The 121896-nt window shown below is 48.0% G+C and overlaps 1 protein-coding gene across 2 annotated transcripts; it reads left to right on the plus strand.

Annotated features, from left to right (window-relative positions):
* The first annotated feature begins 51957 nt into the window (after positions 1 to 51957).
* Positions 51958 to 121638, plus strand: ZNF366 (zinc finger protein 366). Of its 2 annotated transcripts, XR_008665369.1 has the most exons (6): positions 51958 to 52090; positions 100688 to 101928; positions 105047 to 105238; positions 114323 to 114497; positions 117620 to 118372; positions 119183 to 121638. XR_008665369.1 is itself a non-coding variant. In XM_055332921.1 (5 exons), exons 2-5 carry the CDS (start codon positions 100714 to 100716, stop codon positions 118108 to 118110), a joined length of 2073 nt encoding a protein of 690 aa, XP_055188896.1. In that variant the 5' UTR covers positions 51958 to 52090; positions 100688 to 100713; the 3' UTR covers positions 118111 to 121638. The 2 variants fall into 2 exon arrangements, 1 of the variants encoding a protein (XP_055188896.1); XM_055332921.1 differs by having other exon boundaries at positions 117620 to 121638.
* Positions 121639 to 121896: the final 258 nt, after the last annotated feature.

The raw sequence follows: 121896 nt of genomic DNA on the forward strand, positions 1-121896 counted from the left end.
TAATCCCCACAGGTCTGTGCTCAGGCCCTTGCCAATGTAGGTGTTTAGTAAATATCTCCTGAGCAAACAAAATCCTGCATCAGGCTTGAGAAAGACTGAAAAGTAGGAATAGGCCATTGAGACTAATGATTCAATTTCAGTTATTTTCATTTCCCACGAAATGATTTCAGGAGACAATTGGAATAAAATCGAGACTACAAGGTGTTAAGGAGGTAGGGAGAGTGGATCAGGTTTGGCAATAAAAGGAAGGGTAGAGATGAGGTTTAGCTGGAGAGGAACCGGCCAAAAGGTTCTTTGCAAATTTAATTAAAATGTGAGTGTTTTTCTAGGCAAGAAAGGACTCAGAAAGCAAAGAGAGAAAATAGAACTGAAGAAAAAAATGTTGGTCATTGATGGAGCAATGTCCTGGGAGGGATTCCCAAGCACAGACAGAGGATTAGACTTTGAAGAGAAAAGGAATCTTTCTTCTTTTGAAAAAGGTCAGAAGATCAAGAGACACTTTTGAGTCAAGAAAAGGTAAGTTCTGTTATGTCGCGTTGAATGACTTTGTTTTTCAGTAAAATTGGGGCAAGAGCACTCTCTGGACCGAGAGGACCAAGCAGAATGGGAGCTTGAGAACACAGGAAAGTAAAAGAGCCGTCGGAAGAATTCGAGAGGGAGTGACCCCGATCTCGGGGCTAGTGGGGAGGAGGCGGCCGAGCTTCGGGGATCAGTCATCCAGGTCTGGGGTGCCGGTCCTCCCCCCGTGAACCTGGAGCTGAGGAGAAATGGTGTGACCTCTCACAGAAACGTGTGGTGCGTGATGGGGAAAACATGGAAAGAGTTTTAAAGCTTTTTAATGATTCTTAACATGGATGATTTAAGATTCGGGTCCTGATCAGCTCTGCTTCCGGTCAAGTAAATGGTGTCACTATCCTCTTTACACTAACTCGGCCCACAGCAGATAGAGCCGCGGTTTTCGTCATCTTGCACAGACGGGTCTTCGAGCCAACTACGTAAGACCAGCGGCATGTTATGGGAAATGGTGTCAAGAAACAGCAGGGGCCCGGGGATTCGAAGATCTGGGTTCATGCAGCTCTGCACTGTCTATGTGATGCTGAGCAAGTCCCTTAATCACTCCGGGGCCCTTATCACTCACTTGTAAAATAGGAAACTGGATTGGATGCTCTCTACTGCCTCCGGCTCCACCATTTCATGCTTCTGTGCTTTCTAGCCCATCACATGACCTGGATTTTCCCTTGTGAGTGCCATGCAAGCTGGACATGAGGGGTCGCATTTAGATTATCACTCATAAACACATCTGTTGGAGACTGGTAAATGTGTTGCATTTCCCTCAGTAGATGGCTGGCACGCAGCAGCTGATGATGACTGGCCTCGTCTCTCACTAAAAAAGGTCTTTAAAGGGGATTGTGTTGCTTCCCCTTCTGGCCAGCTAAGGATTTGGGGTGCGGGGAGTGAGAAACATAGGCTCCTAGGACTCAGAAATCTCCCTTTTTGTTCATGATACTTTCTTTCTCTCACATACGACCCCAAATGAGGCCAGCCATTCACTCTCAGGCACATAAATTTTCCCCAAAGCTTTCATATTTTTCCTATCCTTCTTGGCTAGATACATGGTACCCCCAACCAGACCACTTAAAAAAAATCAGTTGCTTTCATGAAAAATAATTTCTGATAGCTCCTCTTTGAATGGTCAGAATGTCTTCCACGCTGGTTTTCACGTGTCTCTTCTGCTTTTAGGTGAAGTCCCCTAGAGAGATGGGCTCCTTCCCCAATTTCTTTGCCAGAAAGTCTCTGCAATCTTTCTTTATAACATTACAATTTAGGCATTCCCTCATCTCGTCTAAGTCCTGTTTGCCCTAACCTAGATTTCAATTCTCAGGGAAGATGAGAAATTAAAATTATTAGGCATCATGAGGAAGAAAAATGTCATAAAACATTTCCACGCTTAATAGTCTTCCTCGCATCTAGATAGCTTTATAGTCTTAAAGGCGCTTTTACAGATGTTTTCTTTAAGTGTCACTTGTGTTTCTTACATCCTTGTATCTCCTTTTCTAGGAAACAGAACCCAGAAGGGACACAAGAAGGAAGGCCCGGCAGAATAGGAGACCAGGCCCAAGACTGAGGGAAGCACTAGAGTCTGCACCCTGGGTTAAGTCCCAACTCAAGCCATGCCTATTCTCTGGGCCTGGATTTCCTCATCTGAAAATTGTGGATACGAATGCCCACTCTATCCATACTTCCTGGAGGAGAGTTTAAAGGAAATGCCAGTTAACGATATAGTGTTGACCCCGGGAAAGAGCTACTATCCTAGTTGCCTTTCCTCCTCCCAAATCCTGGTACTCTGAGCTCTGTGGACAGCCTGGAGAAAATCCGGAGGCTTCTTTACTCCTATAGACAACAGGAGGACAGAGTTCTCTGCTTCCCCTCCTCTGGGGCCTACCTTCCAGAGCACAGAAGACAGACCTTTCCTCTCTCCTCTTGCTCCTGATCCCTCAAGAGGCCCAGTGCCCCTGCCTCCGATCACTATGCTGCCCCATGTTCCTTAGGTCAGAGGGCTCCCAAGCACGAAGCTGGGCCCCACGGTGACCACGGCTTGCAAGCCCTTTGCTTTCCCCACCGCTGCTCTTCTCCTGCTGCAGTTTTGTGCTGACTCTCCCAGGGTAAGAAGTTGTCTACTTTCCTCCAAATCTTCTCTAGACTTAGGATATCTCCCTTTATAACAAAGCATGGTGGGAAGCGTTGGTGTCAAAACAATTTATATTTGTATCCAAGCTCCTCAGATGACTGGTTGGGCAAGTTATTTAACCTCCCCGAGCTCTGGTGTTTCAGTCAGTGCAGACGTGGCATAGTTCGGGAGCTCCAGATGCTGAGCGGGACTGTTCCTCTGTCCCAGAAACGCGGCTAACCCAAAAGTGAGCACCGCAGGCACTGGGCACCCTCCACTCCGTGGACAGCCAGCATGCTTGGGAGGAAAAGAGGGGAGGGACACCCCACCCCATCCACGGACTTGAAAGGATGTGGGAGTGGATCCGTGTGAACCTAAAGGAGCTGGGAGGGTGGCGGTGAGTTAGGAGCTGTGCGGCTGCCAAGCAGCCCGTGGGTTACCCTGTGGGATACCGACCCAGCACAAGAACCTCGGGCATGCGTGAGGTCCAACGGTGGATGTCGCTGGCCCTCAGGAGGGAGGGTTCAACAGCAGAGGAGCAGGAGTGAAGCCGGACACCACGTCTGTCAGGAGGACACCGTCGGCAGGGGCCACCAGAAGCAGGCAAAACTCTGTCCCACTCTCTGAAGAGTGGGGAAGGAGAAAGCTCAAGGACAGAAAAAAATGGTATGAAGAGAATTTACTCTCGTCCCACAGCTGAGTGCAGGAGAAGAGATGAGACCAGAATGAAGTTTTAAAGTAAGATTCATCTTAAATATCAAAATGAGAGGGTCCCAACAATCATAAGTGATAAGAGTATTCTAGAACCTATAGAACCTGATAAGAGTGTTGTAGAACAGGGAGTGATGGGCCAGCTACCTCCTGGGAGAGGGTGTCAAGAGAGCCTATTTAGAAGTAATTAGGAAAATTTTAAAAATTCAAATGTTTATACCCCAGTGAGCTGAGACCGCTCCTCAGTAACCTGGTTATACGAATAATTGGTAGTTTATTGTTTTAGTGGCTTTTAAACTCTATCCGCCACTTTCTCCACCGTTGCAAGATCCTCTTTTTAAAAGTATTTTTTCATTAGTTGTTTGTCTTTCTTGTCTCTCTCCTATTTATTTATTTATTTATTTATTTATTTATTTATTTATTTATTTATGATAGTCATACAGAGAGAGAGAGAGAGGCAGAGACACAGGCAGAGGGAGAAGCAGGCTCCATGCACCGGGAGCCCGACGTGGGACTCGATCCCGGGTCTCCAGGATCGCGCCCTGGGCCAAAGGCAGGCGCCAAACCGCTGTGCCACCCAGGGATCCCCTCTCTCCTCTTTTCTTTCAAAATGCCCCATCTTGCCTAATGAGCTCTACTTCTTTCCCCAATCTGACGAACATTTTAAACATTTATTTTGAAAGTGTTTTCAGATTAACCCAGTATTTGCAGTTGAGTTTAATTTCTCCTATTTTTGCACCAGTTGATTATCTCTGAACAAACCGCATCCCTTTATTTGCTTTCAGCTCCTCTGCAGTGGAAATTACCTTCTTCAAGTATCCTATGCACTTCTGAGTTGTGGAGACAGACCTTCAGCTCAGTTTTGAGATCACCTCCGACAGGGTGCTAAGAGGCCTACCAATTTCTCAACTCTGTGTTGCTCTGTGTCTGTCTGTCTCTCTATGCAGGGCAAAAGTCTGGCCACATTGCTTCATGCAGAGCAGCCTGGAGGTTCTGATTTTTCAAGAATGACTCTTTTTCCAATAAGAGGGGTTGGCACTTGGGTCCAAAACAAGCCCTCGAATTGCAGACAAAGATTTTCCCAACTCCCAGCTTTGTCCAGGGAGTCAATTCAATTTCCCCACCTGTGCAAGACCTATGGACTCAGCTCCTGTCCCCCTCTCCTGCACACCCCAATCCCTAAACCGTAATAACACCCGATGTAAAATTTGCTTACTCCTGTGGGTCACAAAATCCCAATTCTCGTCAGCACCAAGGATCCCCTTTGCATTTTTTGGCACCTAGACCTTTCTCTTGGTTTCAAAACTTGACATATATTGTTAAAACACTTACCCATTGTTTCTGTGTATTTGCTGGGGAGGGAGCTGAATCCAAATGGTTCCCATTTTTGTACTTGGAGATGGGAGCAAGTCTGGGAAAAGCATCTGTCTATAGATTTTTTTAGAATCTGGTGGCTTTAGAGGGAATTGGTGCATAGATTATCAGTGGTAGTGGCCTCATTGTATTCCAGAATGGCTATGGATTTAGTTTTGATGTATTTATTGTTAAATATTCTGAAAATCCCTAAGAGAATCTGGAAAGGTGGAAAGACAAGAAGTTAAGGACTGTTTTCAACACTTGATTTGGGGAGTTGTCATCTGATTCTAAGGGTAACGGGGGAGTGCCTCTTTGCTTTAGGGAACTAGCTCAGTTTTGGGACAAGATGTCTAGGCTGCAGCTGCTGGAGAAGGAACCCATGATCTGATGAAATAAGCATCTCACCCTAGCCTAGGAATAATCAGAATGAGAAAAAAAAAGTAGGAAAAATGCTTGTTGATATGTATCTCAGAACTCTATTTTCTGTTTTAATCTATGACAGAGATGAAAGAGCTTGAGAAACTGAGTTCTGAGTTATTTGGGCTACATAGTTCTTTGTTGTGGTGAACTTCTCTGCACTGTAGGCTGTTTAACAGTATGTCTGGCTTCTACTCAGTTGACACCACTTATAACCCTTCAATCCCAGTTGTGATAACCAAAAAATGCTGGAGACCCTGCCAGACATCCCCAGGCATGGGGGCAGGGGGGTCCCTCACTTCACTGAGAATCTCTTATATATAAGAACAAGGGATTGTCAACCTTATCCAACTGGGTCAATTAATCATTTGACAAAGATGTTTTCAGGGGGCAGGCCCTAGCGCACAGCCCGAGTTTAGATACTCGCCTAGAAGGGTCCAAACATGAAGATTATGCTACAGTGTCACTCTGTCCAAGGAGAACCTCAAAAAGGTGACTGAATTTGGCTGGACTTCACCCAACGGGAAGAATTGAGGGGTAGCCCAGAACCCACCATGCAAGGTGATGAAGGTAAGTAAGTAAGAGAGAGCAGTCTGTGTTCTGGAGACCCCAAAACATCAGCCTCTGATGTCCAAGAGGGACATTTCCTTTTTTTTTTTTTTTTTAAGAGGGACATTTCCTTTGAGAATCCTTAATCTAGCAAACATCCTAATACGACAGAATTTTCTCCAAAAATTCACTAAAGTTTTATACAAAGTGTCTGAGCTATCTCTATATCTCTTTAGTAGATTTTATTAATGGGAGGCTAGAACATAGGGTCTGTGAGGCTTCATAGCTCTGGGATCAGACGCTCCTGACTTGGGCCCTCACTTGGCCTCTTACTAGTTGTATGGCTTTGACGGTCTGTCCCTCAGTCTTCTCAGCTGTGAAGTAGGGACAATAACAGCTCTAACCTTATAGGTTTGCTGTGATGATCAAGAGAGACCAGGCATCTGTACTTAGCACAGCTCCCGCACACAGCAGTCATTAAAATCACTTTTTCCTCTTTCCTAGACCGCTTCCAAAAGCATATAAATACGCCAGTATATATTTAATTTTTTTAAAAATTGTGAACCCCACTATCAGATTGTTCTCTTTCTTTTTACAGAGAAACTCTCGAAAAGAATTGTTTATAGACTCATCACCATCTCTTCTATTCTCTCTTGAAGCTCCTCCAGTCAAGCTTTGGACCCCATCACTCCACCAAAATCATTGCAGTTGAGGTCGCTAGTCTCATGATCTTACCATTAGGTCGACATTCTGAAACTTCTGCATTTCCATCTCCCATCCAGTCCCTTCCTCTAAACTCCAGACACATCTATCTAACTGGCTGTTTGGCATCTTTACTTGGATGTTTACTGAGCACCCTAACAGAAGAGGTCTGAAAACAGACTCCCGCTTTCCTCTTCATTCTCCCTGCAGACTGCTTCCTCTGCGGCCTCCCCATGTTAGTTGATGGGAACAGTGTCTTCTGGTGGCTCAGACCGAGAGCTTTAGAACCATCCTGGACTCTTTATTTTCTTTCACATCCCACATCCAATTTATTAGCAAATACTATCAGTTTGACCTTCAAAATATATCCAGAATTTACTACTTCTCATCATCTCCACTGCTTAGCACTCTGGCCCATCTGGATCATCCTATTATCTCCTTATTGGTCTCCCTGACTCCACCCTATCCTCCTGTGATGGTTACTTTGATGTGTCAACTCGGCTGGGCTATGGTTCCCAATTGTTTGATCAAATACCAGTCTGGATATTGCTGTGAAGGCATATTTTTTTTAAAGATGTGATTAACATTTAAATCAGCAGACTTTAAGTAAAGCAGATTATCCTCCATAATGTGAGTGGGCCTTATTCAATCAGTTGAAGGTCTTAAGGGCAAAGCCAGAGGCTTCCTAAAGTATGAAGAATTTTGCCTCCAGACTATAATGCAGAAATTTTACCTACATTTCCATCTTTGGATTCAAGACTTCTTCTCCCCATTTCTTCGCATATAACATAAAATTCACCATCTTAACCATTTTTAAGTGTGCAGTTTGGTGGTATTGAATAGATCCACAAGGCTGCACAGTTATCGCCACTATAACATCCCCATCTATCTTTCTCTCTTGTGAAATTGAAATGCTACAATCCATTAAATGAGAATTCCCCATTCCTCACTTCCTCTGGTCCCTGGAAAACATCATTACACTTTCTATCTCTGTTTTTTGACTATTCTAAGTAACTCATGTAAGTGGAATCATACAGTATTTGTCCCTTTGTGACAGGCTTATTTCTTTTAGTATAATGCCCCCAAGGTTCATCCATGTTACAGCATAGTCAGAACTTTCCTTGTAAAGGGGGAATAACATTCTATTGTACGGATACACCACATCTTGCTTATCTATTCACCGGCGGATGGACACTTGGGTTGTTTCCACATTTTAACTACTGTGAATAACACTATGAACAAGAGTATACAAATGCCTCTTTGAGGGACACCTGGGTGGCTCAGTGGTTGGGCGTCCGCCTTCAGCCCAGGGCATGACCCCAGGGTCCCGGGATCGAGTCCCGCATCGGGCTCCCTGCGTGGAGCCTGCTTCTCCCTCTGCCTGAGTCTCTGCCTCTCTCTCTCTGTGTCTCTCATGAATAAATAAAATCCGTGAGAAAAACAACAACAACAAATACCTCTTTGAGCCTCTGCTCTCTATTCTTTTAGGAATAGACCTGGAAGTAGAAATCTAGGCCGTGTAACAGTTCTATTTTTAATTGTTTGAGGAATCACTATAGTGCTTTCCTCAGTAGCTACACCATTTTACATTCCCAACACCAACGTACAAAGGCTCCCCACTCTTGCCAATACTTATTATTTTCTGGGGTTTGTTTTTGGATAGTGGTCATCCTGATGGGTGTGAAATGGTGCTGTCCAGCGATACGGGTTCTCAACTCGCCAGGCCTAACAATAGTGTGGGACAATTCTTTAAACGACATCTCCCTCTCTCTCTTATCCTATTCATCCCGTTTTTCTGGAGAACCCTCATACACCTCCTCAAACAGTTATCCACGGAGGGCACTCAGGGGCAGCCCCTTGAAATAAAAACCAGCATGTTGCTCCTCTGATCAAAACCACGTTGGCGGTGGCCTCCCATTTCCAAGAGAGCAGAAGCCAAAGTATTTACAACAGCCCGTAAGGTCCCAGGTGATCTGGGCTGCTCATTCTTCTCTCTCTGAGCTCCCTTTCAAGCCGGATCAAGTTGAAGAGCGTCGCTATAAAGATAAAGCAGGTAATACCACATACCCGTGTGGACCATCCAGAGGCAGGAAATAAACCGCACGTCAGAGGCCCAGCGGGAGTCAGCACTGGGAGCTCTGTAGGCTGAAACCGAGGCTCCTCTTTGGGCCTCTCAGGGGGCGCACACTCTCCTTTCTCTCGGGGTCTCCTCCCCACCCCTCGGGCGCTCTCTTTCCTTTACCCTCCTGGGCTTACTCCTCCTCCACATGGCCTCCAAACGGCTGACTCAGGCCCCACGTCATCCAGCACCAGCAAGTACTCAGTGGCTGCCTACTGTGTGGCAGGCGCCGACCTAGGCCCTGTGGATGAAGAATGGGGTTTCCCAAAGCTCATGGTCTGCTTTGGGGTGGGCCAGGGGGCGGGGGTAAGAGGAAAAACAAAATAAAACAAGGTGAACATTTCCAGGCGGCCCTGCAGGAAGGAAGGCGGCGCGCAGAGCGGGTGGCTGGGGACGGCGAGAGGGGGCCAGGTGGCTGAGGGTGGGCGGCAGGCGAGGACGGGCCCGGCGGCCAGGAGGGCCTCGGCTTTTACTCGGGGTGAGATGGAAAATCATTGGCGGCTTCTGAGCAGAGGAATTTCATGATCCGACTCACAGTTTAACAGAATCGTGGTGGCTGCCGTGCTGAGAACAGACGGCAGGAAGACAAGGGCCGGGGAAGGGGCAGAAGTGTGTCGGGCAGGGCGCAGGGCTCACAGCGACCACCCCCTGAGCAGAAGCACACAACGCAAACGGGCGCATTAAAGGACTCCCCTCCAGACAGCAGACCGTAGGCCCCAAAGCAGGGAGCACTCCGTCACTGTGGCTCTCACCACCGCCTGCCACAGCCTCGCCTTTGCTGTCCTGTACACTGCTCCTTGAAGTCTGTCCAGCCTTGGGTGAAGGCCTTCATCACCCATGGCATCGGTCCCCAGTTCGGCGGGGACACCCTATGCGGCCTATATGGGGCCTATATGGGGACTCTCTGTTGCTCTGAGACTTTCCCCGGATTCTCCAGGAATTTCTGGGGCCTTTCCCTAGCGGGCGACTCCAGCACTCAGGGAAACGACCACCTTCGGCTGAGGGCTGGGGTTACTCCTCCATCGGGATCAGAAGGGGGAGCCAGCCAGACCACCCCTTCCCCAAAAAAGGTGAAGGATTTCCCTTCTCCACCTTCAGAAGGATCCTCCTCTCTCTCTCTCTCTCTCTCTCTCTCTCTCTCTCTCTGGCCCTGAACCCTGGAACTCCTCAGACAACTGAAGATCTGTGGCCGGCCTGGCTCCCTGGTGCGGATTGAAGGTCTGAGGACCAACGGGGTGGACCGGCCATGGCCATGAGGGTGAAGGCCTCCCTTCCTCTACCTCCCACTCCACCTGCAGCTTGTCCAGGGCAATTCTGCACATACCGAGGACTCGGGTAGGGCCCTTCCTGATGCTGGCTGACTCTCAGCACCTTGCTGCTTTGGGCTCCTTCCCCTTTTTCCTTTGTTCCTGTGGATCCAGATCTGCCCTGATCTATGGGCATCTGAGTGGTGAGTCCCCTTCCTTTCCTGACCCTGGGTGGCCACCCAGTGTCTGGCTTTCTCTTTTGCAGGGATGCCCCAGCAGGGGTTGTTGTTGCCGTTGCTGTGACCCTGTCCTTGGAGGGATGCCCCAAGGGTCCCTTGCCCCACCTAAGGTCAAGTCCTTTCACGGGTCAGGGGGATGCCCTGACTGAAACTGCAATGACGGGCTCTGTGGAGCTCCGTTCCCTTTGGTGGGTTGTCCCTTTGGGAACTGGCAGCCAGTCTCTCCCACTATGGGCCAAACCCCCTTTTTTCTTCAGACTCACCCTTGGGCCGTATTTTTAAGAACTGGAACACACTTGACCCCCCAAATCAGAGGAAAAATATCTCATCTTTTAATGTAATTAAATTTGTACTGGCCTCAGTTCAAACTCCCAGACTAAGAGGTATGGCTCCTCCGTGGAACCCTTTTTATAATACTATTTTCCAGCTTGACCTCTTTTGCTGGAACTCTTCGTATAGCTGGAAGCCTCACGTAGGCAAGCTGTCATGGCATTGTCCTCCAAATCCCGACTGCCACAAAAACTGCTGAAAACCCCACAGCCTGGACCAGAGTGGAAGCTACAGGAGCCTCCTACTATTCCATCTGGTCTAGAGTCAACTCTTTGTACAGGATTTCTGGAATGGGATGGAAACCAAAACATGACTTAAAAAAAAATTCATTAAAGCCCTCTCTTAATAATCCTGCAGACCGTCGCCACACCGTCTCTGAGCAGATCGTCCCCAAATCTGATCACTAAAGACTTACTCATCACCTATCTTGCCATCTCTCCTCGGGGCACCGGGAAGAGCTTGCTCTAAATGGGGAGAGTAAATTCGAACAAAATTTGTTGAGTAGATTATTTAATTATAAATAATCATTTGCATATTTCACAGGTTTTTATCTCTAGTGTGAAATTAGTCGATAACTCCTTCCAAGAGGCCTGTAGTCACCGGGCTGATACCCAACAGGTCACACCCGCCTGGTGGGCTACCGCAGAGAGATTAGGCTGCAAGGTATTAGCCTCCCCCAGACCTCCCCATTTATCCCGCTGATGCTGGAGGTAATTTTAAGACTCTTTTCCATCTTATCTTAAGAAGATAAATGAAATGAATTGAAATGTGGGAAAACTTATTACGATAGCTTAAGGATTATCATAAGTGGAAAAGTAAGATAACCTCCAGGACTCTGGAGGACTCATTCACTCACTGACCTCACCCGGCCTCTTCCTTTCATGCACAGTAGGGCCTCTGGGGACACAGTGGGACAAAGCCATGTTGTCTTTGTGGCTCTCAAATGGGGGAGGCCTCCTACAGAACAGGGGGGCCCAGGCTGGGCTCCGACTCCAGACGGCCCCGACGCCTGCATATGATTCCCAAAGTCACCCCCAATATGCCTTGGAGCTTGAAGTCTTGAAGGATGGGGAAGACCTGAAGAGGGTTGGGACCCTGAGGTCCAGCCTCCCCGTCGCAGGCGCAGCACGTGGGGGCGGCCCCGGGGCTGGTGCTGCTTCCCCGGAGCCAGGGCCCCGCTCTGCCTCCCACGCATGTGAGTGCCGGCACCTGCGGCCCCCGTGGCCCGGACAGCTCCTCCTCATCCGTGGGTGTGGACGAGGCCAGAGAACCACGAGCCCGGCCAAGTCTGCGAAGCCCTGCGCCTTCCCAGTAAAGCAGAGGAGCCGGGTAGGGGTCCGTGGGTGTTGGCCCAAAGCTGTTGCTCACCTGGGACAAATCACAGGCCCCGGGGCTCAGGGAGGGGCCTCAGGGCCTGTATGTTGCAAGGTGTCTGGTCTGCTCCTGCTAGAAGGAGCTAGAACGTCCCAACCAGGCAGCTGTGGTTCCTGGGGCTCCCGGAGCTTCTGGCTCTGTTAGAGCTGGGATCCCAAGGGTGGAGCCAAGAAGTCAGCAGGCCTCCCCCCCTTACAGAGGGGATGGGAGCGACTGGGGAGGGCCGAAGGTGGAGGAAGCAGCAGGTGGGCCGGGCGCTGGGCCTTGCAGGCTCCCAGAATCCCCAGTAAGCACACGGGGTGGGGTGGGGGGTCTGCCCAGAGGCTCTTGTTCTTTACGCTGTAGGGGGAGGTGTTCAGAAGGAGACTTCCCTGTCTCTACACCCCCCTCAGGAAAGGGAGCCTCACCACTCCTCAGAAGTCTGAGAAGTCCTCGTACAATCACCCCTTACACACACACACACACACACACACACACACACACACACACACCTCTGGGAGGGGCTGTAAGGAGCTTCCATGTTTTTAAGACCCTTGAGGAAGTGTGACATGAGTCGTTCCTCTGGGAGGAGGTTAAGGGGGGACAGAGGGTAGACTCCAAATCAGTGAGATAGAAGTGGCCCGACCCAAACGTTCCCGCCAAGGGAATCCCCCGAGTCTGGGGAGATGGAGGAGAGGACGCGGGGCTGTGGCGTGAGAGAGCAGAGCCGACTTGGACCCAGTCATCACACTCAGTCAATGTTCCTTCCCTCAGGGACATGTCCAGGTTCCACGCTAACTCCTTCTCTCACTTCCCACCTGGGGAAGTCCAGATTCCTCAATCCAGAACTTAGTAAGATAGCCATGATCTCAGGAACACAGAGACCTAGAACATTATTACAACCGAGTCTTACGTCCTGACTGTGCAAGTGCTGTTTCTTGGGTCTCGATGAATCGATGCAGAACCTTTTTAAAGAGGAGCCATTCTTTGGAATTAACCCAGTTTTAATATGAAACTTTTATTTTTATTTTTATTTTTTTAATATGAAACTTTTAAATTGAAAATAGATTCCAGGGTTGATACGAGAGACATCCCCAGCAAAGCCGAAGCCTTACTTTTTAGCATTTTCCGAAGATCTCTCCCCTTTTTGCCTCTGTACTATGTATACATAGTGTTTATGTGTCATGCAGAAGTAGCCTACATTAAATTACGGATTTTGTTTTCAGCAATAATGCAAATAGCTAAAAACCTTCAGAGTCTCAAACAACTAACTTCTATTTTCTTTCCACGAAGACAAATTTTACTCTGTGCTGGTCTGAATTTTAATCACGAAACTGTCATCTCAGTTGAGCGACTAAACTGGAAAAGCCAATGTCAGTTGATTTCCAAAACACGGTTTCCACTCTGAGCTCCCATTGCTCATGTGTGATCACGTGCCTTGAGAAATTAAACCCAAAAAGAAAATCGGTACTCACTGGATTAACTCCAAATGGTGATCTGTAGCCATCGTCTCCTAGATGTCACTTGATTAGCCACACAACTTGGAATAATTGTCTCTACTTTCATTCATGAAGTCTACACCCTTATTTCTATAAAGGATCTGGGGCAGCCCTTTGGAATATCAAGAAATATCTACCGTCACCTCACACACACAAAAGTAGCTCACATGGTAGTACTGAAACGTTTTTATTTAAAATCATTTAAATGATTTTACCAAAAGCTAAAGGAAATGCTATATTTTTTATGTTTATATTTTCCAAAAATAATGATATTATTATTAATTTTGTATGATTATGTATCCTTTTGGGACTCCTGGGTGGCTTAGTGGTTGGGCGTCTGCCTTTGGCCCAGGGCATGACCCTGAGGTCCCGGGATCGAGTCCCACATCGGGCTCCTCGCAGGGAGCCTGCTTCTCCCTCTGCCTGGGTCTCGGCCTTGCTCTCTATGTCTCTCGTGAATACATTATGTACATGTTTGCATATTGCCATGTTCCTGAATAACGTAACCAGGTGGGACTTGAGTTGAAATCCACCAGTTTTGAACTTCACATCATCACAGACAAGCGGACCATGTGGCTCTGTGACATATACAAGCCAGCCAGGAAACCCCTTTCCGTACTGTCTCACGTGCCAGGAGGTGTCACGCTGGTTCTCAGTCATCAGTACCAAGTACTGAGGAGACTCTTCTCAGCTATGCTTTGCCCCAGCTGGTTGGCATGTATTGTACGTTAACGGGAACTCCACCGTTGCACGCTCTACAAACCAGTTATCTTCCTTGTCCCCTCCGAATTTTTGAGGGGTAGCCTTCCTCAAACCCATCTTTATCCCAACTATCTCTTTCTATGTGATTATTTCATTCTCAAGTTTTTGTCAGTTTTCCGCTGCAGCTTCCAAGGCACTTAAAACCCGCTTGCTTGTGACAATTACTACTCTGCTGCCATGTTCAAGGCAGAAACCGTAATTCATTTTACACTGGCCCTTCTCAAACCACATTCCACAGCAGACGCGGTTCCTCCAAACGTTGACACATGCCACGAGTGAAGACTTCATGGTTAATAGAGCTTGCAAAGTGGTTATTACATGCATTGGTGTTTTAAAGAAGTCCTACAGTAAATAAATTTGCCTAATCTGGATGAAGCCGGCATTTTCCAAAAGTATGTGCCACAGTGCGACCCTCCAATCCCCGTCACTGCTTTCATGAAATATAGTTTGGGACAGAAACATGCATGGGGCTTGCAGACTCCTGGGGTAGACAGTTATTATCCAGATGATGTAGATGAAGATCTATTTATAAATTGAGATAATTAGTCTTAAGACCTTGACTTAGGCTGGGAGTTGAAGAGTATTTTCCCAATGATGTTACTCTTTTGCTGAGATCTAAATGGTGAACAGGAGCTGGCCACCTCCTGGTGGGGTGAGGACCCTTCCTCGGGGCACGTCGTTCGTCCTTCTGTCTTACTGGAAAGGCACCTAGGTCGGCTCAAAGGATAGGGACTGGGAAGAGATATTTCATGCTTTGTGGCATATGGCCATTCAGTTGAGTCTTTGGTAACACTGAGATTTCCTTAGAGAGAGAAAAGAAAGGACCGAAAAGCCACTAAAGCTTTTTTTTTGGGGGGGAACAAAAACCCTCACAGAATTAGGAGACAGCTGGGATGTGGGAGGTGGTGGCTGGAGGGAGTGAAGAGGGAGATGCCAAAGATAACACCGATTTTTATAACAGGACTTGGGTTATTTTTACACATGGTTGTACAGATTGTTCAACTGTGGTCTATAAACCATAGACTGTCACTTGTCAGTATTTACAGGATATTGTGTAGTACAACCCTCAAGAGCTCAGCCTATTTCACATCATACACTCGTTAATTGCTGAAATTATCCACCTTCACCCATGAATGGACTAAACTTAGTATTTAAGGGATTGAGACCAGGTGCAGGAGGCATTTACAATTAGGGAAGCAATTATGTGTTTATTTAAAGACCTGAAAGTTGAGGCTTCTTTCTTTGATCTTTTCTTTCTTTCTTTCTTTTTTTTTTTTTTTGATTTTTCAGGGAAGATGATCTGAACGTTTTGCTCCGTCAGAGCATCTAGTTTTGAGAAATCTTACATTCAACCGTTTCTAGGCTCCTCTCTAAATGCAATACAGCACAGCAAGCCAGACTACTTAGTGCAACATGAAACAGGTAACAGGACCTCATCAGGAGTGACCCGAATCTTGGTGATTGGCCAACAGAGGGCTATTTATATATGATTTACCTTCCCGGGCATCTCCAAGCCTGGCAGGTCAGATGGTCAGAAATCCAGGAGTCGGGGACAGGGTTCGGGGGCACAAGCAAAGCACGTGAGAGTGCAAGTAGGACACATTATCATGAAAGGATAGGGTCTCCCAGGGTTGAAGCCTAGGGAGGGGCCAGAATCAAGAGCACTAGGAGGGGACTGTACTGCTCTCACGCAGCGGCAGGCCTAACGAGCAGCCTGAGATTTCAAACTGCCTTACTGGGGAGTGTTCAGTGCTGTGAGATGCCCTCGGCTAGTAGCAAATCCACTCCGGCTAGATTGGCCCTGAGGGCTCAGGGAGCAGAGTCAGAACAGGGCGAAGCGTTGTGCCAGAGAAGGCCTTAGAAATGATCTTTCCTGGCTTGACCTTGTCTCTCGCTTGGTGGCAATACAAAGCTACCTCATGACAGGGAGTCCTGAGAACGCAGAGTGGGAGCCTCACTCTGGGGGAAACGTCACTCAGTTTGCAGGTGAAGACCTGAGAAATCTGCGATTCCACTGTCCACACAGTGCGGTCTTCGGGGCATGGGTGCCAGAATCAGACTGACTTTCACGTCTGACTCAGCTATGCAGCCGCTGCTGCGTGAGTCGGGATCCCTGCAGGACAGCAGGGCCTTGCCTGAGGGGGGGAGGAACGGGATACAGGGAACTCATTACAAATGGAATTAAAGGGATGAAAAGCTACACGGGGGATGCCTGGGGGGCTTAGCGGGTGAGCACCTGCCTGCGGCCCAGGGCGTGACCCCGGGGTGCTGGGATCAGTCCCACATCGGGCTCCCTGCATGGAGCCTGCTTCTCCCTCTGCCTGGATCTCTGCCCCTCTCTCTGTGTCTCTTGTGAATAAATAAATAAAACCTTAAAAAAAAAACAAGCTTAATAAGGGACAGTGAGGCTCCCCTCCCCCCGAAGATTAGCAGAGGGGGAAGACGCTGTCACTTGGAGGACTCACACTGGGTGGAAGAGAGACCGAGGCTGGGCGGGGGCGCTGGGAACCTGAATGCAGGCGCTCTCCCCGGACCTGGAGCTGAAGGGGATGTGGTCCCCACCAGAGACGCGCCCAAAGTGGGGGGGACTGGGCCCGAAAAGGGGGCCGGCAGGAGAAGGCCGCTAACAGGCAGCAGCGGGGTGTCCGGCCACTTGGTGTCTACAGGCCGCGGCCTCTTGGCTCCGCTGGGCTCCCTGTCCTCCTTCACCCGCATCCCCACCCCCGCTAAGCCAGGCAGTGTCGCCATCCACGGGCTCGGCTTCCTCATGATCAGAGTCACGGGCCCTTTTGCCCGCTCTTGGGCTCAGCATCGTTCACCCCCACTGACCACTGTCTACCTCCCCATGCATCTCCCAATTTCATTTTATTGAAATAAGAATCTTAGAGGGGCCACCTCTATTCATTTGGTAGGACTTTTCATTTCGTTCACCTCCTAGGAGCCTTTGGGTAAGACGTTGGATGAGCGGTTTGGGCATCATCAACCTGCCTTCAGGTTCCCAGCGCCCCCGCCCAGCCCCGGCCTCTCTGAGAGGGAGGTGAGTCACTTTGTTGTAAAATCATCAAAATCCTACTTGCCACCCGCACCCCCCGGCCCCGCATTCAGAGTCTTCAGACTGAAACCTCCATGTTCTCAGCAATGAAAAACCTGACATCAGATGCTTATGGAAGGAAAGCACTACGCACCCCGTAAATCCAAAAAAGCAAATGGATAATGCTGGCCAAATATACCTTTCTGACATTTCCCTGCGAATCTACAGGAACCTCCCCTTTCCTCTCCCCCAATAGGACCATTCAAGTGTGTGTTAAGCAACTACAGAATGCCAAATAAAAAGTTTGGCCAAAACCAACCAATAAATAAATAAATAAATAAATAAATAAATAAATAAATAAATAAAATTAAAAAAAAAAACACAAATATGTGAAAAGATGAACTGCCCATGGAATTTACTGCTGAGTGAACAGAGTTTCTGGGGAGTAAAGGAACATAGCAAAGGATTTCTTGGAACATTGCAATTTCCGCAGTAGAGGTAGGTAGGAGTGGGGGAGGCAGAATAAACGACTCAGCTCTGTCGCCCACCCCTTTGGAGTCCAGAGCAGTGCCCCTACCCGGCTGTGATGGAGGACATCGTCTTTCCTCAACCCTCACATGGCCTGTCAAGACTCACACCTGTGGTTCCTTCACCCAAGTATTTGGGGAGCCCTCTTTCCTTCTGGAGGAGGAATAAGACAAAAGAGGGCTGCAGGCCATGTCCACAATAGCCAAACTGTGGAAGGAGCCTTGGTGCCCATCGAAAGATGAATGGATAAAGAAGATGTGATTTATGTATACAATGGAATATTCCTCAGCCATTAGAAACGACAAATACCCACCATTTGCTTCAACGTGGATGGAACTAGAGGGTATTATGCTGAGTGAAGTAAGTCAATCGGAGAAGGACAAACAGTGTATGTTCTCATTCATTTGGGGAATATGAATAATAGTGAAAGGGAATATAAGGGAAGGGAGAAGAAATGTGTGGGAAATATCAGAAAGGGAGACAGAGCATAAAGACTTCTAACTCTGGGAAATGAAATAGGGGTGGTGGAGGGGGAGGAGGGCGGGGGGTGGGGGTGAATGGGTGATGGGCACTGAGGGGGACACTTGACGGGATGAGCACTGGGTGTTATTCTGTATGTTGGTAAACTGAACACCAATAAAAATTAATTTATTAAAAAAATAATATAACTAATGTTTCCAATTATATCTTGATATAAAGAAAACAGAATCTTATCAAACTTATGCTAATAAATATATTGCCATAAAAGTATAAAAAAAAAAAGAGGGCTGCAGATGCTCTGGTTTTGGTGGCCTCGAGGGCAGAAAAGCAAGGCTCTCTTGGGATTAGGATGTGCACTGTGGACGTCCCGTAGTCCCGCTTCCTTTTCCACTGCCCACCGGGCTGATGGAGCAAACCCAGCCAGATTCAGGAGAGAAGAAGCTATCTTCAGGGGTGGGCCACTCCCTGGCTGGCAATATTCTGGCTGGGTCTGCTGGTCGGAGGAGGAAGGCTCATTCAGTGCTGCTGGAAAAGAAAGGTCTTGGCTGACATCTGTGGGGTTGTTCTCATCTTCAGTAGGCGGGATATGATGAGATGCCTCCTGAACCTCTGTACTGGGGCTGGAAAGTGGACCAGGTCTCGTGTCAGAGGGGACAGGTCAGAGCGAGCTGACCTTCACGTGGATGAGCGGGTGGTTAGCTGGGGAGTCAGGAGTCCTGGGTCCTGAGACCCTCCCACAGTAGGGCCTGGACTTCCGCCTCTTTAACAAAAGGGAAGGACTTACCAGGGTTTTTTAAGTCCCTCCAACTCCAAACCTTATTCATATAGCGAGGGGGAAGGGATGAGGATACCCAGGGTACAGACAGTGGTCCGACTGGAAGCCGAGGGAACAATTTAAGTTTCAAAACCAAAACGACAAAAATGGTCCAAAAAGAGAAGAAAGGATCTGACTTCTCTCCTCTCAGAAAGATCAGGAGATTTTAGATCTCATCAAAGGTTTTTTCTCTTTTCTCAGGAAAAAAAAGAGAGAGAGAGAGAGAGAGAGAACTGAACTTTTTATTTCACTCGTAATCCTTTCCAATGACTTCAATAGTTTCCCAGCCTCTGTGTAGCTACTGGTTTTCACATCGAAGGTCAGAAATTGTCATTTAATGTTCTTAAAAGTGTGGGTATGAAGCTTGCTAATGGCCACACTCTGGGGAATTACAAGGGTTGTGCCTAATGCCTTTTTCCTTTACTATTTATTCGGCTCCAGCCGCTTGCCCGTTCTTTCAGATAGAAGAGCCCAGAACGAATGCCTCTTTATATTCGAGATGTTAGATTCATTCAGGGTTTATTGAATATTTGTTAAGGGCTGTGATGTGTTGAGAACTAGCGTTGAGGTAGATGTCAGTGACAAAGGAGGGACGAGACAGATGTGACCCCTGCGTTTCTGTGGACACGTGTGCTTGGGGGGGGGGGTGCACAGCCCAGAAAGAGGACAGCAGGAAATGGGTTATGCAATGATGTCTTTGATAAGAGCTGTGAGCAGACCAGGGGCTGAGAGACAAGGTCCCTTGGCACAGGTACACATGCATATGCCATGTGGCAAGGGGATGCAGCTGGGGCAAGGGGGTGGATGTGATCCCAGGTGGAGGAAAAGAGCTGCGGCCTCCTGCAGGTGAGAGGGACTCATGGCAGGAATCGATGGAGTCCCCCCTCCATTGGTCAGGGCGACGGATGCACGTCCGTCTCCCAACACACTGATATACCTGGAGTGTTCCTCTATGAGATTTAGTTGAGCTATTGGAAAAAAAAAAAATCTTCCTAAAAATTAAAAAAAAAATCTTACTAAGTTCACAAACATCAAGCACCCCCAAGGGCTCCGTCGGGTGAGTCTGGTGCCCTGGGCAGGCCTGACCTCCCAGCACAGGTGCTAAGGTCTTCAGTGTGAAGACCAACCAGGGAGACCAGGTTGCAGAGTTTGGACTGGAAAAATCACCTCTTGCTTTTTTTTTTTTAAATTTTATTTATTTATTCATGAAAGACACACACAGAGAGAGAGAGAGAGAGAGAGAGAGAGAGGCAGAGACACAGGCAGAGGGAGAAGCAGGCTCCATGCAGGGAGCCCGACGCAGGACTCGATCCCAGGACCCCAGGATCATGCCCTGGGCCCAAAGCAGGCACTAAACCACTGAGCCACCTAGGGATCCCCATCCACTTGCTTTGTTTGTTTGTTTTATTATTATTTTTTAAATCCTTCCACCAATATAAGTCCAAAGATTGGAAGTAGATTCGAACAATAATAGTTAACCTTTATTGAACCTAATCTGGGCCAGGCTCTTTCTAATCACCCTACATGTTTGGGTTAAGCCTTGCTTCATCTCTAAGAAGAAAGAATCACTGTTATCCCAGCTTGATACATACGGACCGGCACAGAGGTGCAAACGCTTACCCAGGGTCCTGCAGCTGTGTGACTCCAGGACTCAGTGTCTTAACCATCAGACCACACCCACCTGAGAGGTTGGGGCATATAAGGATTTCGGCTGACACTTTAGAAAGTGTGTGTGAGGGCGGAGAGGTTCTCTCTTTCTGGAGTTCTTTAAGAGAAGGCCAATTTGCCCTCCATGAGTGAGACTTCTGGGCCCCATCATGTATACTGAATTGGAATTTTGAGATGTGGAGCTCAGAAGTTTGCATTTTCAGATTGCAGTCTAATTAATTCTAAACGCTACCCACTAATGATTGAAAATCACAGCTGTGGGCCCTCGCAGTATGGAGCCAAGAGGGCAGACTCGGCAAAAAAGTAACAACAACTAGTATTGAGTGATCTCTATGGGACAGACATTATATCGGGTGTCTGCATATGCGGTTTTATGTCATCTTGAGAACCCTGCGAGAAGCACATGATTTCACACCTTACAAAGGAGGGAATCAACTCAGAGAGACTGTAACTTATCTAACGTCGTGCACATCAAGTGGAAGAACCAATGTTCAGGATCCACCTGCCTGACCATGTCCTATTCCATCCTACTCGGCCTCCACGCTGAGGCGGGGTCATCTGTGGGACACAGGAGAGCCAGATGGCTCTGAACATTTTTTTCTTGTCTTGTGTCAAAACATAACCAAACAGTTAGATGACATCTTCCTAGCTGTATGGCCTTGGGTGAATGGTTTAGCCTCTCATTTTCTTATCTGCAAAATGGAAAAGCCAGCAGTGCCTACCTCATAAATCTGCTGCAGACATAACACGAGAGAGTCCACGTAAAGTCTCTACAGAAGCACCCGGCGCTTGGTAAACACTCCCTAACTGTAGCTGCTATTGCTGTCACTGCTGTCGTTCTGTCATGACTCTTGCTCAGGTTAATTGGCATAACTGTCCCAGGTCAGAATTTCTGACTATCAAGACTGAGTTCTGGTTTCCTTGTGGCCCTCCTCAACTCACAAAATTCAGCCTAATTCCTAAAAAAATAAATAAATAAATAAAAAATAGAGTCCTCCAGTGCCCCAGAGGATGGGGCAACGGATGCATGTCCTCCTCCCAACACACTGATATACCTGGAGCATTCCTCTGTGAGATTTAGTTGAGCTAGCAGAAAAAAAATCTTCCTAAAAATAAAAAAAGAAAGAAAGTAAAATAATAATAATAATAATAATAATAAATAAAGAGGATTCTTTATTGCTATTGACTGTCCCTTGCAAGGAGGCATTCACAGCCCACTACTTTTCAGCTAGGAGCCCTAAGGGCAGCCAGGCCACAAGGCATGCGTCCCGAAGCCTCACCTTCCCATTCTGGCCACTGTCCCTGGGTCAGGTGAGCTTACACTTGCCACCGGTCACTAGCATCCTCTCCACCCATCCTTCCATCCATGCTTTCAGCAGATGTTAACTAAGAACCTGTTCTGGGTCAGGTGCTCACTCTTCCAGGCGGTGGAGAGGCAGCAGCGAACCCAGCAAAGGTCCCTGCCCTTTTGGAGCTTATGCTCAAGTGTGGCCGAGGGGCTGACACAACCAAGCAGGTCAAATATAAAACATGTTAGATTCGTGAGAAGTTCTACAGAGGAGACTAAGGCAGGGAAGGGGTGTAAGGAGTCCCCAGGGACAAAGGGATGCAGTTTTAAATGGCATTGTCAGGGAAGCCTGCCCCAGTAGGGGACTATTTCAGCCAAGGCTTGAAGGAAGTGAGGGAGTGGATCATGTGGGTTTCTGGGGGAAGAACTTTCCAGGGAGAATTTCAGCAGCTGAACAGTCCTCAAAGCAGGAGTGTCTGAGTGGCTGTCAAGGGTTGAGTGAGGAGGGAGGGTGGTGGCCGTGTAGTTAGGGGGCTCCCGAGGGCCTTTCAGGCCGCTGGACACCCTTGGCCTTTACTCTGAGTGAGAAGGGATACCACTGGTGGTTCCGGGCTGAGAAACCCTAAGCCGTGATGGATATTTTCACAGAAACACATCTTAGCTCCCTCCCTGAGAGCGGACTCAGTAGGGGTGAATAGGACAAGGCACAGGCGGACAGCAATCATACGACTGCTGCGGCGGTGCAGGTCCTCTGAGAGGAAGGAACGTTTTTGTACAACACATACCGGGGGCTCATCAAACCTCTGAGCGGCCTGAGGGCCAGTGCAGAAGTGGCTCTGCGATGCCCCTCCACCGCCCGCCGGGCACCTCCAGCGCCGGGGCCTCGGCCACTGGGCCTCTGATTGGGTCTGGAGGTGACTGGGGGCCCCCCCACACACGTGCTTCACCCGGATCCTGTGCAAGGGCAGCAGCCAGTGAGTGTCTGACATGCTGAGCTTCTCCAGCAGGAGGTGGGTGCTCCCCACGTATACTCCAGGGGCTCCGAACAGTTGGCCCAAAAGGAAAGACGAGTGTCCACCATGGGGTTTCCTTCTGTCCCTTCCTTAGTCCTTGTGCTTCTGCAGGATCGTACCCCAAGGGGCAGTTTGGGGTGAGGCTTCTAGGCTTTTTCCACCGAGGTGGTGGCAGCGATGTCGGCGCTCTCGTACTGATGCTCACCGCGCCCTCCCCACGCTTGCAACCCAGCCACGCAATGGCAGTCACACCACCCGTCCCTCCACACTTCGCCATCACTCCATCGCATTTTACCTACTCCTCCGGGGAAGGCCTGTGCTTCCCCCGCTGCTCCCCTCTCTCCGCTCTGACGGCCCGGAAGGGTGCCTCGATGGGGAAACCGAGGGGAGGCATGTGCAACCCGGGAGCAGGATCACGCACCGCGGCATTGTCACGGCTGCTGATATTTTGACCTCAATCACTTTGCCATCAGGTGACTCACAGCATTGAACGAGTCAACTTGTGAAGAAGAAGCAGAGTCTAGAACCTGCCGCTCCTCCCTCGGCCCAGGGAGACGGGCCACCAGGCGTGGTGGTGTCACGTTCCCTGAGGAGCCCTCCCTCTCCTGCAGCCGTTTTGGGTTTCTGTAGTCATTAGTAGGCACCCTGGGAGCTCGGGGCTCTGCAGGGCTTTCAGGCCGGAAGCGGACATGGCCCCGAGGCCCAGCTGGCCTCCCTTCCTCGTAACAGTAACGCAACAATTACCATTGGCCAACAGTCATCAGAGATTGGGGCTGTTTTTCCCTCTTCTACTGTTGTTTGATATGATGCTTTCAATTCGTACCCTTGCTTACAGCTGTCTGTGTTGTAAGCCAAACCCAGAGGGGATTCTGGAAGACACTTCCCCTGTAGACTGGGGAGCTGCTAAAAAAGGGCCTACAGCTGGGCTCACTGCGACCCAAGTATGTTGGCTCTTCCAGGACCAGCTCCCCTGCACCCTCGGCGTCCTGACACGCATCCAGGGCTGACAGACCTCGGCTGAGGCCTTGGAGGCCTTGGAGGCGTATTGACTCAAAGGACATCCAAGTGGTGGCTCTGCTGCTGACTGGACTAGACTCGGACTAGACACAGGGATGACCCAGGTACGAAGACGGTGGAAGGCTTTAGGACAGGAAGGGGTGAGGCGCGAGGGGGTGAAGTGGGAGGCTGCAGGGAGAGCTGGGGTCCCCTCCATGGCCGCGCTGCTCTCCTGCCGGAGAAGGCCTGGGAAGCTGAGTTGTGCCCGGGGGTAGAATCGGCCTAAGACACAGGCCTATGACTGTGTCGAATAAATTAAACAAGAGGAGAAAAATGGGTCAGAGAGGGTGGGCTTTGGGGGGCTGCCGGGTGACCCCTCCACCAGACGACCACAGAGGGAACTATCCATGAGGTTGTGCAAGGCTGAGCTTGGGGAGGCAACGTGGCCGTGCAAGGGGCGCCCCGAGAGGTGCTGCTCTGGGCGGCGGTGCAGGCCCCGGGACAGCTGCGGAGGCAGGAGGACCTCCTGGGAGCACCTGCCGCTGTAACCTGGGCGGTCTTCCTGGGTTGTGGCCTCCCCAGGTGGCGGCCTCCCCGGTGGCGGCCTCCAACCCCTGTGCGCAGCCTTCCTAGACACTGCGGTTGCCCTTGCTCCTCCTCGGTCATGAATAGCCCCGCGCACAGGGGCAAGGGCACGGCCGGCGCAGTCTGGACGACACACGCAGTTTCCTCCTCAACCACCTCAAGGTCTTCCTCCTGTTTGACAGTGAGAATCAGAGGATTGAAGCTTGTCCCAGGCCGGCCATTAAAGGGCACGACTGAAGTCCGCCTGCCCCCGCGACCCCTGAGCCCCGGTGCTCTGGATGCACCTGGCGAAGGGCTCCGCGCTGCTCAGGGAGAGTCTGCGACTCTTCTTTTTAAAGATTTGTTCATTTATTATTTGAGGGCAGGGAGCAGGGGCAGAGGAAGAGGCAGAGGGGGCCCGGGGCTCCACCCCACGACCCTGGGGTCATGACTTGAGCTGAAACCAAGAGTTGGCCACCTGGATGACTGAGCTGCCGGGAGACCTCGAAGTTGAGTATCTTCCACTCGGCTTCCTCCTCCTGCAGGGTTCAGCCGTGGGAAAGGAACCGGGCTCACGGTGGCCTAACATGTGCTACCTGACGCCTTTTTTAAAAAAGATTCTATTTATTTATTCATGAGACACCCAGAGAGAGCAGCAGAGACCCAGGCAGAGGGAGACACAGGCTCCCTGCAGGGACCAGATGCGGAACTCGATCCCAGGCCCCCGGGGTGATGCTCTGGGCCAGAGGCAGAAGCCCACCACTGAGCCCCCCGGCGCCCCGATGACCTCCACGTGTTTCTGAAGCCATTCAACTGACGAGGGCTGTGCGTGCCAGCTGCTGGGTGCTCCTGCGCTTGGCCTGGCCGAGCCAATGCCCATGCAGGTGGTCCTTGCCCTGGGTGGGGGTCCTCACCGCGGGGTGGGGGGTTCTGGCCGCGGGCCCAGGGCCACAGCGGCTACAGCAGCCCGTAGCGAGGCGGAGGAGCAGGCTGCAGGGAGGACACCCACAGCTCCTCACGGGTCTCACAATGCGACCCCGAGAGGTGGTCCCAAGATGAAGGTGGGACGTATTCCAGGCACTGCAGCACCTGAAAGGTGCAGATCTCAAGGAGGGAAGGTGGCCGAGCAGGCTCCCAGCACCCCTCTCCCTCCTTCCACCCCCTCGCCCTCTCTCTCCCCCTCCCCCTTCCCCCCTGGGCCCAGGCAGTACCTGGGCCTCCCTGCGGGGCTCCCCTGGGCGCTCCCCTGGCAGCCGCAGGTGGCGCTCCCCGGGCCCAGTCCGACGTCTCGGGTCCCCAGGACCTGCTATTGAAGCTGGAGGGGGCATGCACTCATCCCTGCCCCACGTAGTTATTCACAGCAGCCATGCTGTGGGGAGAACAGGCCACGAGGGCACACCCCAGAATAGAGCCGTAGAGGGATGGGAAGGAGGACGCCCGGCCTGGCCAGCACGCGGGAGGCCACAGGGGCGGTTACGGGCTCTGTGCCTTGGCCTCCTCCTCGCTGGGGCAGGGCTGAAGGGCTGGAGCTGCCGCCACCACTCCCCTTGCTTTCCAGTTTGTGAGAGAAATACAGTCTCAGTTGTCCAAGTTTTGCTTGGTTTCACATTTCAGTGGCCTCCCAAAAGGGCCCCAAGGCCGGTCTGGGATTGAAAGAGCTTTTTCCTCTGAAGCTTTCATTCATTCATTCATCCCACAAATACTTACTGAGTGATTAATATGTGCCAGGCATTGTTCTAATGAACAAACCTATTTGCCCTCCTAAAAATCTGCATTCTCATGGAGGAAAGAGAAAATAAAGAACCTCATTAATAAGGGAATCACATGTTAGAAGGTGATATAACCATGTAGATAAGTGGATGAGGTCGATCAAAGTGTGGTGGGTTCCAAGCTGTGCCCCCGAGGACCCACAATGGAAATCTGCCAGGTGGAAATTAGGCCACGTGCAGATCAGTGCTTCTGACCCAGGGCAGCCTTTCAGGAGCACTTCTTTGTGTTCACAGATTTGCACAGAGTTAGAGATCTTTGCAGAGAGGCTTTTACTTCTAGAATAGGATGTGAGGTAGACCATAAATTATTCATATTTAAACATTTATAAAATTTATAGCTGCAAGTATGTACTTCTTTGTCCCCTTCATTTATTTCACCCACCCCTCCTCCTACCTCTCCTCCGGCAACCATCAGTTTGTTCTCTGTACTCAAGAGTGTGATTTTTGGCTGGCTCAGTCAGTAGAGCATGCAACTCTTGCTCTCAGGGTCATGGATTTGAAGCCCCATGATGGGTGTGGAGATTACTTGAAGAAAGAAAAAAAGAGTTTGGTTTTCTTGTTTGTTCATTTGTTTCTTAGATTCCAAATAGAAGTGAAATCATATGGTATTTATCTTTCTCTAATTTATTTCACCTCACATAATACTCTCTAGGTGTGTGTGTGTGTGTGTGTGTATCTATATCTATATATCATATCTTCTTTATCAATTCTTTATTGATGGACTTTTGAGCTTCCATATCTTGACTAATTACTAAAATTGAAATTGAATCAGTAATCAATAAACCCCCAACAGACAAAATCTAAGGCCAGATGGCTTCACAGATGAATTCTACCAAACATTTAAAGAAGATTTTTTTTTAATTTTTATTTATTTATGATAGTCAGAGAGAGAGAGAGGCAGAGACATAGGCAGAGGGAGAAGCAGGCTCCATGCACCAGGAGCCCGACGTGGGATTCAATCCCGGGTCTCCAGGATCGTGCCCTGGGCCAAAGGCAGGCGCTAAACCGCTGCGCCACCCAGGGATCCCTAAAGAAGATCTAATACCGGTTTTATTTAAACTATTCTAAAAAATACATGGGGAAGGAAATTTCCAAATTCATTCTATAGGCCAACATTATCCTGATACCAAAACCAGACAAAGGCACTACAAAAAAAGAGAAAACCATAGGCCAATATCCATGATGAACACAGATGCCAAAATCCTCAACAAAATAATAGCAAAATCCTAAATCAAGTATTTGTAAATCATAAACAAAATATTAGCATACAACAATACATTAGAAAAATGATTCACCACGATCAAGTGGGATTTATTCCAGGATGCAAGGGTGGTTCAATATATGCATATCAGTTAATGTGATATAGCATATTAACAAGGGGAAAGGTAAAAAGCATATGATCAACAGATACAGAAAAAGAATTTGACAAAATACAACATCTATTGGTGATAAAGCCATCAACAAAGTGGGTTTGGGGGGAACAGAAATTAAGAAAACAATCCTGTTTACAATGGCACTGAAAAAGATAAAATACCTAGAAATAAATTTAACCAAGGAGATGAAAGACTTACACTCTGATAATTATAAGACAATGATGAAAACAGCTGAAGATCACACAAACAAATGTAGATATACCATGCTCATGGATTGGAAGATGTAAAATGTCTGTATTATCCAAAGCAATCTACAGATTCAATGCAATCCCTATCAAAATACCAATTCCTCATTTTTTAATAGAACATTATAGCTCTGACTTCCCCAGCTTCCATGCCTAACCTCTGAAGAGCTGGGAAAAGGTTGTTATTTCTGAAAAGAGGTAGAAAGGTAGGAGAGGGGAAAGATTATAAAATACAAGGAGCTCTGTGCTGAGATAGACACAGGGGCTGGGGTCCTGAGGTTGGTTTGTGAGGAAGCTAGCGTCAGATGCGTCCAGCTTTAGGGAATATAAAACCTCTATTTGGTGTGAAGTCAAGAAGCACATTTTTAAACCCTAAATTAGATTTTTCAGCTGGGTTGATAACAAAAATTAACATTGCTCGTGTTTACTGAGTGCTTACTTTGTAACAGGCTTTGTGCATGGCTTTAATAGGTAACCTCTTAGTCTCTGGTTTCTCTTCAAGTGGAATGCCATATAACCTCCACGAGAGAGAGAACTTGGTTCTTAGTCACTGTTGTGCCTGAAGCAATTCCTGTTACTTAAATAGTACTCATTGAATGGATGAATGATTGTATGGAGAAGAGTTTCAGGGTACTCCTATGTGGGCCTTACAGCAAGGTGCTGAGGAGGTTTCAGGTCTTTTGTAATTTTTCAGAGTGCAGCCAGAATAATATTCCTCTTTCCTCTTATTGTTAACCACTCTGTGTATGACTCTAGGCCTCATTAAGGTTCGTGTTTCTTCTCTTCCTCGTGTTTGCCACATTCCCCTACCCCATGGTGGATAAGTGGGTAGAGGAAGAGAAGGAAAGATGAGTGGAAAGAAAACCTTATCTTGCTATTCATGCATTACGTCGTTTAGTTCTTATGAAAACCTATTTTACAAAAAAGAAAACAGATTTAGAAAGATTAGGTAGTTGCCGAGGCATTGCTGGCAAATCAATACCTAGAAACTTCAGACTCTAGAGCTGTGCTTTTACCCACTGCACAGGCTGATGTTGCAAAAAAACAAACAAACATGATTTTTATTTTGTATTGCTCCCATTTTCCTGCTCACACCTCCAGGGATAGGGCACGGTTTAGGGCAGGTTCCTTGCTCTATGGGGGGATGTTAAAGGCCTGCCAAGTCCTTTAACAATGAATTCAAAACAAGAGATCACATTATTTTATTTCCTGGAACTGGGTTTAGTTCATTATTGCTATAGTTGACTCAGTGCTTGGGGAGTATTGGGCCAGAAAGATAATTTGGGGGTAGGGTCTAGGTTATCGCTGCTTGACCCGTTCACCTCCTTTGAGATTGTCCAGGAACAAGGGTCTCTTAATGCCTATTATGCAGCCCATGCCAGGCAAGGTGCTGAGTGGGGAGAGCCAGAATGTATGAAATCGGCCGCAGGAAAAAAAAAAAAGAAAAGAAATCGGCCGCAGAAGTCCTCCTACTCAATCTGACTGCACTGATGCTTGGTAGTCACTGAGGGAAACAATTTTTTTAAACGCTATCACCTGAAAAGTTTTATTTTAATTGTACACATATATGTAGATTAGTAAGTAAACCCGAGTTCATATAAATACGTGTACGCGTCAGTTTGCTTGCCATCTTTTCATGTAAGGCTAATCAAAGACCTTTGCTTTGATCATGGACTGGCTCCCTCAAATTCTGTATAGTCTTTCTGGAATAAATCACACTCGTAGAGAATCCGCTACCATTTCCAGTTTTGATTTCTTTCAAGTGAATCAACATCTTAAAGACAATTTGTAAGTGGGCTGGGTGCCGAATATTTCTAGATTTTTCAGGTGTTTTCCCCCCGAGTCTTTTAGAATGGTCTTTATCACACCTAACTTGATAGTGAGGTTTCTGCATGTGTGGAAATTCAACTTTATGAGTCTTTTCAAAACATCCAAATTAACTTTTATGGAAACATTAACTTTTTTCTATTCATATGCTTTGAGTTTACCTATGAATTAAATTATAAAATGGTGATAAAAGCACCCCTGCTGTAAGGGTTATGGAAACACATGGCTGATCCTTGGCAAGCTGAGGGCCATGAAAGCTGAAACTGAAGAGCCCCCGATGATCTGTAAGTAAGCATGGCCAGGAGGAAGCAGCAAGTGTGACCAGGCAGATAAAGGGCTGAGGGATGGTGAACAAGCCCGTATGCAGAGAGCAGCAGGGTCTAGGGGATCCTGCAACCAGAAAGAGGAGGGAATAGCTAATTGCTTAAGGCATCTTACTTCCCGATAGCTTTCCAGTTCTAAATTGTGTTTTGATAACAGATTTTTTTCAGAAAGTTCCTTTTTTTTCCCTAGGGTCCTCAGTGGGCCTTTGGTCCTTAAAGCCCAAAATACAGAAGTGAAACAGAGACTCTTAACTGAATATTGTGTAGAGGCCCACAGAAAACTGAGGTGTTTGGGGTTGGGGGTGCTGATACTGAAGCCTCCCGTCTGCTCTGCTCTTCAGGCTGCTGCTACTTTCCCTTGGTTGTCTTTTGGGTTTCCTTAGGTCCCTCTTGCTCTTCTGTGGGGAGTCTATTTCTTCCTGAATCATTTGCATTTTTAGGCTTCACTCTGGCTTCTCTTTTTTTTGCCACTTGCTTCTTATTTTTCATCACTTTTTTCTGCTCCTGTTTTTCTCCCACCTGATTCTCCAAGGCTGACTTTTATGACCTTTCGAGGTCCTGCTCTCCTGGGCATGCTCTGGTGTCTGGGGGAAGAGCAGGTTGCCTTGTGTTTTCTGCAACTTCAAGGTTTGAATCTTTCCAGAGTGTTCACTCCCAGAGGCTTTTAGGGGATGTTTTCAGGTTTACATATGTTGAGGAGACTAGGAGGTGCCAGATGTCAGAGTAATATCAGTTGGCTCTTAATGCATTATTATTATCATCATCATTATTATTATTTGGCAGCAAAAATCTTGCCTTTGGAGTCCCCCTGCTTATTTTAAGATTAGTTTGCATTCCATGAGCTCAAAGACTAGTTGAGCTGTGGGGGGGGGGGGGTAAATGACCCAAGAGGTTTGTTGTGCTGAATTTCAGGAAAGACTCAACCCAAATTAAAAACTGATCTCAAGTAATAAACAGAATACATATTGTTAGATAATTAAGAACTGATGATAGTGCTGATTCTAAAAACCACCTAGAAAACACCTGAACACAGTCTAAACAAGCAAAATAGAATAATTCAGAGGGAGAATTTTAAACATTCCAAATGCCAGGAAAGCAAATATTCTATCAGGAAATCTTGTAAAGTCCATTTTCTTGAGAGACTGGAAAACCTATCCTTTGTCTAGTTTCCAGATTCCCATGGGTCTTTTATACCTGACATAAAGGTGATGCTAAGCATCACAGGTTGGTTGGCCTATTGAATAGCATGAGGAAATAAAGTGACCCAACATCTTTAACACACCACTTTCTCTTCCACATGGTTTTAGAAAGAAAGTTTGGAGCAAACTCACAGCATAGCTGTCCATCTCCCCTTTCCCTTCTATCACTTGAACAAAGTAGAAAAGCAGACCTGTCACCCAGCCTGGGTCTTACTGTGGAGCACTATTAATCTGGAGTGTAAAAGACATCTGGGCACCAAACAAACAACCCAAGAATGCATCCCTTCTGGGAGTCACATTAAAGCAAAGCCAAGAAAGTACTGGGAGGAAATATCAAAGTGTGGCTCTTTGTTTCATCCAAGGGAAAAAGGTCACAGTGAGGTTCCAACCACCCACCCACTCACCCACCCATCCATCCATGTAGCTTAGCATTTGAATTTGGATGTAATGTTTGCCGGGGAATAAGTCTGAACAGGTTTATTTGAGATGATAGAAATAAGAAGCAGAAAGCCACATCTGAATGAAAGTAAGTCTGAATTTGCTAATCGATTTTCACGAGGACAGCTTTGTGAAACACGTAAGGTGGTAGACATTTTCCGTAAACTTTATGAGCTAAGCTTATAGTTTCAAAGTCTGAAATTTTTTTAAAGTATTAAACAATTTAAAATATTTAAATAATATTTTAAAAATATTAGAAATATTACAGAAATTCCATTTTTTGATTTATTTAAACTGATGATAAAGATTTTAGATGCCAGCCTGTGTGACTATGTATGTGAGTATGTATTTTACCCTGGGCAGCAAAGCAAAATAAAGGAATACAGTTGCTATAGTTAAGAGAGTGATGGCGTTTTGTTTTGAGAAGATGAAGAGAGGTAGAAATCGTGGAGGGTGTATATGGAGGAGGTTGTTCTCAAACAATTCATTGCAACTGAATAAATGTTGTAATTATTTACTTTGTGCAGAACAAGCTGCTAAGGGCCCACAGAAGGGAGAACATGCTGATGACAACTGCCATGTCTTTAAACCAGGTTAATTTTATTTAAAAAAACATCTATGCCATACAATCATTTTGGGAGGAAGTAGGTGCCTAATGAAATAAAAACAGGGTAACTCAAACCACCTTCCTGATAATAAGGATCAGAGCAACAGTGGGCAGTCCTGCACCAACATTTTAAAATATGATATAATTGGGGGCTTAGCTAAGCATCTGACTTTGACTCAGGTCATGATCTTGGGGTCCTGCGATTGAGCCTCACCTTGGGCTCCATGCTCAGTGGGGAGTCTGCCTCTCACCTTTTACTTCTCCCTCTGACCCTCCCTTCACTTGTGCTCTCTTTCTCTCTCAAATAAACAAAAATATTTAAAAAAATAAAATATGATATGGTATGTGCTAGAATGTTCATGGCAACACTATGCACATGGTCGCAGGCTGGACCACCCAAATGCCCTGTTTGGTAGAAGGAATATGTAAATCTGCATGTTTAAGCAACAGAATACTTTACAAGAATGAGTGCAAGTCAACAAACCACAACTACCAACAACATGGTTGGATATCACAGGTTGGCTATCACAAACCCAAGTTTGAGTAACAAAAATGACGTAAAAGAGTATGTCCCATGCGATTCTATTTTTTAAGAAGGTTCAGCAAAATAAAATGACGTATCAGATAAAGGGCCAGTATCCAAGATCTATAAAGAACTTATCAAACTCAACAGCAAAGAAACAGACAACCCAATCATGAAATGGGCAAAAGACATGAACAGAAATCTCACAGAGGAAGACACAGACATGGCCAACAAGCACAGGAGAAGATGCTCCGCATCACCTGGAATCAGGGAAATACAAATCAAAACCACAATGAGATCCCACCTCACACCAGTGAGAATGGGCAACGTTAACAAGACAGGAAACAACAAATGTTGGGGGGTGGGGTGGGGTGGTGGTGCAGGGCCCTCAGAATGGACGCCCTTGCTCCCTTGGCCCCTGGCCCCTCTGCTCCAGCCGCCACCCCTCCCCTTCCCCCGCCCCCGTTCCCCTCCTCCGCGGGCTCCCCTCCTCTCCATCCCTTCCTCCCTGCTCCCCTCTCCTCCCAGGTCCCCCCTCCTCCCCTCCCCCTTCCTCCCCACTTACCCCCGCTCCCCCTGCCCCTCCTCCCCACTCAGCCCCCTCCTCCCCACTCACCCACCATCTGGTGCACATCCCCACAGGCAGTGTCCTGACCCTCAGGAGCACTCGACAGTCATCCCTGGTCCCCGGTACTGCAGCTCCCCAGGACACCCTCATTCCTATTCCTCCTGGGCTCCACTCTCTCCCACCCTTCTCCTGCTCCTTAGACTCCCACTGGGGTGCTCCTCCCACAGATCCGGGGAGAGGGGAAGGCCAGCAGAGGGCAGCAGGTTGGGTTTCCCCAGGGAGGCGTGTGACCCGGGCAGGTGGGACAGACTTGTCCCTGGGTGTGAGTTTCCTCATCTGCACATGGGGCTGGATGACCCCCCAGAAACCCAAATGTTGTGCCAGAGGTGGTGCCACAGGGACGCAAGGAAGAGGCTGTCCCGGCTCTTGTCCGCTTGTGATAACCATCTCTCTGGGCCTCATGCTCCCTCTCTCTTTCTCTCTCTCTCTCTCTCTCTCTCTCTCTCTCTCTCTCACACACACACACACACACACACACACACACACACACACACCCCTAGAGGTGGTATCAGAAGGTTTCCTCCTGGCTCACTTTAGTAGCTCCTTGCTGTCAGGTGTAACTCCACACCCCATTTTATTTTTCAAAATTTGGAGAAATGGAGACACTAGCTGATGGCTGGTTTTCTTTTGCCATCACATATGTGCACCAGCCGCCGGTCCTCTTAGTGGAAAAGGGCTTTGCCCTCCTCTGCAGGTGCACGAAGGGCGCGATAGCCAGGTCTGGGGGGACACGTATTGCCCATCAGAGGGCACAGAGCTCCCGGAGCTAGAGGTGCACCAGGGAAGGGCCCTGGGTTTGGTCTGAATTTTTGCAGAATCCAATCAACCTGCTTTCTGCTCTGTTCTTTGTAACTTCCGCCAACCTCAGCGTTCAAGGGAGAGTCGTCGGGTCAACTGGACCCAGATTCCTCCTATGTTTGTACCTAGACCCTGAAATGATGAGCATGTTTTGATTATTCTCAAACATCAGGGATTACTTAGAATAAATATTTCTCACTTTTGGAACAATTTACATGGAGATGGGGTTTTGTTTGGGAGTAGGCCACGAACATGAATGGGAACATCTACAGTTACACTCAAAATCCAAACCAAATGGGATCTCAAGTCTGTTCTGCACTCAAGACTGCAGTATGACCTGAGGGTTAACTTTCTCTCAGAATACGAAATATATTGCTTTCTGTTAGGAAGAAGAAGAAAATAAATTTATCTTAGTGTATGCTGTGTGCTAGGTATTCTACATACGTTAATTTATTTGGTCCTGACCATAAATCTGTAAGGACATATTTTATTCCCTTTTACAAATGAAAAAACATGAAGAGGATACACCGCAGCTATAGAGACAAAAACAGAATGGTCACCCACACTTGGAAGCCACTGTTGTACTGGTTTTGTCAAACCACATCCTTGCCATCTTCTTTTACCACGTTTAATCTAGTTTTCATTTTAATTTTAGTTTCTTTGGCTTAATGTTTAAGACTTTAGTACTGTCATTAGCTGCAGCCTGAGCACTAAATCCCTGGAAGCTCTGGTTTGCCCTCTATAAGCTTCAGTCTCTAAAATGGAGATAATTATGATAATTATACCCACCTCATGGGCTCTTTTCAAGAGATAAATATAGCAAAGATTTAAATAGCGCCTCTTGAAATATTATCAGTGGCTTCATTCCTTATTTGTAATTTTTTTTTGCTTTTCTTATAAATCATTTGCCATTACTTTGAAACTTCATTGGCTTAACTCTTTTTTTTTTTTAAGGCCTAAGTTACATATAATAAAATATGCCCACTGACAATGGGTGAGAAGTTTGGTTGCTCCATAATCTTACCAATATGTAGTATTTTCAGTCTTCTTCATTTTAGCCGTTCTACAGGCTGGTTGTATCTCATTATGGTTTTAATTTGCATTTTTGAGAATCTTCTCATGTGATATTTGCCATTCATAGGTCTTCTTTTGTGAAGTGAATGCTCAAATCTGACTATTTTTAATTGATTGCTTGTTTTTTTTTTTTTTTTTTTTTTTTTTTTTTTTAAATTTTTTTTAATTTATTTACGATAGTCACACAGAGAGAGAGAGAGGCAGAGACACAGGCAGAGGGAGAAGCAGGCTCCATGCACCGGGAGCCCGACGTGGGATTCGATCCCGGGTCCCCAGGATCGCGCCCTGGGCCAAAGGCAGGCGCCAAACCGCTGCGCCACCCAGGGATCCCGATTGCTTGTTTTATTATTGAGTCGTAGAAGTTCTTTATATATTCTGGGTTTTTGCTTTTTTTTAAGCTTTGTTATAACCTCAGTGGGCTTCACTTTCTTAATTTTTTTAAAAAAAGATTTTGTTTATTTATTCCTGAGAGACAGAGGCAGAGGCAGAGGCGGGCTCCATATAGGGAGCCTGAAGTGGGACTTGATCCCAGGACTCCAGGATCACACCCTAAGCTGAAGGCAGACGCTTAACCACTGAGCCACCTGGGCTGCCCTATTCTGATCCTTCATCAGATATATGTATCATGAATATTTTCTCCCAGACTGTGGCTTGTCTTTTCATTTTTTTAATGGTTCCAAAGAATATAAAATTTTAATTTTGATGAAGTCCGATTTAAAACCTTTTTCTCTTACAGTTTGTGTTATATTTTCTGTTAGGATATTATAAAACATCTCAATTTCTATGCTGGCTACCTGTCAAAATGATAGTATCTTGCATCGAGTAGGTTAAAAATACATTATTAACATTAATTTCCTTTTAACGCAGCAACTAAAAATTGGTAAATGATATATGTGGCCCACATTTGTGGCTTGCATTGTATTTCTCTTGGACAACTCCAGTCTAGATGATCCTATTCTCACCGCTGGAGCCACTGGAAAGCAGGTATTATCAGTTAGGATACCTTAGTGTTCAGGTAACAGAAACCTCAGCCCAAAGTGGAATAAGTAGTAAAGAAATGTATTATCTTGGAGAGATAACACAGAGGCGGGGAAGTGCTAGGGCTGCTAATGATGCAATGGCGTCGTCAGGGTTCATTCTTCTCACCTTCCCTCTCTACTGTCATCTGGCTCGGTTTAAGATCAATGTATATTTGTGGAAGTCCCAAAAGTCCCATCCAGACTTTTTCAATGTCCAGAGGAAACAAAGAGGAGGACTCTTGTCTTATCTTTCTTATTAGGAGTGAGAAAATCTTTCCCAGAAGTCTCTACTATCCCACCCCTCCCCTTCCTCTCATATTTAACTGCCCAGAATTGGGTCACAACGTCCATGCTGAACCACTCACTGGCTACATAACTGGATACTGAATGGCTGGGAATGATCTGGAGCGAGTATCTGCCGGGGAGAGAGGAGCCAGCACCAGGCCCGCAGGAATGGCTCTTATGGACCAAACAACCCCGACATTCTTGGACAATCAGGGAGAGGGCCCAGGGCCACTGAACACTTACTACGCTTACCGAGCTGCTTTAGTCGGAAATACAAGAGGGATGCTATTCTGTGTGCATCCCCAGGCTACTGAAGCTTAATAAATCATTTTCCATCAAAAGACAAAGCAAATAAAATCCCACAGCTCGACGTGGTGAAGTGGAGAGAATACTGTATCTTAGCCAAGAGACTTGGCGTTAATAATACCTTGCTCTGGCATCTGTGTAAGTTCCACTAACCCATCTGGGCTTCAGGTGGTCGGTCTTTCAAATGAACATGCAAAGATTTTGAGATGAGACAGCAAAGCAATCACACGAGTATCTCTACTCTCATACAAACACATAGAAATGGTGACACAAATGGAATATAAAATATTAAAAAATAGATATCATACTGAAGAGTTCAAGACCCAATTCCAGTATGTTACTGTTTGTGCATAGGGGGGTGTTTCCATAATATACCCCCAAGCAATTCTTGGGATATCAGCTAGCAGGCTGTGCTTCCGTTCAACTCAGCTCTGACCTGAAGATAGTTCCCAGAGGGTAAGGACCGGGCCCGGCACGCCTGCCACCGCCACCCCTCCTCCATGTCAGACACCAGTCACAAGTCCAGATCATCACCTATCCTTCTGAACGAGCTGCTGTAGATCAGAGGTCCCTGGGACTCCCCAGGGGAGCCTCAGGTCCAGGTAATTTCCTACAGTGGCTCACAGAACTCAAGAAACTAGTTCCCTCACTGAGTGACCAATTTAGTATAAAAGGATACAGCTCGGGAACAGCCAGGTGGAAAGGCAGCCCAGGGTAGCGCGTAGGGCAAAGGGGTAGAACGACCATGCCCTCTCCAGGTGCATCGCTCTCCCTGAGTCTCGTGGTCACTAACCTGGAAGCCTTCTGGCTTTTCATGGTTAATTAAGTCATTGGCCATCAGCTATTGATCCAAACTCCAGCCCCTCTCCCCTCTCTGGGGGTGGGAATGAGGCTGGAAGTTCTAAGGCTCTAGTCCTAGGGTCAGCTCCAGAGTCTCCTGTCCCTAGGTGCTGTCCCAAAGCCACCTCGTGAACATAACAAAGGACACCTTTCCAACTCTCATCACTTAGAAAATTCCAGGGGTTTTAGAAACTGTCAGGAACAATAGAGGAAGAACAAATATATGTATTTCTTATTGTAAATAACAAAATCACATATATTCAGAAACAAAAGGAAAAATCTCATCTTCAAATCAAAAACGGCAAATGTTTGGAAGTTTGGAGCTAGGGGGCCTGCGGAAACTAAGTCCCGTCAGAGTCCCTGTGGAAATGGGGCACCTGAGCTCTCCACCTCGGTGGGCCAGGTTCTCTGAGTGAAGCAGGGCGCTGGGACAATACCTCCAGCCGGGGGGCCGGGGCTGAAATCATTGTGTCGGACCTCCCAGCAATGGCAATGGGGTTCCCAGACCGGAGCTGGGGTCTCCGTCTGCCTTCAGGGCTGCAGCACTGCACGGCTCAACCCTCTCAGCCCATGACCCAAGGCTGCTCGGTTCCCAGGAGCCCTAGGATTCGTGTCTCTCTCAAGGTCCATTCCAGGGATCTGGTTTTTAACGAGGGCTGTGGCCTCTAGATTTCTTCGTCTCTATAGTCTCCTCTCCTGCCCCCACTTCCCCTACCCCTGCCCCACTATTTGAGCATATAATCCCAAATGTCTGTTTACTAATTATACACACAAACAATATTCGTTTATCCTAAAATATACACAAAAGAAATTTTAAAAGGATGGAAAAAATGTAGTAAAACCTACGTCAAGGTTTCCTACTAATTATGATGGTCCTCTTCTATCATGAGCTGCTATGGGCTGCTATTGCTTGCGGTTTTCACTAATGACACAGGGTATAAATCTGTATTTCAAAAAAGCCACCTTGATAGTGTTTAGTATTTCTGGCAGGCTTCTTTGAAGGATCTGATTACATTATCATTGTTTTTACTTTGTAATATGGTTGGAGGAATAGAGAACATGTCAGCTGCACTGTTTTCTTGTTCTTTGCTTCAGTTTGCACTATTAATATTCCTCTCAGTTTGTAATATATATATATATATATATATATATATATATATATATATATTGGGGGGGCAGGAATCCTTTTAAGCCAAATGTCCAAATGATGAGTTGGCAACGTACAAGCTGTGTTCGGTGGCAGTACACCAAAATCCAAATGAAGGAATGATGTTGTAAGGGTCCCCCGTCTCATGGCCTGGACTTCCCAGGTTCCCCCAGGGTAACCTGGGCCCTGTTGGTGAGCGGCGACCATCCTGCATATGGACTGAGCGAGGGTGTCAGTGCCATGAGGTCTACCAAGTGTTGGTATATCTAAATTTCTTATGTGGAGGATGAATATAAATAGCTCTGGAAATTCTGTGCCTTCCTTGTTAGAGACCAGTGGGGTGCATTCTCCATTCGCTATTGCAGGTAGACGACCAGCGTAGCTCCTGGCAAGGGTACGAACAGTCACTTGAAGGGGCATGTATGGCACCTTCGACTAAGGCCTCTCTACCTGTGACATAGGCCTTCCCCGTGTGCAGGCTCAGCTATCTTGCCCAGCAGCTGACAGAGGCTTAAAAGAATTCAGTTTTATCTCAGCAGAGGGCGTCGCTTCCTTCCAGGAATGTGACAAGCCCTTAGCAACCGGAGGCTATCTTGGGACCTGGGACCTCTCAGAAAGGAGGTGGTGAGAGCAGTGCCTCGGTCTATAAGGGCTGAATGAAGCTCTTTATACAACCGAACATCTTCATTTCCTGCAGGCACTCAGGTCCAGAGAGCTGCTCAGGGCTCCCCGGGTAGGGGATTGCTAAACGGGCACCTGAGTCCGGGCCTTCCACCCTCCGCCCAGTACCCCCTCTCCCCCAAGCCTCACAGTCTTCCCACGTGCACTTGCTAAGCCACAGTGACTCTGGTCCATCTCGTTTGATGTAATTACTGACATAGGTGAGTTTTAAGCTATCCTCTTATTTCATGATTTCAAACATATCCTACCTCTTCAATACTTTTTTGTTGTTTTCTAACTTCTTTTGGATTGACTAAGATTTGTTTATGATTAATTTTTCCCTTTTACTATTTTGGAATTTTTTCCCTTTTACTATTTACATTAATTATCTCTTCTTTTAGTGGTTAGCTTAAATTTTTTTTTGCTATTTATGATATCTTTAACCTTGCATTGTTGAACTTATTCAAATCTAATATAAATGCTGAGCTTTATTATTGGCCTATACAATTCAGAAACCTAAGGCCACTTTAACCCACATCCCAACTCTTGCTGTTGTTGACAATATTTTAAATTTCATCTAATTTTTAAATTCCACAAGATACTTCTATTGGTTTGGTTTTTTGTTTTGTTTTGTTTTGTTTTGTTTGCATCTCAGGTTTGCCATCTGGATCATTTTACTTTATCCTGAATACATTTTTTTTAGAATTTCCCAAACTCTCTCATTTAAAGTAAGTCTTCATTCATCTTTGTTATATATATATATATATATATATATATATATATATATATATATGTTTTTTATGTATGTAAAAACACTGGGAATAGAAGTCTAAGCAGGCAATCATTTTCTTTCAGCATGTTGACTATCATTTTGCTGTCTTCTGACTTCCATTATTGGTTTTAGAAGTCAGCTGTTAATTTAACTTGGAAGACAGTACATCCTTTCTTCTATGGCTGCTTTAAATACATGGCATATAGACAATTCAGGGCTTTTTGGTTTTTGGTTTTGGGGTTTTTTTTTGCATCGCATGGTTTTACTATAATGTGTGTGAGAGTGCTGTGTAAACATACTGGGCGGACAGTATTAGGCTTCTTGAATCTATGGAAAGATGTCTTTCATTAGTTCTGAATACTCTCAGCTATTATATCTTTAGATACTACATTTTGCTCTCTGTCTTCTTCAACATAGTCTTCATATGAGAGTCTTCACATGTTTATTCTTTAGACAATGCAAGGTGGTTTTATAGTTTATGGCTGATAATGCCAAGAGACATTATCTCCAGTCCTTACAGGCCTATTTGAGTTGTCCATTGTTTCGGCTAGTTCCTGCTCAATGTGCTTTATTTCCCCATAATGACTGGCAATTTTTGACAGTGTGTTGGGCCCTGTATTTTTTTTTTTGATTTTTATTTATTTATTTATTTATGAGAGATACACATACACAGAGAGGCAGAGACATAGGCAGAGGTAGAAGCAGGCTCCACACAGGAAGCCTGATGTGGGACTCCATCCCAGGACTCCAGGATCAAACCCTGGGCCAAAGGCAGGCGCTAAACTGTTGAGCCACACAGGGATCCCTGGGCCCTGTATTTTAAAAATTATTTGCGAGAATAATTTGAGGCTTAGCAAGATAATATCTTCTTCCAAAAAAGGATTTTCATTTGTTTCAGCCAGATTCCTGAGGTGCTATCAGTTTGGATCCAACTCAAACCAAGTTCAAGGTTAAAGGTTGCCTGGATCATCAGTGGAAAGGCAGAAGGAAACCGTGTGCAAGGATTGGCTTACTCATGATTCACCTTACCTGCAGCTCTTTGGGATCTCAGTTTAAAGTGAAGGTGGTTGACGAGAATCCCTACCTGTGGCAGACTGCAGGTCTTTCCTTTTGCCCCTGGCCCCAGGAATTTGTCAGAAGTACAGTTCAGTTTTGCAGCTATTTCTTTAGGATTGGCAAATGCCCAGAAGGCAAAATCAGATTTGAATATCCGTCCTAGTCTCTGTGTTCTCCTCTTCTAGATTTTGGTTTTTAAATTCCTCACTACCTTTTAGACATTTTGAGGCTTTTAAGAAGATGTTTTTCATATGTCATCTCATTCTTTAGGCTTTTTTAGTGGGAGAGTTGGTCCAAATTTCCCAGCCATCAGTTACTGGGAGTACAAGTTATAATTCAGTCATCAGAGGAAAGGAAAATTTTCATTGTTCTTTATTTTGACTTTATGTTTATCACTTTGTTAGTCCCTATAAAGCACTTTTCATATTCCAAAATGTAATTTATTCTACAGAACCAAAATTATTGTAGAGAACTCATTAAATCCATCCTTTCAAAGAACCCTATCTGGTATGATACAAAATAGTTTATAAGACATCTTTAAGTCATGACTACTTCTGGCCTTTGGACTTTAGTATGATAAACTTATGCCCCACCAACTTGTAAAAATATAATGGAAGATCCATTATATATAACATATATATCTAATATATCCTACTAAGGGCACTTGCTCTTCCCACTCTTCCACTGAATAAAAGGTACTACCCATTCCCTTGCCTCTTTCAGAGAGGCAAGAAGTGCCTCTTCTCACTGAGGCCTTCCCTAAACATCCTATTTGAAACTGTAAACTCTACCTCATTCCCATATTTCTTAATCTCCCCTGTTTTTTTTCTTTCCTCTATCTTCTTCCACTATTTTATATAGAATAAAAGATATTATATATCTTGACTCTATTTGTGGCTGCCTCTCTAATCTTGATAAATCTATTTAACCTCTCAATTCCTTGGTTATAAAATAGGACTAAGAAAAGTATCCCACCATTCTTCATATAACTCTTTCACAGATGAGTGCAGTACTAGGTCAGGAAGACACTCTAAAAGATGATTTTTTTAAAAAAAGAACCAAATGAAAATTCTAGAACTGAAAACTACAACATTAAAAAAGACTTTACTGGTTGGGCTTAACAGTAAAATAAAAGAGAACAGAACAAAAATAAGTGAACTTTAAAATAGTTCAAAAAATGGTAGAAATGAAGAACAGAGAGAAGAGAGATTTTTTTTTAAATGAGAGAGACCTGTGGACAATATCAAAAGGTCTAATATATGTGCAATTGGAGTCATTGAAGGAGAAAAGAGAAGAAGAAAAAAAAAAGGCAGCAAAGAATATTTGAAAGTAATAGATGAAGAATCTCCCAATTAGGAGAAAGATTCAAATTTACAAATTTAGAAAGGAGAGCAAACCCACACAGAATGGATTTAAGCACATGCACACACACGAGCATACGTTTATCAGTGTCAAATTGCTAAAAATGAAATTTGAAGAGAAAAATCTTGGAAGAACCAAAGGACTTTTACAAACTCATTTCACACCAAGTAAAATATTGCAACCAAAGTTTAATGAAATTGGAGTACTGGAGAAATTTTTCACTGGAGACATTGCTGCTTTTCACTACTTAGCATATCAGGTATGTCAGGAGCTCACTGACAGTGAGAGTCAGATAAAATAGAGATGGGTGGCAGGAGAGGACACCAACAGCCCCTTTTCTTCCCTTTTGGTTGGGTAAGTCTCCCAGGGGAAACAGGATGATACAGGCTCGCTGAAGGAAGAGAGATTTTGACATAAATAATTCTAAAATCAGGGAAGAGAGAAGTGAGATCCTTATGGTAAGCCTGAGAACGGCCTGACCAGAAAGTCTAGAGCTTCTTGAGCCAGGGGAATTTCTGAAGTAGAATTAGAGGAAAGAATTTCTGAAGTAGAATTAGAATTGGAATTTGATTTAGAATTAGAATTTTAGAATTAGAATTAGAATTAATTAGAATTAGGGAAGACCCAGAAGTTTTTGATTATTGGCCAGCCTTTGTTTCCTCGGTGTGATTTTCTTTCCTTCCACTGTAGTCTAGCCCTTCTCAGGGTGGGTAGGTCTCCTGAGCAAGTGCTTTGAAAAGTAAGAAGGCATATTGCTCTTTCCCTTCCCTTTCATCAGTACATCTCTGAGTTCTAGAGGTAGCTATAGAGAGATCAGTTTTCCAGGGAAAAGTTCTTAAGTTCATAGAGGAAGATTTTAATGACTGAAAACAAATAAATAAAACTCCTCAACGTAAACCCAGATTTTGTTGCCTGTAATTATGTTTTCCATGCTAGACTTGAAATAAGGTTATGGTTTGTTTGTGATGTAAACCTCTTTTCCTCTTTTTGTTTCCCCTTCCCTTCCCTCCCACCTGTCATTCCCTCACCATCTTTATGCTTTAGGGTCAATATTCCTGAGGGAAGGGAGGAGTCGAGCAGTCAAAGCAACAAGTGAAGTTTGGTTGCCCGGTGTGGAGGCAACGGGCCAGGGTCAGGTGCCAGGGCTGCACACCGATGGGAAAGGTGCAACATCACAGCATCGCAGCAAGTCTTCCAGGCCTGTCTGCAGCTCTTCCTGTAAGCAGAGGCCTTTTCCTGTGTTTGAACTCACCACCAATGGCTGTCCTACCAAAGGTAAACAGCAGCAGTCTAAGCAAACTACCCTTTTTCCAAAAGAAAGCTTTTAACTTTTCTTTTGGGGGAGGCAGAAGGGGGTTGTTTGAGGACTGGGTGGAGGAGGACAGGGAGGAGGTGAGACCAGAGGAAACACCAGTGACCTCAAGCCCTGCCCTGCCTGTGTTTTCTTTCTTTCTTTTATTTTTTTCTTTTCACCTCCCTCATTATTTTTGGCTGGCTCCTTTGTGCAGGCTGCCTTCTATTCACTGACAGCTGCTTTGAACATCAGTCGTATCAGGTCATCTGCCAAGCTGTGCGCCTCTGGTCACATCGCTCGGAGGTCTCTGGGTTGTCAGCTTCAAAGCGCCTCACAAGTGGGTGACTTGCCTTCTTCGTGGGTGAGTGTTAAAAGAAGGGGAAGCCTGGAAAAACCTCGTGACACCTCTGGAATTAAGGCTGGAAGCTTCTATCTCATTTTGCAGAAGAAGAAATCAGGACTGCAGTGCCTGGGTGGCTCAGTCAGTTGAGTATTGGACTCTTGGTTTCTGCTCTGGTCACGATCTTGGGGTCGTGGAATCGAGCCCCGCACTGGGCTTCGCACTCAGTACACTCAGTACGGAGTTGGAGTCACTTGAGAGATGCTCTCTCTTCCTGTCCCTCACCCTGGTTTGTGTTTCTCTCTCAAATAAATAAAATCTTTAAAGAGAGAGAGAGAGAAGAAATGAGGACCAAAGGAGAGCAGTGAAGCCTACTTGCCAGACCTTGTGGCCAGAAAGTGGAAGGATGGCGAGCCAGGTCTCCTCATGTCTCGTCCCAAGGGGTTCTTCTTGGTCCTTGCATTTAAAACCATGTTTCTCAAGGAGTCTTAGCCTCCTCAAAGGCACCTCAGCGATGATGACCCTCAAGAGGGGATAGGGGAAGGAAGGGCGGAGGAGAATGCCTCCTAATGGGTGGTACACCACTCTCCCTTCCAATGGAGCTTCTTTTCATTCGTTCACCCATTCATTCATTGAACCAATGTCTACCGAGCAATTTCTGTGTGCCAGGCAACTTCTAGATGCTGGAGATTTAAGAATGAACTCACAAAGTCTGGGTTCCCATGAAATTTGTTATCTGTTGTCTGTACTAGTCTCTGAGTTAAGATTATGTTTTTAGTAAAGTGGTTAATTCTTTTTTTTCTTTAAAAAACTATTTCCCATATCTAGGTTTCAAAGCATCAACTGATATTCATCAAACACTTGCAATATCAAGTGGAGATTTTGCTGCTACATGTGACAAATTAGCTGGTGGTCTTCCAACTACTGACAATTTGAAATCAATCCCCCAAAAAGACACCTAAAAGGAGAACTTGCCCCAGACAGCATCATCTCCACTCAGTGACAGATGTAGGAGAGAAATAAGGAAATGAATCAATGGTACAGATGGTGAGCTGAGCTCTTGGAGTCTGTTACGTCCACACCAGGGGTCACTAGGAGATTCTCTTCTCAGCTATTCCAGGCAGAGTGCAGTCAGTATGTGACTACATTAAAGTTGCCCCCCTTTGTCTGGTGGCGGGGTGGATGTGGGTGTAACAGTTAGTAGCCTTGTTGACTTTGACTCAAACTGTGACTGCCACCAGAAACTATTCCCACATGGGGTTTTGGGTTTGAAAAGTTAAGGCCAAAAGTAAACCAGCAGCCTCTCCGGTGCTAATGTATTGATTATTTTTCAGGGTGTAACAAATTTCCCCCAAACCTAGCGGCTTGGAAGGACAGATATTTATTACTTCATAGATTCTATGGGTCAGCTATTCAGGAAGAGTTTAGCTGGGTAATTTGGCTCAGGAGCTCTCAAGAGACTATCACCAGAATTTGGCTCAGAAGCCTTGCCTGGGCTGGGTGATGCACTGTGACAGTGGTACACTCACAGGGCTGTTAGAGAAGGCCTCGGTTTCTCTTCATGTGGCCCTTTCCACAGGTTACCTAAGTGTCCTTATGACATGGAAGCTGCACTGCTTCCTCCAGAGCAAGCAATCTAAGAGAGAGCGAATGAGGACACTGTAATGCCTTTGTGACCGGTCTCCTAAGTTCCTCCCTGGCACATCTGCCTTATTCTATTTTTAGAAACAAATTACTAAGTCTAAGTGATTACACCTCAAAGGATAGAAAATTGGGCCCCATCTTCTCTTAAAGCAAGGAATATCAAAGACCTTGTAGACATATTTTGAATGCATCAAATTTAGGTTCCTTTCTCCCATAAAATCTTTTTTTTTTTTTTGGTAGAATCTTAAAACCAATCACATGTCACCTGCTAATACTTCCCTATAAGTTTAAAAGGTAAAACCGCCATACTATTATTGCCTCTCCCCCAAATTAATAATTCCTTGATATCTTTTAAAAACAATCTTTTGAGTTCTAAAATCTTAAAATCAAGAGATTGGTGCATCAAAATTCAGACTTCTAAGTTTTAAAAAATAAGATAACCTGGTCACATTAGGCCTATGTTCTCATATGGTCACAAAACACTTTATTATTATTTTTATTTATTTATTTATTTTTTTACAAAACACTTTAGATGAGATACGGACCCTTCAATTTGCCATGCTCCCCACCACACCCTCTTGTGTAACGCATGGGGGCACTGGTTTGCGGTTCATTTAATATTTGGGTTTATCATTGGCCTAGGTTCAAGGAGGCTGAAATGTGTGGCAACGGGGTCAAGGGAGGGAAGAGCCTGGCCACCAGTGTGATTCAAAACCCAGAAGATCAGGAGATGAGAAAGGTTGTAGGTTTTCTTAGAGGAGCAGCAACCTTGGGTCTTACCTTCGTAGGGCTGTAGAGACGACAAGGATAACCAGAGATCTGGGCATCAGTCACTGTGCTCTTGGAATATTTGCCAGATATTCCCATGCAGAATCTGGCACTGAGGACCCTGAGCCACGAGCACGACCAGCACCACTGAGGGGACCACGAATCAGCCCACATATATCAAGTCTCAGTGTTTTTCCTAGAACTGTTAAGAGTTACAAACTAAGGAAGGGCCCGAAAGCCACGAAAAATGATATAGAACTGTTAAGCCAGCTTTATCATATTCAATTTATAATTATAAAGAAGGTTATTTCTTGTCCCTTGTGTGTCACAGCCATATACAATTTTAGGAGAGAATACGTAGGTGGGGGTGAAGGGGAGGCCTTTGTAACCCTTCTGGAGGAAGACTGAAAGGATGAGCTCTACTGAATTGTGGAAATGAGTCCTGGAGGAGAATGCTTGCCCACCTCCAGCAAAACAAGGAGCCCACTTGCTATTTAACACAACTACTGCCATTCCTTAAATTAAAAATGCCCATTTGCGTTGTATCAGATTTTTGGAGCCCAGAACGCACTTCCCCATAGAAAGCACATGGTCCGTGGGGATTAAGTTCACAGGCCAGTCCATAAGACCCATTACACGCCGGAGCTAACTCACAATGCTGCCAATCTATCACATATAACAGATTTTTCCATAGAGAACTTCAGCCTGGGCTCTAACGTGGAATACCGAGAGCACATTTTCCCCCAACACCAGTTCGAACCCTGAGTCCGACTCCCATCCGTCCAACTCTCCACTCCGGAGCCAGGTCTGATGCCTTTTCAGCGACAGCCCTGGGTGTGCGCTAGAGGCCAAGTGCTGGGTGAGTGTTAAGGAACTGAGGCAGGATGGTGACAGCAAGATAGGCACACCAGGAGGCTGGGGTGCAGCAAGGCAGGTAGGAACTCGGCTTTGGGGGTCCCGCAGGTTGAGCATGAGGGTGGGGATGTGATAGAAGGTGTTGCTGTTCAGAGACATGAGCCTTCTATAAGCCAGCTGATTGTGTGCCAGGCACCATCGATACTGATTTTCCAGCCCGCTCCTGTCCCACAACAAATCAGCACAGCTCTCGCCTGTTACCATCCCGGGGCCTCTCTCGGCATGAACGTGCCACCTGCATCTCCCAATAAGCTCTTTATGGTGTGATCAGGCATAGACTAGACTTTGCTCCTGCTCCTCTGAAATCCATTCTGTGCACAGTGGCCAAACTAGGCTTTCTGAAATGCAAATCTGGTTAGATCATCCCCCTTTGCGCAATCCTCCATGGTTTCCCAACCGTCTCAACATCAAGGTGAGAATCTGAACTCAGGCCTACCAGGCTGCTCCCCGCATAAGCCGCCACCTCCCCACCCTGGCTGGACACTCGCCGGCTCTGCCTGCCTTTTATGCGTCATTTTCCAAGGGGGGCTTCCCCTGACCTTTCATCCGGATCTAGCACTGACCATCGGCTCGCCTAACTCCTAGATGTCCTTTGCGGGGCGCTGCCCCAGCTGTCGTTACCTACACGCAGGTACAATCCGCTCAGCCTGTTGGATGAGTCCAATAAAGATGCCCACGGAGCGCATCTAGCACAGGGTCTTCCCTGTGAAGGGAAGGACACGCTCACGACGTGATCCCAGAAGGAGCCTCTGCACCACACGTTTTTACCTTTTCTGTTATAAAGCATGGTACTCTCCAATTGGAAGGGGCCTTCGCTGGGCTTTGACCATGTGACAGGAAGTGTCTGTTTAGAGGGCAGGGCGGGTTAGCTTGGTGGCAGAGAGAATGGGAGGTTCTAGGCCAGCATGCCCTGGGTCTGAAGCTCTTCACTAATGTGATATTGGGGGAGCAGGAGAACTTCTCCATGTCTGTTTCCTTAACTGCACAAAAAAAAAAAAAAAAAAAAAAAGGACGGAAACCACAGTAGGAGTCCCTACTGCCTGGGACACTGCGACGACCGAGTTACGACCTGTCGCATGTTTAGGGTGGTGCCTGGTGCCTGCGAAGGATGCGAAAGACACGGACTATTCTTCTTCTGTATTCCTAAAGCTATGAAAACTGGGTATTGTGTTATGATGTTATTATTCCCCCTTGTTAAGTGAGGAAACTAGATCCATAAAAAAAGACTTTAATAACTTAAATTCTTCATATCACTTTTGCATGCTGGAAAAAAAAAAACCTAAAAAGGAGGAAAGAAATGAATGTTCTCATGTTTTGAGAGTGGAGACTTGGAGGAGGTTGGGGCTTGGCCACACGAAGAGAAGAGGGCATGGAGAGCGGGGAGGTGTGGAAGCAGGCCCAGGCCCAGGACCCAGCCCCCCCTCGCGTGCACAGACACGACAAAATAGCGGGTCCCCCAGAAGCCGGGAGTGGGGGGAGCAGAGTGGCTCTCTGCAGGATGAGGAGGGGAGACGGGGAGTCCATGGAGCCTGGCTCCGAGCAGCACCCCAGCACCCCGGCTGCGGGAGGAAGTCGCTCTGCCAGGTTCTCCAACAGCATCATGTCCACCAACTGAATTCACTTGAATTAAAGAAAAAAAAAAAGAATATGCCACGTGAGAGGACGCAGATGCCAAAGACACCAAAAGCAAAACACAAATCAAGCAAAAGGTTGTCAACCACTAATGGACAACCATCCTGGAGAGGGGATTCCTAGGCAGACTTTGTAGAAGACACCTAGCAAGGACAGGGACTCCGGCCGCCGCTGACCACGCTCCCAGACCAGAGGCGACCCGCACCCACCGTCAGAAGGCCATGTGTGGATAGGGGCATCGTCACAAGGTAAAATACTCTCGAGAAACAAGGTGGATGGACGCCCCACCTGTGCTCCTGGAGGGCGGGGGGCTCACACATCCAGCCTCGGGGCAAGGAAAACCAAAACGGACAGCACAGCCCCGCGACATCGGTCCTCAAGTTCAAAGCCAGTTCACTCACGTCTACACCGAGGGGCAGGTGTGAGGCCCGTGTGACCCCGGGGAGGGAACGGCCGCACCGACCGTGGGTCATACTCCAGGCCCCCCTGGGCACCCTCACCTGCCGGCTGGGGCAGGGCCATCCTGGGTCAGCGGACAGCACCAGGCCGGGGCCACGGGAAGCCAGGGGAGCCCTGGCCGGGTTGCCTCCCAGGTCTCCCGCCTCTTCCTCCGGCCCTGTCACGGGGTCCTGGCATCCTCTCCCGCTCCGGTGAGCCCTGCAGCCTGCAGCACGGTGGGGGCGGCGGGCGGGGACCCGGGGACCCTGAGGTCGTGGGGGGCGCGGAGCTGGGAGCCGCGCTGGGGGGGCCCAGGGCCCTTGGGGATGGACGCCCTCACTCCTGCAGCCCAGGGCTCTCTGCTCTGGCCACTGCCCCCGCCCCTCCTCCCTGCTCCCTTTCCTCCCTGCTCCCCTCCTCCCCACTACACCCTCCTCCCCGCTCCCCCTCCTCCCTGCTCACCCTCCTCCTTGCTCACCCCCTCCTCCCCACTCTCCCTCCTCCCCGTGCCCCCCTCCTCCCCACTTCCCCTCCTCCCCGCTCCCCCCACGCCCCCCTCCTCTCCCTCACTCCCTCCTCCCCACTCACCCCCTCCTCCTCACTCACCCCCTCCTCGCCACTCCTCCTCCTCCCCGCTCCCTCCTCCTCTCCAGTCACACTCCCTCCTCCCAGCTCACCCCATGCCCCCCTCCTTGCTCTCACCCCCTCTTCCCCACTTGCCCGCCTCCCCCTGCCCCTCCTCCTCCACCCTGCTCACCCCCACCCCCACCGTCTGGTGCACATCCCCACAGGGGGCTTCCTGACCCTCAGGAGCACTTGAAGGTCATCCCTGGTCCTATTGCGGCTCCTCAGGACACCATCATTCCTATTCCTCCTGGGCTCCACTCTCTCCCACCCTTCTCCTGCTCCTTAGACTCCCACTGGGGTGCTCCTCCCCAGGCCCACAGATCCGGGGAGAGGGGAAGGCCAGCAGAGGGCAGCAGGTTGGGTTTCCCCAGGGAGGCGTGTGACCCGGGCAGGTGGGACAGACTTGTCCCTGGGTGCGAGTTTCCTCATCTGCACATGGGGCTGGATGACCCCCCAGAAACCCAAATGTTGTGCCAGAGGCGGTGCCACAGGGACGCAAGGAAGAGGCTGCCCCGGCTCTTGCCCGCCTGTGATAACCGTCCGTCCCACCTCACTGCTGGAGGCACGCACACTCGGATGGACGGACGGACAGATAAATGGGGGGGGGGATAAAACAGTAACGCTGTTCAGCAGAGAGCCCAACAGAAGTCTGTTGGGGAGACCCAATCTCAAGGTCGCTGTCCCTGAACTACTTTCACTGCTGCCGCTGGTTGGTCGAAGTGGCAGGTGCTCCCTGCTCCCCGAGGTGGCAGGTGCTCCCTGCTCCCCGTCTGTCCTCTGGGAGTGAAAGAAGGAAGCACCTTCAGGCTGGTTTTCCTTGGGCCGCCGCGAGGGTCCGCGCGACTGCTGGTTCCTGTTTGCGGTGACCGCTGCCTTAGGCAGATGAACAGAGGCCACGAGGCCCGGGCTTGGGGGGGGGGGGGGGCTGCAGGCCAGGCGCCCTCAGCGGCCGCACCTGCCGTGGGTGGAGCCCCCGTCCCCCCCCCCCAGGAGCTGGCGGGCCTGGCCCACCCCGGCAGCTTCCCAGCATTTTGAGAACGAGGGAGAAATCGCTGGTCCGCTTTCTCCAGGAGAGACTAAGTCCAGCCCGAGGTGACCGGCCCGACGGCAGAGTGGCCAGGGGCTGTTCGGGTTTTCCTCCCCTTTCTGGAAACATCAGCAGAGGCGGGAGGCCGGCACGGCCCTGGGCCTGGGGCTGGGTGGCCAGTGCGGAGCTATGTCCCCGCAGAGCCCTGGGACCCGGGTCCACAGCGCGCGGCCCCGAGGGCCACCTCGCCTGGCACGACAGACGAAGGGGCCTTGGCTCGCAGGCAGCATGACATGCTTTGTTCCCCTTTGGCCAAATCAGTTCTGCAAACCAGATACCAGAGGCTGCAGGCTCAGGAGAGCCGGCCTTTCTGGAACACCATTTCACCATTTGTTTGGACAGGCCGGGCCAGTAGGGCTTTTCATCTCTGTAAACCTCTTGGGGGGGGGGAGCATATTTGAGGAATTCCTTTTTTTCAAAGATTTTTTTTTTCTTTGCCCCTTCCAACATTTTGTTTAAGAGAAAATGAGATGTCTATCTTCTGTTTCCTTATTTTTTTTCAGGAAAGCAAAGGGTTGTTGACTTCCTCCCTCTCCCCTCCCTTCCTTCCTTCTTCCCGAAGGTACTCATCTGAGAAAAAGAGAACGAAGTATTGTTCCTGTTCTCCTTCTTAAGTCATTTGAAACATTGTCCCCGCGAGTTCTTTAAGTTCCCTGCAATCTGTACACGAGAGAAAGAGGGAGAGAGAGAGAGGGAGAGAGACAGAGAGCCAGGGATCAGGTAAAGCACTGGGGCTGCAGCCATTCAAACTCAGGAGCTGGTAAGTCACCCATGCAATCGTTTGTCCTTCCATTTCAATGTCCCTGGGATGGATACCACCGTGGGCGCCTCCAGCAGAAAACACCTGGCCGGGTGTGATCCTTAATCAAAGGGGAGGACTGATGGATGGCCCAGAATTTAAGCTTATACTTTTTTTTTTTTTTAAGAGAATACTGTTGCTTTGTAGAGCTGAGGCTGAGAGAACTGGAAATAAAATTGCACTGGGGGCTAAGGAGGACAGGTCGTTAAATGTGATTTTTTGGTGCAGATAACGCAGCTGGGTGGACCAGAAGCCACTGAAGTGTGCGATGCGTCTCGCTGGAGGACTCAGGCTTCCTCAGTGCTGGGTCCTGGGAAACTTAGGAGGGTGTCTGCTAAGAACTGTGGTTTGCTCTAGGGCTTTTGTTATGTGTTGTCTAGATTGAGGGTGGCCTTCTCTTGTTCTTTTCTTCCCATTCAAGGCCACCCCCACCCCCAGAAAAAAGAATGTTGATTTATAACTGTTATTCTGCATCACTGAGGCTGGAGGAGAAGGAAAAGAAAGTCAGTGCGAATCGTACTGCACGGGGGTGCTTCTGTGTTCAGGGGCCACACGTGGATGGAGTGTGGATGTAGTACCCACTGTCAGTGGAAGATGTCATCTGCCCTACAAACTGAAGGCAAAGATTTGGGGGGCTTAGAGCATTAGTTTTGGGAAAGAACACGTGACTGGAATAGGATTAAAACAGATCTCTTCTGACAGTAGGAGCGAGAAACTAAGCTACCGACGCAATTGAGAAGTGCGCACCCGGCACCTGGTTTTCCAAGCACCAAATAGAACACAGCAGACTGGTCAAGCTTACACACACAACTAGTTTTTAAAAGTCAGACTTGCTTCAGTTGAATTTGTCAGAAAGGATGATGTTAACAAGAACCCATCGTGGCAAGCCACCAGGGAGCAAGGGTATGTTGTCAAAGCTAGGACAGCGAGGCCACTCGGAAAGAGTGTGTGTATTTACTAATAGCAAGCACTTAATTCAGGGAGGTGTTGAATGGGTGAAAGACACGGATCATGCAGGTTTTAAAGTATTCATTTCTATGAAATTTAGGGAGACAAGGAACCTGGGAAGTGAGTAGTATGATTAAAAAAAAAAAAAAACAAGCAACCGGTCTCTCATTTATAAATTAATTTGGCCAGACTGCCTATTAACCACAATCAAGTAATTAGTCTTTACTCAAAACTGAGCCATCATCTTAATAAGACTGAGAAAATATGCTACAGGCAGGCTGTAATGTCAGTTTTGTTTCTTTAGTCAGACTTCTTCTTTCGTCTTCTTTTTTCAAGAGGCTTTCCTAATGAGCACTGTAAAATGAGCATTGTGAGAGAGACGTGATTAAGCATTTGCCTCCTTGAGGATATGAAATTATTCTAGTAAGGCTTGGAAGTGCTCTCCAGCCCTCCCATCTCTTATCCTAGCCTCCTCGTTTCACGGATCTTCAGGTCAAAAGGTAGCCAGGACTGACCAACTTGGGCATTTTGCATCTTTTATCAGCAACTGTGACAAGGGTAGAAAACTCTGGGTTGCGATCTTGACTTGCTTCTTTCGGTTTCATTTCTTTCTTGACAACATATTTGATTTTGTGCTCGATTAAAGCAACAGCATAGAATGCTCTGTGGTTTTGGTTATTGAACAAAATCATCAGATGCAATACAGTATGACAAAAAAAATGACAACAGGGTCACACGGTCTAAAGACGAGCAGGACAAAAGGTGGGTATGATGACAATGGTGCAGCAACCAGCCACACTTCTAGCACGCGTGTTCACTGTGGTCTGAGATTAAGGAGCCTAGGATATGTTCTCTTCTTTAAAAGAAAAAAATATATATTATTTCCCCTTGAGTTGTTAAGCATTTGCAATGAGAGTATTTGTTTGATGCTGAGGCGAAACACTTCAGCCACCTAAAGAAAAAAGCCATTGACTCATTTAGTCTAGTTGCTACCAATCTGTCTCCACTCAACTCCAAGGAGTTGGCATTTGTGGAAACTTCCACTGTGTGACTCTTCTTCGGGGTCATCCGAGGCTCTTTTGTGATATCATCAGGGGAACTCCAGCTTGGAATGATTCAAAATTTGATGCAGAGGTTTTCATTAATGCATGCCCAGACTGTGCGTCTAATCCACAAATTTGTCGAGTAAATGTTAAATTATATTAGGACGTGTCCTGTAGGCCTTTGTGCTGGGATGCGAATCGAATGAGAGTAAGCAGAGCATCGAATGTGTAGACTTTGTTGTCCTACGAATTTGGGTTTGATTCCAGCTTTGTCACTTGCTGACTATGGGGCTTGGGACAGCTTGTTCACCCCCCTAAGCCGCATCTTCCTCAAGCATAAACCTGCACCCACGTCACAGACCGGGGAGGCTTCAGTAGGATTATGTTATGTAATGCCACCAACCGGGGCGCTTACGGGCAATGCGGACAATGCATGGCAAGGGGCAGGAGTCAATCAGTGTCGGCTGTAATTTTTTTTAAGTCGTACGTCACTTAAGGGCACTGTCTAGTTTTCAACGTCCAGAAGAGAGTACACCTTCCGCAATGCATGTCATTATATTCGGTCAATACTGTGCCAAGGTCTATCAGAGCAAAACCGTTCCTCGGGGCTTGAGAATCGGGCACACGTTGAGTTAAGGTATCCTGAACCCCAAATTCTTGTAAAATCAAGGAAGGCAGAGTTGAATGTTTTGACGTTCATCTCCGCTCATGGCAGAAACATCAGGTTCAGCCTCATTAAAATGCCAGCTGTGTCCCACGAGCTCAGCGCAGGGGAAAGGTTGCCTTGGAATAAAAGTTTTCAGCCTCGGTCCGTGTTCGAAGAGGCTGCAATTCCACTGTAGATGTTTCTCTCTCCCTCTGACCTACTTCCCCAAACTGTTGCGCTCTGTGTCGTTGGTGACCTTTCCCCTGGCCGTGGAGGGCCGGAGACACGTTCTCTGGAGACCATCGTGGCAATTCCGTGACTCAGCCACACAGAAAGGGCTTGAAATGACACGCTGTCTCCCTACCGAGGGCGGTGTACTCCGTGATCTCTCTCCCTGAACATTTTCGTAAAGAGCCACTTAGCTTCACAAGGATAATAAGAACGTCATTATCACGGTGGTGTGTGTGTGGCTGGAGGTGGGTGGGTGGGGGTGTGGCTCCTCCAACTGCTGTTTTTCTCTCACCCTAAACTTTACAACGTACGTGCTGATTAATCCGTCAAGTAATAATGATACTTCAGCCTAGATCTTGGTTAAACTTCCCTCTCTACTTTCCCGAAGAAAACGTACAACCGCAACAACGACCAGAAGTCTCACTAATAACGGGAGACTCGAGGTTCTTTTGTTGGAATCAGAGTTTCTAACACAATAAAGGCTTGTTAGAAAACCTAATCTTTGGAGACCACGTTGAAGTAGGGTTGTTCTACACTAATGTGTGAAAGGTGTCTTCTAACGTGGCTTTAGTGCAGTAGGACAAAGAGCAGGCTAGGACTCCGTGCTCTCTTCTCGTCTGACCTCTTCCATCCCCTACACACGTGACCTGAAAGGTTTCTTCACTCGCTTGGACTCCAGATTTCTTGTCTACAAAAGGATAGAGAGTCAGACCAAATTGGTAATTCTCAGGGTGGTCTCTGTGTGTTCGGTGCGCATCAAAATTCACCTGGGAGCTTGTGTACCCTCCCCTCCCCTCTGCCCCGGATGACCTATGAGATCCAGATACTGACATCCTATGAGCCTCTAAAACAAGGGGTAAGCGTCCTGTTCTGTTTCCCTGAGGATGGCACTGACATTAAATAAAAATGTAAAGGCCATGCTTCTAAGTGGAATTTCTATTCAGCGTTGGATATTCTCTGTAGAAATCAGTTTTGAATTTATCAATCATTATTCTAGAAGCTCTTAGTGTTCTAAAGTAAGAAATACGCTAGCCAGTCAAGCAATCTGATGATACTCGTCCGTGTTCTATAACCATACATAAATCATAAAAAGAGCAATTACTTAGGCACATCAATACCATAATGCTGCATGCATAGCACTTTTTGATTTTATGCATTTCTATATTTTTTTCATCTTATAGTGAGCATGCATTGTTTATTTAGTCAAGAAAAACAGGTACTAGGGCACCTGGGTGGCTCGTTCGGTTAAGCGTCTGCATTCAGCTTGGGTCATGATCTCAGGGTCCTGCAATCGAGCCCTCCATCGGGCTCTCTGCTCAGCAGGGAGTCTGCTTCTCCCTCTGCCCTTCCCCTCGTTCATGCTCTCTTTCTCTCTCAGGTAAATAAATAAAATCTTAAAAAAAAGAAAAACAGATGCCAACTTTTTCTATTCAAGTTTTAAAAATTATTGCTACTCTCATAAGGTTTTTGTTTTTATACTTCTACAGTGTATGCTTGCTGAGCCTATTAAAATAGCCTATTAAAATAGGCTTTAGACATTTAGAGCCTTGTCCCTAAATTAATGGTGACATGGAAAGGCAAAAGAATGACAATGGTGTTTGAAAAACCAGCACTCATGAGCCATGTTCCATCTGCTTTAATTATAAGAAAAATCTGCAACTTAAAGAAAAAGTTGTTCTGATTTCCCTGAGTTTGTTTCTACCTAAATCAGTGAATTTTCTTCTCATATGTTTATACTGAATTAAGTAGAGAAGCAATGGATGCGGGTCTCCATCCAAGGTGAACAGAGAGACAACAAATATTTTGATGTGCGCTCCTGGAAACAGCTAGCCTAATAATGGCTGCTCTTTTTTGACTATTCAAATACCAAATACTTTTAGATAAAAACCAAGGCATTTAGATAAAAGGATAAGAACGCGTCTTCAACAGGAGATATGCGTTAACAAATGAGTTCACTAGAAAATAGGCGCCATGAGGACAGGGCCCTCATTTGTTCACTGCCATGTGCTCAGGGCCTAGAATAGCACATGCCATATAGTAGACGCACAATAAATACTTGCTGAATAGATAATACGTAATGGGGCAATAGAGTGAGATTGCCATCTTTATATAAAGCTAAATGCAGTCATTAGTAGTAAAAAAAGTCAAACTTTTTTAGGGTCTAGACAATGGCAAACTGCCAGCCTGACATAGTTATTCGCTGCCTGGGTTGCCTGTGATTATGGCTTATTCCCCCAGCATGCACGTGGGGCTGCTGCACTTATGTATATTAATGTGTCATCTTGGCAAGGACCCCATCTACTCGCTCGTGGGAGATGAACATTTATCAGATCCACAAAGAAGGCTGTTGGTTGCCATTTTATTTTCCGTTTGTTCTCTGGGCAGATGATGGGTTAGCAAATTCTTTTTGGAGAGGCAGGGGTGGGGGTGGGGTAGAGAGGGAGAGAGAAGGAGAGCAGCTGGGAGGGACAGAGAGGGACAGCAGGGTAGGGAGAGAAGGGGAGAGGTCATTTGCTTTTCCTTGCCTGAAGGAGCTGGGAGCTGAAAGTCAGCCTTGAGGGCAGTGCTCAGTGTTCTCTGCTTTTTATAGGCAGGCTTGTAAATTCACGTCAAGGGATGCCACTGGGGCTGAGTTCACACAAACACAGCAGGGTGAATTCAGGGAGGGAAATGTGATCTCCTCGTGTGCACAATACCCTTTCCTTTATGTAAGTAGGCAGTGGAGACAATCAAATGAACAAACATGCTTTGAGGCAGGTCTGCACTTACTCGGCCAACTGAAGGTGGTAAATATAATATAAATATAAATATAATAACAACAAGGGGCCCACGGGTCTCAGGCTTCTGTTATTTGTAGAAGAAAATGAAAAAGCTCTTTCTGTGCATTGATAAAGCCACACACCAGAGCACAAAAGGCAATTCTGACCCAGCCTCCTATTTCTCTGTGCTCTGCTGTGGCCTTACCTGTACCTTGTTCTGTGATGGTCATGGGCACCGAATGGGACAATGGGCAACCCCCCCCCCGACTGGCAACATTCATGGGGGAGCCGCTTCCAAGTTTGGGGCCTGCTCAGAACTGTGCATCATTCCACTCCAGCTTCCCCTTCGCGGAAGTAAGCGCTTTCTTGCTCTCATTTCAGAAATGAAGAAAGACAGCCACCTCGTTTAACAGATTAACTAGACAAAGTACGTGATTCACGTAAGGTCACTAAATTGACGTTGCTTGTGCCGGGTTTCTCATGAAGGAGAAAATGTTATCTGCACCTAATAATATTTTTCAAGACTTAAATATCTCTCAAGGCTCCTTGCATGTAGCCCAAGAGTCAGCAGCACAGCATCACCTGGGAGTTTGTGAGGGAAGCGAACTCCCAGCCCCCCCCCACCCTAGCCCCAGACCTCCTGAGTCAGACTCAGTATCTCAACGTGATCTCCATGTGATTAAGGTACACATTCAAGTTTGGGCAGCACTACCTTAGGGTTTTGACCTACTGTATACAGAGTGAATTCAGAATGTCGATCCCTGTTCAAAAGACTTACAAAGCCATTTGCTGACCTTGACCTTATCCAAGACCGCGTAACTCCCTCTTGGAGAGTGATTTGCGGTGGTTATCGGACAAGTCTGGAGTTTATTCGGCTCTGAGCCACATGAAGCATGATTTCTTTCTTTCTTTCTTTCTTTCTTTCTTTCTTTCTTTCTTTCTTTCTTTCTTTCGCATGATTTCTGTGATCTCACCAAGCAGGTGGACTCGACACCAAGGGACCTGATAATCTCAGAGAGGAAAGGTCTGGGGTATTGTCTTTCAAGTGTGTTCTGAGCACCAGACATCAGAATCATCTGGGGGCAGATCCCTAGCCCTTCTAGTGAAGCTGGGGAGGGGGCCTAGCATCTGCCTATTTCACAAGCTGCTAGCTTCAGGGAAAGGAAGTCCCAGCAGGGGGAGTGACAAGTATTGAGGGTGACATCAGCCCCAGAAGGCACTCAGCTTTTCAGCAGCTTGAAAAAAATTTAAGGTAACCACACCAGAGAGAGTAACCTCAGAGTCCTTCCAGGAAGAAGAGGTACTCTATCAGCTGCTTCCTTTGAACGCTGGAGAATGGGGGACAAGAGACCCTTCTACCTGCCTTGAGTCGGCCTCAGGGCGGGGTGGGGGAGGCCCTTCAGGGTCTCCAGCATCACTGCCAAGGAGCAGATGCCAGCACACACGCCTCATTCCTCCCAGTTAGAAAACTCCGTGGAAAGAATCCTTAAAGTTTCCTTTTCATAGGGACTCACCGTTCTGTCCTAGAACAGAAATCAAGAGGGGGTATTGTTGGCGGGGTGGGGAAAGGAAGCAGGGCCGGAAGAGAGCGAGGGAGAGGACCGGAATCGCCTCTGGTTTGCTTCATCCAGGCCTCTGCCTGGATGGAGATGGTGGCTTCTCCCCCTTAATCACGGCCCTCTGGCCTTCTTCCACAGGAAGTGCAGGGAGACGAAGAACTTCACGTTTTCAACTCCACTTTATGGAACACCCACTGCGACACGCCACCACTTTGTTTCTTGCTGTTTTTCCAGTTCAGGCAGCTTTCTTCCCCCCCAGCATAGCGGGTCCTCCCTCCCCTGGCCCCCCACCCACCCCACACCCCATACACAGGTCTCTTCCAGTCAAAAAAAGAAAGACAAAGAGAGATCTTGTAGCATTCTCCTAAAAATATTTATATACACGTTGAACACTTTTAAGGTGCTAAGGGGAACTGTACTAGACCTTGAGCTTTTAGGGTGGGGAACGTTCAGAAAGCTCCACAGTTACTCACAGATATATGCAGGATCCCTTCTCCTACCAGGTTTTTTTAGAGAGGTGGGTAAGGAGCCTCATCTTCCTTGGCACTCAGGAAGCATCTCCAAGGCGCTCCTGCCACCCAGTCCCACCTGAGCACAGGGGCCCACCTCTGGCTCTGTCTAGGTCCCCAGGGATAGAGTTCTTATCCCCTGGCTGCAGCCTGGGCCCCAGGTCTGAATAGGTATGTTGGAGAAGGAGTGGAGAGCTCAGTTTTAGGAAGAGAAGGTACACAGCCCAATACTACACCATTTTGAAGAAGGCAATCCTATTTAGTGCATCTTCACAACCTCTAAGTGCTCGGACATCCCACTCTTTCCAATGGCTTACACTGGCTCCTTTGTGTTCCTTCGGACCCTCCTAAGTGAGGAATGTTGGCATCACATATTTAACACACGAAGCTGGGAAGGACCTTAAACCATGAGCACATCCCACCCAGAATGATTAGGACATGAAGTGCCAGACTCATTTGTCTTTCAACCACTATGGATTTGGGGGAAAGGGGATCTGGTTTCCTTACTAAAGTGCTATTTCTGCTGTTGATGGCACCTGAGCGTTGCACAGATGTGTATAAACATGCACACACGCACACACAGACACAACCTACCCCAAATCATTGGCTGTTCTAGAAGGAAAGCAAGGATTAGGGAATCCCTGGGTGGCGCAGCGGTTTAGCGCCTGCCTTTGGCCCAGGGCACAATCCTGGAGTCCTGGGATCGAGTCCCATGTTGGGCTCCCTGCATGGGGCCTGCTTCTCCCTCTGCCTGTGTCTCTGCCTCTCTCTCTTTCTCTGTCTCTCTATGCCTATTATAAATAAGTAAATAAATTCCTTTTTTAAAAAGGAAAGCATGGATTAGCACCAAGTTACTTAGTTGACTCAAAAATATAGTGCCCGATTATTACTCGCCCGTAATTCCAGACTCACTATCCTAATTCTATTTTCCTTGGGGATGTTAAAAAAGAATTTGTTAGCATTTTGAATTTTGTTAGCTAGTGACAGCAGGATAAAAGGTGAGAAAGGACTTAAGTGTTGTTACAAGCAATTCATAAAGGGTTTCATTCACTGTCATTTTGAAAATACCGGACAGAAGGAGTCAGAGAACAGAGGGTTCAGTGTGATGATTAACACATGAATAGATGGCAGATAAGTAAACCCGAATGCGTATGGAAATTTAGTATATGACAAAAAGCAGCATTGCATATCAGAGCGGAATGTTGGATTATATAATTAATGATGTTAGGGTCATTAGGTAGCCATTTGAAGAAGAAAAACTTACATCCCTACTTTATTTCTTACATTAAAATAAATTCTAGATAAATAAAAGTTTAAAATATTAAACATAAGAATGTTAAAAAATAAGAAAAAATGAGGGATTCATTTTTTTTGAATCTCAGAGTAGGGAAAAATCTTTCTGGTTTTACCCAGGAGCCTTAACATTTATCATACATTTTATCACTTACAATAAAAGGCTTTTACAGGGCCAAAACTCAATTAAGAAGGTCAAAAGACAAACACAAAACTAGGGGAAATATACATAATGTATATCACAAGGAACCTAATATGACAAGAAATGGGCAAATGACATGAAATGTTATTTCACATAAAATGACATATAGTTGGCTTTAAAATTTATAAAGAAAGACACTCATCCTACTTCATAATAATTAAAACTATGAAATACTATTTTTTTTTTTTACTGGATGAAACAAAAGGTGGAGCATTTGTTAGCATACCTGTTTCTGGGCATCTGGAGAGTACTGTCATGCACCTGGTAAATAGTGAATTAGGAAAACTTACTGCAGGGAGGAATTTGTTAGTGTCTACGAAAATGTAAAACTGACTTCTCTTGGAGTTAATCTTACAATATACACATAAGATGCAAAAAAACATTCCTACAAAGCAAGATTGCCACAAAAATATTTGAAATAGAAAAAAGAGCTTATTAATAGAATAACTGTCCATCAGTAAGGGATTGATTAAGCATAGTACAGCTATACGAATATTATGCAGCCCTAAAAAAGAATGAATAAAGTCCAAGAATAGATTCTAGGTATATGCTCAACTATGACAAAGGTATAAAGATAAAACAATGAGGGAAAGTCAATCTTTGAAACAAATGGCACTAGAACAACTGAATATCTATACACAAAAGAAAACATGACCTTAGGCTCTTACTTCTTACCATATACATACATTAACTTAGAGTAGGTCATAGACTTAAATGTAAGAGTTAAAATTATAAAATTTTATTTTATTTATTTATTTTTTAAAGATTTTATTTATTTATTCATGATAGACAGAGAGAGAGGGGGGCAGAGACACAGGCAGAGGGAGAAGCAGGCTCCATGCCAGGAGCCCGACGTGGGACTTGATCCCGGGGACTCCAGGTTCACGCCCTGGGCCAAAGGCAGGTGCCAAATCGCTGAGCCACCCAGGGGTCCCCAAAATTATAAAATGTTAAAAAGAAAATGTAGGAGAGAATCTTTGTAACCATGGTTAGCCAATGATTTCTTAGTAATGACACAAAATGCACAAATCACATGTGAAAAAAATTGATAAATTGGACTTTGTCAAAATTAAAAACTTTCACTGTTCAAAGATAGGACACCATTAGAAAAATAAAAAGAGGGGATCCCTGGGTGGCTCAGCAGTCTAGCACCTGCCTTCAGCCCAGGGCGTGACCCCGGGGTCCTGGGATGGAGTCCTGCATCGGGCTCCCTGCATGGAGCCTGCTTCTCCCTCTGCCTGTGTCTCTGTCTCTCTCTCTGTGTCTCTGATGAATAAATAAATAAAATCTTAAAGAAAAAGAGAAAGAGAAGCCATAAATTAGGAGAAAGTCTTTGCAAAACAGAGCTGAGAAAGCACCTGTTCCCAGAATACATAAAGTACTCTTAACAACTCCAGGATAGGACAAACAACCCAATTAAAAGCTTGTAAAAGAAAAAAAAATAATAAAAATAAAAATAAAAGCTGGTCAAAGGTTCTAAATAGATACTTAACCACAGAAGATATACCAATGGCAAATAAGCACATGAAAAGGTATGCAATATCAATAATGAGGATGCAAATTAAAACCATGATGAGATAGACCTGCACATCCAGCAAAGTCTCCCAAACCAAAAAAGTCTGAACACACCAAATGTTTCTGGGGACGCGCAGAAACCAGAGCTCTCGTGCACTGCCGTGGGGAATGTTCTGGAGCACTGCTGCTGTGGAGAACCGCTTGGCAGTTTCTTAAATAGTTAAATATATAGCACTTCTACCTCCGGGTAGCTACCCCCTAATAATGAAATCAGATGTCCCTATAAAAGACTTGAACGCAGACGTTCGCAGCATCGTTCCTCGTAAGTGCCCCAAAGTGGAAATCACTCAAAGGTCAATCAAGTGGCGAGGAGGGAGAAGGTGGTGCATCTGCCCAGCGGGGGACCCAGCGATGGAAAGGAGCTGCTGTTCTGTGCGGTGGTGTCGCATGAATCTCAAGAGCAGCCCGCCAGGCCAAAGGGGCTAGACCCCGTGTCATTTAAGGGGCCAGGGATGTAACACATACCAAATTATTTCACTTCTTTGAGAACCGGATAAATTCCCAAGATACTAAGTCGCCGGGGGGTTGTCTGGGGCCAGAAGCCGGAGCTGGAGAGGACTGCGGGTGAGCAACCTGGGACTTCCGGGGAGTTGGGATCATTCCAAAGTGGGTTTTGGTGATGATTGTACAATTATATAAATTTTCTGAGACTCATCACATTGACACTTAAAAAGTATATGAGTTTTATATTATGTAAATTGCATCTCAATAAAGCTATTAAAATTTTGAAAGAAAAAAAAGTGAGGAAGTTGTGTACATTGTGACAGTGGAGCAACCTCCAACCTGCATAGCTAAGAAAACTAAGATTGTGCCAGTGTCCATGAGCGACCGTTTTCGTGTAAAGAGCAGAACAAAACAGGTGCACCCGGTGGCTCCGCGGTTGAGCGTCTGTCTTCGGCTCAGGTCAGGACCCCGGGGTCCCGGGATCGAGTACAGCATCGGGCTCCTGCGGGGAGCCCGCTTCTCCTTCTGCCTGGGTCTCTGCCTCTCTCCCTGTGTTTCTCATGAATAAATAAAATCTTTGAAAAAGAAAGAAAAGGAACAGAAGTATGTTTGGGGCACACAGGGACTATCTCTAAAGGGGTATAATAAAACTGCTAAGAGAATTTATTTGCCTTTGGGAACAAAACAGATGAACATGGGGAAGGGAAGGAAAAACAAAATGAGAGGAAAGCAGAGAGGGGGGCTGGACCATAGGGACCCAGACCTCGAGGAAACCAGCTGAGGGCCGCTGGAGGGGAGAGATGCAGGGGCGGGGGCGGGGGGGGGGGGGGGCGGGGGATGGGCACGGACCGACTGAGCCCCGGGTGTTCCCTGCAGCTGATGAGCCGTGGCCTCTACCTCGGAAGCCAGTGATACGCCGCCGTATATTAATTAAATAGAATTTAAATAAACCAATCAGTGAATTTAAATTAAAAAAAAAAAAGAATTAGCCTTCGGGCCGGGGAGTGGGATGGCTGGGGTAGGAAGAGGGGTGGCTGCGCGGAGGGAGCGTGGGGCCCACACCAAGACCCGAGGCTCCAGGCCTGCGCCGGCCACCGCTCCCCCCGCGGCAGACGAGGGGCTGGGCAGTCGCTGTCCCGGGACGCCCGTCCCTGCAGGTCCCAGACTCCGGGCATCCCCCGGGGGCCAGGCATCTCGCACGTGCCTACACTCAGGTCGCTTGTCCCCTGCCAGCGTGCCACCAAGCACCGCGCACAAGGCCACCACCCAAGGCTTCGCCCTTCGGGCTCGGGGGCCTGTCCGGGTACCAGGTGCCCACCAGTCGGCACCGGGGAACCTCCAGCCGTCATGTGGGGGTGACGGGGCGGGCAGTGTGCGGGGCGCAGCAGCAAGATGCCCTGCAGCCAGGGCCCCGCTATCCCGCTGTCCTGCTGTCCCGCTGTCCTACTGTCCCACTGTCCTGCTGTCCTGCCATCCTGTCTGCAGCCAGGGCCCCGCCGTCCCGTTGTCCTGCTGTCCCGCTGTCCTGCTGTCCTGCCATCCCACCTGCCAGGTGGGCTGTCCTGCCAGGGCCCCACCGTCCCACTGTCCCGCCATCCCGCCTGCAGCCAGGGCCCCGCTGTCCTGCTGTCCTGCTGTCCCACTGTCCCGCCATCCGGCTCTCCCACCGGCAGGTGTAGGCCAGCATCACCCTCCGGGGCCATCAGGACGGTCACCCCCCCCCACCTGCTGAGTGCGCCGCCCACCTCGAGGCCATGGTCATGGACGTAGCCCCCAATTACTCCTCCGGACCCACTGCCCACGGGACCCACTCTCCTGGGTACCAGGCTGTGCCCCCGCTAATGCCATGAGCTGGGAGGCTGTGGGGGACAGAGTGGCTTGTTTCCTTAATCCAACAACCCTGATGGAGCCGGTGGAGTGATTTCTGCTGCCCCCTCGGCCAGTGTCACTGAGGGAAACGTCTAAGATGTCATCCTTGGCGTCGGTCGTATCCTGACTGCGTGATGCACGTGATGCACGCGGGTGCAAAATCCTGGATTGTGCTGTCGGGCTGGGGGGCGGGGCGGCCTGGGACCCTTAGGCTGAAGAACAAGTTCCAGTCTGCTTGACAAAGGTGCTTAAGTTCCATCTGGAACGAACCAAGAACCACCGGCACATATTACCAGCAGGGCCACCGCGCAGCCCCCTGGCCCTCGCAGCCGGTCCACGGATGGAGTCGCAGCTTGGAGGCCAACGGGAACAAACAGCTCCATCCCCATGGCGTGCTCTCGAGCTCAGCTCCGCAACAGAGGTCTCTAAGCCCCTACGACCTGGAGTTCCCGAAATGTCGCCTGTCCCAGCCACGGAGGGAGTGCGGCCCGACCCCGAGGCAGCCACAGAGCGACGGCTTTCCCACGCTTGGGGTTTCCCGCGTGGGGTGACCCGAGTTGTCAGGTCACGGTCCAGAAGTGGGTCACGGGAGGCACGGGGGACTTTCAGGAGCGGCCCAGCTCTTTCTCGGGGGCTCTGCTCTCACGGCGGCGGCGGCCTTCAGGCACCCAGGACCACGAGCTGTCCTGCTGTCCTGTCCCGCCGTCCTACCCCTGCTGGCCTCACGTTAATTCTCCCTGGGCTCCCCTGCACATGCTCGTATTATTCCCACTTTAGAGATGAGAAAACCGAGGCTCAGGGGCGAGAGACAACTGGCTGAAGTGACACAGCTCCGCGGATGTCAGGAGGCCTGGGCGCCCAGCTGAAGGAGGCGAGGGAGGGCCTGCACTTACACGTCGAGCGCCTAACGCACGCGGGCCGCGGATGGCTATGTGTGTCCCTCGGCTCTTGGAGTCCAAGTACGCGCAGGTAATCAATAAAATATAAATTGATTTGGAGAGGTCACTGAATTCAAAGAGCTGTGGGTTATTTTATATTTTTTATAATTTACTGGGGATTCAGAAAATGGGTTTATTTTTGTGATTTGCAGTGGGAGCCCTCAGGCTGAGAAGCTTGCAAAAGACACACTGCAGGAGGCCAAACCGGGGTTCACTGAGAAAATGCAGGGAGGTACTTGGAATAATCGAGGTCTTTGGTGGCAGTGAGCCTCCCCACGCTTAACCTGCTATCGGAGGGTCAGTATGCACAGTGGCTGGAAGTCGAGTGCCGGGAAGTGGGCATCACTACTGTTTAATTTCTTCACTTAACAATCATCTTTTTAAAAAAGTTCCTGGTTCCTTTCTTTTTAATCCGTGTGACTTCGAGCAATTTGCTCAACCCATTTGTGTCTTAGTTTCCTCACGGGTCCGACGGGGCCGGTGGGGGGGCAGTGCCCACCTGATGCGATGCCGGGACAGTCACATGAGTCAACGCGTGTGATGTTGTTCACGCACTCTGGACACATGGAAACACTCAGCAAATGCTCGGGTTGTGGCAGGCAACACTTGCCACTGTTTTGGGACCCGATAGACATTTTTGGGATGAACAATGAGTAACTGAAAACGTGAAATCAAAGGAGCAGTGATTCTGGATATGCGACTCCTTGTGTGCATCTCCCTTGTCACAGGCGGGCGGGCGGCGGGCACGGCTCCGGTGCCGACGCTCTGCTGGGGAGCTTTCCCTCTGCTGAGCTCAGGCTAGGGTGGCCTGGGGGTGCTTCTGCACCTGCCGCTGAGCTCAAGCTAGGGTGGCCTGGGGTGCTCCTGCATCTGCTGCTTCTGCAGACTTCACGAGTCTCTTGACTTGATGCATCAGAGGCATCAAGACACGTATGCAAGGGACCGTGCAAAACGAGCCGGGCTGAGCACTGAAGTACAGGCCACATTCCTCTTTAAAAACTGGAAGAGGAAACAGGACCAGGAGACCCAGATAGGAGAGAAGCAATGCTTTCTTACCACAAACCAAAATGCTGAGGACCACAGTTACAAGAGGGTCAAAGGAAGTTAGAATGAACTCTCATAGCAGGGCTCAGGGTTTATCTAGCTTAAAATTTCACTTCCAGATGATCCCATGGATAATTACTTGGCTTTATTACATAAACAATCTCTGAGCCTAACAGAAAGAGGGTTTTGTTTTTGTGTAGGTGTTTGCAAAGTCAAGTGTTAAAGGTAGGCATAAAGCACCTGTTGCTAGACTTTGGAAGACGGGCTGTCCTCCTGACACATAGCTTTTATTTTCTTTTTCTTTTCTTTCTTTCTTTTTTTTTTTTTTGTAGAGGAGGTGGGGAGAGGCAGAGGGAGAAAGAGAAAGAGAGAGAATATTAAGCAAGTCCCATGCCCAGAGTGGAACCCGAAGCGGGGCTCCCTCTCACAACCCTGAGATCATGAGCAGAGCCGAAACCAAGAGTTGGGTGCTTAACTGACGGAGCCTCTCAGGTGCCCTGACATAGTGTTCAAGTCTCAGGCTGATGGGCCAGTGAAGAGACTATCAGCTTTTCAGAGCTGGCTGCTTTTCGTAAAGAGCAGCCAGTAGCAATCCTAGCAGCTAGGACTCCATGGCTGCCCCGTGTGGGTGAGGATCTGGGCTGGTGCTATGGACACTAAAGTGGATAAAATCCAGGTGGAGCCTTTCAGAAGCTGCCAGTAAATTAATGGTTGTACTGAATGGAGATGAGTGCTTCCCTGTCACCCTCAGGCACTGGCCCTGTTTCTGCCCACTGGGGCTGCACAGAACAAATCCGGGCTTCCAAGGGTCGGCTCTCTGAAGTATGTAAACGTCAGCCCCCAGGCCTCCAATGCACCTCCTTCAGATCCCGCAGGTCTCTTCAGCCCCCTCATTGAGGTGAGGCTCCAGGCCTCCCCAGCAGCAGGCTGTGCACCTCAGCAAACTCTAATTTGTCCCCGTCCATCATGTTTGACCCAGAATGTCCCCTTCCCCCATGCCGGTGGTCTGGCTCAGTGACCAACACACTGGGCTCCTGGAGGCCCATTTTAGGGCCAAAGCAACTGCTGGGATTTTCTTCCAGAAGGTCCAGATGAAGGAGCCTGGAGGCAAAAGCAAGGACCTTGAAATGAGAATTACTTGTTTGCCTTATTATTTTTCTAGCTCCCAGCTCTAATCTTCTTTTAGGTCTTCTTCCTTCCTCTTTATGACTATGAGAATATCTTCCTACCAGCATTCTTAGGAAGCTCAAGTACCAGTAAATGGTAGTTAGTATTTACTGAATGCCTTTTCTTTGTTATCAAGTGGTTTGTATTTCTTGTTTTATGAAATCTCATAATAACCCTGTGAGGTGGGCTATTTACTTATTTACAAAGATTTTATTTATTCATTCATAAGAGACACAGAGACAGAGACAGGCAGAGACACAGGCAGAGGGAGAAGCAGGCTCCCTGCAGGGTCATGACCTGAGCTGAGGGCAGACACTCACCACTGAGCCACCCAGGCATCCCTATTTATTTTTTAATTTTCCAACTGAGGAAGCTGGGACTCAGGGATTAAGTAGCTTGTCACAGATGTTAAATAGAAGACCGAGGATTCAAACCCTGGGCTCCCTGACTTCCAAGTTTACGCTTCTTGCCATATATCACTCAGCCTCTCTGTGACATAACACACTTGAACATTCTTTGTACTTTGCCTGGCCATCTTGGGTGCTCAATAAATGTGTGTCCTTTTCTCCTATCATCCTTTGTCTTCCTTAGGGAAATAAGTTGACAGCAAGTGCCATGCAGGGAGAGGAAAGGGGTCAGGATGGACTTCCCTCTCCTTCTACCCTCACTGGGGTCCCTTATGAGGTTGAGTGCTTGGTCCTGTCACCTTCAGCAACTACCATTACTCAAGTCTAGAAATTCTCAATTGGAGGCAATCCAGTCCCTTGCTGAGACATCTGAAAACAAGGAGTATACTCCTGGTTATCATAATGAGTAGGGGCCAACCTTTGGCATCTAGTGGTTGGGGATGGGCAGGGATGGTAAAGGGCTGCAGTAAATCCATGCAAAACAGCAATAATGTCCATTCCCTTCGAGAAGGTCAGGGCCATGACTGTCTTCTTGCCACTATCCCATACCCAGCACAGTGCCTGTCCCTCTGTAGATGCTTAATACAAATACTGTGAATGAATGTTCCACTTTGTTCCCCTTCCCATTTTCTGCATCTCGCTTCTCCTACCAGATTTTCTGAGAGTTGTTCAGCTTGCCTCTAATTCTAATTTCTGGAGGCCTTATAGAGCTCTCTCATCTATATTCCAATCCCCTTTCCTTCCTCCCCTCTTTTTCAAAATTTTTAACAATTTGGAGACCCACAGCCCTTATGAATGCCTTCTAAACTTGATCAGTTATGACTTACCCTTTTAGTAAAGCTCAAAGACATGGTTTTCTAGAGTAATTTTAGGTAGACATTTTTTTCCCTTTAAAGTGGACTTAAACACCCTAGAAAGGTATTAGATTGGCAGCCTAAATGAAGGGATTGTGCAGTGATTAACTCTAAGTGACGTGGTTTTGACCCAGGCAGCATCCGTGGCCCTCGCTGGCTTCCCCTCTCAGGCCCATGAAGCTACAAGTCTGGATTGGGTGGAGGAAGGGAGAGGTCCCTTAAGAAACCAGCAAGGAAAATGCTGAAAGCTTGAGGTCTGACCAGTTTCATTAATCTCACTGTAAGGACATGTCAGGAAAGCTGGTACCAAGTAGATCAAGGACTCTACTTCACTCCAGGACAGGTACCCTGTTCAAGGGGAGTCCGAACTGGAATCCCATGACATGTCTGTGCCCTAATTCCAGCTCCAGGATAGTAGCAGGAGCTGTAGGGTGGAGAGTATATGCGACTGGACATTTTCAAAGTTCTTTGGTTTTACTTTCTGGCTGATTTCTTTGATAAGACCGTTAGCTCCTTTCTTTTTCATAAATTTCAAAGATGAGGTTCTCTTCTCATCCTGGGAATTCCCCACTCTGCTCCACCCGGGCTCTCTCACTTTTTAAAGGGTATTGGGGAGTTGTTTAAGAAGTCTTAACGTTCATTTTCATTCTTTGTTAATTGAAAATCACTCTCTGCAGAGTACAATAGCTCAGGGCTGATAAGGAAGGGCTGAGAAGGATCATCAGGAATATAGTGAGGGTGGAAAGAACTGACACCTACTCAGCACCTGCTATGTGCTAGCATACTATCACATATCACATTCTAATCTCTTCCCGGATCCATGAAGGAGCATAGTAGTCAGGGCATCCATCTACTATATTATGCTCTAGTAACAAACAGCCTTCAAACTGTCATGACTTAAAAAAGAAAAAAAAAAAGGAAAAAGGGAAGAAAGGAAACAAGGATTTTTATCTTATTTCCATTACATGGATCAACTGTAGCTTTGTTTCAGGTCATCCTAACTTTAGGCCCCAGGCTGACGGAACAGCTATTACCGGAAATGTTTCAGGTTGCTGTGGCAGGGGGAGAGAGAATTATGCAAAATCATGAACTATTTCTCAAAGACTCCACAAGGAAATGACACATTTTGTTGGCCAAAGCAAGTCTCAAGGCTATGCCTCCAAATAAAGGGAATGGAGAGAAATGCAACCCAACTAGAGGTGCAGAAGGAGAGCTAGGAACATTTGATGAATAAAGTATTACGATAACTGAGAAAATGGATGCTTAGGAAAGTCTGTAGGTGGTGGAGTTGGCACTTAACGCCGGGTTCTCTGACTTGGTCTCCTGGGGTCTCCGCCCTCCTACAGCAGGTGCGTCCTGTGAGCATGTTGGTACGTACGTGCTGCTGTACCTTCTCTCCAAATAAAGTGTCCTTGGGGCTTTAGAGGGAGGTACACACATGCACCTGGGAGGAACAGGTCAGTCAAATCAAAGCTAATGTGGCTCGATCCTTACTTTATTGGACCAATTTCTCCTCTCTGTAAGGTCTTCAACACACTTGGCGTGAAGTCATTATGTAATACAAGTTTCATCTCTGAACACATGTCATATCTTTCTTTTTAACCATAGTTTCAAGGGCAACAGGTTTTCTTGCTTATTGCCTTTATTTGCTGTATAACGAAAAAAGGGCCACTTTGCCCGTAGTTGGGTAAGGCTGCTGCCTGGTAGGTGTTTAAGGTCTGGGGAAAAGGCTGTCCCAGATTCCCGCTATTACTTTCAAGACAACCTCCAGGAAAAAAAAAAAAATCTTGCTCAAAGAAACAAAATAACAAGACTGATTCTATCAGCCCTTAGAAAATCAATCCCAGTATTTCATCTCCCTGGACTGCAGAGGAAATACTAGGCTGCGTTAGTTTTCTACGACTTTTCTAATCCAGGTACCGCGAAGGGGAGAGAAAAGCAATCCTAAGTGGTGGGCTACAGGTGCCGCTTCAGACTGTAACAGGTCCTGGGTGCCCATGTTTATTTGCATTTAAAATGTTTTTAATTCACTCACTGCTACATAAAATTAACAGGGCAGGAAAACTTATTGATTTGGGACCTTGCTAGGGACCTCTCCTCAAGCTTTCTCTACCCATAAATCACAATTTGCTTATCACCTGAAAATGGGCCCCAGAGGGACAGGAATAAGGATGACTTTTAGGTTGGGGATATGGGGGTTTCCCTTGGCAGTTAGAGTACCCCCAGAAACCAGGAGAGGATGGAAGTGAGAAAAAGGAGAGAGCACGGAGGCACCTGATGGCTCAGTCGGTTAAGCATTTGCCTTCAGCTCAGGTCACAATCTCAGGGTCCATGTTGAGCCCCAAGTCGGGCTCCCTGCTCAGCCAGGAATAAGTTTCTCCCTCTCCCTCTGCCCCTCGCCTCCCCCTCCCGCTCCTCCCCTTCACCTCCCCCCCCCACTCTCTCTCTCTAATAAATATTTTTTAAAAAACAAAAAAGTTGAAAGAAGAGCGATAGGGGAGAAGGGTAAAGAGGCCATGAAATGATATCTAGAGACAAGGAGAAGCCAGCACAGCCAAGGCAGCAAGTGACAAATATGGTTTAAAAAAAATCACATGAAAAGAACTGAAAACTTATTAAGACAGTTGTTAAAGAATAACATTTTCAGTTGGTTATATTTTCCTTATCTGTTAAAAAAGCAAAGTGCTTTGTCTGAAGCACAGCTAGCTAGAGTCTAAGCAAATTATTTAACCTTGAAGGTTTCTGAGCCATAAAGCATGAACGCAAAGTGCTCCTCAGCCTAGCAGAGTATAGAGTCTGCAAAACTCTTTGAAGACAGAGAGTGCAACTGAAGTATTCTGTATTATTGAACAAAATGCCTATTTAGGAAGGGAACCCTCCAGTAGCATTACATGTGCCCTAACTAGTAGTCAACACTGGGTAGAGCTGGACATCAAAAATTCTTTGACATAAGGGACCTAGGCACTGATCACTTAAAATAGAAAATAAAAGAACAAAGAAACAAGCCCCAGGCAGTGACAAATGGCAGACACTGTGAAGGCATTGGCTCGGTTCAGAGAGAGATTCCTGAGCTAAAGGAGGCCTCATTTACTGGAATGGAAAAATATAGGACCAGGAAATTGCTCAGAGGTCTTCTGTGTCTTCCTGTGCACACGGAGATGCACTAAGCTACTGTTTTGGATCAGAATCGCGGTTTGGGAAATAGCCTGAATTGTGTCCTTGGAAAGTGAGAGGGTTGTGTGGTATATTTTTGTGTGATGAAGGAGGGGGAGGAGGAGAGGATGTTGGGAGGAGACATTTAGATGCTCTCTGGAACCAAACCATTTCCTTAGGCCTCATAGACAGTCACCAGAATGACGCTGGGAAACTGGGCAGCTGATCTGGGCTTAGGGAGCCTCCAAGGTTCCTGAACCAGCTCCTAGGTAGAGCCAATCAGCCCGCTGACAACAAGGCCAGGCCTGCATGTTCACACTAGAGAGCTGAATTCAAGCCTGCCTATTTCTCTAGTGCATGGGCTGAGTCTCGGTTTTTCAAGCAACAAACATTTACCTGGCAACAACCTGTTCTAGCAGGCCCTGTTTGGGGCACTGAGGGTATATCAGGAAACGAAAGACAAACATCTCTGTGCTTATGGAGCTTGCATTCTACTGGAGGGAAATGGACACTGAATAAAATAAATAAATGTTACATTAGAAAGTACGGATAATGATAAAGGAGGAAAAGAGAGCAAATAGGGTGTATAAGTGTTGGGCGGGGCAGGGTTAGGGTGGCCTCAATGAAAAGGTGGTAATGAACAAAAACTTGAAGAAAGTGAAAGAGAGAGCCATGTGGGTATTTGGGGAAGAGCTGTCCAAGCAGAAAGAGAAGCAAATGCAAAGGTCCAGAGGTGAGAGACTGTTTTCTGTGTATGGGAAACAACCAAAGGCCAGTGGGGTTGGAGCGGAGCAAGCAACGGAGAGTGTATGGTAGGGTATGAGGTGAGGGGGGTAACTGCCTCATGGATAGTCTTGGAGGCCACTGGGTGCACTTTGGCTTTTATTCTTTAAAAAAAATTATTTATTTGAGAGAGAGAGAGAGGGAGTACAGAGGGAGAGGGAGAAGCAGACTCCCTGCTGAGCGGGAGCATGATGTGGGGTTCGATCCCAGGACCTGACCTGTGCCGATGGCAGACACTTCACTGACTGAGCCACCCAGGCATCCCTACTTTGGCCCTAAAATAAAAGATGGTGGGAGAATTTTATGTGGGGGAGTGACAAGATCTGACTTACATTTTAATAGAATCAATTTGACTACTGCGTTGAAAGTACGGCTAAAGAGATCCAAAGGCTAGAAGTGAGGAGAAGAACTAGGAGGCCATTAGGAAGTGACTTTAGGGCAAAAGCCTAAGTTCCTGGAGTATCTGCATGGCTTAGTCAGTTAAGAGTCTGACTCTTGATATAGATCTTGATCTCAGAGTCATTAGATCCTGCCTACATCAGGCTCTGAACTCAACGGGGAGTCTGCTTGGGATTTTCTTTCTCTCTCTCCCTCTGCCCCTTCCCCTACCCTCTCTCTCTCAAAACAAATAAATAAATCTTTACCAAAAAAGGAAAAAAAAAAGGCCAAAGTTCCTGGAAGAAGCCTACTGTGGCATGGGCGAGGGTAGGGGCAGTGTAGGTGGGGAGGAATGGTTGGATTCTGCATGGACAATAAAAATAGAACCTAGGGAATTGGTAATCCATACCTGAGTGCTCAGGAGGCCTGCCCAGGACTCTGTTAGTCAGCTGTGGAGGAATGGTTACGGGGGGTATGCCCTCTTCGCTTCCAGTAAAGGAAGAAGAGGCAGGATTCTTGTTGGTTCAACCATCTTGCCTTTCATCCTTGTTCCTTCATGTTAACTGAGGGCCTGTTATGTGCCAGGCATTTTGTTGGGATGCAGCAGTGTGTGTGAACTAATAGGATGACTGCCCTTATAGAGCAAACGGTTTACAAAGAGAGTCAGATGTTAAGTGGATAATCACAGCCATAAATGTAAAATGACCACTGTGACAAATGCTGAGCGTCAACATCGGTGTATCTGCCCTGGTCAGGAGGTGCTAAAGAAAGCACCCTTGAGCTGCACCCAAATAAATAAGTGCCAAGCAGACAAAGATGGCAGAGGCAGGGGAAGAGTGTCCTAGGCAATGGAAATTGCACGTACAGAGGTTCTGAAGGGAGGGGGAGCACAGTATGGATGAGGAACTGAGAGAAGGTCAATGTGAGTAAAATGCAGAGAGCTTGGGGAATGTGAGCAAAATGCAGCTGGAGAAATGGACAGGGTCAGACTGCTGGGCTTGTGGGCCATGTTCATATTTTGAACCTCGCGCTGAAATCATTGGGGAGCAGCTGGAGGCCTTGAAGCAAGGGAATGATGGTACTTCGTGCTTGCTGAGTGGAGCAAGAGGGATGTGGAAGGCCAAGTATGATACAAAGGCAGCAGCTCAGGTGAGTCGGTGCTCGGTGCTGGTGTGGATCCCGGAGAGAGCTGGGAGGTTATGATGAGAAGAAAGGTCAAGATCCAGGAGCTACTTAGAAAGTAGACCTAGGTTTGGATGAGCCATGAGGTATATTCCCAGTTCTTTGTTTAAAATACTTGTACCAGTGGATGTAAGACTCTCCTATTTATAGAACTCACCTACTTGTAGTAGATCAAGCCACAGGGTAAGTTGGAAAATCAGTTTTTCTATAAATAGATTTTAAAAAAATAACATTTGCTACAGGACAGTTTCATGTCCAGGCTTACCAGAAAGAGAGGATGAGACAGATGACTGGCCCCAGCCCTCTCCCGACCTGGCTGTATAAGGACTTGATGGAGTCCTGCATCAAAAACACAATCTCTAAACCAGAGTTGTCCCATAGAAACATAATGTGATGCAAGCCACAAATGTAACTTTACCCTGGTCAGAAGCTATATTTAAAAAAGAAAAAAAACAGATAAAATTAATTTGAACAACTTATTCTATTTAACCCAATAAATCAAAAAAATTGAAACATGTAATCAAAAGAATAATTATTAGTGAGGTACTATACTTTTTTTTTTACTAAATTTTAAAAATCCAGTGTGCAGTGTGCTTTCTACACGTACAGCATGCCTGAATTTGGATCAGCCATATTTCTGTGTGCTCAAAAGCCACACATGGCAGGGAGTACTGAGCTGGACAACGTGGCTCTAAACCATTAAAGCAGCCACAATAAATCCAGGTACGAAACACTTCAATATAGGTCCTTCTATAGTAATTTAAAAAAGGTATATAATACTTTAAGCAGAGCTTAAATTTCAAGATCGACTAATTTGTGATTGACTAAGTGGGTGAATTTGAAGAAATTGGTCGTTTCCATGCCTCGGTGCACAGAGAGGAACTGCAGCGGGGCTGTGTGATACGCGTCAACCTTTTCAGTCTTAACAATCACTGCCTCCCGGTTAAGGAAATCCAAATAGGTTTTCCTCCTTTTTATTTTCATTATCATTTCCCAAAGAAATCTTTCCTTCCAAACTTCTAAATTCTTCTATGATCTGAAGGGATCTGATGGTGGGAAAGTGGCTACTTCAATAGCAAATGAACAAAATTCCAATAATGGTTTTCATTCTGAGCCCAAAAAGAGCTGGATTTTCTTGGGAGGTTGGAATCCTAACTGGATATTGAATGATTAAGGAAACTAATGATCTTTTGGCTGTGTTTTAGGAAAAAAAAAATCTTTATGTTTAAGAGATACATCCTAAAATATATTTATAGATGGAATAAACTGATGTTGTGGATCTACTTCAAAATCATCCTGATTAGGATGATGGGGTTTAGAAGAAATAAGATTTGCCATAATTGAAACGAGGTGTGAGATTCACATGGGGATTCACTATATTATTCTCTCTACTTTTATAGTTTAAATATTTATGTAATAACCTTTTTTTTCCCCCTGAAGGTAGATTTCCATGCTTTCTTAGGTTCTAGTACAGGTAGGATTTTCAAAAATTCCCCTTAAATACTGTGCATGCTTCATGGTACTGATGCCAAAGCCTACCTAAGCACCGAGAATACAAAATTCTTATTTAATACTGCAGTGGAACAAAGCCATATATTTAATGGGCCCCAAATTCCCATAGTAGTTTAAATCTCTGGTGTTTTTAGGGGTAACATGATTTTACTCGTTCATCCTACTCTTTGCTTAGGATCAATATTTACAAGCAAAGCCTGTGCCCCCCTGCGCCAAGGAAAGCTGCAGACTCGGCCTGAGGCACCCAGGGGTTCGGGGAGTAGAGTGATTAATGGTATAGACAGAGTACACTGCAGACCCAGAGTGGCGCAGACCGCTGGCCCACAGGCATAAAGACTATCACCTCTTCCTTGCACCATGGAGGCCACGTGTGTGTGACAGGGAGAGGTAGGAGCAGAGGAGGTGACTCAGAGGGGGTGTAGCCTCCAAGGCCAGGAGATCTAGCACCTAAGACCCACCCAGGGGGGTATACGAGTATAGGTCACATGTCAACCTCAGATTTCCTGGGCATTTGGTCAAGTTCTGGTGTAACGCTCTCCCTAAATTCCATGAGAGATTTGTGGCTACCTCCTGCCCACTCAGCCCTCTGGAACATTGTGATGGGAGTGAGGAGCCTGGAGTCTACTTCCAAGTTCTTGCCTGAGACATTGTGAGGAGAGCTGAACGATAAACCCTGAACATAGGGCTGCCTTGCAGATTCACTGCCTTCAGGCCCCTTGCCTGCCAAGCCCGGGTCTTCCTGCCTTCAAGCCTTCAGGTGCCTGACCTTTCACCAAGGGTTTCAGAGCAGGTCCTCATTTTCACTCCCTGAGGGATATCACTGCTGGTGTCTACACACGAAAGGATATACAAAGAAAGAGGACGGGACTTAGTCGGAGAATGTTTTCCCTTTGCATTTTCATCAGCTGAAGGAGTATCGAGTTTAGGGTACCAACATATGGCACAAATGTTAATTTTAAGGAAAATTTGGCGCACGCAATACGCTAAGCCATGCCACTCTCTACACATGTGATACTTGGCTTCGGTGGTGGCAATACAGTGCCAGATTATCTTAAATGTCAAGCATTTTAAGAAATGGTCTCTTTGAATTAAAATTACACCCCCTCCAAAAATGGAAATACTACTGAGATGCTTCTAAATAAAGGCAACAGCTGACCAGAGGCCATGGTGGACGCCGGTCTGCCAAACATCAGCAGACTGCTGCTTTTAACTTCTACCCAATATACTATGATCCTGTAGTGCATTAACCAGATGATAACTCACAAAGAGTGTCCAAATCTTCGGGGCAGAAGAAGCCTTGACAGTGTTCACTGAAACTTCCCCTTGTTCGTTGACAGAACTCACCTATGCCACCTAAGTCACACAAGCAGGTGAGAATTATCACTCCCCGTGTCAGCACACGCTGGCATTCAGCGGTCCTCGTGGCCAGAACCGTCTGGTAGTGAAACCTGGAGCTGAGCCCGGGGCCCTTGACTTGTTCTTACTAAGTTTCCCTTGACTTGATAAACTTTGATAAACTGCCCTTGATGAATTTTGTTTTATCAAGTTCACTCCAAAGTCAGCCCTGACTACCTCAATGCCACTGGCTCGTTTTCATCCCTTTGCTTCTTTTTTTCTAAGTGTTCATACACGTCACAGATAAGACGCTTGTTTCCAGATTGCTTTGTCTCTGCTTAGGAGTCTGAGTCTTAATTTCCAATTATTCGCAAATCCCTACGACAGGGAGAGGCTGAGTGGTATAATTCCCAATGGATTGTAAATAAGGTACAGGAGAGGAGGAAGTGGGGAATGAAAAAAGTCGTACAGGAGCCAAGTAATACATGAACTGAGATTCTAGACACTTGGCCTCTAGACTTTGAAAATCTCCTCTCCTCCCTCTGCCTCTGTCACATGGAAATATTAATACAATCTGAACAAGGTGATGCCTGAAATCCTCTCTCATGCTTCAAACATTCTACAATTAATTCTCTCCATCTCATGGGGTTTTCATAGGAACTAAATGTAATGACAGGTATGAAAGAGGGTTTTTGCAACTTGAGAGTCATCTCGGTGTAAGTTACCACAATATCACAAACTAGCTCTCACTATAAGCCTGGAATTATTTTTCATTTCTATTACAAAAATGTTGGGTCAAGTTTAGGAGCTTATTTAATTTCAGGTGGAAAATGAAAGGATCCAAAGGAGGTAAAAAGATGCACTGAAGGAAATGAGTGAGTGGTTTACGTATGAATTTGAGCGATCTTCCCAGGAATCAATTTAACAACACATACTAAGACCTGAAAATTCATATCCTTTGACTCAGTAATTCTATTTCTAGAGAATCTGATCTAAGGAAAGAGACAGAGACTCAACTCATACAAGATTTATGTATAAAGTCATCCACTGCAGTGCTATTTGTGTATTGTACTGAGACATATAGCAAATAGTCCGTGTTGGAAAAGCAAACATATTTGAAAGAAACAAACCAAAATATTAACAGTTACTCTTGGGGGGTGGTGGTGATAGTATTATTTCCATTTTCTTCTTTAAACATTTCAGTGTTAAATTTTACGAGGGTAATGAATTCATATTACTTAAAGGTCTTTAAAAATAAATTGTGTAGAGCTGCCCACCTTCATCTAGTTCTGGAACTAACTCATCCTGTCCTTTAATTCATCTTGACCAACAGCCAGCTTATCTCAACTACTTCCATGACTTTCTTCTTGTTCTTCAGTGAACCACAACATTCTGTGGGCTTTACATCATGCCTGTGCTCTGCCAGCAGCCTAGATAACACCCAGGGTTCACCTGTCAGTCTTAGTGTCCACACGGGAGGCTCATTCTTTCCTTGAATATCCCACATACTCTTTCTTCACACGAAGTTCACGAGATATGAATTGGCCCAGGACTCATTTCTTTTAGAATAAGATCTACTGAGCAACACTCTTAAAGTGTGGCTTGCTTGATTCTCCCTAAAAAAGTTCTCAGGCAGAGAGGCACCTGGGTGGCTCAGCTGGAGGAGCGTCGGGCTCCTGCTGTAAGCTCAGGTCATTATCTTGGGGTTGCAGGATCGAGCCTGTGTCGGGCTCCGTGCTGGGTGTAGAGCCTGCCGGAGATTCTCTTTCTCCCGCTCCCTTTCCCCTTCCTTTGCACTCTCTCTCCCTAGCCCCCAATTATTAAAATGAAAAATAATTCCAGGCTTATGGAGAGAACTAGTTTGTAATATTGTGGTAACTTACAATGAGATGATTCTCAAGTTACAAAAAAAAAAAATCTCAGGCAGAGGCATCTCCACTCACGTCGAATTTCCCGTTAATCCCTACAGAGTAGGCTTTTCCTCTGAAAAAACAAACGTTTCAGAAATTATAGGCAATTCCCTAAACTCTAGGTTGAATTTGCTCATATTTTGTTTTCAAGTTAGGAATTCACAGGAGTTACCTCTTACCAGAGGGTGAGTACAAGGTGTTTTGTTATTTACTCACCACATTATTCGCTCAATCAGATAGTTCCATCTTAAATTCGCTCCAGCATTTCTTCAGTCAGCACGAATGAAGATGAAAACCTGAAAGGGTTATTTCCCCAAAACTCTACTGAATGATGCTGTCTATCAAATGTGCCCTCTTTTTTTTAATAAGCACACCTGCGTGAGGTCATTCAGGTGACGGAAGAGAATGGTACCAGAGATCACGGAGAGAGGGGGATGGGGAGAGACAGACTGACTGATCTACTGCGACCGAGTTGTTCCCAAGCCTCAGAGTCAAAAAGCTCCAAGGAACAGACAATCAGCTACGGCGAAGCACCGCTGAGAATTCTTCCCTTGGCTAGCCCTTCTGAAGAAATAGTCTTTATCCAGAATCTTCCAGATTCAGACTCTCAGAGTAAGGCTGTCAGTGTTAATTGGCTTTTCCTCACCACCTCATCCATTTGTTGCACAATTCTTACTCAACTTAGATCCAGCTATTTCCTCACACTTTTACATTGATTGGGAGGATGTCCTTCACACTTTGGTTGTAGTCTCGCCTCATGAAATGTCATCTGCATTAGGACGATTTAGTTCCATGAATGGATTTTCTCCCCGTGTGATTGCGGCCTTAGATGAACCTGGGGCCTTGTGCTTTTCATTCCAGATATTGTTGCAGGACAAGAGTTTGGGAGGCTGCTTCCATCTTCCTCCCTAAATACCGATGTATTTCTTTCTTCCTTTGTCCAGAGTCTCAAACTTGAAATCTTGGCTCTATTGGTGTACGGTGTCTTCATAGATTTTAAATCTGAAACTCGGTCTAATCCTTGTCTCTGGTACCATTCTCTTCTGTCACCTGAATGGCCTCACGCAGGTGTGGATTTATTCAGAGATTACACATGCCCATGTACAGACACAGAACTTACTAGTGGCAGATATGATCCTCTATGTTTTGTGAAAACATTTCCAATACTGGTGATTCCATGAAAATTAGGTGTCTGGTGTTACTTGAGACTAGCCAAAAAAAAAAAATTTTTTTTTTAATTTGTCTTTAGAACTGTTCATGTGTGTTCCCTTTAGATGGCTTTTGCCCAATTTTCCACGTTAAGTAGTCACATTTGTGACTGATTTGTGGAAGCTCTTAGATATCAAATGATACTGTTTCTCTGTCATATGCTGCAATTATGCAATTATCTTTCCAGTCTGCCATTTCCTTTTTAATTTTATGCGATTTTTGATACACAGGATTTTTTCTTCCTTATATATAATCAAACTATTCAAACTTCCCCCCCAAGGGCTTTAAAAGGTCACAGTTTTAAGCAAAGACACATGAAAGCCCTCTCCCCACAATGAGTTGGGAGTTTCAGTCTTTGAATGAAGCTGGTATAATGTTTCCCTAGCACGTTGTTGAAAGAACGAGGCAGGGGATCAGTCTGGAAGATATAGTTGGATTTACACTCATCCTGAGGAGAAGAAAAAGCCATCTTGAAACTAGAGGAATAGAAGTAGGATGAATGCAGTGCGAGGAGGGATAGAAAGGACACTTCTGTGACTAGGCTGGATGACTGTTTTGTAACCTTTTCCAAGTTCCTAAGCTTTGGGTTGATTTCAGGGGATTTTTAGGGGCCAATTCCTTCCCAGACTTGGGCAATCTGAATGATTCAGTGGCCAGGGTCCTCTGGGTGCAGGGGAATGCTTTCGGTGGCCAGCAAGGTGGTGAAGAGGCGAAGGGGCCTGCCTCACCACAGCTCCAACCAGTTCCCTGACAGATGCCACCACCGCACATCTAGAGAGGGTTTCGCCCTTTCCAAGTATCCTTTAGATGCTCTACCTTGTTTGATTATTACAGCAGCTGTGTGAAGCAAGTAGGGCTCACCGAGGTGTCCTAGTCTTTCTACAGACTAGAAGTAAACAGAATATCAAATTTAGCTGGCTTTCCAAACCCAGGTGAGTTTGTGATTGAGTTATGGAGCAAGGTGAGGTGTGCCATCCACTACGAAGGGGCAGCGTGGCCTAACAGAGGGGGTACAGGTCAAGACAGTGAGCGTATCTGCGATGAAAGGCCAACGCAGCCAGCCAGTTATTTGCTCTTTGGCCTCAGGCAAATGACCTCCCTCTGAGCTGCTATTTCTCATCTACAAAATGTGGGACAATGGTCTTGCGGGGTGGATATGAGGAGTAAGTTATATAATGCTCCACCTTCTTCAGTTCTTTTATCTTGGTGGTGGTGTATGTTTTCAAGTGTCACCTTGAAACTTGGAAGGAGTAGTAAGTAAAGACCCTCTTGACGAAGGCAGAGCGTGAAAATCCCCTGCAAATGCCTGGCAAGGAGTGGGTGCCGCAAGCACCTAACTTCTCTTCCACTGCGCCAGCCTACAAACTGCTGAGAGCTAAGATGCTTCCCTCTGAAGAGTCCTTGTGTGATTACGACTCCCCTCATCTAAAAGCCCTTTCCTATCACAACATTTGGAGTGCTGCTAGCACTGAGGATTACAACTCATCAAAAAACTGAATTGTTTGCCCAGTAGGCCACTGTACAAATAGGCTTGATGAGTGTTTGCAATAGCCAGTAGGTAAATGTAAAAATCTTGAAAGAGGGTTATGAAAAAGAGAGTCCAGCAACAGGCCCTCAAGAGAGAGCCCAGTGTCATGGCTAAGAGCAGGAGTCGACAAACTACGGTCCCAAGGCCAGATCTAGCCCACCACCAGGTTGTGTATAAAAAGCTTTGTTGGAACACAGCCACTCCCATTTGTTTGCATGGCCACTACAGCTGCTTTCATTACAATAGGGAGGAATTGTACCAACAGAGACTGTAGGTCTCACAAAGCCAAAAATATTTACTCTTTGACCCTTTAAGTAGAAGTTTACCAATGCCTGGCTAAGAGCTGCTACTTGCAGGCCACGTGACCCTAGACAAATAATTTATACTTATTGTGCCTGAAATTCCGTTTCTGGAAAATAGGGATAGTGACAGTAGTGATTGAATGAGACAATCCATGTAAAAGCCTTGCATGTGGTGAGTCCTTGCTTACTGACGGCTATTATGTTACTACTAACAACACTGATTTATAGCAACGTCCCTTGTGTAAAACATCCTGATCCAGGAAAACCTGTTCGTTCAACCCCAGTTTCAAAGCCCTCTAACTCACTGCAGATATCAATAGCACCTAAGAGTCGTCTCTTCCTGCCGTAATGGCTTTTTTAAGATCAGCCATTTCAATGCCATTAACTCAGCTTCCAGGATATTAAAAGCACACTCTACCTTTCCTCCACACTTAATAGAGACATTTGGATTAGTGTCATTGAATATTTTCCAATAGTCTGCATATCCTATCTGGGAGAGGGGGAATTGGATGAGGCATTGTAATGGAATTAAATGTCAACAGCACCAGCCGTTTCTTTCTAAAAATATGAGCAAGATGTTCTAAAAGGTGCGAACTATCAACCAAAGTACAAGAGAAGATTTTTAATTTAGTCACTTATTGTTCAAAAGTGAAAAGATTTTTTTTTCTTCCAAAGACAATCAAGCTTGACAAATGGCATTAAAAGCCACTAAGGAAGCTGAAAAAACAGCAACTCCACTTCGCTTCCTAAATATAATGGGAAATGTTTTCTCAATGTAAAGAAGAAGTCTTTTCCTACAGTCCAATCAGCATATGGAGGTGATTTCCAAGAGAGAAGTGAGAAAAAAAAAATCCCACAGCTCAACCTTTCACAAGTATCAGTCATGCCAGGAGAAAACCTTCTTGTACTCTCTTCCGCATTGTCAAGCTCTGCAGGTTAGAGGAGCCATCCCTATGGGGAACCAGATCTGCAGCCCAGCTTCTCAGCAGGTGGCTAGGCAGGGCCTTGGGATAGGTGCTTGGGAGGAGAAAAAGGGGTGGGGAAGCTTCTCTAGTCTGAGACTCCTATGCACTCAAATGATGCACCGGTGGTACCCCCATCACCACCAGGTCCAGCACGACCTGCCCAGCATGTTTCCTTTGTAGATTACCTGTACCCCAAAATGGCCATGGCCTCATCAACTCAGCCATGTCATAGAGAAGAATCTTATCACCCCTACACCGCATTCCTAGTAGCTTGATTGTGTCGCAGAAAGGGAAGGATGACTGCATGTCACAGGGCTTCTTCCATCAGAGTCCTTCCTCTACCACCCTAGGTCCACTCCCCTTTCCCTTATTGTAGAGGCTCTGACATTTATACACAACAAAGCTTTATCGCACGCCCCCCGAAGTAGTTCTTGGGTGGCAGTGAGAATCACCTACAGAACTCTTAAATTACACCTGTCCCCATCCCCAGAGCTTCTGATATAATTTAGATCTGGGGAAGGGTCTAGGCTTGGCATTGTTTTTAGGTGTGGGGGTGAGTGGGTATTATCCATTGAGAAGTTCCCGAGTGATTCCAATGCGCTAACCTACTATGGGTAGGGTACTCTGCTAGGTGGTCCAACGGTGAATAGAACAGGCGAGGACCTGGCCTCATGGAGACTGTGGTCTAGTAGGTCAAGGAAGAACAAATAAATGAGTGGTAAAGATTTTTTCTGAACGAATAAATGAGCGGTAAAGATTTTTTTCTGACTGCCACTGGAGAATAAAGCTTGGGGCTGTGAAAGAGCTGGAGGACGGGAGATTATATAACTTTCGAAAGGTCAGGGCATCACCACTGTGGGCTCACACTTGGCTTCTTGGCTTGCGGAAAGCTCTGTTAGTGCCCAAGGCTAGTGACAGGGCTGTGGTTAGATGCCTGCTTCTTGTTCAGGACAATTAGTGTCGCTGTGTCCCCTGTTTCTATAGAGTGAAGCGCTATGGGAGAGCCCTCCTTGACAGCCAGGCCAATCACTGAAACCAGAAGCGGCCCCACAGAGCATGCGCCCTCCCTCTTGCCCCACGTGAAAGCAATGTTCTATCATCGGCATCACTAATGACCATAATTTGCTGACTTGCGATCACCTGATACTAAAGGCAGATTGAACTACACTTACTGCGCGCAGGCACTCTACACGACACAGTATCTCAGTGAACTTCACTACTAGGGCAGGCACTATCAGCTCTGCTTCATAAATGTGGAAAACAAGACCCTGAATGGTTAAGAGACTTCGAATGTGGCTTAGGTCCCCTCCAACTCCGACAATCTGTGACCCTACAATCTCTAGCTCGTTTCCTCCACGAGCTGGCAAGCTACCTGAGGAAAGGCAATGCATCTTACACATCTTTGCAGGAGCATCCCTTCTCTCCTCACCCCCACGTGCCTGGCCTGAGGTGAGCAATAACTGCATCAGAGGTCAGTTCGTGGAGGCAGTGTCACTCTTGAGCCCTTGAGGCCCCAAGGAATCCTTTGAATCCTGCAAGCCTCAGTGTTGCTGCTCATAAGCTTGGACTCTGTTCTTTTCTGTCAAGACTGCCCGGTGGGGTTTTCACCAAGCAGCACCGAGACTCCCCGAGTGCCCCCAAGCAACTCACAGACATTTATAAATGCATCCTGTGGGCATTTGCCTCAAGGCCTGTCCCAAAAGAAATGATTTTTCACATTCCCCATCATTTTTGTTTGTTTTGCTAATTAAATGTTGTTGTTGTTTTTTTTAAAAAGAGATGAATATACCAAATGACAAAGTCATTGCAATTTCTTAGACTAGGGAATGTTATTCAATAGGATACTTTGGCTGATATTTTAAGGTAGTAGAAGGACATATCTATGAAGAGACTTCCCCCTTTTTTCCCAGCTTATTAAGGTATAATTGGCAAATTAAATTGTAAGATATTTAAACACCGTGATGACTTGATACACATACACATTGTGAAAGGATCTTCCCCAACTAGTTAATTGATACATCTCTCACCCCACATATTTACCACCTTTAAAAAAAATTTTTTTGTGAGAACATTTAAGTACTACTCTTTTAGCAAATTTCAAATAGAGAGTACAATGTTATCAACTATAGACACCATGTTTTACATTAGAGCTGAGATTTTTCATTTTATAACTAAAAATGTATACCATTTTACCCTCTATTCCCCCACACCCAAGCCTCTGGCAACTACTTCTCTACACTGATTCAATGAGGTCACTTTTTTTTTTTTTTGAATTCCACATATAAGTGATAGCATGCAGTATTTCTCTTTCTCTGCCTGGTTTATTTCACTTAGCACAATGCCCTCAAGGTCCATTCATGTTGTCACAAATGCCGGGATTCCTTCTTTTTTAAGGCTGAATAATATTCCATTATATATATATTCTTGATTCATTCATCCCTTGACAGACATCTGAGTTGTTTCTACCTCTTGGCTGTTGTGAATAATGCAGCAGTAATCATGGGAGGGCAGATATCTCTTCAAATAATAGTTTCATTTCCTTTGGATATATACCCAGAAGCAAGATTGCTAATCATATGGTAGTTCTATTTTTAATTTCTTGAGGAACCTCCTACTGTTTTCCATAATGGGCCACATCTATTGATATAACAGGCATAAAGAATATAACAAATTAGATAAAGATAGCTTTACATGGCTTGTGGGTGTACGCATGCAAATGTGTGTGTTTGAGGCAGAGAGGAAGAAAGCAAGGGTATTAATGCGGTATATATATCCTTGAAGCTAAATTAATATAGAAAATTGAGAAATTAGGGGCACCTAGGTGGCACAGCCAGTTGAGTGACTGACTCTTGGTTTCTTGAATGTCTGACTCTTGGTTTCAGCCTGGGTCATGATCTCAGGGTCGTGTGATGGAGCCCCACATCGGGCTCCAAGCTCAACGTTGAGTCTGCTTGGGACTCTCTCTGCCTCTCCCTCTGCCCCTCGCCACCCCCATGCTCTCTAAAATAAAGAAATACAATCTCTAAGGAAAAAAAAAGAAAATTGGGAAATTACAATAACCTTCATTTCTGAATTTGGAACCCCCTCCTTGCTCTGATGTCCTTTTTGTTTTTCACAGTTGACATGTCTAAGGAAGAACACAAAATTGTCCACCATGTAAGTCGGATTATCTCCATTTCATAGAAGAGTAACTAAATCTCCAGAGGTTTAATAAAAGGTAGTGCTTCCCCCTCTATTCCCTCCTTGCTTTCCTTGCATTCAGCCAAACAAGAGGAAGGCACCCTTTGAGGAGAGTACTGAGCAGTCCCACCCACTGTGGTAGCCCAGTCCCGCTTGGCACAGAAGCCTGACATCATATCTGTGGCCCTTCACCCAAGCTGAGTTGATTAACTGGCCTTTGTAGTACTTCAGAGACAGACAGAAACGGGCTCCAAAGAGTCCTAATCTCATGTTCTCTTGAGGCTGAAAACCCAGATTTAAGAGCCTAGAGGTTGATGTGTAGCATCAGCCAATGCTCTATCGACAACGTGTCCCTTCAACATCATGCTCATAGCAACTAATAACCCACGATGACAATGCTTGCTGCCGCCAACTTCTCCACCTGGCAAATGCATACTGAACCTCAACTGGCAACTTACGATAATATTAACTTACTAGACAGAAATAGAATCTAAAGTCACATGTCCTTTTAAAGGCCACAAACAAATGCATTTTAACAGTGGTGCAGAGTAAGAGAATCCTAAACAGGCAACAGCTCTGTGTTGAGCAACTTGGTAACTAGTACCGTGCACCGCACAACGGGAGACAGGAGAGTATGACTCCCAGGCTGAAAGGAGCTTTTGGGAAAACAACACCTAAGCATGAAAGATCCAGAGAGCAGTAAGGAAAAAAAACACTGTGTTTAACCCAGGGCTTGGGGGATTGGTACAAGGATTTGGAAGCAGGGAGGGGCCCAGGTGGCTCAGCTGGCTAAGTATCTGACTCTAGCTCTTGGCTCAGGTCATGATCTCAGGGTCGAGAGATCAAGTCCCTGGTAGGGCTCGGTGTTCAGCGGGAGTCTGCTTGAGATTCTTTCTCTTTCTCTCTCCTTCTCTCTCTCTGCCCCTCCCCCATGCCTGCCAACACACACTCTCTAAAATAAATAAATAAATCAAAAAAGAAAAAAGAAAAGAAAGAAAGAAAGAAAGAAAGAAAGAAAGAAAGAAAGAAAGAAAGAAAGAAGGGAAAGATAACTGGGCATAAGGGTAGGGTGGAAAGGTTTCCAGGAGGAAGCCTGGAACAATGGGTTGGATCAATGGAAAGAATATTCTTGGACGGCTGACCGGTGTAAACAAAGGCCAGGAGACAGAACTCAGTTTGTTCCATTTGGCGAGAATCGTGGAAGCCTGGTGTCACTGGGGTTGAGAGGTTTTCAGTTGGACGTGAACGTCTGGGGGAGGAGTTTACATCGCTCTGTGCATCAGGTGGGGACTGTGGTGGTAAGCCATACAGCTCCGAGTGCATTTTCTTAACAAAGTACAGGATTCGCTTTGTCAAACGACAAAGTGACCAGCACCAAGAAGGTACCAGGGGTTTCATACTGACAATTTCCATCTTCCCCTCTACTGTACCTTGGGGGGAATGCTGTCATTAACCTTGTTTCATGGCTGCAACATGACTGCTCTGCCCCCAACCATAGATCCATATTCTAGGCAGAAAGATTTCAAAGGGGAAAAGATAAAGTGGGTGGTTTCTGTGTTATGACTACAAGAGCTTTCTCAGAAATCGCTAGCCCCCCGCTACTTACACGTCACTGGCCAGAACTATGGCTCAAGGCAACCCCCACCTGAAGGGACATCTGAAGAGCTAGGGCACTGGCCGGGCCTATCGTCACCACAAGCAAAATCAGCTCCATTTCTAAAGGGAGGAGGAGGGCTGGACACTGGAGCTGCAAGTAGCAAGCCCTACGCACTATGAATATAGCAATATCTACGCAGTATTGCGTTGGAGGTAACCTAGGAGTGAAGTGGGCACCCAGGCTACCGTCCTAGATCTGGGGGTGGAAACAAAGAGAGAAGCTAATAGTCATTTCTAAGAAACAGTGAGCAAGATTTTCTAACAACCATCCAACAACACATGGACACATGGTCCATGAGGAAGGTGTCGGCAAGCTGACTGCTTGGTTCTCTCCCTCCCTCCCTTTCTTCCTTCTTTCTTTGTTTTTTAGACAAAGTTTTTTTTAATAATTTATTTTTTATTGGTGTTCAATTTGCCAACATACAGAATAACACCCAGTGCTCATCCCATCAAGTGCCCCCCTCAGTGCCTGCCACCCAGTCACCCCCCAACCCCGCCCTCCTCCCCTTCTACCACCCCTAGTTCGTTTCCCAGAGTTAGGAGTCTTCCATGTTCTATCTTCCTTTCTGATATTTCCTACCCATTTCTTCTCCCTTCCCCTCTATTTCCTTTCACTATTATTTATATTCCCCAAATGAATGAGACCATATAATGTTTGTCCTTCTCCGATTGACTTATTTCACTCAGCATAATACCCTCCAGTTCCATCCACGTTGAAGCAAATGGTGGGTATTTGTCAAAGTTAGTATGTGGGGCCTAATGAAGGGAGAAGTTGACAAAGAAAAAAATCCCAGAATGAGACATGTTGAGGCAGTTACAAATCTTAGAGTATTATTACATTTTAATGTAATAAGCACCTGAGGTATGGAAGAGAGACGGGTTAGATTGGAAGTTAACGGATTCTAAGACGAATGTGCCCATCGTTGGGAATGTGGGCTTTGCTTTTCAGGGCCATTGTCTACACACAGCACATAGCAGATCATTAGAACAGATTAGAATATAAAATATGTTTGTGATTGATAAGCGAGATGAACCACATCTGAAGACAAATTACATTCCTTTTGATGACTAACCCTAAATGACAACCACAAAGCACGGTCTGTTTGTTGGAAGGAAAGAATACAAAACTCCACAGACTCTTTTTGTAGTTTTATCTACTGGTTAGCACTCACAAACACAGCAAGATCGTTTAATGACTAGAAAATTACTGCAATTTGGAAATGTATCCGTCGCTTAAAAACATTAGTACCAGTCATTGCATAAGGCAGTGAAGACTTGGAAAAAATTTAGGAATGCGTCTGGACCTCAAGGGGATCACAGTGGTGTGGGGAAGTGTGCTGGGAGGAGTCTCCATGATGGGTGTGGGTGCACATTGGGGGACCCAAGAGAAACGGGGGACTCCTTCTGTCTGCGGGCTGGACTGTGCCTGGGCTGTGACGTTTGATGATTCTGCAGTGGCAGGAATAGGACTGGACTTTTACCCTGGAAGAAGCTGAAGAATTCTTTTTTTGCATTCTGCAACTGCATTACTGTAGGGGGTTCTGGGGGAAAACCTGACACTGCCCAACATCCAAGGGTGTCATCCTTAGCATCCCAAAGTCCCTTTCCAGCATTGGGGAGGGAGCCAAGGAAAAGCTCAGGGATGGGTAGGATGGAGAAACTGCATTAGTCATATCTGCAGCGTGTGACTCTCTGTTTACTGTGAATCTTCACATCAGACTCATGTTAACCTGCGCTTGCAAGGCTGAATGTCATTTATTTTTGTCTTATACACCCTGGTTTTCTTAATGCACTTAAGCAAAGGTCAGCCCACTTTTCAAGCTACCAAAGTCTTCCTCTGTTGTGTAGGAACCGTGGGTAGTGAAGGCTGGGGCACTGGTTGGGGAAAGGAGAAGTTTTCCTGGCTTCTCTCACAACTACTGATACCCCTTCATCTGTTTCTTGTTATTCTAATCGAAGTTTCGATGATACAAAAAGGAGATAAAGGCATATATTGAAAGAAAATATTTTAAGTCAAAGAAACGTCATTCTGCTTCTTGCTCTTTGATATCCATCCAGCACATCAACCTGCCAGGTCAAGAATCCCCTCCCGTAGATCCTAAAGTAGTTTCCCCACAACTGTTCATCAGTTTCTTCTCCCAGATAATGAGTTCCTTGAAGTTAGCATTTGGCTTATCAGTCATTGTCCTCTTGCTCCCACACAGAGAGTGGTTTCCCGAGGGAACGCTTGGGGGAGGCTTCTCCATGCCTGAGTCTTCGTGGTCACTTACATTTAGCTCCCTGGGTCATAAGGCTGCATGCCCAAAGTATAAGCCAGGATTAACTCTGCCAGGGGCATCAAAAGACCTTGGGGAGAAGAACACTTGAGAGGAGTCCAAAGAAATGCTTCAAGAGAATTCTTCAGCACTCAAAAGGAAGGGGATCCCAGGTTTAATTTTATCTGAATGTTTGCTGTTTGAAAGCCATTATGAATTTTTACTTTTTTAATGCAAGTATCTGAATAGCTAAGTCAGAGCATGCAAAAGTACTAAGTTGAAGGGGTTATAAAATTAAAAGTTTCCTCTCCACCCAGGGAACTCTTCACCCACAGGGCATCTTCCTGTACATATGGTCACAGGAGACCTTAAGACCATGATGGCAATGGTCCATCCTGAACCGGTAACTCAACTTTGGGACTCCCAAGCCTTCTTCCACCAGCCATACAGTCTTCCTCCTTAGAGGTAACCAGTATTACCAGATTCTTGTACTTCCTTCCAAGAGACAGGCAAGGGGTACAAGTACATGAGGAAATAAATAGATCTATATGTATAGATATTTTCCCAGAATTCTTTTGGTGGCAGAGCCCATAGAAAAATCAACAGGAAGCAGGTTAATCTTCAAACTAAAAAGTGTGTGTGGGGGGGACTGGTATCCAGGATGAAAAGTGATAAGCATCAGAAGACAGAAATAGAGCCAGAATTTTTTTTTCTACATAAAAATAAAAAGATCCAGGTCACAGATCCATCTACCCATTAGGATGGGCACTTCTACAAAACTAATGGGCATTTGCCCGGCAGATCATGGGGAACTTGCAGCTCTGGAGAAACTGAGAGAAACTGTGGTGGCCTGCCTTCCTGGGATATTGTTTGCTAGAACATGGGCATGTTCTACACTCCCTCAGAGGCTCAGTGGCATTTGATTACTGGGCATTTGCAGAGCCTGCTCACATTCATTCACATTATTTTGGTGTAACAGGACTGAATTCCACCTTTCAGGCCAAAGGAATATGGGATATACTGGCTAAGGAACCCAAACCCGCATGAAGCAGAAGGGGCCATGCTTCCTGAAAAGCAAAACCCTAGTCTTTCCACACCTTAGCTAAATCACCTGCCTCATCAGAGTTGCTCTTGGTGGTTTACCGATGTGAAGTTGGGCTTGGATGGATGGAACAGGTCAAGTCAACCAGCAGCTCCTCCTTTCGGGTCGGAGTAGGGATCAGGGAGCAAGAGCAAGCTAGAACATGGGCTTGTTAAATAAATTCCCACACAGGTGTTGGGTCCCAACAATAGATCAGTCACCAGCCAAGTTTCTGACTTTCTAACCAGATTATTAGAAATATGAGATTCCTACCCACACAGAAAGGTGACTAGTGGCACAGCAGCCAGTCAATGAGTTCAACAGGCAAATGTGATAAGCATCAGAGACGTGGGCAGTTTTGTTCCCAGCTCTGATAGTAAGTTTCACCTGAGTGTCTCCAGAAAAGCCTCCAGCAGGTGAGGTTCTCTCTACCTCCTGCCCGGTACAGTCTGGGGACGGACTGGTGAATACAACCAGTGACAGGTATCGGAGAAAGGCGGCGCTGACTGCTCAGGGGGACTCCATAGGCCAGCAGCACCTGCCGGAGCTGCCATGACTCTGGATTTAGGCTGTGGGTTTGGACATTCATGTGCTCCATTCCATAAAAGTACTCAGTCAACCACTTTTAGAGGAAATGATGTATTCACAAGAGTTATCTGTTGACCTGCATGTCAATACCAACCTACTGATTGACAAGGGGTAGTAATAGATTTCCTAACGACCAGAAGGATTTTGTCCACTGGTGCTAGATGTACATCACAAAAATGTTGGAGAAATAATGGAAGATTATTTACTAAATATGCAATCGGGGCCAAAAATTAGACCTTGGAGGATAATTTAAGGCATCATCCTTGTCCCCATAATATTTACGTGGAATAGAAAACATACAAAACAAACAACAAAAAAGCAGGTCTATCTGTCATATTCAAAGTTTCCCCTTCGGAAAGACCAATAATTAAGATCATCGAAAACTTGTAACTGAGAGCCCCTCTTCATATACCATATGGACAGGTGCCTTCTAAAGAGAAGACTTCGTATATCATTACTGGAAGTATTCTAACAATCTGCTCACCTTGACTATTTCCCAAGTATCCTCAGTTACAATCTTTACAATAATGCACAGAGTAGAATTTTGGGGTATGTCTCTTTTACATTTTCAGACTTATTTTTAATTTATGTACAGTAAAATTCATTTGCATTCTAGGAGTTTTGACAAAGTTGTGTGACCACCACCCCTGTTGAGTACAAAACAGTTCTCGACACTTCTCTCCCAAAAATAGCGCCTTGAGTTACATGTTGAAGATAGGTTCCTTCCACAGATGGCCGTCCTCATTTATTATGTGTTCGTTCTTAACCATTCTTGCTTGCCAGAGGTTCATATTTTCTGGCATCAGCTACCCATTCGAAGGCTTACCTAACAATTTATGCTATCACTTCCAGAAATAGACAAAATGAAACTTTCTAACATGCATGTGTCTATTTGCTTTGCTAGGAGGGGGTACATCAAGTTTACTTCATCTAAGAGCATAAAACCAAAAAAAAAAAAAAAACAAGAAAAAAACCTGATATATATCCTAAGGACATTTTCCCCCAAAAGAAAGTAGGAGAAATGTGCTAACATTCCAGTTACAGCTCCATCCACAAAAGATATATTAGCTCTGAGAGTTGGGAAAGAAAACTGCTAAGTCACATCTCCAATTCATTTCCTTCCTTTAAATGGGTCACGAGGGTAGAGATAACCCCAACACCCCAGCAGCTGTTCCAGGGCTCAAGCAATTATATTCACTCCTGCTTTCCAGAAACTTGACCTAGGCATCCAGCACATTCCTAAATGAAACCCACATCTATTTATTTATTTTTTTCCCCACATCTATTTAATCTGTGCAGCTTAGTAACCAAATTTGCTGTTGTTTTAGTAAGGCCTATGATACATACATGGGGTGTGTGTGTGTGTATGGACAACCTGAACGATGAAAAACTAAATTTGACTTCAACTATGCCGTATGTATCTTGGTGATATTTAGGAACTTAAAAAAATAAATTATATGAGTTCGATGGACTATTTCACAGGTAAATAGGTCTCATCCCCAATGAGTATCTTCTGACCACCAAGCTGTGGGCTGACAGGTTACTTTTTATAACAAAATGGGAGGGATTTGGGTTTATTAAGTTAGGGCCACAAGAGCATCCAGAAAGGCCTACCTGGGGCCTGGTGACCCCGTCTTAAGTATACCACTAGCCCAGGGAGTGACAAGGAGGGTCATGCCTTCCTTTGGAACATACTGGCCCATCTGCCAGCTGCACACAGAGATCCTTCCATTCCTGCCAATCACGATATGTGACTGTAGCAATACAGCGACAGACGTGTTAAGACAATGATGTGGAATCATCACGATGTTTAAGCCTCAGATTCAAAGTCTCCTCTTGCTATCAAAACTTCACAAAGAAGCAGGTGACCCAATAAAATCCCACTTTGGAGGAACCTTAAAACAAGGTCTTCTTGCCAGAGCGGTTAGTAATAAGTCCACGTATCTCCCATGCTGCCCTCCTGTTACCTTCGGTCCTCTTAGCTCTGTTCCTTATTCTTAAACGTCTCCCCAACTCCCACCTCCTCCCTGCTTTCATCTTCGTTGAGGGCAGAGCTCCGGGGCAGACCACGTAAGAAAGTGCTACTCTCTCCAATGAAAAGAGAAGAAGCCACTGTCTCCAAGAGCGAGACGTACCCTTTTCCAGTGCAATGTGGACATCTTCAAGGAATGATAAAAACGTGAGGGAATATTCTCTCATGAATTTCAGGATGAACAAAAATCAGTGTTATGGAGTCAAGATAAGTAAATCTGCCTCTTGGCATTGCTGACTCACCATGACTCCTCTGAGAGCGTTTACTGGAATGACCTTCGATTCAAGTGAGAACCACAAAATACCAGTAATTTTATCTGGGGGATATTTACATTTTGGTGCAGTAGGTGAATTCCTGATTAAAGGGCATTATTAGAAAAAAAAAGAAAAAAAAAGAAAAAAAAAGAAAAATTTTTCCCCCAAACTAAATATAGTTTCATCTTAGGCCTTGCATTTTTAATTGGTCCTTATGGTTCAAAAGGAGATTTTTGCTTTTAAAATCCTTTCACTCCCCATTTCCTTATCACTAACTCTTGAGGGTCATACTTCTTATGAAAGAAGACATCTTGAGTTCCAGATTCTTCTAACACAGATCCACCCAATATTTTCCTCCTGAAACTATCTGCTTCCTGACTTAGCCTATTTGCTGTGGTGACTGAGCAGATAGGGAAGAAAGTCAGGGACATTCTCTGACGGAGGCAACGAAAATACATGATTCTTCTAAGCTTCCACCCTTATCTCCTAGTACAAAAGGTAGACCACTACTAGCTTTCCAAGCATCTCCTTGGGGTGGAAGGGTGCCGGGTGACTCCTTCATCTTGGTCTGTGTTTCACATTCTTAATTCAGGGCCCCTCCCCGCCCCACCTTTTTAAAGTAGGCTCCATGCAGGGCTTGAACTCACACTGCTGAGATGGAGGCCTGAGCTGGGATCAAGAGTCCGATGCTTAACCGACCGAGCCCCCCAGGTGCCCCCAAGGGTCTGCCCTTCTACTCACGACTGCCCGTTGGCCTTGTCACGACTGAGAACCTTGTGGCACTTTGAGGATGGCCCCCCAGCATTAATTTCTGTGTCCTTTGCATCCTGGAAATAGCCAGGATGTAGGGCGCACCCTGGTTTGAGGATCAGGTCAGAGAATGTAGGCCTTGGAAACCGAGGGGGATGAGCAATAGGACACGCAAGTTCTTTGTGCAATAACTACCTGACTACGGTTTTGGAGTGTGCTCATGATCTGATTAGGGAGGTCTCCAAAAGTCACCTGTGGTCTAAATAAAGATAAGGTTATACATTTAAAAGTTCCACGTGCAGGGGTGCCTGGGTGGCTCAGCAGTTGAGCGTTTGCCTTTGGCTCAGGGCGTGATCCCCAGGCCCTGGGATCGAGTTGTCTTTCATGAACAAATACATAAGATCTTAAAAAAATAAATAAAATGAAAGTTCCACGTGAAGACTTTAAAAACAAGACCTTTCCATTCCTCCTCTCATCCCAGAGCAGCTTCCAGAGCCCTCACTCGGCGTCAAGCACCAAGTGGGCACTGGACTTGCCGCTGCGAGCAGGCCCCGCGGCCTAGAGGGAATTCCAGGAGTCTTTTAGCCTCTGCTGGCTCAGCACCATCTTAAGTATCTGACACTGCAGCTTTGACAGGTGCTCTTCTCTCTGGGAAAGTGACTGGTGCCACCAGACGGGGACAATCCTTCAGCTGAAATGGCTTAGCAGACCACCTAGCCCTCTAGTTCCCACTCACCAAAGCCTCTGGTGATTAAGGCAGCCTCAGAACAGACGCCCGGATAGGAAAGCGAGCCATGGACAAGGGGTGGGGACTATTCTCGAACCCATGTCCACACTGAATGAATACTCATTTGTCGGGAGTCACATCTGCTGTTGCAACAAGAGCAACTCAGAGCAAATGAGCTAAGTCTTGGTTTTGAGCAGTGGAGCAGACACCCAGATGCTGACCACGAGCCTTCGCTTGGGAAAGGGACCTTGTCAGCCGGCATCGATCCACTGATCACACGGCAACCCTGCCCTCCCGCCACCCACCCCTCTGGGGCACCGCACCCCCCACCCCCTCCAGGGCACTGCACCCCCACTCCTCCAGGGCACCGCACCCCTCACCCCTCCAGGGCACCACACCGTCTAGGGCTTAACACCCTTTCCCTACGGCTCTAAGATTTCAACACCCCGCAGGCAATAACCCAACCCCCAGGTCATGGACGAGAAAGCCAAGCCCCCAAATTAACTTGCTTAGGTTCCTTCCTTTCCTTCTTTCTTTTTCCTTCTTTCTTTCTTTAAGATTTTATTTGTGTGTGAGAGAGGGGGTGAAGACCGCGGAGGTGGGGAGAGAACCCGGGGCGGGGTGGGGGGGGAGCAGCCTGCGAAGCAGGCTCCCCGCTGAGCAGGGGCTCAGTGCAAGCCTTTGTCCCGGTTCCCAGGCCCATGACCTGAGCCCCCCAGGCTCGGTGTCTCACAGCCGCTGACACAGGTCAAACCCAGATCCCGCCTGCAGCGCAGGGCTCCGACCACAGCGCAGGGGGCTGCTTTCACAGTGCCAGTGCCGTGGTGCATGAGGAACCGGCTTCCAACGGGTGGCGTCCCGGGAGGGGCCACAGGCTCCGGCCAGGCCCCGATGGGAACCCCCATGTGCCACACGCAGGGGGACCTGGTCCAAGGGAGCCCGCCGTGGGGCGCACGGGGCCGTCCGTGTGTCACAGAGGCCGCTCAGCCTCCTAAATTCACCGACCCCAAGATTAATGCCCCGAGGGAGCAGCCCTTCCCGGATCCTCCTCCCCGCCCACCCCTTGGGCTCCTTCCCCTGGGCACCTGTGCTGTTGGGGGTCAGCAGCAGCTACAGCCGTTCCTCCTGGGAGGGCCGGGGCACATGCCTCCTCCGGGCCTGCCGGGGGGTTGGGGGGGCGCCCCCAGATCGGAGTGCAGAGGGCTCCGCCGTTTGAAAGCTCTGGGAAAACGTCCATGCAGGGATCCCCATGCCTTTTTAAAGCTCCTGAATTGATGATTTTATTCTCGAACAGGCACATGACTGTTTTTAGGGGTAGAGTCAGACACTGGGGGAGATCATCATCAAGTCAATACAGGGAGGAGATTAACACGAACATACGGAAAATCTCTACATTTGGGGGACACAATTCTGACGTTGATATTAAAAGAAATCACGTCATCTGTGTTCAACAATAGGTCTTTACCTGACTAGGTCGACGGCGACAAAATTAAGACGCAAACACAGAACGTAAATATGCTTTTGAAATTAGTATTGTATTAAAAACGTCGCTCCTAACGCAGTAAAGGGACCCAATTAGTAGACCGTGTCACAACTAGAAACAGACACGCCGCACAAAGACAATAATGAAACACCTTTTGTTTTAAAAATGAGCGAAAACATTCGTTTCCATGTAAGTAGCTTTCTAGTAATAAGATATCACGCACGGTATAAAGACGCCAAACATCATTAGCCATACGTTTTCTAATACCTTAGCAATAAAATATTCAACGAACTAATAAATTCTGGCCCACGCTCTGGTAGGTCTGTTTTTGTTTTTGTTTTTGTTTTTAAACTAATTTTCAATCAAGCTCTCTAAATCAGATAAACAATAAAAAAGGACCAGTGTGCACTTGGATGGGCTCCGCTGTGGTCTGCCATAGTCACGTGTGGCCTGGCGTAGTTGTCTCCAGTGTGAAAAGCCTTTTTTTTTGCAAATAGACCCTTCTCGCCACCGGGGGAATACAACCAAACGTGGCCAAAATGAAATCCAGAGAAAGGAGCTGCCATTGTTTCCTCCTCCATTTCAAGAGGACACACTGACCTTGTCTGGAAGCCACATATTTTTATAGAAGTAACAGGGTGTCAGATCAGGGTCCACCAGCCCCTCTAGACCCGCATGCGAATTCAGGGGTCAGGACTTGCTGCCGCTCGAGGCCAGACCCAGTGACCGTGGAAACCATTCCGTCCCCGCCCAGGGCCTACCTACCAGCGGCCACCCCCAAGCTCACAGCCTAGGTACTCATTCCGCTGCCGCTCTCCTCATCTTCCCCAGGTGCCTGGTCCTGGGGTTAGCAGTGGGGGAAGACCTGGCATTTTGGTAAACAATTTTAGGAAGGAGAAGGAGGATGGGACATAGGTAGGGCTGAGCTTTCCTTCTGCTAAACAAGCTCTTGCTCTTAATTACTAAACCCCAAATCCACAGAAAGAAGACAAACCAGAGCTAACTCCCCACCACATAAATACAAAGCAAAGATCAATACACATTATTCTTTAGTTTTCTGATGATTTTCTGTAACGGTTTTAAGTAACACCCAAATATTCGTATCATAAAGGCACATAGTTTTTCTCTCCGTTGAATGCTCTGTGCATGGAACTGGTAATCCAACCTAAAAAGGCCCATTTTCGTTTTAACGGTGCTGCAGTTCTCAAACCTCTCATGAAGACACATGAGCAGTTTTGTTAATACCCAGGTACTTGCAAAAATTACATTTGCTGCATCAAGGACTGAAGAAAACCACCAGAAACTGTTGGGCCTCTCATACCGGGGAGCCTCAACCTACAGTGCTCAGCACGTAGCCATCTCCAAGGCCAGGGCCCTAAGGATCCCCTTCAAGCTCAGAGGGTTAGGGCATAAAGGCCCCCCCCTGGAAATGTGGAGTTGGCCACCTGGTTCTCTCTACCACCGTCCACACGAGGGGTGCAGAAATGTGGCAGGGGGCCGCGTGAAAGGACGCAGAGCCCTTGGCTTAGAGTCCAGCTCACACCCTCTCCCGCACATGCCTGATGCAGGCCCAGCAAAGAAAGAAAGGTCACCTGCCTCGGGAGTCGGCGAAGGCCGAGCTTTATCCCGAAACCTCTGGGAAGGAGGAGATGTAAGTGCGGTTTCAGAGATTCACAATCCTGGTATTTTTCACCTGCGGACGCTTCACGGGGAAGATGAAAAGGCTTAAGTTGCCAAGATGACTTGGTGACATTGTCTGATCCGCTTTCCTTCATCACATTGACCCCATCTGCTCGGTACGCCCAGCAGCACACCTGGCTTGGAGCGGGTAACTCGGGAAATCTGACATCCGAGTTCAGCAGGCAAATCTCTGCACCCGTGTGGACCTGAACGCTCCCCGTCCTCCAGCAGCCAAGGCCCCCAAGACCTGGACGGGCAGGGAGGTTGGTTCCTTGAGACCAGGAGTGACCCCGAAGACACATGGAAGTCCCACTGGCAGACACAAGGCCATCTCAGGCTGAAAACCCACGTCAGAGTGCACCCCAGTTCTTTTTTTTTTTTTTTAATTTTTTATTTATTTATTTATTTATTTATTTATTTATTTATTTATTTATTTATTTATTTATGATAGTCACAGAGAGAGAGAGGCAGAGACACAGGCAGAGGGAGAAGCAGGCTCCATGCATCAGGAGCCTGATGTGGGATTCGATCCCGGGTCTCCAGGATCGCACCCTGGGCCAAAGGCAGGCGCCAAACCGCTGCGCCACCTAGGGATCCCCTCTTTTTTTTTTTTAATAAAGATTTTATTTGTTCATGAGACACACACACACACACACACAGAGAGAGAGAGAGAGAGAGAGGCAGAGACACAGGCAGAGGGAGAAGCAGGGTTCCTTCAGGACTTAATCCCAGGACCTTGGGGTCGCGCCCTGGGCCAAAGTCAGGCCCCAAACTGCCAAGCCATCCAGGGATTCCCTGCACCTCAGTTCTGACTCCCCCACTATGCAGGTCATTTCACGGGTTGCATCCTTGCTACCGCCGCCCTCATCCTAGGGGGGACCCCTAAGCTGGCTGAGGTCTCAGGTGTCTTCCCAAAGCACCCTGACACCCGGCCTGCCGCTCTGGTTCTGTGGGCGCCCTGGGGTCCCCGTGCAGCAGGCCTGGGCTTTGCACCGCAGCGACGGGAACCCGCCCTGGGCTGAGAGGGTCACTCCCCCTGAGGTGGCCCTGATGCCCCCCGCTGCCCGTGGGGGCCGAGGAACCCTTTTTTCTTTTGTAAAAAACACTGCATTTCTCTCTCTTTGAAGGCGCGCGGCCCAGGACGCCGAGGGAGATGAAGGCGATCAAGGACGAGGTCGTGCCCTTGCAGCTGGGGCTGAAGCGAGCCCCGTCCTTCCCGCACTGCCTGCAGCCGGGGGTCTCCCGAGGCAAGGCCCCACAGGGACACCTCTTCCCGGAGGCCCTCCGGGGCCCCTTTTCGCAGTTTCGGTATGAGCCGCCCGCGGGCCACCTGGACGGGTTCCCGGGGGCCTTCGAGGGCGGGGGGTCGCGGAGGCGCAAGAGCGTGCCCAGCAAGGTGCCCTGCCGGCCCCCCGCCGAGGACGCGCCCCCGGGCCCCCCGCCGCCCCCGCCGCGCCCCGCGTGCGCCTCGCGCATGATCGACCTGTGCCACGTGGGGCTGCAGCCGGGCCGGCCCCCCGAGCCCCCCGAGCCCCCCGAGCGGCCGTGGCCCGCCGCGCTCCTGCCCGCGCCCTACGCCTACCTGCCCAAGGGGCCCCCCGGCCTGGTGCTGCCGCTCTTCGTGCCCGCGCCCGCCTTCCCCTTCGGCCGCCACGCCTTCCTGCCGCCCCCGCCCCCGCCCCCGCCCCCGCCCCCGCGCAGGCCCGAGGCCCCGCCGCGCGCCGACCGCGTGGACGTGAACGTGCGCGTGGACGACAGCTACCTGGTGGACGTGGGCGGCGCGCAGAAGCGCTGGCAGTGCCCCAGCTGCGACAAGTCCTACACGTCCAAGTACAACCTGGTCACGCACATCCTGGGCCACAGCGGCATCAAGCCCCACGCGTGCGGCCGCTGCGGGAAGCTCTTCAAGCAGCTCAGCCACCTGCACACCCACATGCTCACGCACCAGGGCACGCGGCCGCACAAGTGCCAGGTGTGCCACAAGGCCTTCACGCAGACCAGCCACCTGAAGCGCCACATGATGCAGCACAGCGACGTGAAGCCGCACAACTGCCGCGTGTGCGGCCGCGGCTTCGCCTACCCCAGCGAGCTCAAGGCCCACGAGGCCAAGCACGCGAGCGGCCGCGAGAACATCTGCGTGGAGTGCGGCCTCGACTTCCCCACGCTGGCGCAGCTCAAGAGGCACCTGACCGCGCACCGGGGCCCCGTGCAGTACAGCTGCTCCGAGTGCGACAAGACCTTCCAGTACCCGAGCCAGCTGCAGAACCACATGATGAAGCACAAGGACATCCGGCCCTACATCTGCTCCGAGTGCGGCATGGAGTTCGTGCAGCCGCACCACCTCAAGCAGCACTCGCTCACGCACAAGGTAGGAGGGCCTTGGGGGGGCACCTGGCGGGGGCGGGGGGGGGGAGGCGGACCCTCGCTGGGTCCTCCCCTCCCGGCCTCACCACCCCCGGCCTGGCCCGGAGGCCCACCAGGCCTGCAGCCCCTTGCCAGCCAGCCTTCCGGGGTCTCGGGTGGGCCCCGGGGTAAGTAATGTGCACAGAGCGAAGAGCAGGGTGAGCAAGGCCAGAGGGAGCCCCGTGGGCCTCGTGCTGTTGCTCCCAAGCCCCCTTTGAGCCCTGAAGCCCTGTTTCCCAAAACGTCATCTGGGGCATCAGCAGGAGTGTGTCTCAGGACACACTCAGGAACCAAGACCAGCTCTGTGCCTGGGAGTTACTAACCAGAGCCGCCTTCTAGACACTTCCCTTGGTCCTTTGCTGCTGACGCAGTGGCTGCCTTTTGGGTGGTTTTCTCACGCAGCTCTTTTGGGTGGTTTTCTCACGCAGCTGTGAGAACTGCCTCGTGCACATGTGGCTCTGGGTCCAGCCAGGCCTGCGCTCCCGGTGGTGGAGCCCCTGCCCAGCTGGGTGCAGTGTCCTGTGGTTTGTTTCATGGGAGGAGTGAGAGCACACCCTTATGTTGGGTTTGGTTTGACCTTCCCTAGGCTCAGATCTTTAAGGACAAATACGGCCCAAGGGCCTGAGTGCAGCCTACTTTGCAGCCAGAGCCCTGGAGTCATTTGGGATGAACAAAGGCAAGGCCCTGTTGGTGTCCCTGAAATCTTAGCCAGCTAAGCTAACTTGGGGCTGCTGTGAGCTTCTGAGAGGGGAGCTTTGCCCCAACGACCTCTGCCCTCACGCTTTGGACCTCAAGTAGTTTCCTTGGCAGGAGAGATGTCTAGTAAGCCAGAGTCTGTAATACACTCTTTACTCTAGAAAGGCCAGTGGAGGACTTTGCCCAGCCAGGATAGCCTCTCTACCCTTCCATATGGGGTTTCGTTTGATAGGTTAGGACACAATGTGGGCATTTTTGGGCTCCGCAGCAGAGACGCAGAGCCAAACAGCTCCTGCCCTACGAAAGGCACCTGAGGATACCACCCAGGGAGGAGGCACCTGCCAAGCACAGGAACCATCCACAAAGAAGCTGGCCTGAGATTTAAAGCCCTATGCGGGTTGCAGGGGCTTCTACATGTGTGGAAAAGGAATCAAAGACGAATTTTAGAACATACAGAAATTCTCTTAAGAAAGTAGAAAATGAAATAAAAAAATGGACAAAACAGCCTGGTGTCCAAAATGTCTCGTTTGAATTAGGAAACAAAATGCGTTTTAATTCCCAGTGTCAGCCAACAGTGAGAGGTAGTGTTTGTTGAACACTTGCTGCGGACCAGGCGCTCTCCTTCTCATTTAGGATTTGGGTAAGAGCCCTGTGGAGGGCCTCAACAACTCTCAGAGCTCCCTGCAGGTATCACTACTCCAGATCTGCAGATGCGCACACCACCGAGGCAGGGGGCCATCCCCCAGACCCTCGGACTCTGGCGCCTGAGCCCTTGAACGCTATTGTCAAGTGTTCCCCTTCTCTACTCCCTCCCTCCCTCCCTCCCTCCTAACATGGGCTCCATCTCTGTGATTTCACTGATCCTATTAGTGACACAGTCGCTGCCTCGGTTCCCAGAGTTTGTCCAGGTTTCCATTCACGAGTTCTAGGCCAGCCTCTATGTGAATTTTACTTAGGACACAGAATTCTCTTTAGTGATAAGTAGGCACTCTCGGTCGCAGGACGGCACAATCCTAGACAAGTGGGGAGGCGATCTTGAGAAGAAAGATGCTGAGGTAATGCTTGAGACCCATCAAGAATATAACTTTCATGACTTTCAGAATTTTAAACTCTCTGCTTGAATACACAACATACTGTTAAAATTCACCCTCTCCGGAGGGCATTACAGTTCCCGTCTCTCGGTGAGCATGAACTCCTACTCACCGACAGTCATCTAGACTCAAGAGGTATTTGAGCTACATCTTGAGAGGAGGGACCCAACAACATGAGACTCGCCTGAAGTTGCACAGCCCCTAAATGGCTGGGCAGAGACCTGGACCTGCCCCTGGGGGCCGTGGGCTCACCAAAACTGAGGAGTGATATGTCACTATCATGTCGCACCTTGAAGAAAGGACTCAGAGCTACACTTAGACCTCCTCTCTCCCTAGGTCGCTATGGGTATCAGATAATAGGTGTTTTATAAGGGTTAGCTAAGCAGCTCGTTCTAATCCTGTACCAGCCTCAGTTCTAACGCCATGGGTCTCTAAGTGTTCCTCCTGAAAAGTCATTCTGTGCTAGGATGGCTTGCAAAGGCCCTTTCAGGGAAGCACTGGTCAGGCAGGAGTCGCTCCTACTCTGCTCACGCTGTGAGTCCCTGGAAAGGGCTTCGACTGAGGGCACCGATGCTTACGTCTTCAGCCCCTCTCCATGAACAGTGGGGAAGGTACAAAGTCTCTTTCTGTCCTGTTTTCTAATTCAGAAAGCTGGCTGCCTCCAGATTTCTCTCTAGGACAGAAGCTAGCTGAGCAGAGGCTCCACGGCCCAATCACGCAGAGGTCACTATGAGCTGAGGGAGACTATTTCAAGAGGGTGCTTATCAAGTTGCAGTTTATTCAAGCGGGCATATCACTTATTCTTCTGGGCTGGGATTGTCAAATCCATTAAGGAAAACTCAAGAAAACAATGGTTCTTCATTCGAGAAATGCTATCATCACTTGAGGAGGTTTTGGTTTTTTGGTTTTTTTGTTTGTTTGTTTGTTTTCCCCAAAGATAGTTTGTAGTCTCATTTTACATATCACTCCACAGGGCTCTTACCCAAATCCTATTAATCCCCAGAACTGTTACTATAGAATTAACCCCTGTAGCAGCAGGAGCAACGGGAGCAGTAGCTTTCTTTTTCCCTAAAGTTTTGGCTTAGCTCATGGTTTTCAGAAAACAGAAAAGATTATGTGACTAACACTTTTCAGGAAAATGGCAATTAGCAAGGCCAAAGCCACGCCCTTTGGAACTCAGCATCTGTCACCAGGCTCTCCGTGGACTCGCGTGGCAAAGAAAGAAGTGAAGATTCTAATTCTGATGAACGCGTGTCACCTGCTAACCACAGCGTTTTGAATCTTGCTTCTCTCCAGGGTGTGAAGGAGCACAAATGTGGGATCTGCGGGCGGGAGTTCACTCTGCTGGCCAACATGAAGAGACACGTGCTCATCCATACCAACATCCGCGCCTACCAGTGTCACCTCTGCTACAAGAGTTTTGTGCAGAAACAGACCCTCAAGGCACACATGATCGTCCACTCTGACGTGAAGCCTTTCAAATGCAAGGTGGGCAGTGGGCCCGGGGGGGGGGGGGCGGTGCACACCTGAAGGATGCAGAGGGTTGTGCCAATGGCCAGTGGAAGAGGATCTCCGGGAAACGTCCTACTGTGTTTCGTCCATGGGGCTGCTGTGGCCAACCCCAGGCCCGTCCATGGCTCTGTTCCTCTGCGCACCACACCTGTGCTTGCACCAGCCCCTAGCTGGTCCCTAGGAAGCTGGCCCTGTGTGTCGTATGGTGGGATCAGTGCGCAGGGGAGGAGGCAACCCGCGGGGAGGAAGGAGGACGGAAGGCCCACCGGGGGCATGAGGTGGCTAAAGGACGAAGGCGAGGTGGAGCGGCTCATCCCGGGAGGGAGCAACGGCCTCTAGGCCTCTTTCCCCCACAAGCCGACGGGTGGACCTCGGAAGGGAGCCCGAGAGGCTGCGGCACCACCACCCCCCCCTCCGGACACGAGGATGGAGCTGTGTGACTTGAGGCTGGGTCTCCCAGGCTAGGTGGGAGGGAGGCCGAGGTTGGGGCCTCCAGCGCCCTTAGAAGTGCTCGTTGGGGTTGAGGCCTGGCCGTGAGCGCCGCCGTCCGAAGCGGTTCCCGTTGGTGCCCAAGTCCCATGCAGGGCAGGCGTGCAGCGTCGCCGTGGGAATGCCTGCATCCGCCTCACTGGCTGGAGTGTTACCTCATCTCACTTTTATCTCAGCGGCTAGTTAGACTTAGGCTTAGGCTTAGGCTTAGGCTTAGGCTTAGGTTTAGGCTTAGGCTTAGGCTTAGGCTTAGAGGTAGGGTTAGGGGTAGGAGTAGGGGTAGGGTTAGGGGTAGGCTTAGGGATAGCATAGCTGAGATCACATAGGAGCTGGGAAGATTCGTAAAACTCCAGGAGTGATGGGTACTGCTTAGAGACGCTTGGGCCTCCCAGGCTGTTCCCCGTCCTTCCACCCCTCCCCGGTGCCGTTTCCCTTCTCCACTCGCCCCGTGAGAGGGAATCGGCTGCGGATTGGGGGGTTCAGGCGCGCAGCGGCCCGCGGTGAAGACAGGGCTGGGGGAAGCAGAGGGGAATCACGCCTTCAGCTACTGTTGGAGCCTTTGTGTCTGCAGTGGACGTTTGCCTTCTGTGCTACTGCGTGTCTGATGGGGCCCAGATGCCATGCGCTGCCCATCAGAGGGGTTCTTCCTGCCTTGCTCCCTCTGCAGCATGTCCCCGTACCCCCTCCCCACTTGAAGGAACCCCCTGTGAAGCCAGCGGCTTTCCTGTGTCGGCCACTCCTGGACGGGGTGAGAGGGGTCAGGAACCAGAGCTTCCCTAGACCCGAATGGGCATTCTCTGGAGGTGGGGGAGGGAGGCTTCTCCCTCCAGCCCTTTCCTGCCACCCACTCGTGTTTCCCCTCCTTTCCTTCAAGCTCCCGGTGGTTTGAAAGTTGACTCCTGTGCGTCTTGAGTCATCTGAGCCGAAGGGGGAGGAAGCTGCGTGCAGATGAGGCTGCACCGTTCCTAGTGCCTGGTGCAAAATGAAAATGTGAGGCCCCTCGTTAGACCTTATTAAGAATTTCAGGGCAGTGAAAGTAGAGCATTAGAGCCAACTCAGGAGGACCCTTCTGGGTTGGGGCCTCTGTGACTGCATTGCACACAGGCCCGGGAAGCCAGCCATGGCCTCGGGAACCTGGGGACTCAGCATAACACCCCTTCTCTCTCTCTCTCTCTCTCTCTCTCTCTCTCTCTCTCTCGTTAGGCACTTTGATTTCCTCCCTGCTTCCCACTTGGGCCCTTTGCTTTCAGCACAGCTGTCCCGCGGCCGGGGGATTGCTTCCCCTACAACGGAGGTGCAAATGGGAGCTGCTGGCCACTCTTCCTTCATTGTGCTCGGTTCACTCTTGGGCTTTGAGCATGAACTGTGCGTTTGCATCTCACTGGCCGGAGGCAGGACACGTATGTTGTTAAAACGTGAAGGGAGCCCTGCTTGCCGTCCCTTCTACACCTGTGCAGTCCAGCCAACTGCCACCTCCTTCATCACATCAGGTGCAGCAGGACCTGTGGGTCAGACCAGGCAGAGAGCATCTCTGAAACAGAGGATTCATCAGGGAGCAGAGCTGATGCAGGAAAAGGGCTTGCAGGCTGGGTTTGATCTGGGGATGCAGAGGGGTCTGGAGGATTTCTTGGACCAGGTGGTACCTGAGGACTGAGAAGATTCTCTCGGGTACCAGTGCATAGAAGACTGCATGACGTGGTGTGAGCGGGGCCCAGTGCTCAGTGAGCCAGCCTTGCTTGATGCCTTATGCCTGCCCCCCTCTTCCACCCACCCCCATGATAGCGCACCATACATGGTGCAGCGGGTGCCTGAGGATCCACTCTGCGGTTCAGAAACTCACCCTGACCTCTCTTTGAGGGTGGATTAGGCTTGAGATGTATCCTAACACCACTAGATTCCATGAGAGAGGCTTGAGGGCTGAAATCCAGCTCTGAGATGATGCACAGTTTATACTCTTCAGTGGCAGATGGGCCTAGTGGGGGAATTGGCTGTGTCGTCTGCAAAGGCCACCTTTCCCTGGTGGGGAGGTTTTCCCAGGAGACCACACTATGGGTCAGGAGGCTGCCTAGGACAGTGTATCTGTCATTGGATTAAAAATTAGTGGGTGTTGAAGGGTATTTTTGTCAAATGGGCGGGCCTTCTCCATTCTTAGACATTTCTGAAATGAGGGCAGGTGTCAGCTGCCTCACCGAAGAGCCCTCTGCCTCCTGGGAAGTGCCAGAAGCCCTGCCAGGGTCTTTGTCTCTGTCCCCATGTCCCTGCAAAGTGCCCCCCTGCTTGGTGTCCTCCTGGTCTCATCACCCTTCTTTGCTTCAAAGGGGCTTCAGAGCATGTCTGAGTTTACAGAGTATGTACCCCAGCTCTGTGTTTGTCAGCCGGCCCCCGATCCCCCTGCAGCACAGGCCGTCTCCAGATGGTGTCCTATGTGCTTTGCTCGCTACCAGTGTTGCTTTGGATTCTTGAATACCTGGCCCTCGGTGGATGTCCATGGAACTTTGGGCATTGGGTACAGAATGGAGGGCCATTTGCTCATCACCACAAAAACCATAGCCAATCCCAGATGAGTGGCTGGCTATCTGCATAGTGATGCTGGAGGAGAGGCCCAGAAAACTAAACCCAAAAGCTTTATCGTGGGTAACAGGGAAGAGATAGTCGCGTCACAGAATTGACGTGGCTGGAAACAAAAAAAAAGAAAAAAAAAAGGCAGACCTTGCCTGGGGTATGCAGTCATACCCCAGGAGTTAGATCTGTCCGTTTTGCCCAAAAGCTTGTAGAAAGGGGGAGAGTGTTGAAGGAACAGGGCCTAATTTCTTGGGTTTCTCCCTGCTAAAAGTCCTCCTGACGTAAAGCCCTCCCCCTGCTGCAGCGTGACCTGGCTCGCTCTGGCCCCGAGCTCAGTGGCAACAGCTGTCCTCAGCGAGCAGCAACATGCGCTCACCGTGAGATTAAGCATTCACAATAGGATGGAAAATTAGAGGAGAGGAAAGGTTTCCATTCTCTCTATATATATTTTTCTTGTATAAAAAAAACCCATTACTGCCCTTCTGGACTCCTTTGCTGTTGGCTCCACTTCTGGCCTCCCTGCTTCTTGGAGCCAGCTGGAGTGCCTCCAGAGACCCGTGCCTGTAGACTTGAGCCACGGTTCAGAAATATGCTTCCCAGATTCTGCGTAAGCGCGCAGGGGTTGATTTGGATGCCATCCCTGTGGCAGCCGCGCTCCATAATAGCGAAGAGCCAGCTGCCGTCTTTGGGAAACCTGTCCAGGAAAAGCAGCCATCCAGAATTTCCGGGACAAATTCTCCTTTGAGATGATGGGTGAAGCCGGGAGCTGCCTGAGTTATGAATCACCAGGTCATCCGCAGCCTCGGCGAGGGCGGGGGCCCGCGGGCGGAGGGCAGCGCGGGCCAAGGGCCGAGGCCTCCTTGGCCCGGGCCCCACTGCCTTTGCCGCGAGGCTCCGCTCCCCGCCTGGGCCCTGGCGCCCCGTGGGGGGCACGCCGCGGGGGGCCTCGGGGGCCCGGCCTTTGGGCCAGGGCCCTGGGGCTGGCGTGGAGGGGGTTAAGGCAGTGACCAGATAGCAGCCTTTCGGCAGCCAAGCCCTCCTCGAGAAGGAAGGATATAGCTGCTCGGACCGCCTGCCTAACAATGCCTCCGAGTCCCCGGGGGCCGCCTGCGACCAGATTTCATCTTGCTTTCTCTTGTACTTCTCAGAGCTTCCTGTTTTCTCACGGTCCTTTTGGACAGTTTACAGTCTCTCTCTCCCTCCCTCCCTCCCTCGCCCTTTGAGGAAAGGAACACCCTTCTTATTAAAAGAGAGAGAGCGCGAGAGGAGGCGTAGGCAAGGGCGGCTTAGCAGGGCCCTGCCCGTGGGCCGCAGGCTCCGGCGCCCCGACCTGCTCTCCCGGGACCCGCACCCCCAGGGCCCCTGGTGCACCCCGGCCTCCTGGCTCTGCGGGCCTCCCCCGGGGCCGCCGCTGCCCTCACCCCGCCCCTGCACACAGTGTCACTGGCTGTCCACGCTGTCGCCGCAGCTCGTGGCAAGTGGCCTGAGGTGCCTCCGGGCCCTGGACCTGCACGAAGGGGCCCGGGGAGGCTGGGATCTGGCTCAGGGAACGGCATCTGCCGGCTGCTTAAAGGACTGGGGATCCAGGAGCCACGTGAGGGGCTCTCCCAAAGGCTGCAACCCAAGGCCAGGGCGCAGCTTCTCCTTCCGACCACAATGTCCGCGCTGGGTCGGGCACGACTGCCTCTGCAGCCTCCAGCGACCCAGCAAGTATTTACCCGAAGGATCCCTCGCTTTGGCCTCCCTGTAATACTTCCTCCAAATAACTTGGCCTAAAAAGCACTCTTATCTTTACAGATCTGTATCTTTCCAGAATGTATAAGAGTCTACTATGTACATGACAATCATAAGAGCTAATATTTATTGAGCTCTTACTACTTGGCAAGCCCTTTACATGAATTATCTCATTTGATCCTTATAACAACCTTTGTAAGAAACTATTATTATCACTGACGTTTTACAGAAGAGAAAATGGAGCGAGTTCTCCATCCTTCCGGGGTCTCGCCATCACCTCTCTGAGCTGCTATCTCAAAGCCCGATGATCCATGCAGCCCATTTGCAAAGGACAGTTCAAAACAGTTGTTCCAACGTTCTGTTAAATGTGGAGGTTTCCCCCTCTGTTTAAAAAGTAGGCATTAGAGTTGGTATTGATGGAAAGGCTGAGTCAGAGGCACACTCGTACCCCTCATTAAAGCAATTGAGAGTTCAGGAGGGGCAGACTAGTTGAAAGATGACCACCTGCACCATGAAATCTGGGACTTCTCCACTCAAGGAGCTCCCTGTATCAACAACAGCCGCCCTGATTTAATCCGCGCAGACCTTGGCAGGAGATGGTTCAGCAAGTCTTGACTTGGGCAAGCTCTTGGCCTCACACCTCATGATTACAGGGGGCCTTGACACACACTGCTTTCCCTGGGAGAAGAAACTAGCATTTTGGTGATCCCTCCCAGATCACTCTCCTTCTTCCTTCTGGTCTCCTTCCCCTTCGCTCCTATAAGGATTCTTCTTGGGGCTCACATGTTGAAACCCCACCCAAGGGTGTCATCTTTGATTTACCCAGTTCACTCTCTCTGGCCTCTCTTCACTAACAGTGGCTGAGGGGTCTTTTTTCTCTGGATCTCATAGACGTAAAATATCTTCTACACTCATCTGTTGTCATGTGAGGAATACCCAGCCTATTCCGAATAAGGTATTCTGAATAAGGACCGAAGGGTTTTGCGGAAGGGTCAGGAGCTGAAAGGAAGAAGCTAAGGGTGCCCACTATGGAGATGTGACTGGTGTCCAGGTGCCTCAGGGCCTGAGTAATTGTCCCTGTCCTCCTGCCACGAAGGATTTTGGTTTCCAAACTAGTGTGTATAGGGTTATAGACATTTTAGTAGGAGAAAGGAAGAGATGTGGTGATGGCTGCTTTTTGGAATTTTTGCACAGGGTAGGAATATTTTCCTGACTTGTTTGTTTGGTCTCCCAACTAAATACTTAGAGATTTATTAAATGTTACTGTGTGCACAGCCCTGTGCTTGATACTGAGGTTGGCCACATAGGAAAGGTCGCCCTTGCATTTTGGAAGATAACCTAGGGCTCCTTGTAGTGCCCCAGACCTCTTTCAGATTGAGACACCTTCAATCCAATCCTGCAAAAGCTTTCCATCAGTTGGCCCAATAGGCTACCATCAACCATGAAGGATAACTCTGACATGCATGAAATAAATTTTGCCAACAGCACAAAAGTCTCCTCTGTCAATCACCCTCAGATAATGTAGCTGAGCAGTCATGTCCTACAGGGGACCCTCCCCAAAGCCACATTCTTTGACTTCAGGGGACCATATCATTTTAATGTCCTGATATACTCACGTGCCACTAAAAATGCCCCCACAATGTTCAGGAGTGAACTGATTGAGTCAGAATAACGCTATAGTAGACACATGATCCTGTGTTACAGGATCATACACCGTGGCTTGTCTAGAGCTAAGGAAGAATGTGGAAAGTGCTTACCAGTAGCTGTTGTGACGTGTGCACAGCTCTGTGTGTTGGGGTGGGAGTGGGGCAGGGAAAGGGACAGGGAGAGGGGACCTCGGGGCAGGTGAAATGCGTAGTCCCTCTGACCTCCAAGGTGCAGCGGCCAGGGCAACAACAAACAGGCAGTCGTTAGCACCACTGCAATCACCGTTCTTGCCTGGTAGGTTCAAGGTTGAATAAAGTGCCTGAAAATACTTGAAGAGACTTTATTCTGCAGCAAAACAAAAACAAATGGTGCCCTATACATTCTTCAAGGTTAGGCTGAAATTCCATCCCCTTTATAAAAACCTTTTCAGACTAGTCCGGCTGGTGATACCTTAGCAACTAGAGATGATAAAGTAGAAGCTCCCCTTCATAGTAGCCGGGTACGGAAGGCACCGTGCCTTCCATTCTGTCTGGCTTGAACAACCCTGAGACCTGTACGCACTTGGACTAGTGCAGTAGGATATAATCTTGCAGCCTTCAGCTCCTCCGCTCCCATGTATCTTGTGCTTAACAGCCCAGGGCTTGTGCTGTTTTCAGATCTTTTGTGGCCGCCTCACTTCAAATAATCAGGAACCATCCCACGAACCAAATGAGATGTACTTTTTTTTTCTCCCTAAAATGACTCGTGAGTGGAAATACCTAACATAGGCTCTCTAGATTCAAAGCTTTTTATCCCCTGTAGCCAGGATGGAGAATTGGATGATGAAGCTAATAAATAGAAGTCTCCCAGAACGTCCGCACATGTGAAAAGCTGAGTCACAGATTGATTCATCTCACTAACTAGTCCCCTGTTGAGAGTAAAAGAAAGCAAGTCCCCATCCCACACGCGGGGCTTCTCCCCAGGACATTAAAATTAGACCAACCAGCACTCTCAATCTTTTCCCTCCTGGACCACTGTTTCCAAAGGAACGTGGTGTGCAGGTGCTCGGAATCCCGAGCGTGGGACACCGGTGTGCCAAATTCATCCTTGCCAGCAAGGAAGTAAAGAGGGAAGAGAAAAAGGACTTAAAATCCCCAAATATGAATCATCAAAAAAATACAGAACCCGTTATTCATTATCCATGCGTGGATTTTCTGTGACACAGCCGTCACCCCCAGCCGGCCCCCTCTCATGCCACCCAGCATCCTTTCCGGCGGGTCTCCCAAGGCCACTGTTTGTTGCGCCAACCCATTCTTCTAGGGCCAGCTTAACTCTTCTCCCCAAGGCCGCTTGAGGAAAACAGTTCCTTGGTTAATAAACATTCAACCCAGGATTCCCAACATTGTCCCTGAAAATATCTCTCAGTGAGAGAGGAAAACTGGTGTCAGCCTCAGGGGCCACTGTGGCCCCGAGTCCTCCCTCCGTGTCGTCTCTCGCTCCATATGGCTGCCCGGGTGACACGGGCCTCTGGGGTTGGTGGGGAGGGAACGTGCTCCTTCCTTAGCGCCCTGGCCTTCTTCACATGCACAGAAAACCCTCCTCCGTGTTCTTCCGCACACGGCCGAGGAAGGGCTGGATCCTCGGAACCCTGCTGCGCCAGGGCTTGGGGAACAAGGGGAGGAAGGGACACCCTAGAGCAGCGGGCTCTGTTGTGCACCCTGGGCGTCTGCATAGATTGCCTTCAGAAAAGGCGGTTCTGTTCTTTCAAAAGCAGTGGGAGAACCACGGTCGCGGTCCATGGTGTGTCTGCACTTTGTGGGAAACAGAGACAACAGCACGACCAAAAAAGAAAGGAAAGAACAACAGCACACGTCTGCCTTTGGTAAAGCTGAGATCGTGTTTTCAAAGCCCGGCCCGCAGAGAAGACACGTGCCTTGCTTGAGGTCCCTCTGTCCCTTCTAGTGTTGCCTTCCATTCCCAAGAGCAGTAAGAAGATTAGAAACATGTTGCATGACACAGTCTAGCAGAAGAGTGGTGTTGAGGGGGCGCAGGACGGGGTGGTGGTTGGCCACATGGCCTCTGGGGTTGCTCGGGCACCCATTAGCTGCGTGTCTTGGCCCGGGTGCCTTAATCTCTCCGCTTGTCCATCTGTGAACTGGGGGTGATAACCGCAGCCTTCTCCTGGGACTGGTGGTGTCAACTAAAGGTGACAGTCCATGGCAGGCTTAGCACAGGACCTTCTGCGTTACGAACGCCGTGCAAATAGGAAGCCCGTACTCGTGTATGCGCCGTTAGAGCGGAGCCCACTCTGAGCAATCACTTTTCAGGTCGGCTTTTCTGTTTCTGTGCGGCCTGCATGCAAAAGAAGCTGCAGTAGGTTTGCAGGGTTTTGCCTCGTGTTCAAATTCACCGGGTGGCAGGACCACGGTCTCATGACTCCATTCCTACTGGCTCCGTGTCGGAGCCTGGGCCCGGTGCAGGCCATCCCTGGCTTCACTGGGGACACCTCCCTTGGGGGCCGCTTACCATGCCGAGACCCCCACACAGCAGCAGTGCACGCAGCCCCACGCAGGCTTGGGTGCGGGTTCGTCTGGGGGAGGAGCCCACACCGTGAATAACCTGTCTCGTCCTCCCCATCGCCCCCAACAGCTGTGTGGGAAGGAGTTCAACCGGATGCACAACCTAATGGGCCACATGCACCTGCACTCCGACAGCAAACCCTTCAAGTGTCTCTACTGTCCGAGCAAATTCACCCTAAAGGGGAACCTGACACGCCACATGAAAGTCAAGCATGGGGTCATGGAGCGGGGCCTCCATTCTCAAGGTAAGCATTCCTCTGGGAGGCGCCCGGCCCGCTGAGGCCAGGGGGTACCACCGGGGAGCTGAGCTTGCACTTAGGGGGCTTTACTTTCCGTGGGGGGGGGATGGGTTATTCCTCTTGTTAAAAGGGGTCATAACTGTCAAGACCACAGCAGGGGTGGAGGAGCAGGCTCTCGACATTACCACAGCACATGCAACGCTGCTGTCGGAAGGTGGTGCATGAAAGGGGTCACAGAGAAGCCGCGCAGTATCATGATGATGCCACCCAGGACTGGGATGAGGTTCTGCTCCAGACGCCACGTCGGGTGTCCCGTCCCCTTTAATCTTTCAACAGCGCAAGGCTAGAGGAATGTCTCCCAGCCCCAGCTTTGTAAGATGGGGTGACTGAGGCCGCAGGACACTGGTTTGCCCAAAGCCACCTCCCTGAAAAGCGGCAGGGCCAAGACTTGAACGCAGAGCTGCCTGACCCTGAACTAACGCCTTGGGCAGATCCTTTCCATCGCGCTGCCGTTAAAGGGCGAGGGATCTTTCTCCCCTTTCCAAAAGAGCGGGGCACCCAGGCACGCTTTCCCCGCTGGGTCGGCTGAGTGGCCCATGCGTAGGGCACAGTGCCCGGGTCCCCGCGGAGCCCTCCCTGGACTGTGCGGGGACCCCTCTCCCTCCCGCTCCACTGCTGAGCTGAGGAGGCCTTATGTGGCTCGCACACCCACTGGGCGGGCTGCCCCCCTTGGGCGGTCGTGCCACAAACGGGCAGCAGGTGCGGCTGCTGGGGACCAGGGAGGCAACAGCAGCGGGTGTGTGCACGGGGACAGCAGACACATGCTCGCGGCTGCAGACCCCATGGTGCCCTGCTGTTCCCTGCGCAGTGCTCCATACTCCGGAGACGCCCCGGGGGTGCCCAGCACCCCCCAGACTGGCCTGGGTGATTCCCGCTCCACAGCCCAGGCCGCACTGAGGCCCAGCAGCGTCGTGGACTGTGCAGCCCTGGACCCGGGGCTCGATCAGGACCTGCTGCACTAAGCCAGTGCTCGTGGGGTGATGGGCTCACATTTGCCCCTTGTCCCGCCCTCCCCGGGGGGTGGCCAGTGGGCGCACATATTCGTAAATAGGACTCACACGTTCCCCCCACAGCGTGGAACAGAATGAAGGCAGTTTTCATCCTCTTCACACTACCCGCGTTGATAACCGAGTGACGGGAGCTGTGGGCATCACAGAGCAAAGCCTAGAGTTCATGCAAAAGCCCTGAAAAAATTCCAGTTAAAAAACAAAAGCAGTCCCCACCCCACCCCACCCCGCGGAGACTGGTTTTCTCCCGGAGTATTCTCTGCATCTCTCCTTGCCTGAGCCAACTTCCAACCTAGGCCTGGGTTTTTCCAGAATTGGTGAAGTTTGTCCAGTTGCTTGGGCTGGGAACAGAAGGCAATGAGGAGAGGGTCCTTCGCTGGAAAGCCCAACCTGGTGACCATGACTTACCCCGTACGGGGGGCTCAGATCCTAAAAGGCACCTGACGAGCCTGTCATTCTTGTGGAAAAATAAAGAGCGTCACTATGTATCAGAGAGACGCTTTGAAAGTTAACAGACTTTCAACAATTTGTAATGTTTTCATCTACAAACGGTGTGAGCACTTTTGCACTCCAGTGTTTGAAACGGCCCCAAAAAATCCTGAATCATATTAAAAAGATCCTCCCCACGCGCCTTGTATGATTAAAGCTGCGGGCGGCTTCACTGCCTGACATCACAAGGCAGCCTGGGCCGGATGTCGGCTCCTGTAGGCGCCCCCGCCTTCGCCTGGGCCCTGACTGCTGGCTCCCCGGGATCACACCTGGGGTGAGGGGCGCAGACCTGTGTTCCTGGGCTCCGGCAAGGTCCCCCCCCCTCACAGGGCCCTCAACCCCAGGCTGAGAGGGAGGCCCTTTGGCACTGCAGAGTTCAGCAGCACGGATCCTTGGGGTGCACACGGGGGCTCTGGGTCTCTTCAGGCCCTCTCCCCTCCGCCGTGCTCGGGGGCCCCGTTATGGGGTGGCCTTCTTGGCTCCAAGTGTTAGACACATGTATTTTTCAAGATGATAATACCTTTGCTATGTTTTTTTTTTTTCTTATGGTAAAATATATGTTCACTGAAAATAATAGAATAAGGAATATCTTAGAAGTGAGAAGAGAGATCCCTGGGTGGCTCCACGGTGGAGCGTCTGCCTTCAGCCCAGGGCGTGACCCTGGGGTCCCAGGACCGAGTCCCATATGGGGCTCCCTGCATGGAGCCTGCTTCTCCCTCTGTCCATGTCTCTGCCTCTGTCTGTGTCTCATGAATAAATACATAAAATCTTTTTTAAAAAATGAAAAGAAAAATGTTAGAATCACCTAATTTGTGAGATTTTGGCATAAATTCATCCAGATATTTTTTGATGAAGACAGATAAGATGGGGCCTACACTATAAATATATATGATAAATATAGGTGTTTTTTTTACTTAAAATATATAGACTACCTTTTTATGACCCTTAGTCGGTCTCTACATCTACATGTGTTCATTGTATCATTTATCTAAAACCTCTATCCTTTCAGTTTCACTATAAAAAAAAATGTGGTAGAGGAGCGTCCTTCCACATTTTGTGCACTTGACTATTTCCATAGTTTAAGCTCTCAGTGGTATAACTGCTAAGTCAGAAGCTGCTTATTATAAGCTTTTGGCGCCTGTTGCCAAATTTACCATAAAGGAGCCCTCCTGATGCCCACGACATCCGCGACAAGGCCCGTCTCTCCACAGCTTTACTGGGAGCGTATTTTATTTTATTTTATTTTATTTTATTTTATTTTATTTTATTTTATTTTATTATTTTTCAATACCAGCTTTTTTTTTTAAATTGGAGTTCAATTTGCCAATATATATTTTACTTTTAATTTTAACCTCATTTAACTTTTTCTGGCTGGGCTCCGCACACCCAGCCCGGAGCTCCCTGCGGGACTTGAGCTTAGCACCCTGAGGTTAAGACCTGGGCTGGGGTCGAGGAGCCGATGCTTAACCGGGGCTTTGCTTGCTTCTGGGGTGCAGACCCGACTGTCCTGGGGCCTGGTGCGGGCGGGCCGGCTCCCCGCGCCCCAGCCTGAGTTCCGCTCTGCTCCTGCAGGTTTCGGCCGGGGGAGGCTCACCCTGGCACCGGCGGCCGCGGCCCTCGGGGGGCTGGAGCAGGAGGAGCCCTTCGACCTGTCCCAGAAGCGCGGGCCCGGGGTGCCCCAGTTGCAGCCCATCAGGGAGGGCTCGCAGGCCAGCTGCCGCCCCCAGCAGGAGGAGGACGACCCCCGCCGTGAGCCCCGGCGACACAGCCCGGGCCCGCAGCACCCCCAGCAGCCCCCCTGCGCAGCAGGCCAGGCCGAGGGCGAGGCGGGCGCAGAGGCCAAGGCCCGGGCCCGGGACAGCGCGGGGCCGGAGGGAGGCCCCGAGAAGGAGAGGGACCAGGACCGAGCCCGCGGAGAGGAGCGCCTCCGCCCGCGGGCTCTGCTCGGTGCCCGGCGGGGCCCCCCCTTCCCCGATTACTTGTACTTCAAGCACAGAGATGAGAGTTTAAAGGAATTACTGGAGAGGAAGATGGAAAAACAAGCGGTGCTTTTAGGGATCTAAGTGCACGGTCTTCAAATCACGTCTGGACAATGGGAGCGAGGCCGTGCCAGGAGCGCCTTCTGCGTGAGCTGTCACCTGCCGCAGCCAGGGCCTTGGGCTGCACCAGCGGGGACTGTCCCCCGCCACATGAATGCTTCCCTCGCAGGCCACGCCAGGACCCCGATTTCCGGCACACACGCCGGCCTCCCCGGTGCTACCGCGTGCTCCTGCTGGACAGTATGTTGTACGTGCTCGCCGGGCCGAACTGGACCCTGATGCTGAGGTGCTTTTAGAAATTCTGTCTTCCTTTGACTAATACGCAATACGTGGTAAATTTCTTTTTAGTTGCAAAAATATGGTGCTTGACACGTTACCTTATTAATGATGATTTAGTTGAATGTGTGGAACTCACAATATTTTTCCAGATAGGTGAAAACATTAGTTGTGTGTATATATCTATACATAGATATATATATAAATCACCGTCATTAAATAATCCAACATACCAGAAAGGAAAAGGAGAGTGAGGTATTGACGAGGATGCTCTCAATAGTTGCTGCAGATACAAGATAGAATTTCAAGAAAATATGAATGACTGTAAAGTGGTGAAAACCCAGCAGAACTCAGATGCCTGCCTGCCTGCCTCGATCTGCGACGGCTCCCTGCCTCAGGCAGGGCGCGTGGAGCCTCTCCCCAGTGGCCCCAGAGTGCTCAGCGTCTGCAGGCTCACCCTCTGTGGCCTGAGCAGAGCTCCCTCCTGGAGGCCTTGCTCTGGGGCCTGCGGCCCACCAAGCAGCTGCACAACCGAGTTTGCAAGCCCTGGATTTCTCCCCAGTGCCGGAGCTGGGCGTGCGGGGAGGGATTCCTGCCATCCAAGTGTCGCTTATCTAGAATATTAGAATAACCATCAGCCACTTACTGATAAAGGGGGATTCGGGACTCGTTCTCAATGCTGCCTGCACATTAGAATCATCTAGGGGAACTTAAAAAAAAAAAAAAAAAGTAACTGATGCTGAGGCCTCAACCTCTGAGATTCTGATTTCATTTGGTCTGGAGTGGAGCGCCAACTCCTGTACTTTTTTTTTTTTTAAAGGTTGCTCCAGATGATTCTCCTGTGCAGCCAGGATTGAGAAAAACTGAGCGGGCTAACATGGTGGCTCCCAAGACCCGTCCCAGGAACTCCGTAAATACATGTTTCTGGCTTCAGACTCATTAAAATAAAGAGTAGGAGACTTTGAAGTCATACCGCTGACTGGGGGTTTCTTATCTGTCGTGTAAGAGCCTCATCAGGACACAAACACGCATGCATGTGTGCACGCACAGGCACACACGCACACACACTGTATAAACACACACTTTTTGTTCTAGAAGATGATGCCTGTGATGTTTATGGTCACTTAATACACTTAAAACACACCCAGCCAGCCCGCAGTGACTAACTATTTCCTCCGAGACGCTTGAATCACGATGCTAGTGAGTGGTGACGACTCTAACGGGCGGGCAGGCTTCCCCAGGCCGGGCGCCTGGTAGAGCCGCCTCCCCGGGGGTCGCCCACCTGTGACTAACCCTCTGGTACTGTGTCTGTGTTTATGTAAAAACTGCCTCTTGGGTGGTAGTTTCAACTCTTATTTGTAGAGCTAGGTACTGTTTGTGATTTGGCTTTCTCTCCTCCTAATGTTGCCAGGACATCTCTCTGGAGGGCCTGGCCTGTCTCTCTGACGGCTGGACGCCGGCTTTTTCTCTTCCCCCGGAGCCTCATCTACTTCTATCATCTGCCCACGGGCTTCGTGGATCCCTGACGCGTTTCTCCTGCTACCTCGCCTAAAGCTCTTTTTTTTTTTTTTCCAGCCTCACCACCACCGCAAAGTGCCAAAGCTGTTTGGGTTTCCTACTGCCACCCCTGTTCTGAGGTCAAGCTCCTGCAAAGGGGATGCTGACGGCGATAGAGTGGGTTGTTGTGGGTACAAGCACACCTCTGTGCCAGGAAACTGTCCCAAGTCCTCCGAGGGGCAACTTGCCTTCCATTCCTTATGAATATAGCTTATTAGTGCCCCTGATAACATCACAAGGAGGCCGGTGGCATGCTCTGTGACCCTCCAGCTCTTGGGTTCTCTTACAAGGTCATTCTCTCAGTAGTCTAGAGTGCTTGTAGACCTGCTTTCGGGGCTTCAGACTTCCAGCTCATTCTGGGTATGCCTCGCTGGAACCAGGGAATCCAGAATGGCAAGCTCTAGTGTCTTCCAACCAATGAATCGTGGGAATGTTTGAGGATCAAGTTCATGTTGAGATGGAGAGAGTATGGTCTAGAAGGGTGGTTTCCAAGTTGTGGAGCGAGGAGCCAGAGGTCCCTCTTAGGCCCCTACAAAGCTGTGAGGGGAAAAGGAGAAACTCAGCTCTCATGCCCACTTCACTCCACCGGGCTCACATTTCATCTGTTTTTCATGTGAGCCTTCCAAGTAAAATTTCATTTTGAGGGAGAAAAAAAAAAAGGTCTAAGGAAAGTAATTTAAAAAGTGTTAGGAAGTGTATTATAAAGCCTGTTTTTAGTTCCTGACTCTGGGTATGAGAGACTCAATCAAGTCTAGCCTGATGGTAAATAGATACCGATTTTGTGAGACCTAAGGCTAAAAGCTTGGTTTTGTGTGCTGATGAGTGACCAACGTCCTGGTGTGCCTGGAGCAACCCTGGTTTATACCTCTGCCCCAGGATAATTACTAAGAGTATCACGTCAACTCTCAAAAGAGCCCCAGTTTGGGTAATAAATTATATGGACAACCTCTGTAGGAGTGCTGAGCTAGGGGAAGGGTGGGCCAACTTGCCTATTGAGCTAATTAACTAGAACGCAAACCTGAAGGACAGACCTATGGGGATCACCCCAAGAGAATTAAGGGGTAAAAGCACCCAAGGTTATCGGCAGTCTAAGGGTCAGGGCAGCGTGGCACCCACCTTCTTGTGGCACTCTGAGAGTAGGTCACTACCACGTGCTTCCCAGGCTTTTGGCCACTGTCGCTCTGAAGCAGCCAACTCATCAGCCAAGTGGCATATTTTTCTTTTATCCTTTTTATTCAGGCCTATGATTACGCCCCTCTTTTTTGCCGTCTAATTCCTCTTTCATCCTCTCTTTTTAAAAATCTGAATCCCTGCTGGCCATGAGACTGAGGCTGACCTTTCGTAACCCCGCAGGGGTAACTGGTATATTTGTATATGAGTCGCTGCGTGAGGAAGCCCAATATGCATACTGTATTTATTAAGCCCTAAAGGAATTTAATAAAATATTAACATCGAATTTTGAATCATGATCTCTGTCTGCTTTGCTGGAACAAAATGTAACAGAGCTAACATTTAAAAACCTTGGCATATTTGGACAGCATTACACCAAATGTTGATTTTGTACAGAATTCTGGCTTGCTATTTAAATACTAAAACTCCAAGTGTGTAGTCACCCAAGTTGTGAATATTGCTTTCTGCTTCAGTGGAAAAAGCAGTTTACCTGAAAATAGCATGTAACCTATATTTTGTTAATTTAAGCAAATAAAGACATGTCGAAAAGGCTGAGTTAATTATTTGCAAATACCTGAAATTTTGCAAGGAAGTGACCGTTGCCAATGTCGCGCTCGTGCCCTCAGACCTTCTGCCAGAGTGGTTCCCCCTGGGGCTTCGACCCCAGGGAGGTACAGATGTTGACTTCTCCCTGCCTCAGGGCTTCGGGAAGGATTCCTGAACCTCACACCATCCGCAGGCAGGTGATATCTTCCTTAGCCTCTTTTTCTCTTTCCCATTTAGAAAAACTAGTTCTGGAAGGGTGTC

This window comes from Nyctereutes procyonoides, unplaced genomic scaffold, assembly GCF_905146905.1.
Source record: "Nyctereutes procyonoides isolate TBG_1078 unplaced genomic scaffold, NYPRO_anot_genome, whole genome shotgun sequence".
In the NCBI taxonomy this organism is placed as follows: domain Eukaryota; kingdom Metazoa; phylum Chordata; class Mammalia; order Carnivora; family Canidae; genus Nyctereutes; species Nyctereutes procyonoides.

What these genes read in the sequence shown, in the direction of transcription:
- ZNF366 (XM_055332921.1), top strand. Translation starts at nt 100,714, where the DNA reads ATGAAGGCGATCAAGGACGAGGTCGTGCCCTTGCAGCTGGGGCTGAAG. An exon ending in AGCACTCGCTCACGCACAAG is followed by an intron (nt 101,929 to 105,046) that starts GTAGGAGGGCCT and finishes GCTTCTCTCCAG; the next exon opens with GGTGTGAAGGAGCACAAATG. An exon ending in GCGGGGCCTCCATTCTCAAG is followed by an intron (nt 114,498 to 117,619) that starts GTAAGCATTCCT and finishes CTGCTCCTGCAG; the next exon opens with GTTTCGGCCGGGGGAGGCTC.